General features: G+C 44.0%; 6 protein-coding genes across 9 annotated transcripts; 5 read left to right on the forward strand and 1 right to left on the reverse strand.

The window, feature by feature from the left end:
* Positions 1-1,468: 1,468 nt before the first annotated feature.
* Positions 1,469-11,974, forward strand: ABRAXAS1 (abraxas 1, BRCA1 A complex subunit). 3 transcript variants are annotated; one of them, XM_081207207.1, is made up of 9 exons: positions 1,469-1,701; positions 2,947-3,037; positions 4,188-4,224; positions 5,126-5,192; positions 6,561-6,754; positions 7,495-7,614; positions 9,431-9,515; positions 10,199-10,310; positions 11,503-11,974. In XM_081207207.1, the coding sequence occupies exons 1-9, from the start codon at positions 1,600-1,602 to the stop codon at positions 11,931-11,933; spliced, it is 1,239 nt and encodes a 412-aa protein (XP_081063333.1). In that variant the 5' UTR covers positions 1,469-1,599; the 3' UTR covers positions 11,934-11,974. The 3 variants fall into 3 exon arrangements, with proteins under 3 accessions (XP_081063333.1, XP_081063334.1, XP_081063335.1); XM_081207208.1 differs by having other exon boundaries at positions 1,470-1,689; XM_081207209.1 differs by having other exon boundaries at positions 1,495-1,689; positions 2,951-3,037.
* Positions 11,975-13,757: 1,783 nt separating this feature from the next.
* MRPS18C (mitochondrial ribosomal protein S18C) lies at positions 13,758-19,594 on the reverse strand. The gene is made up of 6 exons (XM_081207483.1): positions 19,437-19,594; positions 16,929-16,990; positions 15,248-15,331; positions 14,283-14,340; positions 13,961-14,020; positions 13,758-13,875 (listed from the first exon to the last, which is right to left on the reverse strand). Exons 1-6 carry the CDS (start codon positions 19,525-19,527, stop codon positions 13,799-13,801), a joined length of 432 nt encoding a protein of 143 aa, XP_081063609.1. The 5' UTR covers positions 19,528-19,594; the 3' UTR covers positions 13,758-13,798.
* Positions 19,595-19,842: 248 nt separating this feature from the next.
* On the forward strand, positions 19,843-42,557 carry HELQ (helicase, POLQ like). Of its 2 annotated transcripts, XM_081206959.1 has the most exons (18): positions 19,848-20,453; positions 22,309-23,059; positions 23,334-23,512; positions 24,354-24,554; positions 24,971-25,043; positions 26,988-27,085; positions 27,623-27,721; positions 28,158-28,303; positions 29,044-29,283; positions 30,888-31,029; positions 32,159-32,263; positions 32,421-32,631; positions 33,676-33,833; positions 34,514-34,612; positions 35,055-35,228; positions 36,104-36,217; positions 38,464-38,598; positions 39,323-42,557. In XM_081206959.1, exons 1-18 carry the CDS (start codon positions 20,280-20,282, stop codon positions 39,398-39,400), a joined length of 3,177 nt encoding a protein of 1,058 aa, XP_081063085.1. In that variant the 5' UTR covers positions 19,848-20,279; the 3' UTR covers positions 39,401-42,557. The 2 variants fall into 2 exon arrangements, with proteins under 2 accessions (XP_081063086.1, XP_081063085.1); XM_081206960.1 differs by lacking the exons at positions 36,104-36,217; positions 38,464-38,598; positions 39,323-42,557 and having other exon boundaries at positions 19,843-20,453; positions 34,519-34,612; positions 35,055-35,222.
* A 5,146-nt stretch (positions 42,558-47,703) lies between these two features.
* HPSE (heparanase) lies at positions 47,704-80,393 on the forward strand. Its single transcript, XM_081207136.1, has 12 exons — positions 47,704-47,980; positions 57,463-57,608; positions 61,568-61,702; positions 65,133-65,303; positions 66,459-66,630; positions 67,052-67,099; positions 68,192-68,285; positions 68,412-68,518; positions 71,622-71,736; positions 74,100-74,218; positions 75,664-75,810; positions 80,115-80,393. The coding sequence occupies exons 1-12, from the start codon at positions 47,775-47,777 to the stop codon at positions 80,272-80,274; spliced, it is 1,620 nt and encodes a 539-aa protein (XP_081063262.1). The 5' UTR covers positions 47,704-47,774; the 3' UTR covers positions 80,275-80,393.
* A 4,623-nt stretch (positions 80,394-85,016) lies between these two features.
* COQ2 (coenzyme Q2, polyprenyltransferase) lies at positions 85,017-100,095 on the forward strand. The gene is made up of 7 exons (XM_081207237.1): positions 85,017-85,273; positions 89,350-89,516; positions 90,140-90,261; positions 91,267-91,352; positions 96,779-96,912; positions 98,245-98,433; positions 99,526-100,095. The coding sequence occupies exons 1-7, from the start codon at positions 85,048-85,050 to the stop codon at positions 99,721-99,723; spliced, it is 1,122 nt and encodes a 373-aa protein (XP_081063363.1). The 5' UTR covers positions 85,017-85,047; the 3' UTR covers positions 99,724-100,095.
* Positions 100,096-104,234: 4,139 nt separating this feature from the next.
* On the forward strand, positions 104,235-121,632 carry LOC308594364 (placenta-specific gene 8 protein-like). Its single transcript, XM_081207491.1, has 5 exons — positions 104,235-104,392; positions 110,240-110,380; positions 113,149-113,273; positions 113,826-113,934; positions 120,739-121,632. The coding sequence occupies exons 2-4, from the start codon at positions 110,269-110,271 to the stop codon at positions 113,928-113,930; spliced, it is 342 nt and encodes a 113-aa protein (XP_081063617.1). The 5' UTR covers positions 104,235-104,392; positions 110,240-110,268; the 3' UTR covers positions 113,931-113,934; positions 120,739-121,632.
* The last annotated feature ends 264 nt before the right edge of the window (positions 121,633-121,896 follow it).

Genomic DNA, 121,896 nt, shown 5'->3' on the forward strand with positions numbered 1-121,896 from the left:
TTTTAATGACACAACTATTGGCAAACTCTGCCATAAAAGATGCTAAAGGTCATTGTCCACGCACTGTCTGCATTCTCATCGTATAATAACTGGTTGTTAAATTAGGTGAGAGGGAAATGCTGACTCCAAAGAACTGCTATTTCTGAACCTTGGACTGTTTTTTTTTTAAAAAAAGTTCCTACAGGTTTTCTTACAGTGCCTCAGAGTCCACCACCTGTTCAATGAACCCATTGCAGAGTAAAACTGAAATAAATCATACCAGCAGCCTTGTACCCAGCAATGTTTTGGAATTCTAAGAAGTAAAAAAATAAATAAATGCAGTTTTAAGATCAGTGGGTAAAATCAGTGCCGTTTTGAAAGGTTCATTCCGCCATCTTGATTCAAAATGGCACCCCAAATGTAGACGAAAGCCTGCTCCTCATCTTCAGAACACCATGCAAAATTTGGTTACGGTGTCTTAAGAGGTTCCCAGATGCACAGAGAATGAACAGGTTTCCAAAAGATATAGCAGATTAGCACCGACATGAAGTTGACAGCACCTTTCCCATGCACATGGTTATAATAAACATATTAGCAGTGTTCACTTTCAAATTTTATGCTTCTAAAATCCCATCCACACTAGTAGGCAGTGCTTGAGGGTATATACTGTATTTGTGCCATGAGTTGTCCCCTCCCCAACCATTATAAGTGCAAGAAACCTGAGGTGTGTGTTGTTATAGTATGTATGTATTATTATTATTATTGAAATGCAGGTTGTCAACCTGCTATAGTTGCACAACATAGTAGTCAAAAATAATTTGTAACTCTTGAATGCTCCTCCTTAACCTCAAACCCAAAGTGCAATGGTTAATTCAATAACTGGTTAAAGTTCCTATTAGGTTTTTGGCTTTTAACTATTTGGGAGTGCGCATACCTCCCCCACATCTGTATACACTGAATTATCTACTACTTTTGAGGCAGGCAAGAAGGATGCTTAAAAACTGGAAAGGAAAACCTTATTCACACTGCTATATAAATTAAATTATATAAATTAAAATTGTGCCTAGATACCTTTATTTGTTTTCAGACTACAGCTCCTATCATCACTCACTGTGCTGACCACGATGGGGGGAAGGGAACCAAAATAAACAGATAACCAAATAAAGGTGTGCAATATACATATATTCCTTAGGTTGGTTTGTTAATAAAAACCGAACAAAAACGCACGTGTGTGTGTGTTTCCTTATGTTTATTGTTTGTGTGTTAATAAAAGCCAAAGAAAGACACCTGCAATGATTCCTTGTTTCTCGCGTGTATCTTAATAAAAACCAGATAAACGCTTTGCGTGTGTGTACTGATTCCTTATGTACACACACACGTGTCTTTATTTGGTTTCGATCGACGGAGACAAATATAGATCCCTTTAGATCCCTTTCTCTGTGTGCCAGTGGGCGGCCTCTTTTCCTCTGGGCGCCCGATGTCTCCGCCTCCTCCCTCGTCGGGTCTCCAGGGCCGGGCGCGGCCATTGCTCCTCTCGCAGCCGGCCTCGCTTCCTTCCCCACCGGCCTCGCCCGCCTTCCGCCGCGCGGCTGAACAGGCCCGTTGGGCGCGGATCCGGCCATGGCAGCCGCCGAGAGCACGACGGCCCTCCTCTCGGGCGCCTTCGTGGGCGCGCTCGCTTTCCACCATGTCAACAGCGGCTCCGACACTGTGCGTAAAAAGGTGCCCTTCGCCCCGTGTTGGCGAACATCCCCATCGCCATTACGCATGGAGTGGACGGGGGTGCTTTCGGGTTACCCCGAGGAAGTGCTTTCGCCCCGGCACCTCTTGTCCTTGTTTAATGGGAGCTCGGGTGCTTTATGCGTAAAAGGGAGCCAGGGCGTGTTGTTGTTGTTGTGTAGTATGTGTTTGTGCAGAGGCCAAGTGAGGGCGCATCTCCTGCCGTGGCTGCCCCTTCCCGCACCAAGTTTCACTCCTGCTTATATGTTTGTATGCATGCGTGTATATATGCACGTGTGCATTTCCCACTTTAAGACAGCGACGGAGCTGCAACGCGCGCAGACCCCCCTCTCCACCACTTACTTTGAGAAGAGTTGCCTCGCGTCTCGTGTGACTCCCAAACCCGAGTGCTTTGTGCGCGCAGCCAGCCCGGTGCCCTGCGTGGGTCTGTAACAACAGAGGGACCGTAACCCTCTCTGCGACCCCTCTTAAAAGCACGGTTTAAATTGAGCTTCCCCTCCTCCCTAGGAAGATTTCACGTCTCCATAAAATGCTGCCGTGTGTCTCCGCTGTGTCTTGGGCGTGCTTGAGATATATGTATTTCAAATTTCCCTCCTCGCAGAACTCCCGGGTCCTAGTCGTAGTCTGACACTCCATAGCCACTACTCGCTTGACACAACGTCGCCTAACCTCCTTGCAAAACAGCTATGATGGATGCTTCATGGCCAGGTCACCTGGAAGCATCCAATGTTAGAATATGCTTCCAATTTTGCTAAAGTTTGGGACTAGTCAGTGGCAAAGGGTGCGATTTGATCTGCTTTTTGAAGGGGGACGACTCAAATACTTCCGTCCAGGCCCAGCCCTTAAATTATGCTGTTTTAAATGAGCGTTTTATATTTGACTTCTTTTAGTAATGTTTTCTTTTGAAAAAATTGTTTTGTTTTGCTAACTTTGCTGCTTTAAATATGCATTCTGTAGTTGACCTCCTTTGTAACATTTTGTTTTGAAATCTAATATTTTAGATTCCTGTTCATTTTGTTACTTTGGATGTATACATTATATTTTACTTTCTTCAGTAATGTTTTATTCGGGATTGTTTTATTTGATGTTTTAATGTAGGTTGCAAACCGCTTTGAGATTTCTTTATTCAAAATATAAAGTGGTTTAAAAACAACAACAACAATAATAATACTGATTATACAGCTCCTGTTAGTGATGCGTAACTTTGGTGTTTCTTCAATTGCAAAGGAAGGATTCCTTCTTGGGGAGGTGAAATCTGAAGCCAAGGACATCATTACTGACTCTCAGATGGATGGTGCTGAAGTTGTGTATACAATTGGTAAGTCAGCTACCAACCGATGCATTGCCTGTGGGGCGGAATGAACATTATGTGGCGCTTGTAAAATATTATTAGTGCATGAGTGTACCAGTATACAGTGGTGCCCCGCAAGACGAATGCCTCGCAAGACGGAAAACTCGCTAGACGAAAGAGTTTTCCGTTTTGGAGGTGCTTCGCAAAACGAATTTCCTATGGGCTTGCTTCGCAAGACGACAATGTCTTGCGAGTTCCTGCTGGTTCCCCCCCTTTTTTTTTCTAAGCCGCTGATCAGCTGATCCGATCAGCAGATAAGCCGCTAAAAGCCACTAATAGCGCTAATCCGCTAATCCTTCAATGGGCTTGCTTTGCAAGACGAAAAAACTGCTAGACGAAGAGAATCATAGAACGGATTCTTTTCGTCTTGCGAGGCACCACTGTATTTGAATGCGGTGATGGTACTGCATTGCTTCTGAGCTGCTGTGAAGTCATTCTGTGGGATCCCATGATGTCTAGCAGCAGGATCTATTTTATACCGCAACTGGTCCTTTCCCTCCCCTACCAGGAATAGTGTTATCTCCATGTTTGTCCTGTGGCTGTGTAGTTCTTTTATTTCTATACAGCTTTTCATAATGGTCCCTTGACACTCCTATCTCTTCAGAGCAGCAGAAAGAGAACAAATGTGATCAAAGGCCTGCCCAATTTGTTTTGCATTTGTTTTTGAGGAAGAAAAATTATATAGATCTTCAAATTTACTGTAGTAGTTTGTGTGTCAGTATACACATGAGAGAAAATACCTATGATGTGTGATTTTTGTGGATATACCCAGCTGTATACTTCTTTTTCAAGGCTCTTTAGTCACATGGACTTCTGCTTATCCACTGTTTGAAGTATATAAACGGAATGTGGGCGAGCATTTTAGGAATTTTATATTGTACATTGTTCTTAATTTTTCTGACTTTTAGTTGATTTTAGCAGTACTTCATCTTAAGTCGCTTTAAGACTTTTTTTGTACAAAGCGACTAGCAGATGTAATAAATACTAAAATTATTTGAGTATCTTATAAGGTTGTGACTGAACACAGAATTCAGTTATTACTGTCAGCAGACCACATTGTGCAGTGATATGCCTACACAATCATTCAGGGGAAAGTAAGATGTCGTTTCATTTTCAGATATACAAAGTCACATTCCATGCTACCAACCCTTCAGGTAAGTGCTGTACCCTATTTCAGAAAGAAACTTGAATTCTGTTTCATACAAGGGGATAGTAAAACCCTCCCCCTTGCACGGAGCACTTCATGCGTTGGATTCAGTCAGAGCCTTGGATCATGGTAACAGAATATGCATGCCTGAGGAAACTTATTTCAGTGGGGCTTGCTCACAGATAAATGTTTTCTGTTTAAGTAAGCAAGGGAAGCATGTTTAGAGAGTTCAGGTTACAGACGCTTCAGGTTACAGACTCCGCTAACCCAGAAATATTACCTCGGGTTAAGAACTTTGCTTCAAGATGAGAACAGAAATCGTGCTCCGGCTGCACAGTGGCAGCAGGAGGCCCCATTAGCTAAAGTGGTGCTTCAGGTTAAGAACAGTTTCAGGTTAAGAACGGACCTCCGGAACGAATTAAGTACTTAACCCGAGGTACCACTGTATTTTTATTTATTTATTCAGGGCATTTATTAGTTGCATGTCCTCCATAGGAGTTCAGGGCAATGTACAACCAACAAAAATTTAAAAACAAGGATAAAAAAAAATGCAAACATCAATTTTAGCAACCAATCATTGATGTTAGGGTTGTCATGCAGCAAAAGCCAGGGTAAATAAATATGCCTTCAATTGATGTTGAACAATACATATGGAAAGTCAGTAAAGCAAACAAAGTGATTATTATTTCAGGGTAGAAGATGTTACATGATTTTCTCCATGACTTCCTTCTCTTCCAAAGGTCTAAAGGATTTGATTTCTGTATTTTTATGGAAATTATCATTATACCCTGTGTTCATTTGCTGTATGAGCAAATGTGTGAAGCTTAGTAATAAAAACCAATGCCACTCTAGAAATGTCTTTGATTCAACATCTCTGTTGCCCTTGGGATTCCTCTTATCTTTTCCAGCTTTTACAACTCGGCAGGAGAATTGAACGAGCCACTGCTGAATAATATATTGTCGAGTTGCAAAAAGGTATTTTGCATTTAGAACTAACCTCTTCACAAAACAGAAATGTATGAATACCATAGATTACTACTATATTCTTGTTTAAATGCATGCATAATATCCTACAGACTGGTTCTTATTAGACATGTACAGGCAGGTTTTACTTTTAGGTAAGTCCCAGTGAGTTCAGTGGGCTTACTCCAAGTAAGTATAAGTGTGTCTAGGATTGCAGCTTTTGACTGCTATCTCCACACACTTATTGGCAAAAAAGCTCAAATGAATACAGTGGACCATACTTTAGAGCGAACATGCAAACAGTTGATCTGCCAGTGACATGGTTTTCAATTTTTCACATTATGGGCACATGGTTGTTGTTACAACCTGCAATCACCTTTTAGCACCAGCAATAGGGTGACTCTCAGTCATTATGCAAGAGGTATGAGAACCAGTGAAGGCGGTGAAGGTCCTATGTGAGTGTCTGGAGGCGGTTGGAGGATGGATGGCGGCTAACAGATTGAGGTTGAAGACAGAAGTAATTTTGGGGGGACAGGAGATGGGCGGGTATGGAGGACTCCCAGGTCCTGATTGGGGTAACTGTGCCCCTGAAGGACCAGGGGCGCAGCCTGGGAGTCATTCTGGACTCACAGCTGTCCATGGAGGCGCAGGTCAATTGTGTGTCCAGGGCAGCTGTTTATCAACTCCGTCTGGTACGCAGGCTAAGACCCTACCTGCCCGCAGACTGTCTTGCCAGAGTGGTGCATGCTCTAGTTATCTCTCGCTTGGACTACTGCAATGTGCTCTATGTGGGACTACCTTTGAAGGTGACCCGGAAACTACAACTAATCCAGAATGCGGCAGCTAGACTGGTGACTAGGAGCGGCCGCCGAGACCATATAACACCAGTCTTGAAAGGCCTACACTGGCTCCCAGCACGTTTCCGAGCACAATTCAAAGTGTTGGTGCTGACCTTTAAAGCCCTAAACGGCCTTGGTCCAGTATACCTGAAGGAGCGTCTCCACCCCCATCGTTCTGCCTGGACACTGAGGTCCAGTGCCAAGGGCCTTCTGGCGGTTCCCTGTCTGCGAGAAGTGAGGTTACAGGGAACCAGACAGAGGGCCTTCTCGGTAGTGGCACCCGCCCTGTGGAACACCCTCCCACCAGATGTCAAAGAGAAAAATAACTACCAAACTTTTAGAAGACATCTGAAGGCAGCCCTGTTTAGGGAAGCTTTTAATGTTTAATAGGTTATTGTATTTTAGTGTTTTGTTGGAAGCTGCCCAGAGTGGCTGGGGGAACCCCAGCTAGATGGGCAGGGTATAAATAATAAGTTGTTGTTGTTGTTGTTGTTGTTTAAAGAAGCTATATCTAATTTTCAGATTGCCATTTCTCTTCCAGACTGTGGTGGGCTGGTACAAACTCAGGCGTAATACTGACCAGACAATGACGTTCAGAGAGCAACTCCTTCATAAGCATTTACAGTCACACTTGTCAAATCAGGGCCTTGTTTTTCTGTTACTGACTTTCAGCCCAACGTCTTCAAATTTATCCACTTACAAACTTGAATATGCCTTACATAAACCGCAAGAAGGGTAAGTATATTCATTACCCTTTAGTGCACTTCTGTAACTCAGTGAAATATAGCTAATCACTTTCTTGGGTTAATCTCTTTTCCTTTGAAATTTGGAGGAAATCTTGCAATGGAAATGATTTCTTTCTGTTGAAATTTCACTTTCTTACTCTTAATATCATTGGCTGCAATCTTACACGTAATCAGACTTGTGATAGCTCTACAGAAATGTGCAGGAGAGACCCAACATCACATTAGCGCAAAAAGCTTGAGAGCTGATGTGGTGCAAGTGATAGCAAACTGTAACGAAGCATAGTACCGTATTTACTTGAATCTAATGCACACCTTGCGAAAATTAAGGTGTGAATTAGATTCAATGGCACATAGCGTCTAGTTAATACGGTAATAGCAATTGCACTAGGCAATCTTTGTAAGTTCCAAGACAACCACGGGATTAGTTTGTGTCTGAGCAGTGTTCAGTCTTAAAATATTAAAAGCATATTTCTGAGCAAGTTTACTCAGAAGTAAGTTCCTCTGAGCTCAGTAGTCTTAACTCGCAGGTAAGAATGTATAAGATTTTTTTGTAAAGCTGCAAACCTGGGAGTAAACCCCATTGAACTTAGTGGCATGCACAAAGCAATCCTATACAACTCTTCCCAAAAGTAAGTTGTATTAAGAATTAATAATGGAATGGCACTATTTCATGCACTCAGTAAACCTTCCCATTGTAGTTATATTAAATTCTTCTATTTATCCTTTAAGTCCTTTTCAGAAAGTTCCTCTTGTTATTGCCAATTTGAGAATGGCAGAAGAGCACGGATACCATACCGCGTCTGGTTCTTGTATTTCTTCCGGCTATTGTAAAGCAGTTGCAAAACACAGGTATGAAAAGGATGTTTTAATTTTTTGCATTGTGTTTTTGGCGACTCCAAATGATTGCCAGCTAGCAGCATAGGGGTGTGTGTGTGTGTGTGTGTGTGTGTGTGCGCGCGCGCATATATATATATATATGGATCCACACGTCCTTCCACAGTGGGGACATTGGTTTCCGGGCGGGAGTTGATCACAGTGTGGATTTGCCAAGCGTGCCTTCCTCTTGGCACATTTCTCCCTTGCGTTCTGAGTTTGAGTTTCTTCAAAGCCCATGACACCTTTGGTAAAAGCTGTTGTCCAACTGGAGCGCTCGCAGGCCAGTGTTTCCCTGTTGTCAGTGTTTATACTACATTTTTTTAGATTTGCCTTGAGACAGTCTTTAAACCTCTTTTGTTGACCACCAGCATTATGCTTTCCATTTTTAAGCATTTTAAAATAATCCAGTGTGTCTTCATCTCCCCTAATAGGAGTGCTCCCGTTCCAGCTATGGCCTCTTCCTGGATATTGCAAATTGGCCCAGTATGCATGTAAAATCAAGCTAAACCATAGCTAAGCCTGAGTGCACAGGTAATCAAAGCAGAAATAGTGGCCACTTTGCTCCTTCAGTCCTCATGGTGCTGTGCTACCTGCAGCAAAGCCATTGTTTGGCATAGTGTTGTATTTAAACCTCAGCCTTGTGGTCTGTCTCCCTCCGACAAACACTGGACAGTAAGCCAAGAACAAACCTTGGCTATCGCTTGCAGCTTGTCAAGTGAGACAAACCACAAACCCAGATTCAGGCAGGAGCAAAGTGCTTGCAATTTCTGCTGCAAGTACTTGTGAGCTTGTGCATTTATGCTTAGTGCCATATGTGGACCAGATCACAATGAGGGCCAAGCAATTAACCTTCCTCCTTCAGCTTTCCATTTTTCTCTTTCACCTGACACTCAGCATTCTGGGCCTGCTTATATCTTACGAGCATGCTCAGTCCTCACTGGACTTTTGTTTTAAGTGCTGCTCCTCTTTCAGCGGTGTTAAAAAGTTTTGTTTTGTTTTAATTCTGCAAACCTCAGGATTCTCCCCTCTTGTTTCTCAGTGGCTCAATTTCACTGTTGGGATAAGTAATTTTTAAAAAGAGGGGTGGATGGTAGGCTTCAGCCTAGAAAGCTGGACTGTCTGATGTTTACTAAGGAAAAACATGTACTTGCATTATTTTAAGAACTCCACTCACTACACTGGAGTTTGACTTTTAACTTGCTATAAACAAACTTGTCTTATTTTAACCAGCAATTCCATCAGCGAGCATTGTCTCCTAAATGCCCTAGTGCTTGAGATTTCCTTATTCCTATAGGTTTTCATGTCAGCTAAGGGACGCGGGTAGTGCTGTAGTCTAAACCACTGAGCCTCTTGGGCTTGCCGATCTGAAGGTCGGTGGTTCGAATCCCTGCAACAGGGTGAGCTCCCGTTGCTCTGTCCCAGCTCCTGCCAACCTAGCAGTTCAAAAGCACACCAGTGCAAGTAGATAAATAGGTTCCGCTGTGGCAGGAAGGTAAACGGCGTTTCCGTGCGCTGCTCTGATTTTACCAGATGCGGCTTAGTCATGCTGGTCACATGACCCAGAAAAACTGTCTGCGGACAAACGCCGGCTCCCTTGGCCTGTAAAGTGAGATGAGCGCCGCAACCTCAGAGTCGTCTGCAACTGGACTTAACTGTCAGGGGTCCTTTACCTTTTTTTTGAAGGTTGTGTTCAGTTGTCGATGCCAAAATTTAGAGATTTCAAAATCCACTTTCCATAAAATGGCAGATGGAAATAGTACATTCTAGATTTTCTTTTTTGTATCAAAAGGTCAGAATTTTTTAATGAAGATGGGTCTCTAAAAGAGGTTCTGAAGACTGCTGAAATGTCTGCCACCTTGCAGGAGGAAATGGAGGTAAGTTACATGCTTTTGGAAAACTTCTCACGCACCTTTTAACCAGTAACACAAAGTTTGAAATAAGTGTTTGGCAACACAATCTATATGAAGAAATGTTGATGCAAAATGTCCTGAAGCTGGAAATTAGGGGAAAGTAAACCCCATTAACTTGTGCACCAGGCAGATATAATATTATTGTGTATCCTAGAAATAACCATAGGTAGGGAAATGAGTGCCATGTGCAGAATTACACTTATTTAGGCTGTATTCCAGAAAAACCTGTTGTTCTGGGGTCACCTGAAAGCTTAATCACACAACTTTTATTCAGGAAGTTAAGTGTTCGGTGACAGCATTATCTAGTCTCCAACAGCACACATAGAGTGTGCCTCAGTTTTATAAGAATAGCTCTGCTGCATCAGGCCAGTGGCCCATTTAGTCCAGTATCCTGTTCTCACAGTAGCCAACCAGACGCCTGTGGGAGACCAGTAAGCAGAACATGAGTGCAAGACCAACTCTCTCCCTTTCTGTGATTTCCAGCAGCTGGTATTCAGAAGCCTTGCTACTTCCAACTGTGGAGGTAGAGGATAGCCATCATCAGTTAGCTGTTAAACGTTTTGATTAAGCTATTTTATGAATTATTTGTATACGGATAAGATGACAATTTATTCCACAAGGTGTCCCATATTTTCCCTCTCTCCTAGAATATAGGCAGTAAAGTAGCAGATAGTGAAAGATCAGTAGAGAATCTGCTAGCAGAGGTAGATCAACTGAGACAAGAAGTACGAAGGAAAAAAGAACAGATGCAAACTGCAGGTAACGTAAAACACCTAACTTTCTGTTCCATCTCATTAAACTGACAGGGTACGTAATCTTCCAGAGCTGAAATAGGAACCCTCATTCCCCTTTAGTGAAAGCTCCATAGAAATGTAGGAGACAGAAGAGTAAGAGCTACAGGTTCCTACTTCAATACCCGTCCTAGGATCTTAAATTCAATCTCTTGGTTCCAATTCGAAAGCAGGGGTGCGTTTATGAATTGTCACTGGATTCCCTTTACATTTGGCATCTTCAGTTTACTTGTCAGCCTTTGCTCCTGTAAAAAGAGCTTACACACTTAATCAAGTGGTAAACCAGGCACTGCTCAGAATTCTACAATAGGAATCAAGAGCATAGATCAGGAATAGGCTACGCAGTGCCCTACTGCTGTTATTGGACTTCAGCTTTCACCACCCTGACCCCTGGCCAAGCTGACAGGGGTCGGTAATGGTTAGGAATACAACAGCCAATTGGATGACACCAGGCTGGCTACCTCTGATATAGATATATAGATAATATAAACGGCCTCGGCCCAGTATACCTGAAGGAGCATCTCCACCCCAATCATTCTGCCCAGACGCTGAGGTCCAGCGCCGAGGGCCTTCTGGCGGTTCCCTCATTGCAAGAAGCAAAGCTACAGGGAACCAGGCAGAGGCCCTTCTCGGTAGTGGTGCCCTCCCATCAGATGTCAAAGAGAACAACAACTACCTGACATTTAGAATACATCTGAAGGCAGCCCTGTTCAGGGAAGTTTTTAATGTATTTTTAATTGTTGTTGGAAGCTGTCCAGAGTGGCTGGGGAAAGTGTGTGGTACAAATAATAAATTATTATTATTATTGATACTTACTTGTCTAGAAATGACCCTGATGTTGCAAAAGGCATGTTAAGCAAATAGTTCAGATATTTAGAATGTATGAGCTGCTATTTCACATATGCTATGGTTGGATGTTTTATTAAGCTGTAGTTTCGCACAATATGAAAAGGCTTCAGCAAGTCTCAGGCCCCATGCTTTTGCCTTTCCTTAACCATAGTTTGTCACATCATCCAAATCAAGGGACTTGAGGCTTGCCAAAGTCTTAGGACTGCTCATTAAATAGTTACCAGTCAAGCAGCTGCTGTTCTATGCACTTGGAAGTCTTGTAGGCTGCTGTAGCTGTTATATCAAAAGAAAATACCCTCTGTCTGTTTCAGAAGTTACCCAAACGAAGAAAAGTCACCCAGATGAACCGAAAGAAAATATCTTCCTCTGTCAGGCTTTGCAAAACTTTTTCCCAAATTCTGGACTGCAGTCAAGCAGTGTTACTTTAAAAGGAAGACAGATTTCTAAGCATTGCTGCAACATTGACCACAACACAAAAATAATGGACTGGCTGACCTTAATGTTCAAAGAAAATAGTTTCCCTGAAGCTGAGACAAGGCAGGTAATTAAGCGAAAGGCTACTGTAACTACAAGTGGACCAAAGCCATTCAAAAGGCTACGATCTTTCAAACTTCGTCGAAATCTATTTCGGGAGGACCAAAAGAATAGTGACCAAGAAACAAACATTCCAACCAGTGACACTGAACCTGATGAGGATGTTACAAAAGAGCCTGAAGAACACAGAGTATCTCCAAGTTTTTAATCCCTTTCAGTACAGATAAAGGATTTATTTCCCCCCAGAAATTGTTGCCTATGTAACTGTCCATTTGTTCATGGTCTCTGGGAGGGGAAGTCTTGTTTATGAAAACTCACCCATCAAAAATTAAACCAGCATTAATCCCCACAATTTGGGGGGGAAACAAAATAGTCTAGTTTCTTCCTCAGTAGATTTTGTATCCCTTATTTTCCACAGGGATTATCCCTGGTGGAAGACTTGAGCATAAAATGTACTGTACTGATAGTACCATGTTTGGACTAAGAATGCAACAATATTTCTTGGCTTTTATCCAGTTGTTCCTCTTTGATCCAGTGGAGGCTTATCTTGAGGGAAAGGAGAGGTGATTTTCCTCCCCTCTTCAGGTTCTCATGCTGCCTCCCATGTACCATATTTTTCGCTCTATAAGGAGGAAAACAAGAAAAAAAATATTCTGAATCCCAGAAGCCAGAACAGCAAGAGGGATCGCTGCGCAGTGAAAGCAGCAATCCCTCTTGCTGTTCTGGCTTCTGGGATAGCTGCGCAGCCTGCATTCGCTCCATAAAACACACACACATTTCCCCTTACTTTTTAGGAGGGAAAAAGTGAGTCTTACAGAGCAAAAAATATGGTAATTCCAAAGGGTCCACCAACCCTCTGGAGCAGAAGGGGGTGGTGCACAGGTCTGCAGAGGAAAGCAGGGGGAAATCACCACCACCACTGGATCAGAGTCTTCTGTCAGCAGGAGGATACAAAATGGTTATAACCGATTAAGTAACATGCTGTGCTTGAAAGCGAAGCGGCTGAATTGAAGGCTAAACATGGTTTCGTGTCAGCCTAGAGAGAAATGGGCAAGACCTTAATACAAATATTTCATTCATGATACTGCCTTTGATTGTGTTCCACTAATCCATTTTCCACACGGAGCAATATAGTACATAGTAATATAGCACACTATGTACTATGTTACTATGTACTATATTGCTCCGTGTGGAAAATGGATTAGTGGAACACAATCAAAGGCAGTATCATGAATGAAATATTTGTATTAAGGTCTTGCCCATTTCTCTCTAGGCTGACACGAAACCATGTTTAGCCTTCAATTCAATATAGTACATAGTAATATAGCACACAAGGACGCGGGTGGCGCTGTGGGTTAAAGCCTCAGCGCCTAGGGCTTGCCGATCGTCAGGTCGGCGGTTCTAATCCCCGCGGCGGGGTGCGCTCCCGCTGCTCGGTCCCAGCGCCTGCCAACCTAGCAGTTCGAAAGCACCCCTGGGTGCAAGTAGATAAATAGGTACCGCTTACCAGCGGGAAGGTAAACGGCGTTCCGTGTGCTGCGCTGGCTCGCCAGATGCAGCTTTGTCACGCTGGCCACGTGACCCGGAAGTGTCTCCGGACAGCGCTGGCCCCCGGCCAATAGATGTGAGATGGGCGCACAAACCCCAGAGTCTGTCAAGACTGGCCCGTTCGGGCAGGGGTACCTTTACCTTTACCTTAATATAGCACACAGATGCGCCAAGCCTACACCTACCTAGGGGTAAGCCCCATTAGACATAGACACTTGCTTCCAAGTAGGTATCTTTATTGTTAGGCATGACAGCATGTGTTTCCTTCTTTATAAAGTTTTTACTTCATTTTATGACAGCATGTTTTCCATCTTGCATACAAAATGACAGCCATTTGAAGAATGACATGATTATTAGCACAGAGGAGAAGCATTCTGCCATTCACATGGCAATCCTGTGTACTCTGTATACAGCAGAATTAACAGGATCGTATCTGACGTGCTAGTGGTTTGCTTATTAAGGATGTACCAGGAATGACTACAAATCAGTTACAAAATCAGTTTTATTAAGTACAGTTAACATAATTCATTCTGGATATTTGATACTACATACTTTAGGGTCGCTGAGGAATGTTGGGTCCTTATATGTAACCGACATAAATCCTGCAACATAATAAATTCAGAAGCTTTAGAAACAAAGCAATTTGCAAAACATCTAAGTACCTCCATATTTTAAAAAGATGCTCACCCAGTTGTCGGGCTCTTTTAATATTTTTTGCAACCTCTTGCTGCTTCTTCATACATAAGCCTGTAAAATCAAAAAAACCCTAAAAAGCCACTTCATTTGAAAACATCAAACGATCAATTCCTTTATCAGTGCAGATTAAACCTATTAAGGGGCCTTTAAAAATATAAGCACTCAAGACTGGTCTCGATTTAAGTTTTAGAAACCAAATTCAATATAATTCAGAATGATGCACAGGTCAAAGGTGGCTGGCTATTTAAATAGCCTTAAAATTAATTAGTGAAGCATTTACCTTAAATATAATACTGCTAAATCTTTCACATACCTGTTATATGCCTTCCAAAAATGTGACCAGAGTATGGCGAAATAAACTGTGATAAAAGCTGTTGAAGGAGGAAAGAAATTAACAAATATTAAGCAACATTTTGATTTCTCTTTTTTTTTTTACATTTGGTAGCAAATCTCCACAGTTCATTTAAACATACTAATCATGCAATATTTAAAGAAAATTAAGTACTGAAATTTCACAAGCAGAAAACAATTTAAAATGTAGTTTCTGTTTTGTATGGCCAGTCAGTCTGCAAAGTGGAAATCCAAAGGAAGACCAGAGGATTGGTAGGATAAACCAAAGTAGAGGCCCCGTGCACTTAAGACTGGGTGAGGCTTAACACTGTACCACAGGTATAGAAACTATTTTGTATGCAAGAGAAGAAGCACATGAGCCCACAAGATAATCCTGAAATAGCCGTGGTTAAGAGATCCAGCAATGTTATATACTTTATTCCAAATGCAATCCTGTTTCTATGCTTGCTTTACTTGGCTTTACACCTCCTACTCTTGATTATTAGGTGTAGAATTATTGTACTTGCAAGGTGACACCCTATCAACCACATGTGCTGGGCAAGCACAGTATTCTGCATTCCTGCAATTATCCTGCCTCCGCACCTTTAAGTCATAATAACCATGGGGATTTGGCATATGTCCAAGGCATACTTTGGATTTCCAACATGCAAATGATCTTGTTATATTTTCCTTGCACGTATTCCTGAGTGTATTCTAAAAGAGTGAATTTTAATTTTACATATTTAGTGCCAGTGGCATTCACTCCTAGGTGAAGGGAGCCGCATGAAAGGAACAGAAATGTTGCAAAAGTACCGCCCTGAAGCAGTATTCTTGTAACACGTAGGAGTGTACAAGTGAACTAGCATGATCTCCGATAAGCATAGGCCGGATTTTGCTTAGCTTTCTTTAGTACACCTTGACAACAAACACAAATACAGAGGAATTTACCTGTACATTTTTGTAGTCAACAGCTACCCCACACAAGACACACTTTTTAGGGGGTTCCTTATAGGGGTTGTCCATTGGCACAGGCTGAAACAGAAATAGTTTTAGCAGAAGTGTCTTTCTACTTTCTTTTAGTACTGACTGCTTAAGTCAGCCTTTCTCAGCCTGTGGGTCCCCAGATGTTGAACTACAACTCCCATCACCCCTAGCTAGAAAGGACAGAGCTCAGGGATGATGGGAGTTGTAGTCCAACAACATCTGGGGACCCACAGGTTGAGAACTGCTGGCTTATGTGCTGAAGCAGACATGATACTATCATACAGGACAAGTGTCTTGCAACATGTTACACAAAAATCAGCCCTAGGTCAGACTCTAGCATAGATATATGGTACATGTCTATTTGGTTGACCCACCAAATGGGGCTTCTAGTTAGAACTGTTTTATAGAATAGACTAAAAAAAGCAAAAGGCTGCTTCTGGGCGGTTTTTTAACTTATCTTAAAATTGCCACATAGTTCTTATATTAAACTTTAAATGTAAGAACAGAATCCATCATTGATCAATCTTCTTGATTGTCTCCCCTCGTATATATGTACTCAGCCCATCTCAATCCCTTGTGTACCATCCTAGTACAGGAAAGGCGGGGTAGAAATTTTAACCATATTACTGGCGCTTTGGTTTACAAGCATTGGCTAGTGTAATTTATACCAGGCTGTGGTCAAACATTTAATATCAGGCAGGCACCTTCACAGTATTCTTTTTTTGTGCCTACTGAAGACATTCATATTTGGACAAGCCTACCCAGATGTTTAGAAAGTTTGCGTGAGTTTTGATTTGTTTTAATCTATTATATTGTGGTTTTAACCTTCTGTATGTTTTCAATTATGGTTGTAGTTTTTTGTTTTTTCCTTTTTGTAAAACACTTTGAGGGGTTTTTCTACAATTAAGCAGTATATAATTTTTTCTGAAATAAATGAATAAATAAAATAGGCTGAGAGGCAGTGATTGGCCTAAGATCACTTGGAAAGATTCATAAGAAGGACCTTGTGGATCAGACCAAGAGACCACCTAGGCCAGCAGCCTGTTGTTAACCTAATGCCTAAGCCACTTGGCAGAACCTGAGCGAGACAGCAGTCTCCCCACCTGTGAATCCCAGAGACAAGCATTCAGAGGCATACTGCCACCAACAGGGGAGGCAGAACATAGCTGTTGTGGCTAGCTACCACTGACAGCCTTAGCCATTCTTCCTTGGTAATTTTGGCACCATTTTCCAACTTGACACAAAGTTTCTTTTAATTATTTGCCAAACAAGTTCTGTATTTTATGCGTCACAGTTTTCAGAGTAAATAAATTAAGATTGTTGTAAACACTGTAATTTTGAAACACTCATTTTTACTTCAGCTACCTTCTAACAAGGTGTCTTCTATGTTTATAGTCTACAGTTGATAATGAGCCTTAAATAAAGTAGAAATACCTGATTACACTCTTATATATTTTATACTGACTCCTGTGCAGTTTCACAGCAAAAAGTGCAGTTGCAACATAATTATTTTCTTTAATAATAATAATACCTTTATTGTCATTGTACAACCTGTGTAAACCACTATCATCCTATGTTTTGAGTTTGAAAACTTTCAAAAATATGTAGGCTGATTAGAATGTTAATTGTAACACACGTTTCTTACCATATCTGCATTACTGGACAACTGTTCACTATATGAACTACACTCCCGTCTCCATGATGCAACTGGAAAAGACATATGTAACAAAGCACACTCACAACATGTTTTTAAAGCTAGCAAAGAATTAATGTTAAAGCACCCAAAGCCCATCTCCCCTTTGTAATACTTTTGAGGAGATTTATCATAACCCAACAGATATGCATTGATATACCAGCAATAGTTCCCCACCCCCCAGCAAAAATGCTGATGTTAGCACAGGTTTTGTGTTTATATTTAACATACCTAGCGACCATACATGAGAAAGAGTCCCATGCAGGCAGCTGTATGGAAATCCATGCAGAGGAATGAGCTGGCTGGCAGAGGAGGGACAGATCATTCTCTCTCCTCTTTCAGCCCCCTTAGTTTCATGCTAGTCTCAAGAGGAAGCAAATTCCCTTCCTCCACAGCAAGCACAGAAGCCAAGTGGGCTGAAGGAGGTGCAAAGTAGTGTTCCTACTGAATTCAGTGAGCCCAGGTAGATGGCATTAGAGTTGCAGCCTAAGAAGCTGCATTTCCATGTTTGCTGCAGAGAAGAGGCTTCCTGTCCTCTGCGGCCAGCAAACGTGAAAACAACAATAATGCAAACTAGTAGTTTTTGTTGGCTTATTTACAAGTCTGCATTAGAAGGAACCACACAAAGAATCCATGGCCTGTAAAACCAATTATATACCTGGTACATGATCTCCAATATCATTCAGTACTATACTATTGATTTTAATTACTTCAGAAAGAGAGTGCACACAAGCTAAGGAAAGCTCCCAATTACCAGCTTTGCCATTCCACGACACACAGTTGGATACAAAGGTGATCAAACGGGAAATCCCTCAGAGTAGATTTTCTACGTAACTGCATTCACTGCTAAAATGGGTGTGTAACAATGCACACCAAGTAAATAAAAAGATGGAAAGAGCCCAGCATGCAGTGCATAGGCCACAGCCTGTGCGGATGGTATCTACTAGTGATCAGCACAAGTCAATGTCATCAACACATTATTGTGACACAGGCTCTCTCTAAAGGCTTTTGTAAGGTCCAACACACACAAGGGAAATATTCCAGAACAAGCCAAATCCAAAGTGCAGATTCTAGTGAAATCAGCCTCAGTTCCACTAGGTTCAGAACTCTGAAATACAACACTGATGAGCATTATGAAAAAGCTGAGCCACTTCAGCCCTTGAGCCAATGCATGCATATATGTGTCTGGACATCTGGCTTCACAATGGGGTTATGTAGACCCTTGGACATCTACAAATAGTGCCGTAATGAACAGAATTACAGAGTTAATATATAATGTGGTTCAGGGTTTGCTTGAGGAGCTGCTCTTCCTAAATATATCTGTAAATCATAAGGGATTTAAGCCTTGCTCGAGCTACTTACACCCATGCTATTCTGAAGACAGATGAAGCAGTTATGGTAACACTTCAAAACCGTGCCCACTTATTGACGACAAGCAGGACTTACTCCCTAGCAATAAACATACATAGGTTTTGTGCTGCACGTTACTATGTTGCAATGCATAGAAAAACGGCGCCCATATGTTTTGTTTATTCAAGCTTAAAGCTCTAAGGTGTTCCTATTATCCGCCCCCCAGCCTGCACAAGGCAGGCCAGTGCCGAATGGCTAAACAAGGTACAGCTTAGGGCCCCACTCTCTTGGGGGCCCGCAATAATTTTAAAGGAAAAAGAACCAGATGTACATTTCCAAAATATAAGTTAAAAAATAAAAAATAAAACCTACATACAGCAACAGTGTTTTATGTTATGTAGGCTCCAATGATGTAATTAATGGGCCCTGCCTGCTAGCCTGCTCCCTAAAATATCACTGGTTTGCTCACTTATATATAGGGTGCTTACATTCTGCATAGGGACACGGGTGGCGCTGTGGGTTAAACCACAGAGCCTAGGACTTGCCGATCAGAAGGTCGGTGGTTTGAATCCCTGCGACGGGGTAAGCTCCCATTGCTCGGTCCCTGCTCCTGCCAACCTAGCAGTTCGAAAGCATGTCAAAGTGCAAGTAGATAAATAGGTGCCACTCCGTCGGGAAGGTAAACAGCGTTTCTGTGCGCTGCTCTGGTTCGCCAGAAGCGGCTTAGTCATGCTGGCCACATGGCTGTACACCGGCTCCCTCGGCCAATAAAGCAAGATGAGCGCTACAACCCCAGAGTCGGTCACAACCGGACCTAATGGTCAGGGGTCCCTTTACCTTTACCTTGCATTCTGCATGGACTGGTTGCAAAGCAACATGTGCAAATGGTTTTAGATACCTATTAGGTCCATAAATTACCATCTAGCATATATTCAACACAAAAAACAGTGACAAATTGTTGTTGACAAAGGACAGCTGGACATATAAAGGGCCCATTACCTTCAGTAGCTTAGGGCCTCATCAAACCTAAATCCGGCCCTGAGGCAGGCCACGCCTTAGCGAAAGAAGCAAGCTCCCTCCCTGGTTGGGGCAGGACCTTCCATCTCTTACCTGCACCAGAGGAAACAGCGCCCTTCCTTACGCCAGCGAAGAGGCAGAAAGCTCGCCCTGAGTCCTTGGCTGCCATCGCCAAGGCAGCCATGTTTTCCGCCTCCCAAGCTTCCGCTGTGGAAAACACACAGAGCAGCACCTAAATCCTTCCCTCTCGGTACATTTCCTGTCCCCTGACACGTTTTAGGGCTAGCGCATGCGCCGCGCCGGGAAGAAGCCGCAAGGGCGCCCAGTTCGAACTGTCAACAAAACACGGAGTCCAATCGCCGCACGGCGTTCGCCCCTTGCCCCTCCCCTCTCTCAACAGTCATTGGTCGAGTTTTCTTATACCCACATTTCCGTTTCCTAAGCTTCTCCTCAAAGGGCTCATGAACGGGAAGTGACGTAACACCCCGCATGCACCTTCAATCACACACAAATAGCCCTCGCAGCCTTTGCCTGTAGGGAATTTCAAACTGCAACTGCCCTGATTTAAATTGCAACTGCCCTTCGCTGGGGCTGATGGGAGTTGTAGTCCAAGAGGACACCGGCGCTGCGGAAGGCCTCCTTAATGCCATGTCCTATAGCAATAGCCGTTGAGGGGGGGGAGCGGACCTCTTCGAGTCAACTATGTCTCTTCCTTTCCCCCTCTTTCTATAGCAGTTGGTATCGCCCTCCTAGGGGCAAGAACGCGGTTGTGCTGAGAGCTGGGCGGTTCCATTTGTGTCGAGGGGTGTGAAGGCAAACGGGAAGCGATGGAGCTGCGGCTTCCCCTCGCGAGAAACGGCTGTGTCCTCCTCCTCCGCCCGCCCGCCCGGTGCCGGCTTGGCGGGGGAGCCCTCTGCTAGGCTATGCCGCTGCCCGATGGAGGGCGACGGGGTCGCTGTGAGGAGGGCGCGGGAGCGGCGGCAGAAAAGGCAGCGGCCGGGAGCCGAGCCAGGCGAAGGCAAGGGGAGCTGCGGCCGGACTTCCTCCCGCTCCCCGCCGGCTCCCAAGAAGCTGAGCACCGGGGAAGCGGAGGGAGAACCGGAGGATGAGGTACCCACATTGACTCTGGGCCCCAGCCTCCTCTCAGAATACAGATCCATCGAGCTCAGTATTGCCTACACGGGCTGGCAGCTTACTTCCAGGGTTGCAAGCCTTTAATTATTATTATTATTATTATTATTATTATTATTATTATTATTATTATTATTATTATTATTTTATTTATACCCCGCCCATCTGGCCGAGTTTCCCCAGCCACTCTGGGCGGCTCCCAATCAAGTGATAAAAACAGTACAGTATTAAATATTAAAAATTTCCCAGATGTCTTTTAAAGATAGGATAGCTGCTTATTTACTTTACATCTGAAGGGAGGGTGTTCCACAGGGCGGGCGCCACTACCAAGAAGGCCCTCTGCCTGGTTCCCTGTAACCTCACTTCTCGCAATGTGGGAACTGCCAGAAGACCCTCGGCGCTGGATCTCAGTGTCCGGGCTGAATGATAGGGGTGGAGACGCGCCTTCAGGTATACAGGACCGAGGCCGTTTAGGGCTGTAAAGGTCAGCACCAACACTTTGAATTGTGCTCGGAAACGTACTGGGAGCCAATGCAGATCTCTCAGGACGGTGTTATGTGGTCCCGGCGGCCACTCCCAGTCACCAGTCTAGCTGCCGCATAGGAGCAGCCACAGGGGATTTGAACCTGGGACCTTGTTCTGCGCACCACTAAGCTTCAGCCCTTCCCCTGTGGGCTTAGGAGCAGAGGGATTTATCCGCCTGCCTGTCATGCTCAATATTACCTTCACCCACCAGTACTGGCTTTCCAAGGTTTCCAAGCCCTACCTGGGATTTGAACCTGAGACCACCTGCATGCAAAAGGAGATGCTCCCTGCTACCTTCCGCGGAGTGTACTCAAGACATTGGGGATAATTCCCACCCAGCGCAGTGCAACAGCACTGTGATTGGAAGTATGAATTCTTGTTCTGTCAGTGCATGTGGCCCTTCGCAGAAGTGCAGCAGGAAGGGATGGCCCTCACCTTGGCTCTGGGAGACACAGGTGGGATTTGGCAAGGGGGAGCCCAGCCAAGGAGGTGGATCTGCTGTGTTGTGTTCCTGTTTGCTTTTCTGCAACGTTTCCCCAAAGGGCAAGGGCCATTGCTCAGTGGTACAGCATCTGCTTTGCATGCAGACTTCAATCTTTTGACATCTCCAGGTGGGGCTGGGAAGGGCTTCTTTCTGAAATCTTGGATAGCCACTGCCTGTTGGTTGTAATACTGAGCTAGGTGAAGCCAAGGGACTGCGATTCAGTATGAGCCAGCTTCCAATGTAGAAAGGTATCCAGAGTAATGTTTTCCAAGCCCTTCCAGCTTTGTGAGACTTGTAAAGAAATTTTGACAACAGTGATTGTGGAGGCTAATTGGGTTTTTGGCAGATGAAACAAACCTGTGCTATGCATTTTACCGTTGGAATCCATCTAATTTAAACATTAATTTGAAGAAACTAGTGTATATTAGGTGAATTTTGTCAGTGTTTGAACCAGATTCACGTTTCATTGTCCTGTAAATCTTAGTAGAACTGCCATCATTTTTTATGCTCTTCTAAAAATAACCTGAAGCAAGCTAAACAGAGGAAGCTTTTAAAGTTTTGCTGTTTAATTTCCCACTTTTGAATGCTGTTAATGACACAGAACCAATAACAATAACTTGTCTCATGCAAAATCTCATTAGATGGTCCTTGATAAATTATGTCTTAGTTCACCTTCTAAACAGTGAGAATAATATTACTCTTCTATCCTAATAGATTGCCATTAGGGTTATTGAGATAATGTGTCTGAAGTACATTAAACTCTCTAAGGTGCTTATGTAAATGCTAAATATTATAAAAACTCATTCAGATTTTTATTTCTTGCAGTATCTTGACAGTGAAGTTGAATTGTTTGGGGACTATGACAGTTTTTCTGGCAACAACTCTTTGTTAGCTGAAGTACATGATCTAGAGCAAAGATGCATGAAGTCCACTGATGGTGTCCTGGATATTAAAAACCTAGATTGCAGTACTTATGTGGAGCCTGTATGTGGAGATGTTCAGCTACAAAATGCTAAGAATATAGAACAGATATTGCCAATTCCAGAATCAACCACCGACTCCAGAAGCAGAAGAAAATATGATTTTTTAAGCACTATGAAAGAGCAGAAGGATAGCAGCCTAGATCCTCATGGTGATAGTCTAGAAAACCTGCCATCATCACAGCTTTTATTTCTTAAACAATCAGAGGAATGCTTGATTCATCCTCACAAAGTGGCAAATGTAAAAGAAAGAGCCTATCACCGGAATCAAAGTCCTGATAAGATCTCAGACGTACCTCATTGTCATGATACAGAAAATGTTAAAAAAGGTAGTGAACCATCTACAAGTTCTTTGTCTGAACCAAGGAGGAGGAGTCTCAAAGATCACCTCAAAAGTGCAATGACTGAAAATGCTAGAGCTCCTGCGTCACTGGTGTCTAAAAGCAAACAACTCAAAGAGGCTGTTGTATCTGAAGAGATTGGGGTTGCTGAGAGAACTCACAGTGCTTCCTTTGTTGACATTGGTCCATTTTATGGATTGCCCACCAAGGTCAAGGAGCTGCTAACAGAGTTCAGAGGAATTGACAAACTTTATGGTAATACCACTGTACTGCTTGTTGGAGTATTAAATTCTGTGCTAATCATAGAGTTGGAAGGTACCCTGAGGATAATAACCCCCTGCAATGCAGAAATACGCAGTTGTCCCATATGGGGACTGAACCTGTAACCTTGGAATTATCAGCACCATGCTCTAACAAATTGACCAATAATGATCCTGTTTAGTGAACAATTTGCAGAATTCCAAAAGACTCTTATTTTGATCTTTAATCACTGAATAAAAGGGTAACACCTGTCTTCTTATTTTTACAGACTGGCAGCATGCTTGTTTAATGTTAGATTCCCTGCAGCAGAGAAAGAATTTAATATACTCCTTGCCAACCAGCGGTGGGAAAACACTTGTAGCTGAAATTTTAATTCTTCAAGAATTACTCTGCAAACAAATGGATGTTTTAATGATCCTACCATACGTGGCTATAGTCCAGGAGAAGGTGTGGAAATAATAGGCTTTTTATCCTTATGCATCCTTGTAGTATACTTCAACTTTTTTTGCATAGATTGCTGGAAGTGATGGGCTGCAACCCTGTGCACACTTAATTGGGAGTTCCAAAATCCATATTAGGATGATCAGGCCAATGAAAATGCCCCCAAATAGTGTGCAAGCTTTCTCCAGTACTCTTAATCAGGCTAGTGATAAACAAAACGAGTGGGAGAGGGGTAAATACTGTATTTTTCGCTCTATAAGACGCACCCGACCATAAGACACACCTAGTTTTTAGAGGAGGAAAACAAGAATAAAACATATTCTGAATCAAATGTTGTTGAGGCTTTGCGCGGCTATCCCTGAAGCCAGAACAGCAAGAGGGATTGCTGTGCAGCTCTCCCTCTTGCTGTTCGGGCTTCAGCTATAGCTGCGCAGCCTGCATTCACTCCATAAGACGCACACACATTTCCCCTTTTAGGAGGGGGAAAGTGTGTCTTACAGAGCGAAAAATATGGTAACTGGCTGGTGGTTAAATGGCGGGGGTCTGCATGTGATCAGTCTAAAGATGAAGTGCTCTTTTATGCAGGTAGGTGTTCCTTAACTGGAATTACTGGATTCTGTGGGATTCACATCTGAGGAAATGAGCACAGCACTGGATAGGCATTCTTCATTTGACAGTTGATATTTTACTTATTAATTTTGAGCTGTAGTGTGAAATAAAACTTGCATGCAGCAGCTGGTCTCTATTATAAGCTACTTGCAAACATGTTACTGGTATAAAATTTTAATAATTGTAAAAAAAAGAATTCTCAGTTGTGTTTTTATTGTTTATTTATTGCATATGGTAGGTTGCTGGTTTGTCGGGTTTTGGAATGGAACTAGGTTTTCTGGTTGAAGAATATGCAGGAAGTAGAGGAAGGATCCCTCCAATCAAAAGAAGGCTTAAGAAATCTCTGTACATTGCTACTATTGAAAGAGGGCACACCCTAGTGAATTCCTTGATTGAAACTGGGCGAATTGGTGACCTGGGTCTAGTTGTGATTGACGAGGTTTGTTATAAAACTCCTGAAACTATTTTAAAATGCTTTTAATTTATTTATAAATTCAAACTTGTTTGTAGAAGTTGCACTGTGCTACTTATTTATATTAATGGGCACTTGTCTTTTTAAATAATCCCTAATTGGCTGAAATATATTCAAGATTCTGTATTGGTAACTAGTAATATTACACATACTTGCATTCAATTGTAACCAACACAAAATATAAAAATGTGTTTTAAGACTGACATTAATTGGTCTCCCTACACTATGCCAGAGAACCAAGCCTATAGTTTTAAAGAGGGAGGTGGGTCAAAATGCAACACATACGCCAAAGAAATCTGATCTCCATTTTAACGTTCATAAAGTTCTTGGGTTCTGATTCTTTCCTGCTCTCATAATCTCCTTACACCTTTCTTTAATTCAAGTTGCACATGCTTGGAGAAGGAAGTCGTGGGGCTGTTCTAGAAATGACTCTTGCAAAGATTCTTTATACAAGCAGTAAGTAATTTCTGCACATCTTGGACTCAAATATTAGCTACATCAATTGTGCCGTTTCTAAAAACGTATGTAATTTGTCTGTGTAATAGTATATTTCAACATGTAAAGTGTTTTAAATGTTTATTTTTCATCTCAAGCCCCCAGACCCCAGGAAGCATAAAATATATTCCACTTGTATTGTTTTGTATTTTTTATTTGTATTTAATTCTTAATTTTTGTGAGCCACTCAGAGAGCATGTTAGTTGGCAGCTGTTAGCTATACAAAATAAAACATCAAATAACACTGGCAACATGAAGTTTAAAATTATTTCAAGATGGTAAAGAGAAATACAAATTAAACAAATCAAGTAGCCTATTTGTATATACTGAGGTTTGTTTTGTTCACCTTTTCTTTTTCTTTTTTCCAAAAAAATTATTGATTTCCAAATGTTTTTAAACAAACAAACAAATAAACAAACAAACATAAATCTCTACCGTATTTAAACCAAACTTAGTAGCTTTGTTAAGTGACTTCCTCGTATCCCCCTGGTTGAATTTCAGTGTATATCATTTTAACGGTTTTCCATAACCACTATTCTTATAAAATTAACTTAATCACTTAATATCTTTTTGTTTTCCTTTCCAATTCAGTATTAAACATACTAATTCATCCCATTACCTGATTAAATCTTAAGCCTATCTGTATTTGCAAGGTTCTCCAATTAATTTAACTTAACATATTTAACTAAATAGTCTTTAAATTTCGTCCATTCTTCTTGGTAATCCTCCTCCTTCTGGTCACAATCTCTTCCACTCAGGTTGGCTAGCTCCAAAAAGTCCATCATCTTCATCTGCCAATCTTCCACTGTTGGTACTTCTTGTGTTTTCCACTTGTTAGCTAATAAAATTCGAGCAGCAGTTGTGGCATACAAAAATAATTTAACATCTTTCTTGGGCAATTCCAAACCTGTTATTCCAAGAAGAAAGGCCTCTGGTTTCTTAGTAAATGCATATTTCAACATTTTTTTCAATTCATTATAAATCTTCTCCCAGAAGTCTTTCACCTTGGGGCAGGTCCACCACATGTGATAAAAAGTACCCTCTTTATCTTTTGTTTTGTTCACCTTTTCAAGCTACACCCTAGGATGGAGGGAGCATGGGAGGCAACAGGCTATGTAGCAAGGAGAGTTCTTTCCTTCAACAGAAAGGTACAGCCATGGGTCTTAGGAAGAACAGCCACTGCTGCCTGAGGCAGCTGCCTCACTTTGCCTCATGATAGGGATAGCTCTGTTTTGTCTGCTTATTTTGGCAGCAAGTCCCACTGATTTCCACTGAAATTATTCCCCAGTTAATCTGAATACCGTATTTTTCGCTCTATAACACGCACCAGTCTATAACACACACGTAGTTTTTAGAGGAGGAAAACAAGAAAAAAAATATTCTAAACGAAATAGTGGATATATGATTTTTGTGGTTCATGCTGTGGCCACAGACATGTGATCTGACAGTGAGTTTGGAGTAGCCCAATGCAAAAATCCTGAGGATCCATGTGGATCCATGCTTTGTAACCATGGAGGAGGGAAGGAAGGGGAACCATAAATCCTCTGCTCACGACTGCAGCAGATCCCCCCCCCCCCGCCGTGAGTGTTACGGTGCAAAAAAATACGGTACCATTGCAGCCTCAGATATACAAATACTTTATTATGTAACTGTAGACTTAGGAAGTTTTGCCACCTCAGCTTAGAGTTATCCAGGGCTGCATTTTGTGGGCCAGTCTTAACAATATCCGGTGCAATTAGTCAAAAAGGGTGATTATGAGGTTGATGCTGCTCTTGCTATTTATCTAATGAAGAAAGTGATTGTCTTGTTCTATTTGAAATATGAGATACTATGACTTTCCTTTACTATTCTTCTATTATACATTAAGGGTAATATTTTCAAAGTATGTTGCTATATTTTGTATAGAAACCACTCAGATCATTGGAATGAGTGCAACTTTAAATAACGTTGGAGATCTGCAGCAATTCCTGAAAGCGGAATATTACACCAGTAATTTCAGACCAGTATGTATTTGACTAGAGAACTTGTTGACTTTCTTAGAGGTAAATGTTGCATATTGACAATTTTGAACTAACTGAAGGGATGAGAAGGCATTTTTCCTTTCTGAGCTTTTTAGGCATTTAATTTGGTGAAAAGTGGTATTTGTTGTTTTTCCCAGGCATTTAATTTGACAGTGAACATAGCATTCATTATTAGCCTTTCAAATGTTTAGCTTTATATGGTCAAATTTCTTTAAAATATGTTACCTTCTAATCACTATTGTGGCAAAGATGAGTTTACAGATTCCTCTTTGTAAAACAAGTCATAAGGAAAATACCTTACAAAACGTAAAAGCCACAGACACCATAATTCAAGAAAGTGTTTCAATTTACAGTATTTGTGATTTTTAGGAAAGGCAAAAAGAATAATGCATTTTTTTTTAGAAAAAAAAATAAGCTACTCTTCTCTTTTCAAATGCCTTCCACATTACATCCGCAGTATAGCTTTTTCTCAATAGAAGTCATAATCTAATTATTCTATGTACATTTGAAAAAATATAGGTCGAACTGAAAGAATATGTAAAAATACGAGACACGATCTATGAAGTTGATAACAAAGCGGAAAATGGCTTTAGATTTTCACGTCTTCTTAATTTCAAGGTAATGTCAATAAGCATTAAAAGTTTTTCTTTAACATTTATCCATAGCCAGTTAAAGTAATATGCTTCAACATGTTCTTCCTTGTGTCTAACAAAAACAATTGGCTCTAAAAATGCAAATCAGTCTAGATAGTAGTAGTAGTAATAATAGAATTGCTTACTTTGTTTACAGATAATGTTTGATATGTGTGTATTTTACCAGCAGAGAATGTATGGTCCTGATTCTAGTATCCTTAGGTGGGGGATACTAAAATGACAAAAGAAATGGGTGCTATTTTTGTTTTTTGTTTTTCATTTAAAGCAACAATTTAAAATGGAGGCTTCAGTCATGGATAAGTTTGTAACGTCAAATACACTGAAGTTTTGTTTGAATATTTTGATTAACTGAGGCACAACAAAGTTATCCAGAACAGAAACAAAACTGTGTTATCTTTTAGTATTCTACTGGTCTGCAGAAGACTGACCCTGATCACCTTATTGCACTGGTGACAGAAGTTATTCCAAAGTACTCCTGCCTTGTCTTCTGTCCCACTAAAAAGAACTGTGAAAACGTAGCAGAAATGATTTGCAAGCACTTGAACAGGTATGCTTCCTGGATGCTGTATACCTACTTCATTGGCATGTTTACAATTAACCTCGGAATTTACTCATGTTGACGCAGAGGCCTGTTCCTTCACTTTGCAAGCAGAGTGATCAGAATGGTATGCAGTGATCAAACAGGATCACGTATAACACTGTAGGATTATATCTGCAGCTTGAGCAAACTGTTGAGTACTGCAGGGTGTGATGGTACTATTGTGTCCAGAATAACAACCTTTGAAGTACCATATAATTCTGTGTTGTGGCAGAGATGTTGATGGAGAAAGGGAGAGACTAGGAATAATTTAGCACTGTGTGACACATAATAAATAAATAAATAGATTTTTATTTATACTCCGCCCTTCCTGGTTCAGAAAACCAGGCTCAGGGCAGCTAACAACAAATTTAAAACACTTCATTGATGCAACAGAAAACAGCATAAAATACAGTATAAAATGTGAATAACAATAAATTCATAATTCAAAAATCAATTTGGGGGGAAATCCATCCAATAAACATTAGATCATCACCAGGGCTAGCTGGCTAAATTAGTCCTATTTGGGCCAGCGAGGAGACCAGGGGAGAATTAGCTGTGGGATCCCAGAGCGGGTAATCTTCATAAAAGGGGGAGGGGGAGGGAAGGAAGGGGAATAAAAGATCAGGCTAAGTTCAAATTGAAAGTCAGGTGGAATAGCCAAGATGGTTGGTATGCAAACATAATCTAAGTGTACTTTTCTTTCCTAGAGACTATAAAAAGTTGAAGGAGAAAGAAAAACGCGATCTTCTTACAGATTTGAGAAACATCTGCAATGGAAGACTTTGCCCAGTACTGAAGCAAACAATTCCATATGGAATCTCCTATCACCATAGTGGCCTTACCAGTGAGGAAAGGAAACGAATAGAAGAAGCTTACTCTTCAGGAATCCTCTGTCTCCTTACCTGCACCTCTACCCTTGCTGCTGGGGTTAACTTGCCAGCTCGAAGGTTAATCTTTAAGAAATGTTGTGTCTTTCTGTTTTTATCATGTGGAGCACAGAACAGATTTTAACATTTCTTTCACTCAGGAGCATGAAGCCAGAGGCAGGGGTCCAGCAGGGCATCGGAAGCTGACTAGAAAACAAGAGCTCAGGCACCTTGTCCTGACATGCTAGCATTCTGTATGCAGGGAAATGTTTTTACATAGAAGAACATTTTGTCCTCTGAGCCCCCTTCCCTCCTCCCATGCACAAAAGAAATGCAGGAGTCTGAAGTGATAATTTGCAGAAACAGATTTACTGCCTTATTTGTTGTTGGTACGTGGGTGGCGCTGTGGGTTAAACCACAAAGCCTAGGACTTGCCGATCAGAAGGTTGGCGGTTCGAATCCCCACGGCGGAGTGAGCTCCTGTTGCTCGGTCCAAGCTCCTGCCAACCTGGCAGTTCGAAAGCATGTCAAAGTGCAAGTGGATAAATGGGTACCGCTCCAGTGGGAAGGTAAACGGCGTTTCCGTGCGCTGCTCTGGTTCGCCAGAAGCAGCTTAGTCATGCTGGCCACATGACCCGGAAGCTGTACGCCGGCTCCCTCGGCCAATAAAGCAAGATGAGCGCCGCAACCCCAGAGTCGGTCACAACTGGACCTAATGGTCAGGGGTCCTTACTAGGCCTGAGTTTAGGGTCTGGTGTGAAGATGCTCTCGGGTTCCTATTGCATGGGCTCACATATGACCAGTACAGTACTAGAGATAGCTAGTAACTTCCCTTTCCAGTCTCATTTCACTCTTCAGTGATTCCTCCTTGAAGCACTTCTGGCAATGATGAAGAAGAAACGGAATTTGCAGGATTAGTCTTGAGGATTTTAGTATCCCTTAAGGAACTGTTCAGGAGTTTCCTTAGCTCAGTCGGTAGAGCATGAGACTTAATCTCAGAATTGTGGATTTGAGCCCTTTGGTCAAATCCTGCACTGCAAGGGGTTGAACGAGATGACCCTCTTGGTCCCTTTCAACTACAAAATTCTATGATTAAATCTAAATCAAGTTACAGTGGTACCTCGGGTTACAGACGCTTCAGGTTACAGACTCCGCTAACCCACAAATAGTACCTCGGGTTAAGAACTTTGCTTCAGGATGAGAACAGAAATTGCGCGGCAGCGGAAGGCCGCATTAGCTCAGGTTAAGAACAGTTTCAGGTTAAGAACAGACCTCCAGAACGAATTAAGTTCTTAAACCAAGGTACCACTGTACTTGGATGTAGCATACTTGTCTTTTGGTCTAACTATTCTTTATTCTCTCAGTAGCGCCAGGCATAGAACATAGCGGAATTCTAGAGTTTGGCTATTAAGGATACTGTTGCTGTGTCCCCTGTTGCATGCAATGCTCTACAGATTCCTACGTGCCTTTAGAGCATATTTCAGAAATAAAAGGTGTTCCAAAGTCAAAAGTTGCTATGGTATAAAAATTTGTATAACTGTATGCACTGTAACAATTCTGAGGAATGTTGGGGTTCCAACAGTTTGATGCATTTTGTTTCTTCATTTCAGTAATTACTTTTTAAAAAATCAAATGCTTTGAACTTTATATGCGGTAATTAAAACACATTCTCAATGTTTCCACAGGGTCATTTTAAGAGCTCCATACGTTGCAACAGAATTCATGAAGAAAAACCAGTATAAACAGATGATAGGCAGAGCTGGCCGTGCCGGTATTGACAAAGCTGGTGAAAGCATTCTTATCGTGCAAGAGAAAGACCGAAATCTGGTAACTTAAGCAAAAAAAAAATTGCTTTTCACACTTATCAGTATAAGTCAATTGCGTAATATGGGGTGATGGTCAAATTTTTAAATGTAAGCATGCTCTGAAATAATTTGATCATCCTTTTAGGAAGTATATTTAAAGGCCCTTTTTCTTTTATTATAAGTTAAGCAAGGCCAGTACCTCATCCTGAAAACCAATGATATCTCATCATAAAATAGCATCACCACCCAGTAACATAACATACTGACTTTAGAAAATGTTTTATAAAATAAACTGCCTGCCTGCATGGGCTTTGGGTAGATAGCATTCTGTAACAAAAATGTGATATATGAAAAAATAAAATACTGATTATAAATCCACATATTTAAAATATGAAACATATGCATTGTTAAGGTATATACAGCTGAAATAATTGCTTTCTTATCTGTTAAACAAATGCCAAATTGTCACCACTGAGAAAGGCTCAGTGTCATATTCAGCTAAGTCCTACATTGAGTAAACTCACTGAAATTACTGAACACAAGTTACTCATGTCCATTAACTTCAATGGATCTACTCTGAGTAGGACTTGCATTGAAAACTCTCCCCAGTAAATTTGAAGAGGAATAGATCTGTAGATCTGGGAAGCATCCTCTGAGAATAGCTCTGTTCTGTATCCTTTTTGTTTGTTTTTATTTAAAACTTCTATAAATTTCCAAAATAGCTCGAGACAATCAGCATTTAAAGCTGTAGTCAAGCAGAGCAAACCCACAATTTTTAAAATGCAACAGCAGAAGACAGGGCAAATTATCATACATCATAAAAACTCAAAAGGAGTTGTAAAGAGCCAAGAGCTGTTACTGCCCAAAGGTTTCATTAATAGATGGACATTATATAGCCACTGGTACACAGCCACTCCCCGAGAAAGAGGTCATTCCATAAACCTGAACTTTTGGCGAAGTTGCTACTCCTAGCTGCAAATGACTTGATTTGTAAGGCATTACAGAACAGGGCAGTTGATTCACAAATGCAGTGGTTAAAGCAGTGCAGATCTTGTTAGGACATAATGGAGAAGATAATCTTTTAGGAACATTAGGTACAAATATGCCATATTTTATAACTTGCATTCACATAGCTGTTGCTCTTTTTTAAGGTTCAAAAGTTAGTATACAGCCCTCTAGAAAGCTGTTACAGCAATCTCCTGCTTGAGTTCAACAAGGGCATCCGGAGTTTAATCTTATCATTGGTTGGATTAAAGGTAATTCTGAAACCTTAAAACTGGTTGATTGTATTAAGAAGACTGATTGGGGGAGGGAAAGTTTCAGGTGGAATAACGAAACACCAAACTTTTTTTAAAAAGTGGTATTTAGCTTGTCTTAGTATACTCTCGTTTGTCCTGTTGTGTTCCACTACAGATAGCAACCAGTCCTGAAGAGGTTTTCCAGTTCATGCATCTAACCTTGTTTAGTGTCCAGCCACAGCTTCTGCCTGAAGGAAAGAGCCTACGGGATGTAACTACGGAAGTATTGCAAGGGCTAAAACAAAATGGACTCCTAAAAGATAGTACAAGCTGTGATGGTGGACAAATTCTAGTTATCACTAGGTTGGGTCAAGCCACTTACAAAGGTATAAAACCTCCCTCTGGGATCTATTAAAATACAGCCACGCAAGGCCAGTCTTACCAGCAGGCAGAATGAAGTGGCTACCCTCATGAATCAGATTCTGACTGCAATTAGGGGGCAGGAAATCTCCGTAATTTTAATTTATAGCCACAGTTAGCGACCATTTTGTGTGCATCTGCTGATGCACGGGACCCGGATGAGGGCAGAATGGGACAGGGTGGGCACATGCAGGGACAAAAAATGGACCCTCCATGCAAAATGGTTGCTGCCTGTATCTTTTTCTGAAATGAAAAGGGATTTGATTTGATTCGATTTTTCACCTCGCTCATCAAAATGTCTTAGCCTGGCCAAGATGGATCTCAGTTCCCAGCTCAACTGATTTTGTATGGATGTATAAAAATAAATCCAGTATCTCTTTAGCTTCTCATTTCTGCCCCCCCCCCCAAATATTGTCCTCCTTTTGTAGTTTAATCACATTCAGACCTTGTCCGACTGTCAGATTGGGGTGGAAGGAAACATTAATAGGTAAAACATGTTCCTGGTGTGTTTTGCAAGGGAACTGCAATTTCCCAGAACACCACAAATTCAATCTGCAGGTAAGCTACATAAAAACCTGCTGGATCAGACTGGAAAGCCTATCTCATCCAGCATTCTGTTCAGCAATCTTTTCAAGCAGAGCAGCCAACTAGATACGTATGGGAAAGACACAGCAACACTCTATGTATTCTACAATGCTTGCAAGCATGTCCATGATAGTGATGAGTTAGTGTGGAATGTCATAGACATAAGGAAAAGCTTCCCCACAGAACTGATGCCCCCTTGAATCAAGGAGAGCTCTGCTGGGCCTGGTTTGTGGGGATCAAATATGGAGTTTGAGGTGACAGCGCTTCCTGCTAAGAAGAGCAAGTGGTTTGCCACCCTGAAAGGGTTGTGAGCATTTAAGAGTCTTCCAACATATTGACATGCTGAAATATCTCATCAAATTCTGAAGATCAGATCTGTACAATGTGGGCCATTGTATGATGTCTACCTTTTTATTACACCTTAGGTTCTATCGATTTGGCGTACTGTGACACGCTCTATGCAGACTTGAAGAAAGGCCTTGAGGGGCTAATCCTTGAAAGTTGCTTACATTTAATCTACCTGACAACACCGTACAGTATGGTTTTGCAGTGCAGCCCAAACTGGATGATCTATTTTAGACAGGTAACCTTTTTTAAAAAGAGAAAGAAAAAAGAAGATTTTTATATATTTACATAGTGTCCCTGGGAGCCTTCCTCTCTTTTTCTGAGCTTAGCAAGCACAAGGGGCTCTCTTGTCAGCTTCAGTGGAACAGCTAAAGTTGTTCCTTGTGCACATGGGGTCTTAAATATCCTAGGGAATAAATTATGCTCAGATACATGCAGGATCCAGACCTTTTAAAATTAAACTCCTGGGTTTTTCTTTTTCTTTTTGCATTTTGTTACAAGGCAGATATTGAAACTTATGTGCAGCTAGTGAATTTTTTGCAGTATACCTCAAGAGTGTTTTATCTGTTACACGTCTGAAGTTTTTCATTTCGCGTGCAGCAACTGCATTTAGAAATCAACGTCACGGGACTCTTCTTCCCATAGCCCAGCACGTGCATGATTTGAGTAACTTGCACCCAGGGAAGACAAGAGAACTCGGAGGGTTCGTGGAGGGATCTCTCATTCCCAGAGATTGCCTGCGGTGTTGCAGTGTGCACATATCTCTGCTCTCATGCCAAGTTTGGGTGGTGGGAGGAGAACACTGTACTGTTGAGTCCAGTGCCACTCTGCTATGTCTCTCACAAGGGACAGGGCATGCCCTGTGTTTTCTGCAGAAGGTGACTTTCCTTTAGATCTGAGATTAATTCTGCTTTTTAGTACAGTCAGCTAAGTCCAGCAGAACAACAAGTAGCAGAGATTGTTGGTGTGCCGGAGAGCTTTATTACCAAAAAGGCTTCTGGACAAGCTGTCAGAATGGTAAGAGGAAGATTTCTTATTTCAGGTGTCTAAAGATAACTGGGGGAATGGATTATTGTGGTATCCATCAAAATTGTGTATTCAGGGGAGCTTCTGTGATTCCTTTCTTGGAGTTGGTCATAAATGATTAGATTAAAATTTTGAGTACCTTAACATTAAGTAGATCAGAAATTAGTTGCATATGAATGGCAGAAAAGAAGCATATTAGAGTCATACTAAAGCTTATTTGTTGTCATATTTGGGACTACTTGTTTCTGAAATTCCTAGCTGGAAATTGTCTTTTGTGGCTTCTTATGTTGCATTTCATGGTGTAGATAGCCTCAGAAATGGATGAAATTAAAACTGTAAGAGTGTTCCACTATTTCAGATAAATTGAAAGATTCAAACAATTTTTCCATTGGATTGTGTCTTCAATTTCTAATTATACTCCATATTCCTTTAGGATGTGGACATTGGCACAGCCAGTAGACTCTACTTGTCCTTGGTTCTTCATGCTTTGTTAAAAGTGAACAACATATGGGAGGTGGCAGAAAAATTCAGCATATCACGAGGATTCATTCAAACCCTTCTTAATTCAGCTGCTTCGTTCTCCTCCTCAGTTTTACATTTCTGTGAGGTAATGTATAGTAGCTGAATACTTCATTGATGGAACACAGAAATGTCGCTCAGAAACTTCTTTTACTTCAGATTTTCCAAATTGTTCCACACAACTTCCCTTTCAAATTCCAGAACTGATCAAAGCTGCATTTCTTAAAAATAGTCCACATTCAACACATTCTGTTTTACTTAACTTGCATGTGGAGAATCCTCAAGCTGAGAATAAATACCAGTAACCAGTTCATTGTCCTTTTAAGACAGTATTTTCATACGTGTTTCAATTTAAAAATCCATTTAAAAAGAACCACATTGAAATTAGTCAACTAGAAGCAAAGGATTTCTTGCTGTTAGCTTCTTCTATTGCTATTGAATCATTGCATTTTAAGATGGTACCCAATGAATCTGTTCCAGTGACCTTCCACTGTTTTAAATTATCTGCAGCTAAAAGATCACAATAACTTCTGCATATTGGTTCCTCTTCCAGAAATTTGGCAGGATTTCAATTTTTTGACAAAAATGGACGGACAAAAGTATATTATTATTATTAATATATTATTTATATCCTGCCCATCTGGCTGGGTTTCCCCAGCCACTCTGGGCAGCTTCCAACCGAATATTAAAAATACAATACAGCATCAAACATTAAAAACTTCCCTAAACAGACATCCCTTCAAATGTCTTTTAAAAGTTAGATAGTTGCTTATTGCCTTGACATCTGCTGGGAGGGCGTTCCACAGGGTGGGCGCCACTACCAAGAAGGCCCTCTGCCTGGTTCCCTGTAACCTCACTTCTCGCAGCGAAGGAACCGACAGAAGGCCCTCAGAGCTGGACCTCAGTGTCCGGACCAAACGATGAGGGTTTCCTAACATTTTAAACTATGTTTTATTTTTACAGGAGCTGGATGAATTTTGGGTTTATAAAGCTCTCTTGACGGAACTTACCAAGAAACTAACCTACTGTGTTAAGGCAGAGCTTATCCCTCTTATGGAGGTGGCAGGAGTTTTAGAGGTCAGTATATGCGTAACAAACCAGAATAACTACCGTAATACCTCCGCAAACATCCACCTTGTCTTGCGTCCATTCCGGCAAACGTTTGTGGCAAACCTGGAAATACCGTAACCGGTTACTTCTAGGTTTGCCGCTAGCACATGCGCAGAAGCACAAACTGCTCTGCACACATGCACAGATAGGCGCTTTGCCCTGCATCCTTTTTGGCTAGCGGCCGAGGCTCCGGAACGGATCCCAGTCACAAACAAGATACGACTGTATTCTTTCACCAAACAAATCCAAGCAGAATTTAAAGATGGTTTGTAGAAAATCCTTCAAAGTAACTGTTACTACCTGAGATTGGTACAGCTTTCCCTTTTCCAGAGAAGCAGGGTTTTAATACCCAGCAAAAGAGCAGCACATTTGCAAGCTCTGAAAAAAACGTAATTCCTGCAGCAGAAGTTTCCTGCTTTGCATTCATATGCTTCTGACCCCATTGCTCCAGCAAGTCTCATTTTGCCATGTTAGCTTTTGAGATGATGTTCCTTTGGGAGGGGTCAGTACAGGAACAGATCTGTCAGGGAACTGACATCGGAGCGAGAGGCGAAGGGGAGGCTCCCAGATGATGCTGGCGAAGGACCCAGCAGCAGGGGGAGAAACAGCTCAGGAGAGGGGGAAGCCAATCAGCGCAACACCAGGGATAAAGGGAGGCAGACGGGGGAAGTGGAGAGAGGGCTCCAGGACTCTTCACTGGACATCAGTGAGGAGAGCCCAGGTCCTCCGCTACCCACGCCTTCCCTGCGCAGAGGGCTCCCGCGCAGTGAGAGGAGGAGGAGACTGGGTGTCAAACAACTTTTATGTTGGAAGAGGTTCAAGAAATGCCCACTGACGGATTCTGCCAGTGACTGAGGCAGCCGCCATGAGAAGGGGCTGCGCAGTCAGAAAGGTTTAACAAGGCAAATTAACCGAGAAAGGCACCAGTTTACGCACGAGTAACTCATACCCACTACAAGATCTTTGCTGCTGTTTGATATGTCATAGAGAATGATTGCGATTTTTTGCTGTAGGCTGCACTGGGGAAGTTATTCGAACTCTGTGTTCTTTCGGTTATTTTATGCACCATTAACTGTAGCTGCACAGCTGTCAAAACCACCCTGGGATACATATTTAAAAGGGTATATATAAATGCATTAAGGGATGTCTTGGAATTGTAAATTGTGTACCATTGCAGTATGATTGTGGAGTATGTGTTCCAAAGCACCCTGAGCAGCAAACACATCTTCAGTACAAGACGGAGGACAAAATAAACTTGGCCAATGGAGCCAAAGTTCTCTGGTGTCATTTTTTATGAAAGTATTTTTATGGAAATTGACTAGACAGATTGGAGATGGCACTGAACTGAGCTTTCTAAAGTTGAAAACTTTCCTCAGTAAGTTTTGCTGTTAAATAGACCTACTGCATCATCTCTATACAGGAGTGATACTGCAACCCCACATAAAATGCTGGATTGAAAAGCTATAAGCTTAGCAGCTGGTGCAATATTTTAAGTATCTTCTTAGTATATGTGTATGTGGGATGCGGATGGTGCTTGTGAGTTAAACCACAGAGCCTAGGACTTGCCGATCAGAAGGTTGGCAGTTCAAATCCCCATGACGGGGTGAGCTCCCGTTGCTCGGTCCCTGCCTCTGCCAACCTAGCAGTTCAAAAGCACGTCAAGGTACAAGTAGATAAACAGGTACCGCTCCGGCAGGAAGGTAAACGGCGTTTCCGTGCACTGCTCTGGTTCGCCAGAAGCGGCTTAGTCATGCTGGCCACGTGACCCGGAAGCTGTACGCCGGCTCCCTCGGCCAATAAAGCCAGATGAGTGCCACAACCCCAGAGTTGGTCATGACTGGACCTAATGATCAGGGGTCCCTTTACCTTTTTACATGTGTATGTGCTCAAAATACAAACCATAAAGCATTTGTACATGGGAATAACAGAATAAATATTTCCAAAAGCCCTGATTTTTAAACAAACACATTTGTTTCCTTGTTTATCATAGGGCCCAATAAATCTTACTGAGGCTAGTGTGCGTTGAGGTGGTGAAAGATCTTGACCAATATACAGAGCTAGTATACGAAAAGGGCTGTTTTGATGAAAGATCAAGTGGTCAGAAACGGTAGCTAGAAATATGACACGTTGGTAGAGACTAGAGGTGTGGTGCTGATGATGAATAGATTTGTTGCCACCTCTCTTTGTAATTAGCCTTTTGTCCACTTTCTCAGGCTCGAGCCAAGCAACTCTACAACTCAGGGTATAAAACTTTAGCACACTTGGCTAATGCAAATCCAGACGTGCTGGTGAAGACTATTGAGCATTTGTCCAGAAGCCAAGCTAGGCAAATAGTTTCATCTGCAAAGGCAAGTAAAATTTGTGAAAAGCATTGATAGGAATGGGGATGAAAATTGTGAATCTTAATGGGGAACGGTCTAATCTGCACATTTTCAAACCAATATACCAACCAAGACACAATTATCCTTCTAAATTTGCACTTCTCTCAATTTTGCGATGCAGTTCTCTAACCAGAAATTGGGGGAAGGTGCATAAAAATGAGCGTCTGCTTTTTGCATAGGACTGAATGCTCTTGGGCTCGGATCCGACTTGCTGGTTTCTCCACAGGCATCTGTTTGGCCACTGTGAGAACAGGATGCTGGCCTGATCCAGCAGGCTCTTCTTAAGTCATTATGAACAGTAAGAGTTCACTAAAATGGGAGGAACTAAAGATATATAGTTGGAGATGCCATAAGAGTGAGGATCAAGTCTAGCCCTTGCTCCTGGAGACCATAGCCACTGAGAATCAAGCCCTGCCCTTTCATCTGCATAACCCCTTCCTTGGTTCTGTTTTTGTTTTGTTTTGTTTTACCAATAGGTGCCAGCATGTTGGAAACTGGCATGTGTGAGCCTTTGCAGGGATCAGACTAGTCTTGTCTTTGTGAGTCTCTTTCCGCTACAGGAGAATGAAATATACATCATCCTGAGAACTGTCAACTCCCCCCCCCCCCCACACACACACCAATGCATTCAGAAATGTTTCTTATACTGTATCAGGTTAATTTGACTTTACATGGTTGTTTTTGGATGCAGATGCTCCTGACTGAAAAGGCCGAGGCATTACAAGAAGAAGTGGAAGAGTTACTGAGAATACCTGAAGACATTACTTGAGGCTTCCTAATCACTCTAGCTTGTGAATCAAGAATCAAACAATTATTTTTCTACTCTAATTATTTGCTATACATGTACCTGAGCTTATTTCACTATTAATAAAAGCTCCAAAAATTTCTCTATACTTTCTGTTCAGTACATTATGAAACTCTGATGTTCTTTGGCAAAGCTGAAATTGATTTATCATCTTTCAGACCTCTTATTTATCATTCGTGGCATCATCATTTGCTATGGATATCTGCTTATTTCTGTTATAAAGTGCTTCTTTTCTTTTTGAAAATCATTTTTGCTTCGTCTCGGTAAACAATGCCTTTCATAAGGCCACGTTAGGAAATTAGGAAGGGGTTGTGGTTCTGAAGCAAAGATCAATTTCTTGGGCTACTCAGAACATAAAAATTGTATAGACCTAATCATGATTTGCCAGCACTGAAGAAACTATCAAATAAACATGCCTCTTTAATACCTGGATTACAAAATCATTATGAATTATGATTTATTGATTTTGGATTAATAAAAGTTACTATTTTAAAATATACTTTGGTATATTAGACTGCAATCTTATGCACATAGTGAGAGTTCTTCTGCGTAAACATGTATAGAGCTGTACCTATATGTCCCTACGGCATGTTTTAGGGGCTGGGATTTCTGCATTGCAGGGAGTTGGACTAGATGACCCTTGGCATCTTCACTATCTTTCAGTGAGTGCTGAGGATGCCCCTCTTTAACCTGTCCTGTGATATCTTAGGTGTGTGTTTTCAGAATCCACCCTATTCCAGCTCTACAGTTTTGTAATTTTGTGGCTTTGTGTCCCACCATGGCACATTGACAAGATGCCAAAACAGACATCAAAAAATCTCACAGATTGGTGAATGTATATTTCACTCTCTTTTAATGTGTAGTGTAGTAACAAATGGAACTCTTGTGTCTATACTACAGCATTCCCACTGCTGCTTCCACTTACTGGGGAACAAACCCTATGGATCTTTTGTAACTTATCCCACGAGGCAAACTGCTTTGGTCTAAGTGACCAGAGAGGAGGGGACAGGAAAGCTTCTTCAAGTGTTCCATCATTTCTTGGGGTGCAGGGATGTTGCTTATCTGCCACTTTCATTGCCTCTTCCTTTCTCTGGTCCTATTGCCGAGTCCACGAGGGAACTAGGTGGGGTGGGATATTCTCCAACAGGAGGAGGCCATAGTGGAAGCAGCTGGGTGAGTGTAGTTAGTGTTATAGACAACCAAACCCAGTTACCATGTACTGATGGCAATACTGCAAGTTCTAACCAGGTGTGTGCAGACACTTAAGGCACATAGCAGGTTCAGAAACCAAAGCGAGTTGGATGGTCAAGCGTCAACATAAGTAAGAAGCTCCACAGAAGAGAGCTGCAAATTGTAATTGCCATTTTGGGGGCAATGCCACCCTAAAAAAATCTAGGTGATTGTCTTTGTCCTTTACATATAAACCTAAGAGGAGCCAGCTGCATCAGACTGGAAGACCTATCTAGTCCAGCAATCTGTTTTCCCTAGACCTGGAGAACCTGCCACCTTGCAGTGAGATTTTGCTTTCTTGGGCTCCATGATCACTGCAGAGGGTGACAGCAGTCACAAAATTAAAAGACGCCTGCTTCTTGGGAGAAAAGCGATGACAAATCCTAGTCAGCATCTTAAAATGCAGAGACATCACCTTGCCGACAAAGATCTGTATATTTAAAGCTATGGTTTTTGCAGTAGTGATGTATGGAAGTGAGAGCTGGACCATAAAGAAGGCTGATCGCTGAAGAATTGATGCTTTTGAATTATGGTGCTGGAGGAGACTCTTGAGAGTCCCATGGACTGCAAGAAGATCAAACCTCTCCATTCTGAAGGAAATCAGCCCTGAGTGCTCACTGGAAGGACAGATCCTGAAGCTGAGGCTCCAATACTTTGGCCACCTCATGAGAAGAGAAGACTCCCTGGAAAAGACCCTGATGTTGGGAAAGATGGTGGGCACAAGGAGAAGGGGACGACAGAGGACGAGATGGTTGGACAGTGTTCTCGAAGCTACCAGCATGAGTTTGACCAAACTGTAGGAGGCAGTGGAAGACAGGAGTGCCTGGCGTGCTCTGGTCCATGGGGTCACGAGGAGTCGGACACGACTAAACAACAAGAGGCCTAATTTCATGTGTGAAATTCCTAATTTCATTGGAATTTTTGAGCAAGCCTCGGTCCAAAGATTCATGAGAACTCTGTTGAAATGCTTGCCTTTGGGTTATTTTCATGCATCTTAGTAGCAAAGGGAGGAGGAGGTCTTCCTGTGAGCCTGCAAAAGAAGTCTTATTGGTTTGAGATGTGGGAAAAGATAGAAGAGTATTTACCGGAAGGTATGTTTCAATAGCCTGTATCATTTCGATTTACTTGGTCACTTTGGCCCCACTTGGCTCTGTGATTGATTAAAGTAGAAAAACCTGTTGCTGGGTGGAGATTGCCTGGGAACAGCTGACTCATTGGCAGGTTACTCCTTGTTTATGTGCCACCGCCTTTAAACTGTGACTTCCTGTATTTATGATGACAAGTCTTGGGAGGCACTAAAGCTAATTTGAAAATACACCTTTCTTCGGAACAGATGTGCTGGTGTTATCTATGTGCCCGAAGCAGAAATTGCAATTTTTGCATTGAAAACACGTGCGAACACAGGTGGCTTTTTCAAATTCCTATTGCTGCACTTCCAGAACTCCAGAGTATATACTGAGGAACCAAATTGGACCGGGCAGCAAAAATAGTAATAGATGCCTTCGATCAGGGATAGCCAAACTTCAGATGTTGTTGAACTCCACTTCTGTTGGCCCCAGCTTAATAGTCAAGGATGATGAACGTTTAATTTATTATCAGCCCTTCACCAGCAGGACCCAGAGCAGGTTACAACAATTTTTAAATCCAATATTACTGTAGAACAGTTAAAACAGATTGTTGTCATAGGAATAGGGTGGATTCTGAAAACACACATCTGAGATATCACAGGCCAGGTTAAAGAGGTGCACTTGCTGAAAGGTAGTGAAGATGCCAAACACTTCTTTTTTAAAGTTTTTATTTATACTTTTCAAATTTACGCATTTCATTAGTTTTACAATCATTTTAACATTTCAGAGTTTGACTTCCCCCTCTTTTTGCGGTGCTTTAATTTTTTTAAAAAATATATCGGCATATCCAAATTCATTTAATTTGCTCATTTAATTATCTACTTTAAATATATACTCTTATGAAACTGCAGGTTATTACAATAATCCTGCCAGTGTTTTTATCGGTTTGTAATTTATCTGTAAATATTCAATAAACCATTTCCATTCTTTTATAAAAAGTTTGTTATCTTGATTTCTTATTCTTTCAGTAAGTGTTGCCATTTCTTACTGTTTTTGTATCCATTCTTCCTTTGCTGGGACTTCTGCTTCTTTCCATTTTGGGGTGAGTAGCATTCTTGCTGCTGTGGCCACATACATAAATAAATTTCTACACAATTTAGGTAGTTCTGTCCCTATAATTCCCAAAAGAAAAGCTTCTAGTTTGTTTTACAAAGGTTATTTTAAACATCCTTTTCAATTCATTGTATATCATTTCCCAGTAAGCTTTAACCTTACTACAAGACCATCACATATGATAAAAATAACCTTCTTTCTCTTTACATTTCCAACACTTGTTCAATTTAGATTTAAACATGTCCAAAACTGGTTTGAAGTCTATATCGTGATATCAGTTTCGTAATTTTTGACTTTACAGTAGATCGCGAATCACGATGTGTTTGCGTGCAAAACTCGCCTTATGGGAGAAACCATGAAGCCAGCCAATGCCTATACATAGCTCCATCCTTATTTCGGACACTGTGACATATTGGCGTATCGCAGTGTTTAGCTGGTGATACATCACCATGTTCAAAAACAGATATCGCCCAGCCCTAGCCCTAGGGCAGGTCACAGCAACCAAAACCATTAAAAACAACTTAGGGTCACAAAAATAAGTTGTGCCAAAAACATACATCACAAGCATCAAAAGCCAGTGTAAATAGGTATCATGTATAATGAAGGTGTTCGATGCACCTCTGCGGAGAGGAACAACTTACAAAACACCCTCTGCTTAAATATGTCTCTCAAGGTGATTTGCAGACATGAACAGCTAAAAGATTACAAAAAGCAACTGAGAATAAGCTTTAAAACAATGCCAAATGAAAACCAAAGGCAGAGACCTTTCATCCAGTAGGGAAAACTTGTCAAAACAAAAAGTGTTGTTTTTGAAAAGCATAGGGTGTAGGCACCAACAACAGGAATGCTATTCCACAAAACAAGGCGGCCCCACTGACAGCCCTGCTCTGATTTACTGTGCAGCCAGCTTCTGATATTTTGGGGACTGAAAGGACAAAATCCTGCAGAACACACAGAACACAATGACCTTCTGGTCACGTAAGGGGTGTGGTGGTCTCAAGTCACCTGGTCCAAACTGTATAGGCATTAAGTACCAAAAGCTGAAACGTGGCCTTGTAGCAGGGTGGCAGCCGGGTGTTAGATGCTGGTGATAGTTTGCTCTTCCCACCCACAATAAACCTAGCTGCCATGTGCCAAACTACCTGCGTCCTCCAGGCATACCTCAAGGGTAGCCTCACGTAGAGCACATTGCAGTAATCCAGCCTTAGCTTAACAGTACATGGACAACTGTGGTCAAGCTCTCCTGATCCAGGAACAGCTGTAGCCAGTAAAAGGCGCTGCTAGCCATCAAAGACACTCCTGCCTCCCGTGGCAGGGCAGGATTCAGGGGCACTTCCAAATTATGCACTTTAGAGAGAGTGGGGACATGGGTGGTGCTGTGGTCTAAACCACTGAGCCTACGACTTGCCGATCAGAAGGTTGGCAGCTCGAATCCCGGCAATAGGGTGAGCTCCTGTTGTTCGGTCCCAGCTCCTGCCCACCTAGCAGTTTGAAAGCACATCAAAGTGCAAGTAGATAAACAGGTACCACTCCGGCGGGAAGGTAAACGGCGTTTCTGTGCGCTGCTCTGGTTCGTCAGAAGTGGATTAGTCATGCTGGCCGCATGACCCGGAAGCTGTCTGCGGACAAACGCTGGCTCCCTCGGCCTATAGAGCGAGATGAGCGCGCAACCCCAGAGTCGTACACGACTGGACCTAACGGTCAGGGGTACCTTTACCTCAGAGAGAGTGCAAGCAACTTCACAGAACTAGGAACCACTCATTCAGAATTCAGACTCTGTTTACAGCCCACCAGAGCATCCAGACCCCTGTCCTTAATTTGGAAGATTTTCAGCATGTGTGATCTGCCTCTTTCTGTGGCTGGGTTGTGATAGGACTTTGCCTTTTATATGTATGAATGGGTTTATCGTTCTGTTTCCGTTTTATACTGGTTTTAATCTTTCTACTATTTTGCAAGTCGCTTACGATTACTTTCTGTAAAAGAAAAAATATATGTGCAATAATTTATTTATTTTTAAACACTTCCTCATAATATAATGCATTTTTTCTACATTTTTGTGCACATTTTATCCTAGTATATGCTTTTCTTTTCTACACACTGCTCAGCTGGAGCACTGCACCACAAAATTTGTGGAAGCATGAATTTCAAAGGATGTCTGCATTTTAGTTTGCTTACCGTTTTGGAAAGCGGAAATTAGTTAGGCTTGCCTTTACATATGAGCTGAATCAAATTCTTTCCCCATCCCTAGCTTTGTCACATATGGTAGGTAAAATGTAAAAGCAGGGATGCGGGTGGCGCTGTGGCTTAAACCACAGAGCCTAGGGCTTGCCGATCAGAAGGTTGGCGGTTCAAATCCCCGCAATGGGGTGAGCTCCCATTGCTCGGTCCCTGCTCCTGCCAACCTAGCAGTTTGAAAGCACGTCAAAGTGCAAGTAGATAAATAGGTACCACTCCGGTGGGAAGGTAAACAGCGTTTCCGTGCGCTGCTCTGGTTTGCCAGAAGCGGCTTAGTCATGCTGGCCACATGACCCGGAAGCTGTACGCTGGCTCCCTCGGCCAATAAAGCGAGATGAGCGCTGCAACCCCAGAGTTTGCCACGACTGGACCTAATGGTCAGGGGTCCCTTTACCTTTACCTATCCTATCTCTTCCCGGGCTCCTCTTTTCCAGGCTAAACATACCCAGCCCCCTCAACCATTCCTCATAAGGCTTGATCCAGACATTATTCAGGAAGTACTTCTTAACATGGTGCATGGTTAAAACTATGGACTTTGCTACCCAGATAGATGTTGTTATAGCTGACATCCTGGGTAGCTTTAAAAGACGATAGGGCAAATTTATGCGTAGAGGAGGTTATCGATGGCTACTAACTGCAATGGCTATGCTCTGTCTCAATTATCACAGGTAAGATATGCCTCTGAGTGCCAGCTGCTGGGGACAGCAATAGGGAAGGGTGCTGTTGTGCTTAGAGGCACAAGGACATAAGATGCCACAGGACCACTTAGTACAGCACTCTGTTCTCTCAGTGGCCAAAGAGATGCTCACTGGAAGCCCACAAAGAGCGCCTGAGCAGAACAGCACTCTCCCCAACCTGTGATTGTCAGTAATTGGCATTTTCAGAGGCATTCTGCCTCTGGCACAGGGTCAAACACTGAGATTAGGATGCTAAACTAGAAGGAGGAGTCTGTTTCATGCTCTGAAATATGTAAATTGCTCTGATTTGCAAGGTGTATCCCAGTCAACAGGATGTGGATTTCCTGGAGATACATACAAAAGTTTTACTTGAATGCATGCGAGCAAAAGTACGGGTTCCTGTTTTCTTGAAAAGGTCACTAGGATTTGCAGCAAAAAAAAGGGGAACCGTTTTCCCTCGCTCACTGTTGTTGTTAGTAGAATGGACTAAGATGGGGTGACCCCAGTCCCTCTTCAGCCAGAGTTCAGACAGTGTCCATGGGCAAGTGACTCTTTCAGCCAGACCTACCTTACACGGTTGTCGTGATGATGAAGTGGGAAGGAAGGAAAGCCTTGTATATATACCATCTCCTTGGAGGAAGTGCGTAGGGAAAATATGATGCACACATACTTTGTGGTTGTCACTCTCCCAGGCTTTTTCTCTGTAGTCTTATCATTCAGATCTGATGCTTGCTCTGCTAATAACTACCGTAGGTGGCTTGTGGGAAGCAGCAAATGACAAAACGTAGGGGAGGAGAGAACGGACATGGGGAAAAGTCAACTGCAAATATAAATAGGATTGTTTCAAAGGCTACTAATTCTATCTCCAACATCATTTTGAACCCTATCCATGAAGAATGGAGCTGCACAACTTGTGAGCCAGCAAGTCCGGCGTTCATATCACGGCCCACCAAGACAGTTTTTGTTATGCTGTATGTTTATCTTCCTATAGTCATAAAAATGTAAGGCTGTCATCACACAGCCCCCATTGGAAGGTTTGTGGTGCCTTGTCACAATCTTGGGGTGAGGCATTGATGGAGGGCATAGGGAGGACTGGCAAGCAACATGAGCAGAAGCAGCAAATCTCTCTCTCTCTCTCTCTCTCTCTCTCTCTCTCTCTCTCTCTGTGTGTGTGTGTGTGTGTGTGTGTCTAATTTCGCCTGCCTCCCAAATTGCTCAGAGTATTATTCATGGTGGTGGTCTTTTATCCTCACAACCCTGAGACTGCCCTCAGGCCCCAAATCTGATCCTTCCCAAAGGCAGCAATCCTAAACCTGTTTTCCTGAGAGTATGCCTTACCAAACATTGAATGCCCAACAACTTGGGGGGGGGGGCTTAAACGCTCCCCTCAAGTCTTTTATGGGGGAGGCTGAAGGGACCTCGGCCCCCAGAAGTTGGCTCCTATGGGGCAGGTGCTGCAGGTGTGTGTGGGCGGGTGTATGTGGGTGCCCACCACCACCACCACGTGAAGCTAGACCTCGGCCAGTCTGCTACTGAAGGCTGCACTTTGTACAGGCCCAGAGGCACTCTGTTCTGGGTGGCCATGGCACCTATATCCTCAAGCTCAGTCCCCTGGGGTGGCAAGCCATTTAAGGCCTCGCTGGAGAGTGTGTGTGTGCGCGCGGGGGGGGGGGGCTGATGCCGAATCCCCCTGAACGTGGGAACTCTTCCCCAGCCACCTCCAAGACTGCCTCTCCCGCCTGATCTGGGTCGTCCCCTCTGCGCGTCTTTGCGCGTCTTTGCGCGTCGGGTGACTGAATCGGAGGGCGGATCGTTTCTTGCCTTTCCCAAAACGCCGCAACAGGAGGCAGGACAGCGCTTGGGACGCAGAAATGCGCGCTCCCTCCTCCTCCTCCTCTTCCTCCACCTCCCAGAGGCAGTCAGGCACTGGCAGTAGTAGAAATAGCAGGAGGAGGAGCAAACGCCGGCGAGGATCTCCTTTCTTCCGATCTCTCCAAGCGCGCGCTGGGACGCAGGATGCTGCCGCTGCTGGGACTGATCCTGGCGCTTCTCTGCCGGGCTCCGCTGACCGGGGGCTCCTGGGCGGATCCCGGCCAAAGCGAGGCGGCCGTGCTGAGCTTTCAGCTGCCCGAGCAGCCGGCCAGGGAGGTCAGCCCGTTTTTCCTGTCTCTCACCATCGATGCCAACCTAGCCACGGATCCCAGATTCATCACTTTCCTGGGGTAGGTCACGCCGTTTCTGGTTTCGCACCCCTTTTTGGGTGTGTGCGGGATCTTGCCCGCTGCGCTTTACGAGAAGGTTGTTTAACATCGGGGGGGGAAGAGGGGGGGAGCTGCACCTGACGAGCTGCTGCCTGCTTTGCAGTGGATGAAGATGCCGGAGCTCGGTGCAGGGTCCGTGAGTGAAAATGGAAGTCCCAAGCTGGGTTTCCCCTGAAGTTTTGCGTGAGAGAGAGAGAGTGTGTGAAAACTTGTCTCAAAGCTGAAAAATCTCTTGCTTGGCTTTTGCCTGCAGCAGCTGAAACTTCCCTTTTTGAAATGCTTTGTCCAAATTTCTTCTAACTAAAGGGCTATAGAAGTCTGAACATGCTAGCAGGAGCTAATACTTTCTGCGCTAGGTTTTGCCCGTAATTCCTAGTTAGGAAGAGGGGGCTGTTTTTCTCAGAGTTAAAAGGCACTCTGCATATAATCAGAGGCACAGAAGGTCTCCAACCCCACTGTCAAATTTAGAACATAAGCTCCTCGCAGGCAGAGACCTAAACTTGCCTTTTTACTTAGGAAACTCTGTAAAATTCCATATAAACTGATGGTAGTGTAGAAGCAATACATCATCTTAAATACGACGTCTCTGGTCCTTCTATTGAAGCATAGAGATGTAGACATTGCTAAGATCTCAAGTGCTGGTGAAGTGGGAGTTTTTCCAGGTTCTCCTCCTGCCTACAAACTGTGCCTCCAATGGGCTATATCAGGGGTCAGCAACCTTTTTCAGCCATGGGCTGCTCCATTGTCCCTCAGACCTTGTGGGGGGGGGCGGACTATATTTGGGGGGGGGATGAACGAATTCCTATGCCCCACAAATAACCCAGAGATGCATTTTAAATAAAAGGACACATTCTACTCATATAAAAACACACTGATTCCCGGACCGTCCGCGGGCCAGATTGAGAAGGCGATTGGGCTGGATCCGACCCATGGGCCTTAGGTTGCCTACCGCTGGGCTATATGCTTGCCTCTTTCTCAATTTCTCGCTGTGGCAGCAAAGGATTTCTTAGAAAGGTCCCAGTAACGACTGTATAAACCTGGAGGTCTATCTCCAGGCCTTGTGCCAGCAGTCAGCCAGGTCGGGTCCTTGATGTGACCCCAGGGATTCAGAAGGCCCCCTCCTTGGCCTGACCCAACCTTGAGTTGGCAGGGATGTATATTTATTCTGTAGCCTGGGGACCTTGATCCTAAAGGTTCAGAGTTTAGGATTGTAAATTGTAACCTTCGAACGCATTAGATCTCACTAGATAAATAGGGTTAATTAATGTGGAATCCTACACTTGCCATCACAGCAGTTGCTAAAACCCATTTAAAAATAATTGCATCAAAATACATCATACCTACATCACAGAAAAGGCGGTCTACAGCAGAAATCTGAGCACGTTGTTTATCTCGTCTGACAGGTTGCCTGTTTAATGATCACTTGATTGGATTGTCTGGGGAGCCTGGCCAGTCTTTTGTAATGATAAAGACTTAGTTCCTGAGCCAGGTCACAGGCTCACACCCTATTCATATCTTAAATGTGCCCTTAAGACAGGATTTGTGAAGGAAAAGACAATGGGGAGGCTTTTCCATTTCCCTTTGACCTTGCAGAGAAAACATTTGGTCAGTTTGGGAATCAAAAATGGTTTCAGGTCAGTCTTCCTGTGCTGATCTATGTATGTGCTTGGTTGGTACACTTATGAACATTTAACATATATCTAAGACCTCAAAATTCCTATCACACTGCATTGCAGGGGGTTGGACTAGATGACCCTCAGGATCTCTTCCAACTCTAGGATTCTGCCATGCCCATGTGATCCCTGCCTTCCATGGCCTTTTTATAGGCACATTGTTTTTCTTTATAAGACTCACCCTGTGACACTTTCCCCCTTTCCTGGTTGCCACTTTACCTTCTGGCTGTAGGGTGGCAAGGATGAATGAGTTGGCATCCTTGGGATTAAGGAGTGCAAATGCACTCTTAATTATCTGACCATTTTCGCTTTGACATTTCCTGTGGTTCGCTCCGGGTGCTTTGGCTGGTGAGATATGCCGGGAGAATCCGGTTTCCCCTTGCTGTTGAGATAGCTGACATCTCTTTCTGCTACACGTAGCTGCATTCCAGCAGTTTTAAAATGCATCGAGACATGTGTTGTTCTTTTGTTAAGTGCAGCATATATAAGGTAAAGGTAAAGGGACCCCTGGCAATTAGGTCCAGTCGTGGTCGACTCTGGGGTTGTGGCACTCATCTCGCTTTATTGGCCAAGGGAGCCGGAGTACAGCTTCCGGGTCATGTGGCCAGCATGACTAAGCCGCTTCTGGCGAACCAGAGCAGCGCACGGAAACACCGTTTACCTTCCCGCTGGAGAGGTACCTATTTATCTACTTGCACTTTGACGTGCTTTTGAACTGCTAGGTTGGCAGGAGCAGGGACCGAGCAACGGCAGCTCACCCTGTTGTGGGGATTCAAACAGCCAACCTTCTGATTGGCAAGTCCTAGGCTCTGTAAATTTAATCCACAGCGCCACCTGCGTACCTTCCTCTAATTAGCCTTGGAGCAGCTAAAAGCACTGTGTAGATTTTGGAGCTGCCTGGCCACTTGCTCAACCACCTCTGATTTGTGTTGGCAATGTCACCATTGGCTTGCAGAGTGCCAAATTGTCGGAAGCTCAAAAGGAAGATCACATGCTCTTTTTTTCTCTCGAAAGGAAGAGTCCTCAGTTGACTTGCAATACTTTTTGCACGTTAATTCATATAGTGCAATTTGGGTCTTGTAAAGGGGTGGTTGGAGCAGAAGCACTGTATTCTAGGGTTGCCATATTCCAAAAAGTGAAAATATTTTTTCACTTAAAAAAAAAAAAAAATCACCGACTTCCGGGTTGACGCGATCTGGAAATGGCGGATTCCCTCCGAGCTGCGGAGGGAATCGGCTCTACTGAGGACGGGTCTTTGCCGCGCCGGCGACGCGGGGACCCTTAAAAACCGCAGGCGCGGAAGCCTGCGGACTGAAGACTCGGCGGGTGCCTTAAGCGCCCCCCCTGATCCACGAAGAGCCTTTTTAAAGGCTGCGGAGAGGATACGGGGGTGGCGTGGCACTGAGAGTCGACCGCTACCTCGGTGGAGCGAAGCCGCGAGCCATGACCAGAGAGCGCTGACTTTCTTCCTTGAAAATCTGGACTGAAAGAATTACCCGTGAGTAAGACGGATTGGGACTTTAAAAATTTTACCCTGAATTGGAGACGACCGGGGGGTGTGCTAAAAGGAAGTCCGCACCCCCCCCCCTGCAGACGATCTAAGCAACGACATAAGAGCTAAGCTGGAGAGCCTACCCTTGGTGGGGTGAGTTAAAAAGGACACTAACTTTCAAGATTTAGCTAAAGGAAATTTTGTGCTGGAGAGTGGAGTTTTGGAGACCCTCTTTATGTTTTAAACAACCCCCCCTCCCGGGCTCGGGAACGTCCTGCCTTTGTGCCTGTGTAAGAGCTGCGGAGTTTGACAGCTGTCAAAGCTGCCAAACGGGCAGTTTAAAGTGGAAAAATCACTATCTAAGATCCCTCTGGATTAAGCGAGTTATAATTGAGCTAAAATTGTTGGAAACAAAGTAATAATAATAAGCTAAAGGACTGTTGGAGAAAAGACTAATAAGTAACCAGATTCCCCCTAGGGGGAATTCTGTGAAACTACAATGGATACAATGGCTGTGGATGGAAAGTTACTAGTGGAAATCGAAAGGATGTTTCAATTGGTGGGAATCTTACAAGAGCAGAGCTTAGCCATGAATAAACAACTTATCACTATGACCTTGGGTACAGGCAACTCTGCTGTTTGTATTGAGGACCTGAATGAGAAAGAATCCACAGCTGAATGGGAAACAATGTCTACAGAGGTGGAAGAGACTAAACAAGAAAAAGAGAAAGTAACCTTGGGAAGCAACAACCAAAAGCTGACATCTGTGGAACACAAGCAAGGAGACTCTGGGAACATATCTACCACAAGTCTGCGAAAGACGCAGAAGAAGAAGGAGGAGGTTCTGGGACAATATGGAATACAGGAACTTAAAATAAAGAAATATGATTGGGGCCTCCGTTTGGACTTTGATTTTGAAGATACAGGCTTTGTGGAAATACTCCAGCAGTTGCTTTCAAATCTCCTTGTGGGAAGAGAATATGCTTTGATGGTGAAAGATCTTTTTCCAGACTCGACGACTGACATAAAGGACTACCAACAAGACCGGCGGAGAGGGACTGAAAGAGACTTGAAAGCCTCGGACGTGAGGAACCCAGGCTGAGAATCTTGGTTTTGGATTTTTATTGGGAAGGGACAAAAACCGGGGATGGGAGGGAGGGAAGAGGAGATTCTTAAAAACTCTTAAGACTTTTAGGTTTGGTTAATATGACTTTTAATCAAGATAAAATGAAAAATCGATGGAAGAGAACTTAAGTCCAACTTAGGAAAATCAATTTTTTTTATTAGAAAAGAGGTAATAAAATGAATAAGATGGTTAAGAGGAGAAATACCAACTTGCTGATATAATCTTGGGAATTGGGATGCACGAGGGGGGGTGGGGGGAAGTCAGGGAACAAGGTTATGAAACGAGGATCTGCTGAATTTATACATGTCTGTGTCTTGTGTTATTTTTGTGTCTGTATTGTCTTTATAAAAGCGGAAAACCCAATAAAAATTTTATAAAATAAAAAAGAGGGAAAAAAAATCACCAAATTTTACACTTAAGACATGGGTTGCCATACATCCAGATTTCCCCGTACATTAAAGCGATTTCTGCCTGGACACTGTTTCCGATGGCCAAATCCTGGCTATGTCCGGGAAATTTAGGTATCGCAACCCTACTGTATTTCCCAGAGCAGAGTTTCAAGCCATGAGCAGTTCAGGATAGGAGGTTTTCATACATGCAAAGCCAAATAAGCCATGGTTTTTATTTTTAAAGAAACATTCCTGGTAACCACCACAGAAATTTCCTGGCCGCAGGATTCACAAGAGGCAGAGGTAGCACAGATATTTATTTACTGTTTTATTTTTTTTATCCTGGCTTTTCTTCATGGAACTCAGGGTGCAGTGTACATGGTTTTCCTCTCAACAACCCCGTGGTGTAGGCTAGACTGAGAGATACCGGCTGGCCCAAGGTCACCCACTAAATTTCGTTGCTGAATAGGGATTTCATCCTATGTCTCAAATGTCAGACATTGTAACCACTGTGCCACACTGGACAGATCACTGCTGTGCTAGCTGAACACAGGTAAGACATGGCGTTTCCAAGCCAATTGATTCTCCAACAGGAACCCAGGTATTGTTCTCCAAAAACATTCCAATTTTAACATTTCAAGCACATTTAGAAGAAGGTTGTGGCATCTGTCTGGGTGCCTCCAGACAGTTACTCTTTTGCAGGAGGGATTCAAGAACACATGCTGCGAATTTAGGTTTGCACAACTGAAGTAGATTCAAGCACTCTGTCACTCTAGCACAAAAAAATGCACTTAGAAACATTATAACTGGATTTTTGCAGTTGATGATGTGATGGGGAAATGTTCCACCCGCCCTGTGGAACACCCTCCCATCAGATGTCAAGGAAATAAACAACTATCTGTGTTTTAGATGACATTTGAAGGCAGCCCTGTTTAGGGAAGTTTTTAATGTTTGATCTTTTATTGTGTTTTTAATGTTCTGTTGGGAGCCGCCCAGAGTGGCTGAGGAAACCCAGCCAGATGGGCGGGGTATAAATAATAATAATAATAATTAGTTTTTGCTGCAAGAGATTTAACACAGCTCCCCTTCTGGAAAGTAAACAAAGGGAGTTTTTTTCCCCATTCAAAAGGAAGGAGTTAAAACGATTAGCTTCTGAGCATGTGCTAACAGTGGCTACTAGCTTTGGAAGCATAGCCTGATGAAAGCCAACCACACAGGAACAAAACTGGCATATATGCTAACATGTCTCCAGTTTAATTACAGAGTACAAATTTCAGGATCTCAGCTCAGAATACAGCTCAATACTGTGAGAATTCATATGCCAAGTCTGTTATTTCCACTTTGGCAGAATCACTAATATCCGTGTATTGTGTTCTACCCAACTGAGTCAATACCCAGAGTATACCCATTGCAATCAATGGACTTGGCTAACTTGAACTCCTTGATTTTAATGGGTCTACTCTGAGTATTGACTCTGGGGATCACCCCTTTCTGTAACATCGGCTACAGATTATTATGCTCCCATTTACCATCCTGAGGTCTAGAAACATGCCAAAGATGTCAAGCTGTATTTCATATTATGTAATGAATCTGCACACTCCTTATATCTTTGTTCCTCAATTTTACACAGCCTCCTAGCATTTCTTCGTGTACAATGGATATAGTTTTCATTTCCATGTTCTTTCGCTGGGTGCCCTTTGAACCTTGGCTCTCAAAAGCAGAAGAAAAGTGGAGTAAGAAACAAACTTGTTATCGCTTGTATCAAGCGAGTCCTTTATTTAACTCTGGTATTTTATCAGCTCCAACCAGGAAGTTGTTGGTGGCTGCTGAGCTGCTGCGTATTTGCCATTTAGCTGATGAGAGGCGCATATCTGATGCCTTGTGCTTGATCCCACAAAAGAAAGAAAATACATATTTTTTCATTTATAATGTTACAAGCAACGTTTGAAACTCCCACTGTTCTGGGCGCATTTTGTGATAGGGAATTTCATTAACGAGAGCAGTTTCTGAGCTCTGGGCGCAGTACTACGCTAAAAATTTCAGATCAAAACTGCAGAGTGGAAGAAAAGGAGGCCCTTTTTCTGCCTCCCTACTTCCAGCTGCTCTCTGAAGACTGGAAAAGAGACCCTCTTAAGAATATTAGTGGGGTGGGCAGGGGAAGGACTAGACCAGGGGTCTGCAACCCGCGGCTCCGGAGCCGCATGTGGCTCTTTTACACCGTTGCCATGGCTCCGGGGCGGATACTAGCGAGGGGAGGAGGTGCATTGTGCGCCCCGACACTCCCCACTGTGGCGGGCGCTGTACTGGCTGTGACATGCATTAGTCACGCACCGTCCCGACGTCACCTTCCCGGTTTTGCGGCTCCCAGTTGTTTTTTCTTTGGAAATGGGTCCAAGTGGCTCTTTTTGTCTTAAAGGTTGCAGACCCCTGGACTAGACCATGTGAAAAACGAACATAATATTTTAGCTGCATTTCATTCATTTTCAGCATAATATTCAAACATCCAAATAACAGGGAAAACTAGAAAAAGGGTTCTTACAAAACTTTGTCCTTGATATGCTATTTTTTCTGTGTGTAGGTGTCGTAAACAAAATCTGCCCTTTTTCCTTTATGGGGTATCCAAGAGCCCATATAGAGTCCTTTATGTAGGTTCCCTATTCGTAGGAGAAATTAACAGAGGCCAACCAGAGAATATTGAGAAGCAAAGCAGCTAGTAAGCCTGATCTTTATTGATCTGTTGCAACAGGGTCCTCACTCACCACACGCAGGAGGGAGGAGGAATCCAGAACAATGGCGCGCAAGGCCTTATATAGACATTTTAAATTCCCTGCCCTGGAGCTCAAGACCACCCCTCCAAACATCATACATACATCACAGAAGGGGTTGTAGCTCAAGACCACCACCACCCCAGATATATCATACCTACATCACAGAAAGGCGGTCTACAGCAGAAATCTGAGTGGTTTGTTTACCTCCTGTCTGCCAGGTTACCTGTTTAATGATCACTTGATTGGATTGCCTGGGGAGCCTGGCCAGTCTTTTGTAATGATAAATACTTAGTTCCTGAGTCCAGGTCACAGCCTCACACCCTATTCATATCTTAAATGTGATAGAAACAGATTCTGGAGCTGAATTCTGCTGTATCCTGATCCAGATTAAGCCCTGGGGAGAGGAAATATCTTTAGCAGGGATGCTTAAAAGACATCAAACCCATAGTGGTATATTGTCAGTAAATATAGCAGGCAGGAGAGCTTGAAACTTTGTCTGCATTTTGCTGTTCTTCCTTTCTTAAACAGACACAAGAAGTTTGCTTTGAAGAGAGCCTTTCATGTGATGCTCAAATTGCTGGCTCAAGCTTTGAAACTCTTAAGATTTCTGTATGCCGTCTTTATATTTAGAGTTACAAATATTGCATGTAGGCAAAAGAGAAAGAAAGTTGAACACATGATGAGTCACAGGCCTCTGCTGTGTCAGGCTTGGCAAAGGAAATCCTCCTAGTGGTTCTCTTCGCTTTCTGTTCCAACAGCCGTGTTCAATTAAACACTTCAGACCGGAGGAGATTGCTCGGCACCAAACCACACACAATGTGGGAGATCTAAGACTGGATCTCCAGGCGTATCTTCCCTCCCAGCTCTCTAACACACAGAGGAAACTGGTCCCATAGGCCAGTGTTTCCCCACCTTTTTTGGGCAACGGCACACCTGTTTAATCAAAAAAATCTCGCGGCACACCACCATTACTGCCCCGTGACGTCAGCGCGCAGCGTCACGCCGGGAGGGACGCACGAAAGTGAAAGTTTTCACTTTTTTCCCTCCCCCTTGCCGGGGAACCTCCAAGCTTTGGGGGTGGGGGTGGGGAGGCAGCAGAGCGAGGGACTGAGGGACGGCGGCAGCTGGGGCGGCGGCGGCTGTTGTGGTGGTGGCGGCGATAGCGGGCGGAGGAGGGGGCGGCGGCGGGAGTTGCTGCTGCTGTTGTTGCTGCTGCTGCCCGGACATGCCGGCCTCCTCCTCCTCCGCTGCCTCGCGCTCCTCCATTTGCACGCGCTGCCCCGCCGCTCGGCACCACCACCGCGGAGCCGCCCCCGGCTCGACGCGGATCCTCGCCGCCGCCGCCGCCTCTCACCGCCCGACTCGCCCGCCTCCCTCCCACGGCACACCAGCCGATGTCTCACGGCACACTAGTGTGCCGCGGAACACCGGTTGGGAAACACTGCCATAGGCGACTGATAGGGCAGAAGGTGGGGAGGCCACCAGCAGATGGCGCCAGAGCTAATGGCAAACAGCTCGTTCCAGCTTTGTCCCCATCTTACTCCCAGCTGAATTCTACACATGCAGCACCAAGACTGTGGAGCGGTAGGCTGATACTTGGGTACCACACATAGTTTCTGGAACTACTGAGCAGAGAATAAGGGCACCTCTGGCTGGCCTGTTTATTGAGCATTTATTCTGATTTGTTTCTGGGGAGGTTAGATGATGTTGTGTCAAACTTGGTGTTATCCTACACTTTCCAGCTTGCTTTTGCATTGCTTTCCTTATCACAAAAACTCTAATTGTTTGGGGAAGCAGGTTCATTTCACGAAAGCTCCAAATCAGCTTGAATTGCACTGCCTTAATTTACCAAGTTGTGATCGAACTCCACCCAAAATTGCCACAGTCTAGAAGCGCCTGATATGAACTGAATGAGCTGAATGGATGATGACAAATCAAAGCCAACAGGATGAAAAGGTGTTTCCTTTCAATTTCTCCGCATTCTCACTTTCCCAGCTCTACGAAACTGCGCACATTGGCGCGAGGTTTATCTCCTGGCTTTGTGAGATTTGGCGGCACCAAGACAGACTTCTTGATCTTTGATCCTGAAGAGAAACCAACGGCAGAGGAAGAGGTTTGTCAGAATTTGCTGGCTAAACAAGGTAGGTTGGAGCCAAAAGGTTGCAAGCTGCAGCACACTTACACATGAGCAAGTCTCACCAAGCACAGAGTCAGCGTAGATGGGCATTGGGTGGCAAAAGCAATTATGAATGCCTTTGATTTTCAGAGATGAAAGAGTGCTAGATTATGAAGAATATTCAGCATAAAAACTAGTTGACACCATCCTCTATGCCACGGGTGTCAAACACAAGGCCCGCGGGCCGAATCCGGCCCGCCAGACCTCGTCATGTGGCCCGTGGCATCAAGGGCGAGGAAGCGAGCTTCTCATCCTTTTTACTGGTCCCGACCCAGATTTTAGGGTCCGCACTCCGGCGGAGGCTCTCTGCCTTTCTAAAAAGTGACTCACGCGAACAGCTTTCCCTGCCTGCTTGCAGACAGGGCTCCAACCGACGCGCCCCGTCGGCGCTGCCCACCGGCCGGTCCCGCAACTTTCGCCTGCCTTGCGGGCCGGGCAAAGAGGCTTTCTGCTCGCTCGGTCCAGTCCGGGGCTCGCTGCGGAGGAGGCGGTCCCGCGAAGCCAAGCTCAGAGCTGGCTGCCTCAGCCCCTCAGAGCCTCCCAGGCGCGGCTGCTCGAGGGGGCGGGTCGCGCGCGCGACAACTTTTGGAGCCCGAGGGAGCCGCGGAAGCTGGCAGCGAGGGCAGGGAGCGAGAGCCACGCTTGGGACGCCGCTCGCTCGGGCCGCAAGAAGAGGCCACTGCGGTGCTGCAGCTGGCGAGGAGATGGCCGGGGGCGCGGGCGGCGGGGCCAGGGGCTGGTTGGGGTCGCCCTGGTGGGTAAGTAGCGGGGCCGGTAGGGGACGGGAACGGCGGAGGCGAGTGGAGAGCGGGGACCCGGCGCAGGTCTTGCCGCAGGCGGCGCGCCCCGGCTGGGCTGGGAGAGGCGAAGCTGCTGCCGGTTCAGCTGCGCAGAGTGGGGTGGAGGGAGCCGGGCGGGTGGGCAGTGTACCACACCGCAAAGCAGGGGCGCCTCCCACCCCGAAGAGGACCGCGCCGGCATCTGGGCGGCTAGAGCAAAGTGGGAGCCTGCCAGCAACTTGGCTGCGGGAGCCTGGCTACGAAACACCGCCCCCTCCCCACGCCAACACATCGGCTTTCTCCGGGCCGGAGGACTTGGCGGATAGCCCCCTCCCCGGGAGCAACTGCAGCAGCTCGGGGCCCCAGCAGGACATCCTGGCCACCCGCGCTCGCAGTGCCGCTGGGGCTCCCTTGCAAGGAAGAAACTGCTGCTGCCCAAACTGCAGCTCCGTATCCTCTGACTCCTGAGTACGGCGGCAGAGCGGGGGGAGGCAACATTTGCTTCTGCTCTGCTCTGTTGGGACAGGCTCCTGTCTCCTCCCCGTTTGAGCTCCAGTCTGCCTGGAAGCCCATCTCGTCATCTTTTTAAAAAATCATTATTATTTCTTCTTATTATTTAAAATCGTACTGGAATAGGTATATTAAATAGTGTATAGGTTCAAGACAACACACACCAGTGCCTAAGGAAAAATAACTTTGATAAAGTCCTACAGATACAACCGGCCCTTTGAGGGTGACCAAACTGCTGATGTGGCCCCCGATGAATTTGAGTTTGACACCCCTGCTCTATGCAAAAAGCAGATTCATTTTCCAAGTGTGGATCATTATGCAGTCTCAATGGTATTGCCTCTACACAAGAGGAAGGTATCAAAATGTAGATACATGTAGGTATCAAAATGTATGTATAGGTTGCGGGGGTTGGGACATGGGTGGCGCTGTGGGTTAAACCACAGAGCCTAGGACTTGCTGATCAGAAGGTCAGCGGTTCGAATCCCTGCGACGGGGTGAGCGCCCGTTGCTCGGTCCCTGCTCCTGCCAACCTAGCAGTTTGAAAGCACGTCAAAGTGCAAGTAGATAAATAGGTACTGCTCCGGTGGGAAAGTAAATGGCGTTTCCGTGCACTGCTCTGGTTTGCCAGAAGCGGCTTAGTCATGCTGGCCACATGACCCGGAAGCTGTTTGCCAGCTCCCTTGGCCAATAAAGCGAGATGAGCGCCGCAACCCCAGAGTCGACCACGACTGGACCACGACTGGACCTGGATTTATCTACTTGCACTTCGACGTGCTTTCGAACTGCTAGGTTGGCAGGAGCTGGGACCCAGCAACGGGAGCTCACCCCATTGTGGGGATTTGAACCGTCCACCTTCTGGGTTCTCTTTTGTTCGGGGCTTCCATCTTGTTTTACCTGGAGGCAGGTGGGAGTCTTGTCGCGACAGTCTTCAATAAAGACCAAGCCTACTGGCTGCTGTTTTGCTCTGGTATTCCTGGCTGGTGTCCTTGTTTTTTGTCCAAGGGAGCCCTCATATTTCTCCGTTAACAGTACCTAAAACCCTGGAGAGCTGTTGCCAGTCAGAGTCGACAACACTGAACTAGAGAGACCATTTGTCTGACTCAGATATAGGCTCCTCAGGCCTGTCTTGGCTTTCAGGTTACCCTGACACCCGGCACCTTTCGCTTTAGGAAATTAGGGAGGCAGCTTTTCCGCAAGGAAAACTGAGCACAGGAAAACCTGCTCTCTCCTGAGTTGGCTGAAACAACAAAAATCAGGCTCCCTCTGTTAGTGGCATTAATGGTTGCTATCAATCTGTGAGGCCAAGTTGGGGGGGGGGAATATTATCTGTTCTAGAACTTCTGCACAGGCTTTTCATAGACGGGTGTCAGCAGTCCTATTATACTAACTGTAAATGTCAATTTCACCCAGTTTCAGGCACTGGGAGCTGCTGACAAGGCTGTATTCTTACACAGGGCTTCTTGGCGTCTTTTGCAAGGGCCTCCCCCAGGCACTCTGCACACGAGATAAAGCAAAATTAACACGATCCTTGACTGCGCTGCTGGTTCTTTCCAAGACTATCAGGCAACTGATACTCTTTGCTAGGGGATGGTCTTGCCCCGAAGAATTCGGGAAAATCCATATTGGATAGGACTGCGAACTGAAAGAAGTTTTGATGAGTTTAGAGTCAGATTTTAGTCGATGGATCTATCGATCTTTTAAAATTGCAATTTTTTTGACATTATTGCAGCGTTCCAATACTCGATTGCATTTCATAGAACTGTAAATAAATAATAAACAACCACAAGATATTAAAGAGAAAAACAACTACCAGACTTTTAGAAGACATCTGAAGGCAGCCCTGTTTAGGGAAGCTTTCAATGTTTATTTTTTTAAAAAAAATATATATTAGAATTTGCATTTTATTTATTTGCTAACATTCTTTTATTTCATTAGTAAATGTCATATTACATTACAGGACTTACTATAATATAATTTCCAACATGTATACAAAAATTATATACAAATTTTATATACTTAGAAAGGAAATGAAACAAAAAAAAAGAAAGAACAAAGAGAAAAAACAAAAACAATCCCCCCAAATCATATACATACCAACACACTAGACTTCCTGTCTATCCTGTTGTATATTCCTTTTTTACAAATGAACGTACTCTTATTATTATATATTTCTTTAGGGAAGCTTTTAATGTTTAATAGACTATTGTATTTTAATATTCTGTTGGAAGCCGCCCAGAATGGCTGGGGAAACCCAGCCAGATGGGAGGGGTATAAATAATAATAAATAATAATAATAATAATTAGTATTATTTTGTTGTTGTTGTTGTTGTTGTTGTTGTTGTTGTTGTTGTTGTTGTTGTTGTTGTTGTTGTTAAAGTTGGGAGGGACCCTGAGGGTCATTATTCCAGCCTCCTGCAATACAGGAATATGCAAGTGGGCCATACAGGGATCGAACCTGTGACCTTGGTGTTTCTAACACCAAGCTCTGGGGTGTCTGGGAGGTTCCTCATAAGGGAATACGCCCCTTGGACTTCAAAAGGTTCCCTGTTCCTGCTGGTGAGATTATCGCCCTGAAACACTGATCACTGTTGTGTGTTTTCTTTCTTTCTCTCTCGTTCTCTCTCTGCTGCCACAGATGCTGCAGATGTCTGTGGATTCAGATCCACGCCTATGGACGTCATAGAGCAACTGCAGTCTCAGTGGCCTTTCCAGGAAATGGTCATCCTCTGGGAAGAATCCAGGAAGAGGCCCCGAAACACAACCATTACGCGTAAGACGCCTGCAATCACCACACGCTAATTGGAAGGTCTCTTGAGAGCCAGTGTGGTGTAGTGGTTAAGAGCAGTAGTCACGTAATCTGGGGAACCGGGTTCGCGTCTCCGCTCCTCCACATGCAGCTGCTGGGTGACCTTGGGCCAGTCACACTTCTTTGAAGTCTCTCAGCCCCACTCACCTCACAGAGTGTTTGTTGTGGGGGAGGAAGGGAAAGGAGATTGTTAGCCGCTTTGAGACTCCTGAAGGGGAGTGAAAGGCGGGATATCAAATCCAAACTCTTCTTCTTCTTCTTCTTCTCTCTTCGCTGTTTGCTGAAAATGACAGGGTCTGGAAACTTAATGAGCTCTGCTAATTACCTTTACATTTAAAGGTAAAGGGACCCCTGACCGTTAGGTCCAGTCATGGCCGACTCTGGGGTTGCGGCACTGATCTCGCTTTATTGGCTGAGGGAGCCGGAGTACAACTTCCAGGTCATGTGGCCAGCATGACTAAGCCGCTTCTGGCGAACCAGAGCAGCGCACGGAAATGCCATTTACTTTCCCGCCAGAGCGGTACCTATTTATCTACTTGCACTTTGACGTGCTTTTGAACTCCTAGGTTGGCAGGAGTAGGGACCGAGCAATGGGAGCTCACCCCATCGTGGGGATTTGAACCGCCGACCTTCTGATCGGCAAGCCCTAGGCTCAGTGGTTTAGACCACAGCACCACCCACCCCACCTTTACCTTTAGGGATAAGCAAACCAATAGACAAGAGGAGTACATGTGACTCCTGGCATAACTGCTGCTCCAAAGGGCCTCCTTGTCTTTTTTTAAAATAATTTTTATTAACTGGCCAATCACATCAAATTAAATCATATCACATAAATTCCGAATTACAAAGCCGAATTTTAAATTTTGTTGGGGGGACCCATATTTCAAGATCCGAAGGGGGATTCTGATCATCTTCTTGCTGCTGCGTTAATGTCCCAATCAGTCCAAACAAAGTTCATAGTTCTATCCCATCTTATCTTGCTGTTTCCACATCACATCTTGTTCATATATTTTCTCTTTTTTCTTTATGATCTCTTCTGATAGTCTCCTTAAGCCGATAAACACCAATAGTAATAATAGTCCTGTGTGAATTTTCCGTTCTTCCAATCCTCAAATCGAGATGGTTTCCATATATCATCTCCTTCATAGATAACATCACTCTTTCCATCATAGTCTCGTAAAACTGTCGCTCTTAAGTCCCACTGAGGAGTTTAACCCACAATATATAAACAGCTCTGTTTCTCTCTTTCTCCTCCCAGACTCAAGACCTCCGACAGAACTTCCCAATATGGCGACGGCATTTTTAACTGCGTCATTCCAAAGCTCTTACACATTCCACGCTCTTCTTAAAACGTGCTTTGGTTCGAAAGTTTATCTCCACACAGCCTTAAATCCACAGCTTAAGTCCTTAAAATGGCATTTCCTACTCATGAGAGGAGGGGATTCTTGTTTAATCACATAGGGAAAGAAGGAAGAGTTTTTCCCCCTCCCCCATCAGTCATTTGCCGTACCTTGTCTTGGCGTATCTTCTCATGTTTTATTCTTATCTCGTTTTGTCAGAGATCTCTTCTGTTAGCAGTCTTTACTCCCCCTTCTTTCTTGAAATATGTGCATTCCTTTCATCCAAATTGTTTCCTTTGAAGTTCTGCATCTAGTGGCGCGAATCAGGGACGGCATTCAGGAGTGCCGAAATCCCACAGGAGGGCTTTGTGCCTAGTGCCCCCACCCCAACAAATTCGGGGGTGGTATAGGGCACAGCAGGCAAGGGCCATCCCCCCCACAATCCTGGGGGGGGTTAAGGAGGTTAATTACCCCCATCATAGCCTCCAAATTACCTCGTGTGGGTCGGAGAGATGTTATTGTCAGCCATCTTCCAATGTGCCCCCAAGTGGCCCCCCCAAAGGGCCTCCTTGTCATGTCCTCCCTTGCTGAATACCCTCCTGCAGCAATGGCGGGTTCTCTGGTTCTTGCCCCTCTCCTAATGGAGAGGAAAAGAGGCACCATCTATGTATGCAAGTCGAAGATGGTACTAAAACTGCAAGAACAGGGCTAAGACAATGAGTAGCTGTTGAGTGTAAGGAAAAAACTGGATCTGGAGGCTTCCAGAGAACCTGTTTATTGAGCACAAAATAGCTGCTCTTTGAAACCTTCTTGTGGCACTCTTCTTGTGGAGCTTTGTGTATAGCACCAGCTCATTTGGGGTAGGTGTCTCCTGAATCTTTCTTTTTAATTATTGTTTAACATCTTCATTGACAATTCAAAAAGTACATAAATATATGTGTACTAAACACGGTGAGACGTAAATAAAAGAGAGAGAAATAAAACGAGAAACAGAACCTGTGTAGAAGGGAAAATAAAGGGAGGGGTGTGGGAACCCAAAACTGTATATTTTACAAAGTTGTTATTGTGCTTCGCCAGATCTTAGCCTATTACAGTATTTGTAAGAACGGATTCCAAATATCATTGAATTTGTCCATGGCAAGTCTGCCTTTTGTTCGCAAGTTGTTCATATGTTGTGAGTTTGTATAAGTCTTCAATCCAATCGTAGAAGGGAGCCGCATTTTTATTTTTCCAATTCATCAGTATCAGTCTTTTTGCTGTGATAAGGGCACGGAAAGTCCACTCACATTGTCCTTTTGTAAGGTTCCATGTGCTGGATATATACGTAATTCAAGAGGATATTTTGCTCTGTAAATGTAAGGGGTAGTTTTTAATTCTGAAAGTAGATCTCAGTCTCTTGAGAGTTGGCCACCCTGCTCTTACAGGAATCAACACCTTTTGTCATGTTAACGCCTCAATCCCAGGAGAAGACCTGGGTTGAAAAGGAACCTTAGCCTATGCTTTCCCATTGGCCTGCAATCTTCCCTTCAATACTCCACATAATCAGAAATCCTACCATTTATTAATTTAATTAATAATTGGGTCTCCCCCAATCTGCAACAAAAGATATTCTTTTTTAAGAGAAAAAAGAATAACAAGCAGAAAATTACAAATGCTTTTTTCTGGTCTCTGGACTGCAATTAAACTTTACAACATGTAACCCTATGCATTAATCTTCTTTTCACAACTGTATATAACGAACTTCGCAGTTGCTGCTTCCACCCCAATATCCACACATTTGTTATATGCTGTTTCAGACTGTGCAAACTTGGGCCAAACTAGAGGATAAGAAAAATGTATAACTGTGGTTCGTGCAATTTTTTTTATTATTTTAAGCAGCCACTGTAGGTCCCTTCCAACTCTACATTTTTATGATTTTGTGATTCATCTTCGCTGGTGGACCTTCTCCAGAGAGATGATTTTTCTGACCTAGGATTCCGGTGGGGAGGAGTTTTTTCCTGGGATTTCCTCCTCGTAACATGACCCTTTGTCCTTATTTTCCCACCTGCTCACAGGAAGTACAGTGGATATTCTGTACGACTTTGCACGCTGCGCCAATCTGCACCTGATCTTTGGACTCAACGCTTTGCTGAGGAGAGGCAACCAGTGGGACAGCTCAAACACCCAGCTGATTTTGAATTATACTGAATCCCAGAATTACAACATGGATTGGGAACTTGGGAATGGTAGGTTTCAGATTTGAGTGTGCTCTTGTGTTGGCAGTATGCAAATACATATGGGGGGGGCAAAGGGGGAGAGGGAAGAAAACCCACAAGCTCCTCTTCCCTAAATTCAGCTCTGCAAAATCACATGCCATGTCAAGGATTTATTTTTTTATTTTTATTTTTTTAACACAATGATTTTATGCACCCCTCACAGCTTTGTGAAGCGATGCCTTCAGGACAGAAGACAGCAGCAACAACAAAATAAATTGTTACATCGCTTTGAAATGTTTAATGCAGAGCTTTCCAAACATTTCATGTTGGTGATACACTTTTTAGACATGCATAATCATCATCATCATCTATTTATTTATACCCCACCCATCTGGCTGGGTTTCCCCAGCCACTCTGGGCAGCTCCCAGCAGAATATTAATTAAAAAAGCGATAAAACATCAAACATTAAAAACTTCCCTAAGCAGCGCTGCCTTCAGATGTCTTCTAAAAGTCAGATAGTTGTTTATTTCCTTGACATCTGATGGGAGGGTGTTCCACAGTGTGGGTGCCACTACCGAGAAAGCCCTCTGCCCGGTTCCCTATAGCTTCACTTCTCGTAGTGAGGGAACTGCCAGAAGGCCCTCGGAGCTGGACCTCAGTGTCCGGGCAGAACGATGGGGTGAAGACACTCCTTCAGGTATACTGGACCAAGGCCTTTTAGGGGTTTAAAGATCAGCACCAACACTTTGAATTGTGCTCAGAAATGTACTGGGAGCCAATATAGGTCTTTCAGAACCACTATTATTTGGTCTCAGCATCATTTTGCGACACTGTAATTCAATTTTATTAGCAAGCCGGAGGTTAAACTAACCCATTTCTAGCCCTGGGAGGACACATTAATGTCTCTCAACACACAGTTTGGAAAGCTCTGGTTTAATGGAAAGCAATTCAGTGAAAGAAAGGGAAAAAATCCATCACAGTTTAGATGCTCAGGTAATCTGAGATACCGCCTTACCCCTTAGATAAAACTGAGTCTCACGTATCTTTAGTTCCAAGTGTTCCTTTGGAATAGTAAAGTTTGATATTTAACATTCTGTACTTCTGGTTGATTACTGCCGCTGTGAAAATTCTGAATGAGTCACACAGCTTTGAGAGCCATCTAAGGATGTTTACGCTTTCTACAGAGCCCAACAGCTTCAGGAAGAAGTCTGGCATTTATATCGATGGCTCCCAGCTAGGACAGGACTTCATACAACTACGTCAGCTGTTGGACAGCTACAGCAGCTACAGAAATGCCAAGCTCTATGGGCCTGATGTAGGTCAACCTCGGAAGCACACTCAGAAGTTGCTAAGGAGGTAAAAATAAAATCACCAGCATCATTTGACTTGATAGACCAACAATGCAATATTCTGCCCCACTTCAGAACATAACAAATAACCATTGTTGGCTTTAGCCGTGATTTGTTGCCTTAATGCTGATTGAGATCGCTAGGCCTGGGCAGGGTACAATTTTCTTTGCAATTTAGATAAAATGTTGTTTCTGAGACAAAATGGACAAGGTTACAGTAGAGCAGAGCAGCAAAACCACAGACCCAGTACTGAGCTGGATGTCTAAAAAGTATAATACGGAGTATAGCTAATCATTCTAAGGCAGCTTCCTAAATTTGTATGTTCCAACGTCTGTTTTGCTGGATTACAGTTCCCACAGTTTTGTAGCTCCCTTAGAATTTGAGGAAAAGCAGAGGAGGTAGTAAATTTAACCCTTGTTGTTTTGCAGCTTCCTGAAATCAGGAGGAAAAGTAATTGATTCTGTCACATGGCATCAGTAAGTACTGAGTTCATATTCAGCAACTCGTTACCCAGGCACTACGGCAGCATGTGTCAAAACATTTACCAGAAACTGCGGGAGGGAACAGTGCTGTTGTGCTCAGGTCTTTTGGGGGGAACTGTCCTGCCATTTTGAAAGCAAGATGCTGAACAAAATGGATGCTTTGCCTGATCCAGCAGGGCTTTTCTTAGCATACGCCTAGTTCAGAGAAATATTAAGTCGATGATAACTGCGGAGAAAATATGAAGAAAACCAGGAGGAAAACCATTTTGTTTTTGTTTGTTTCTTAAAGTATGTACTGTATTTTTTGCTCCATAGGGCGCACTGGACCATAGGGCGCACCTAGTTTTTAGGGGGGGGGGAATAAAGAAAAAAAATATATTCCCCCAACCCCAGCCCCCAGAACAGGCAGCTATCTGCAAGCCTTCCGAGTGCAGCGGGAACTCCCGCCGGGCTCCAAAGGCTTGCGGATAGCTGCCTGAAGCCTGGAGAGTGAGAGGGGTCAGTGCGCACCGACCCCTCTTGCTCTCTAGGCTTCAGCGAAAGCCTGCATTCGCTCCATAAGATGCACACACATTTCCCCTTCATTTTTGGAGGGGAAAAATGCGTCCTATAGAGCAAAAAATACTGTATATGCTGCCCTCACAAAATATCAGGCTAGTGTATTAAAACATAAAAAACCATTAAAAGCACTACAGAACAATCATTGAAATGACTGGCTACTCAAGAATGTATCATAGAATAGACTCATAGAATTGTAAGGGATCCCGCGGGTCATCTATCCCAACCCCCTGCAATGCTGGAATCTCAGCTAAAGCATCCATGACAGATGCTTGAAAGTCAGAAAGCAAGGGTGCCTGTCACTTCTCTGCTAGGAGAATGTTCCACCGTGACATTAAATGCCCGACTTCTTGTTGAGGTCATTTGGGCTTCTGTAACAAAATGGACACCTAACAGCTCTCTTCCGGGTGATCTCGAATAGGACTTATGCACCCAAATTGTGCAGGACTTCTTGTGTCAACACAAGAGCCTTTTCCAGCAGCGGTGTAAATTATGGGTGGACTTACGTCAAATATCTCGATTTTGCAGCTATTATCTGAATGGCCGAACTGCTACCAGAGAGGATTTCCTGAGCCCTGATGTGCTGGACACTTTCATTACAGCCGTACAAGAAGAACTCCAGGTAATCGGGAGTCTGTGTGGGTGGCTGGGCACCTCATCTATTCCTCCTAATTTAAAGTTGCCAATCTCCCAGGCTCAAGTCCCTAAATTGACTCACCTTTATATGCTTTGATTTCACATTCTCTAGCTTGTTGATGACACTGTCCCTGGCAAGAAAGTTTGGCTGGGAGAAACTAGTTCAGCCTATGGAGGGGGGGCTCCTCAGCTGTCCAATACGTATCTCGCTGGCTTTATGTAAGTAAAATAATATACGTTCCTACGAGCTCTGCTTCCTTCTGTAGAATACCGGGATCTTGTTGCGTGTCAAGACCCCATAGCCACCCCCTTGTAACACGCACAAGGACACGGATATTAGGTTTATGTTACTGGGCAAATTTGGCCACAACTTCATTGATTACAGAATGTGAGCTGTATTGGCTTAGGCATTGAATGGACCCGACTATATCTGATTCCTGTCTGATGCGCAGGAAGTCCGGTAAGGGTAAACCACCGGAAGGGAGAGCCCTGTCGATGCAGACCAACTCAAGCTCCCCCTGGTGTTCCCGTTGGGATCGTGTCATGGCCCTAGCCCCCGACCCGGGCTTTGGACAAGATCAACACCCCCAGATTCCTTTAACGGAATACCCTTAAGCTTGGAGGGGCAGGTGATGGCCACACCTCCTGTTATGTACTGAAGTTCTCACCCTGGGCCAGCAGGGGGATACTGTAGATAGTTTTCACTCAGGTCCACGTCAGTTATTTTAGGCGGGAAACCCTGGGTTGTTGTTGCTACAATGTTGACACCCGGCTGCCTATAAAAGCAGGCCGGCTGAGCTGTTTGCTGTTCAGTTCTGTTCGAGCTTACAAATAAAGAGCTGCTTTGAAGAATCACTGTGTCATCTGCTATGTCTACCCACTATTCAACACCTCCCCTCCCCCATCACAAGGTCAAACAATGCCTAACCGCAACCCTAACAAAGTTGTGACGATTGCCACGAGGTAGGCGAAAACCACATGGCCAGTGCCAATTTGCCACGTGGAAAAATTCCTACAAGGCCCCTCAATGGTGACCAACCAAGGTCCATAGCAAGGCCAGTGCCTAAACCTGCAAAATAGGGAGGGAAGGTGGGTGATTGAGGAAGTGAGCCAAAGAGGAAGCCCTCTAGCTTGCACCTCTGATTTAAACAGTCCCAGCCACACACCCCCGGCCAGCGGATTGGCTGGCCGGGCTCTGACATGACCGGGATCCCCCGGTGGGGAGTGGGTGGCCACGTGGTCCACCGCAACTCCTCCCCACTGGGAAGTGGAGCGGATTTCTCTACCAATGCCCTTAGAAGCCCTTCCTTTGATCAAACAGGAGACGCTGTTGTGATCATTGATGCCCATAAAGCTATCCATGTATAGTAGCTATGGTGGCTATGTTCTGCAGTAATGTTTCTGAGTACCAGTTGCTGGAAACCACAGGAGGAAAGAGGGATCTTGGGCTCAGGTTCTTCTTTTAGGCTTTCCAGAGGCATCCGGTTGGCCACTGCGAGAACACAATGCTAGAGCAGATGAGCCAGTGGTCTAAGCCAGCATGCTCCTCTTATGTCCTGATCTGCTTGCACAACCCCCCAACACATCAGTGGGAAGCACATAAAACATTCTGCCCCTTCCCCGCTCCACCCTTTAGTGGCGTTTTAGGGTCTTTTCCAGGTCCGGTGCCATGCGCATGTGCACAATTATGCGCCAGTCGGTTGTTGACTGTACAACCACGAGCGTTCATCCTGAATCCATCCAGATTTGTTTACATGGTTCTTCCCCCTGCCCACTCCGTTTCCGTGCATTTCCCAATCACTTCACCCAAGTTTCCTAGCATTTGCTTGAATCTCTCCCATGAAACACTGACATTCTGGAGGTTTCCTAATGTTGGCATTGACCGGCAACATCTGATGGTGTCTAGGTACTCACCATGCCATATGGCAAATCAGAAAGGAGATGAATTAGATACCAGGACTTGTTTTATTTAAGACCAAACCCAAATCCTCCCCCCTATTGTGGGGCCCATTTATCCTCCTGTATGAGGAATCAAGCTTTGATGCTTTTGAATTATGATGCTGGAGGAGACTCTTGACAGTCCCATGGACTGCAAGATCAAATGCATCCATTCTGAAGGAAATCAGCCCTGAGTGCTCACTGGAAGGACAGATCGTGAAGCTGAGGCTCCAATACTTTGGCCACCTCATGAAAAGAGAAGACTCCCTGGAAAAGACCCTGATGTTGGGAAAGATTGAGGGCACAAGGAAAAGGGGACGACAGAGGACGAGATGGTTGGACAGTGTCCTCGAAGCTACAAACATGAGTCTTACCAAACTGTGGGAGGCAGCGGAAGACAGGAGTGCCTGGCGTGCTCTGGTTCATGGGGTCACGAAGAGTCGGACACAACTAAACAACAACAACAACCCAGTTCCTGACAGGGATGCGGGTGGCGCTGTGGGTTAAACCACAGAGCCTAGGATTTGCTGATCAGAAGGTTGGTGGTTCGAATCCCCGCAACAGGGTGAGCTCCCGTTGCTCGGTCCCTGCTCCTGCCAACCTAGCAGTTCGAAAGCACCTCAAAGTGCAAGTAGATAAATAGGTACCAGTCTGGCGGGAAGGTAAACGGCGTTTCCGTGCGCTGCTCTGGTTCGCCAGAAGCGGCTTAGTCATGCTGACTACATGACCCGGAAGCTGTATGTCTGCTCCCTCGGCCAATAAAGCGAGATGAGCGCCACAACCCCAGAGTCGGTCACAACTAATGGTCTAATTAGTCTGGACTAATGGCCAGGGGTCCCTTTACCTTTACCTTTACCCAGGACCTATGATGGCAGCATGTTGAACTGCTGTGCAACTGAGAAAGTTTCATAAGGTGATGGTAACAGAAGCTGGTCTGCTTAGATATCTCATCATCTGTTTTGTTTCTCTTATGGAAAAAAGCCACACTAAGGGAGTTTGGGAGCTGTGGGTCTGCATACTGCTGTGAAATTCTGTATTGAAGGACAGGCACTTCAGTTTAAGGACCTCTCATGTCCCTGCCAAGAACTGAGAATGCTTTTCTACAGCGTTCTCTCTGCTCCTCTCAACTACTTATTAAAGGTCATGGTCACAATGCTGCTAGAAAGAACACCTGCCTTTTCTGACCTTATAACTATTGAATGTATTATTTTTTTTAAAGCACCACTTCTTATGTTTGCATCAGCTCTTGTTTCTGCCTTGCACGTAGAACAAAACATCACACCTCTTTAGTTAGAACAGATGCCACTCCCAATTCTTTTCAGGTTGCTTGAATTGAAGTTTTCTTTATTTCTTGCTCCTCCCCCCCTCTACTTTTGTTAAACAGGTGGCTGGACAAACTTGGTCTGTCTGCCAAACTGGGCATTGACGTGGTGATGAGACAGGTTTTGTTTGGAGCAGGAAGCTATCATCTGGTGAACGCCAGCTTTGAACCTTTGCCAGTACGTATACCTCTAATAATAAATATAATAATAATAATAATTTATTATTTATACCCCGCCCATCTGGCTGGGTTTCCCCAGCCACTCTGGGCGGCTTCCAACAGAATATTAAAATACAATAACCTATTAAACATTAAAAGCTTTCCTAAACAGGGCTGCCTTCAGATGTCTTCTAAAAGTCTGGTAGTTGTTGTTCTCTTTGACATCTGGTGGGAGGGCATTCCACAGGGCGGGTGCCACTACCGAGAAGGCCCTCTGCCTGGTTCCCTGTAGCTTTGCTTCTTGCAGTGAGGGAACCGCCAGAAGGCCCTCGTGCTGGACCTCAGTGTCCTGGCAGAACAATGGGGGTGGAGATGCTCCTTCAGGTATACTGGACCGAGGCCATTTAGGCCTTTAAAGGTCAGCACCAACAATGAACAGTGAATAAAACAATGAACAGGGTGGTGATACAATGAGTCCTGCAATCGACACAAGATAATATCACCATGGCAAGTATCTGTAAACAAACGATAAGCGTCCATAAAAATGGCAAAAGTAGCTTCTTTCCCAAATAGGCTTTATCTTAAACAATAGCAAACACGGTAAATACGTTTGTAACAGTATGTAGACAGTATGTAAATGACTTAAAGCAGGGGCATATCTGTCCCCATCTGCATTTTTCCATCAGGACAAGCATCCGTCAAGGAGGTTTAGCAAACTGGAGGACATCGTCCTCTTTCTACGCTCGTCCCTCTTTCTGTGCTTTAAGTTGTTTACATACAGTCTTCACTTGTATATTCTTTACTACAAAGCTCGATGACTAAGCTCTTCAGCGACGAAACGTCGGATTACCAGAACAACGTCCAAGCACTGAATCACTGGTACAGTAGTACCTCGGGTTACATACGCTTCAGGTTACAGACTCTGCTAACCCAGAAATAGTACCTCGGATTAAGAACTTTGCTTCAGGGTGAGAACAGAAATCGTGCTCTAGTGGCACGGCGGCAGCAGGAGGCCCCATTAGCTAAAGTGGTGCTTCAGGTTAAGAAGAGTTTCAGGTTAAGAACAGACCTCCAGAACGAATTAAGTACGTAACCAGAGGTACCACTGTTTATCACAAGTAGACTCTTCATTACTGCATTTGCAGTTGTTCCAACATAAAATCTATTTTGGAAAGAGAAAAAATGAGCACTGAGCCACTGATATATTTATTACAAGTGAACTCTTTATCTACTGTTGTTTAAGATAAAACCTATTTGGGAAAGAAATTACTGTATAGTTCTGTGTATAAAACGCCCTCATGTATAAGACGCCCCCCTATTTTGGAGGACTCCAAAAGTAAGAAAAAAGGGGGGAGATTGCCCAGAGTTGCTGAGCTTTTTTGGGGAGGATTGCCCAGAGTTGGTGAGGGGTTTTGGGGGGGGGGCGCCAGCAGAAGCCACCAATCGCTCGCCAAATTGCCACAGCAACAGCTAATCAGCACCAGCCCTTGCTGCAGCCACCAATAACACGCCCAATAGCCGCTGACAATCTCCGACTCGCGGCAGCAACCAATCCCACGTCCCCACATGCACTATCCATGTATAGTCACACCTCGGGTTAAATATGCTTCAGGTTGAACGTTTTCAGGTTACGCTCCGCGGCGACCCAGAAGTAACGGAATGCATTACTTCCGGGTTTCGCCGCTCGCGCATGCACTCAAAATGACATCACGTGCATGCGCAGAAGCGGGAAAACGTGACATGCAGTCGTGTGTTACGTTCTACTCAGGATGCAAACGGGGCTCCGTTCGCATCCAGAGGTACCACTGTATAAGACAACCCCAAATTTTTAACATATTTTTTTTTAAAAAAATAAACCCTCATCTGATGCACAGAAAAGTATGGGACTTTTGCCATTTTTCTGGACGTTTATTGTTTGTTTACAGATAGTTGCCTTGGTGATACTATCTTATGTCGATAGCAACTCGTATACCTCGGCAGAGGAAGCGGCAAAGGTGCAAGGAGGGAGTGGGTGGGTGGGTGGGTGGCAAGCAGCGACGGCAGGGTTGGGTGGGCATGGTGCATGCTAACACATATTTTGCTTCAAAAAAATAAAATAAAATAATCCCACTGATTATTACCATTATTATTTTTTCAATTTCTTAACTGCCTTTCACCATAAGCTCTCGAGGCAGTCAGGTCATGGCAATTTAAATTCAAAATTCTAAGCAGTTTAAAATAAATGATAGGAAAAGGAAAAGGCTGGGTACCTAATAGGGGCGAATTGCCTTCTGTGCTTTTGATTCCATCTTGCTCCTGCTTATCCACCAACTGTTTGCTGGTTACGTTTCTTTAACATTTTTTGCTATGCATAAAAGCTGTCTTCTTTTCCCATGTAAACAGGATTACTGGCTTTCTCTGGTATACAAGAAACTAGTGGGCGCCAAAGTCCTGCACGTCAGCCTGTCGGGTGAAGACCCAAGGAGGCTTCGAGTGTATCTTCACTGTACAAATGAGCACCAGTAAGCATTCAGGCAAATGCCTAGTAGACTCCGAAGACCTTTTGGGAAAGTAACCCAGTATTGTACTTTCACTTAAGGGGAGAGACGGCTTGGAAAAGGTGCAAGGGCCCTGGTACACTAGCTCTGGTGCAGCAAAACACACTAGTGCAATTGCACCAAAGAATTTGAAGCTTTGTACATGTCGAGTGTAGATAAAGAAAAGTGGGGCAGAATGAAAGGATGCATAGCTGTCAACCGTCCCTTGATTTGGCGGGAAAGTCCCTTATCCCAGCGCCATGTCCCGCTGCTGTCCCGGATTGATGATATCCCGTAAATTTCCCGGGTTTCAAAGGAAGCAGCTCTTCTCCCTCCCTCCCTGCCAGCCAGGGAGGAGGGAGGCTCCAACTGTGTTGCTTGGCTGCGTTGCTCACCCAATAAGGAGTCTAAGAACGACTGGGGGGTGGAGCTTGCATGCCTTGTGCCGATCAAATCGGCCGCGTTGCCTGGGGACTCGCCTTTGCTCAGCACTTCCCAGCGTAGAGGTGACGGTGGTTTTCCTTGCTGCATCCCCTTTGCCGGGTTGCTGCACTGTGAGAACCACCGCTTGAGGCTTCGTTTGGCTGCTGGCTGGGCTTTCTGCCTTTGGCTCGGAGGACCTCAGAAGTTGAACATACCTGTGCTGGGAAAAACCCTTATTTTGGCTGCTGGTCCCTTATTTTCAAATCTGTAAATTGACAGCTATGAAGGATGGCAGTGAAGACACATAAACTCTCCCCCCCCCCAAATTCCAAAAGGAGTTAGGAATCCTTGCTTTGCAAATGCTTTTCTAGGCTAGGATCCTGGTAACTCGCGGGGCAATTTTTAGCAGATGCTAGCAAAATGCCTGTCACTAAAGCAGGAAACATGTGTGTGCAGCACGGCCCCACATATTGCTCACCCAGAGTGTCCCCATGGATGGAGAATGGAGTTTGACCTGCCCTATGCATTTTGCTCCGAGTGTGGCACCTCCTAACCCAGGCCTTTGGCAGGGGCGGACTTTGTAATCTTTTGCAATACGGTGCCCTGTGCAAGGCCAAAATTGGGCGCCGTTGCCATTATAAGAGAACGAGGGAGGTGTTCACAGTGAGTTCCTACACCTCTTTTTCTAGAAAAATGCCACAGGCTAGTTGTATTTATTGATTTGGGGTTTTCTTTCCCCTTCAGACTTCTCTAAATGCAAAACATAAATGCAAAGATTTCTGTGCTTAAAATACTGCAGTTGTGCATTTCCTCTGATAACGTCTGAGACCTGCAGGCTATAGGGCGGTACACAAATTAAACAAACAAACAACAACTTTTGTACCTCATCAGGAGGAAATGCTCATGTCAAACAGAATGCCCTTATTTTCATCTGATGAATGTTGGAGTGTCTACTATATATTATCTGGTATATCCTTTTAACAGGTTGCTTCATGTTTTCCTTCCAGCCCGAAGTACAGAGAAGGGGATGTCACCTTATTTGGCTTGAACCTCTATAACAGCACAAAACACTTGCAGTTACCTTCTTCCTTCTCCAGCAGGCAAATAGATGAATATCTTTTACTGCCTCATGGAGAAGACAGCATACTTTCCAAGTAAGAAATTCCAACTTTCCTTGCCTTTCTAAATATTATTTGTTCAATATGAGCTTTAAAAATTTGGGATTTTCAGAGGAGACCCTTTTCATTCTCTTTCAAATGTTGTTCGGGATCTAAAAGGTGTTAGCAATTTCTTTTAACCCCCTGTACCTGACTCTTGATTTGTAGACACTGGACAAATGAGGTACCACGATTGGGAAACTTTTGTTAGGCTGTGTCCACATAATACAGAGGTCAGCAACCTTTTTCAGCCGTGGGCCGGTCCACTGTCCCTCAGACCATGTGGTGGGCCGGAGTATATTTTGAAGGGGGGGGGGAATGAATGAATTCCTATTTGGAATGAATGAATTCCAAATAACCCAGAGATGCATTTTAAATAAAAGCACACATTCTACTCATGTAAAAACACCAGGCAGGCCCCACAAACAACCCAGAGATGCATTTTAAATAAAAGGACACATTCTACTCATGCAAAAACGCACTGATTCCCGGACTGTCCGCGGGCCGGATTGAGAAGGCAATTGGGCCACATCCAGCCCCCGGGCCTTAGGTTGCCTACCCCTGGCATAATACCTTTGAAGCACACACACGCTTCAAAGAATTCTGGGAACTGTAGTTTGCCCCTCACAAAGTTATAGTTCTCAGCAGCCCTTAACACACCGCAGGACCCAGAATTCTTTGAGGGAGAGGAAATGTGCTTCAAATGTGCTTTAAAGCTATAGTGTGTACACATCCAGTGTTTCCTGAAACAATCATTCCAAGAAGCTCAAGACGAAGCTCATGGCTCTTCCCACCACTAAGTGTTATGTAACATCATTCTGCATAGCAATTACTTCGCACTGCATTCTGTAACCACACATTAACAAAGCGCTTCACCCAGTCATGTGTTCACACTCCACATTTCTGACTTTTAGTCTCAGGGCTATGGGTTCGAGTCCCACATTCAGGAAAAGATTCCTGCATCGCAGAGGGTTGGACTAGATGACCCTCAGGGTCCCTTCCAACTCTACGATTCTGTGATTCTAGGACATACACAGCCCTTAATCTTCAGCTTGAAAATGACTTCTGTTTCTTGAAACAGTGTTCAAGATTTGACAAAAGATTGTCATTCCTGTTCATTGTTAATGCAATAAACTTATTATTATTTTGTTCTTAGAAACTACAGGATCAGGATTACATTTTTAGGTTTCGGGTCCCAAGTACTAAGGAAATCCTTTCCACCTTAAAAGCATTGCAGCTAGGAAGGAAGTCAAGTGACTTCTCAGAAATTGTGTCTCTTCTCAAAAACTGGGAAGCCAGTTCCCAAGAATTCTGCCCACATTTCTTCCTGATCCATATGGAGATTTCCTCAATTTATGATAATGATGTGTCCCTCTATGAACTCATAAGTGAAGCTGCATCCTGTAACCTTGGGCGTTCCAGTTCCCTGATCAGATCCAACTTTCAGCTGGCCAGGAATGACAGTCAGACAGTGTCTGCCAAACCTTATTTTTAGCATTCAGATCCACCTTTCTGGAAACACATGGATTTTTCCTTTTCTTGAAAAGAGCATTCAGCTTGAGCAGTGAGGATGTTTCCATGCAGAAGGCTTGCTTTACATGGTGTTACATGTGCACTATGAACTTACGTTGGCCGGAAAGCTTATTCACGTTATAAATACTTGTGCATTAAAAACAAGCACACAGACAAAGAGCATGTTGTTGTTGTTGTTTAGTCGTTTAGTCGTGTCCGACTCTTCGTGACCCCATGGACCAGAGCATGCCAGGCACTCCTGAGTTCCACTGCCTCCCGCAGTTTGGACAGACTCATGCTAGTAGCTTCGAGAATACCATCCAACCATCTCATCCTCTGTCGCCCCCTTCTCCTTGTGCCCTCCATCTTTCCCAACATCAGGGTCTTTTCCAGGGAGTCTTCTCTTCTCATGAGGTGACCAAAGTATTGGAGCCTCAACTTCATGATCTGTCCTTCCAGTGAGCACTCAGGGATGATTTCCTTAAGAATGGATAGGTTTGATCTTCTTGCAGTCCATGGGACTCTCAAGAGTCTCCTCCAGGACCATAATTCAAAAGCATCAATTCTTTGGCGATCAGCCTTCTTTATGGTCCAGCTCTCACTTCCATACATCACTACTGGGAAAATCATAGCTTTTACTATACGGACCTTTGTTGGCAAGGTGATGTCTCTACTTTTTAGGATGCTGTCTAGGTTTGTCATTGCTTTTCTCCCAAGAAGCAGGCGTCTTTTAATTTTGTGACTGCTGTCACAATCTGCAGTGATCATGGAGCCCAGGAAAGTAAAATCTCTCACTACCTCCATTTCTTCCCCTTCTGTTTGCCAGGAGGTGATGGGACTAGTGGCCATGATATTCGGTTTTTTGATGTTGAGATTCAGACCATATTTTGCGCTCTCCTCTTTCACCCTCAATAAAAGGTTCTTTAATTCCTCCTCACTTTCTGCCATCAAGGTTGTATCATCTGCATATCTGAGGTTGTGCATATCTGATATTTCTTCCGGCTATCTTAATTCCGGCTTCGGATTCATCCAGCCCAGCCTTTCGCATGATGAATTCTGCATATAAGTTAAACAAGCAGGGACACAATATACAGCCTTGTCGTACTCATTTCCCAATTTTGAACCAATCAGTTGTTCCATATCCAGTTCTAACTGTAGCTTCTTGTCCCACATAGAGATTTCTCAGGAGACAGATGAGGTGATCAGGCACTCCCATTTCTTTAAGAACTTGCCATAGTTTGCTGTGGTCGACACAGTCAAAGGCTTTTGCATAGTCAATAAAGCAGAAGTAGATATCTTTCTGGAACTAGCTTTCTCCATAATCCACCGCATGTTTGCAATTTGGTCTCTGGTTCCTCTGCCTCTTCTAAATCCAGCTTGCACTTCTGGGAGTTCTCGGTCCACATACTGCTTGAGCCTTCCTTGTAGAATTTTAAGGATAACCTTGCTAGCGTGTGAAATGAGTGCAATTGTGCGGTAGTTGGAACATTCTTTAGCACTGCCCTTCTTTGGGATTGGGATGTAGACTGATCTCCTCCAATCCTCTGGCCACTGCTGAGTTTTCCAAACTTGCTTGCATATTGAGTGTAGTACCTTAACAGCATCATCTTTTAAAATTTTAAATAGTTCAGCTGGAATACCATCACTTCCACTGGCCTTCTTATTTGCAGTGCTTTCTAAGGCCCATTTGACTTCACTCTCCAGGATGTCTGGCTCAAGGTCAGCAACCACATTACCTGGGGTGTACGAGACATCCATGTCTTTCTGGTATAGTTCCTCTGTGTATTCTTGCCACCTCTTCTTGATGTCTTCTGCTTCTGTTAGGTCCTTACCACTTTTGTCCTTTATTACGGTAATCTTTGTACGAAATGTTCCTTTCATATCTCCGATTTTCTTGAACAGATCTCTGGTTCTTCCCATTCTGTTGTTTTCCTCTATTTCTTTGCATTGCTCGTTTAAGAAGGCTTTCTTGTCTCTCCTTGCTATTTTTTGGAAATTTGCATTCAATTTCCTGTATCTTTCACTATCTCCCTCACATTTTGCTTGCCTTCTTCCCCCCGCTATTTGTAAGGCCTCATTGGACAGCCACTTTGCTTTCTTGCATTTCTTTTTCATTGGGATGGTTTTCGTTGCTGCCTCCTGTATAATGCTGCGAGCCTCCACCCATAGTTCTTCAGGCACTCTGTCCACCAAATCTAAATCCTTAAACCTGTTCCTCACTTCCACTGTGTATTCATAAGGGATTTGACTTAGATTGTATCTTACCGGCCCAGTGGTTTTTCCTACTTTCTTCAGTTTAAGCTTGAATTTTGCTATAAGAAGCTGATGATCTGAGCCACAGTCAGCTCCAGGTCTTGTTTTTGCTGACTGTATAGAGCTTCTCCATCTTTGGCTGCAGAGAATATAATCAATCTGATTTCGATGTTGCCCATCTGGTGATGTCCATGTGTAGAGTCGTCTCTTGTGTTGTTGGAAAAGCGTGTTTGTGACAAAGAGCATATGAGGGTTCAAAAGGGATTGAAGCTCTTTGTGTAACACACACACAAAGGCAACCTAATGCTCTGAAATATACATAGATGGTAGAGTTCCCTGTTATTTAAAGCCGTTCTCATGAAATAATTAAAAAATACATTTTAAAACTTCATCAATTAGAGATACCATGTTGTAGTACAGAATTGTCTTTGTTTTAAAATGGTCTCTTGAAAACAAATGCAACAAAACCTTAACCAGGTTTATTGTTTGAGGAGGACAAATTTTGTGTCTAAAATATACATTCTTTCCTCTCGCAGATCCGTGCAGCTGAATGGTCATGTCTTAAAAATGTTGGATGATGAAATATTGCCCACTCTCAGGGAAAAGCCTCTCAGTCCAGGAAGCCGCCTTGCACTTCCAGCTTTTTCATATGGATTCTATGTAATAAGGAATGCCAAGGTGCGGGCTTGCATTTAGCAACTTAGCTCACGTTCCCAAAATCGAGTTGGTGGCCAACATGGTGTCAAGATATTCGGCTGCTCCAGATAGTTTGGTGGCAGAAACAAAGCAAGTCAAGAGTGAAGGGGAACATCCCTCCATCCCAACAAAGCAAGTCAAGAGTGAAGGGGAACATCCCTCCATCCCATTTTTATTTTAACTTTCCACTTGTAACATTTACCTAAGAACTTTGTTTCAGCCACTGTTTCCCAAGAATGAAAGCTCTGCTTAAGGAGGGATTCCAGTTAGAGATGCAAAGAGAATGGATGTCAAACAGCAAGTCGCAAAATTAGTGGCGTAGGTTCTCAGCGACGTCTACACTGGCTTGGTCATGTACACAGAATGGAAGATGGCAAGATTGTGCTGCACAGGGAGCTGGCTTCAGACACTAGGTCTGTTGGCAGCCCAACTCTGTGTCACAAAGATGTCTGCAAACATGGCACAAAGGCTGGCAACATCAACCCCACCGTGTGGGAATACTTTGCAGGCAATCGCAGTGCCTGGAGACAGACAGTCAGGTTGTGCATCCATAGCAGTGGTCAGAGAAGGAATGACCTCTGGGAGGCGTGTAGAAGAAGAAGAAGAAGAGTTGGATTTGATATCCCGCTTTATCACTACCTGAAGGAGTCTCAAAGCGGCTAACAATCTCCTTTCCCTTCCTCCCCCACAACAAACACTCTGTGATGTGAGTGGGGCTGAGAGACTTCAAAGAAGTGTGACTAGCCCAAGGTCACCCAGCAGCTGCATGTGGAGGAGCGGGGAAGCGAACCCGGTTCACCAGATTATGAGTCCACCGCTCTTAACCACTACGCCACACTGGCTCCCAGTAGAGAGACGCTATGGTGCACCTGCAGCAAGACAACCGGATGCCTTCATCTGCTCCACCTGCAATAAAAGACCATATCAGTCTTCACAGCCCTACCAAGTGCTGTAATTCTCCAACAGTTTGACTTTCTTCCCAAAGGTGAGACTCTTCCATTATCTCCAGAGGCAGACGGATGCCAACAACAACCCTTTGAGCATCTGAGGACAAACAGGGAAACGGACCATTTGAGTGACATCAGGGAAAAGCAATCTTGAGGATAACAGAAGAATAAGCAAAATAAAAAAATTCATTCCAGTAGCACCTTAAAGACCAACTAAGTTTGTTATTGGTATGAGCTTTTGTGTGCATGCACACTTCTTCAGATACACTGAAACAGAAGTCACCAGAAGAATAAGCAAGCAGGTTACAGGCACAGCCAAGGAGAAGCAGAATATAAGAGCTGTTGGCCAGCCAGCCTGGAAATTTTTACGGGGCTTCTGTTAGGCTAGCACCAAAAAGAGCAGACAAGCTCAAGCATTCTCAGGGAGTCTTGTATTCTATGACAGGGTAGCGATCAGGAAGGATTCCTCTTCGTGATTTCTTATAAATCAGTTGTAGCACTTTTGCAAATGTGTCTGGCACACTTGCATGCTGCCCACCAGCAAACTATACCTCATCCAGGCCAGTCTCTTAGCTGACATCTGCTGGGTCAAATATACTAGCAAGATCAGCATGGGAGAAACAGCAACCATCATAGCCACAAATCCCATTGACAGCAGGTTCCCTTTACACAGTATTTCATGGGTATTTCTGGCTTCGAAGCTACTGTTGCTATCCTTCCTGTTTTATGGAAGGTACCCGGTTTCCTTTCCCCCCAATATGCACAGAGTAAAACCACTTCCCCCCTTCATTATAGACATGCGACCTACAACAAAATGTTTACAGTGTGGCACATTCCTGCTTGGGTTGCAGACATTCTGTTCCCAGTTCCTAACTTTTCATTTCTTCCTTGCCCCTCCAGCCCTCCAACACACACACACACACACAACATTTCATGCCCTTTGAGCATGCTCAGTTGTCACTGGGCATTTTGGAGGGACTGAAAAATTATTTTTGTACTTCTGCAAATGTTGGCATTCCTCCAGATCTGCAGGTAACTCCCTTTTGTGTGAGGGTAGGGTCATTCTGACTGCATATAAGCCAGAGATAGTCAACAGGGTGCCCTCCAGATACAGCAGACTGCAGCTCCCATTGGCCCTAGATGGCATGGCCAAAGGCAAGAATCATGGGAGCTGTGGTTCCATCCCTGACAAGCGATTGCAGTCAAGAGAATTGAGACTGCTATTAGGCAACAAAGGCAAAAGGGTTATAGCTCATGATTATGAACCCATGCTTTGCATACAAACAGCGCCCAGTTCATTCTCTCTCACCCCCACATGGAGCTGCTGGAAACTCCTGTCTGAAGCTCTGGAGAGATGTGGGGAAACCTGTGGCCCTCCAGGTGTTGCTGGTCTCCAGGTTCCATCATCCCTAATCCTTGGTCACACTGGCTGGGATTGATGGGAGCTGGAGTCCACCGACATTTAGAGGCCACACGTTGGCTTCAGTGAACCTGATGGCACAATGGTCAAACTCAGGATAATGTTCCTAGATTTTGGCATGCAGCTTGCCAAAATGCAGTTCTAGGCAACTTTATTGTACTTCGCTTTGATGTGTGTTCATGTGTTTTGGTACCTACACGTTTTTGAAATAAACTAATTTATATTAAGTGTTTGCTGTTGTGAATGTTTGGCTTTTTAGTTGTCACATAGCCTCCTTGGTGCTAAAGGGGCTGTTGAATACGCTCAGGAGTTTCCTACAGGAATGTAGGTGCCACATTTAAAAACCATATAGCTTGATCCTGAACACGTTCATAAAGGAACTCCCACCCCATGAGCACACTAATACCCCCCCCCCCAATAGCACAAAAGCACAAAGACAGGATCCTATCACTTTCCCTTTTACAGCAGATGGCATACCTCCCAAAAAGAAGTTACTGTGGGGATTGCAGCTAAGATAAGAGCCAGCAGGTGGTGTCATTATCCCAACTTTAAAAAAAATAAAAACAACAAATGTTTTGACCCCCATGTGCACTACAGCAGTGTCAAAAGCTAGTAACCTAGCTTCCTCATGGTTACTGCATAGTAGGTAAAGGTAAAGCACCCCTGGATGGTTAGCTCCAGTCAAAGGCGACTATGGGGTGTGACGCTCATTCGCTTTCAGGCCGAAGGAGCTGGCATTTGTCCACAGACACCTTTCCAGGTCATGTGGCCAGCATGACTAAAATGCTTCTGGCGCAATGGGACACCATGACGGAAGCCAGAACGCACGGAAACACTGTTTAGCTTCCCGCTGCAGCGGAACCTATTTATCTACTTGCACTGGTGTGCTTTCGAACTGCTAGGTTGGCAGGAGCTGGGACACAGCAATGGGAGATCCCAGGGATTTGAACTGCCAACCTTCTGATCAGCAAGCCCAAGAGGCTCAGTGGTTTAGACCATAGCGCCACTGCATTTCTGCTGCCTGGAGGGGCACTCTTCACAATGAAAGGTGGAATAATGTTTTCCACAAGTATTTAAAGGTTGAACCAGAAGGCAGCTCCTGAATGTCTATTTGAAGAGCATATCATTCCACAGCACTGGGCCAATGACCCTAAGGCTGTTTTGCATTGATGTCAAATGAGCCTTGCCAACCCAAGGGCCAACCAACAACACTCCTGCTGGTGATCAAGCTGGGATATAAGGGTTTAGGCACTCCCTAAGGTACCCTGGAGGGGACGCGGGTGGTGCTGTGGTTTAAACCACTGAGCCTAGGGCTTGCCGATCAGAAGGTTGGCTGTTTGAATCCCCACAACGCTGTGAGCTCCCATTGCTCGGTCCCAGCTCCTGCAAACCTAGCAGTTCGAAAGCACATCAAAGTGCAAGTAGATAAATAGGTACTGCTCCGGTGGGAAGGTAAACGGCATTTCCGTGTGCTGCTCTGGTTCTCCAGAAGCGGCTTAGTCATGCTGGCCACATGACCTGGAAGCTGTAAGCCGGCTCCCTCGGCCAATAAAGCGAGATGAGCACCGCAACTCCAGAGTCGGTCACGACTGGACCTAATGGTCAGTGGTCCCTTTACCTTTAAGGTACCCTGGACCTAAGTTGTCCCCGACCATCCGAATCTTGGTGGTCACATTCTGCACCAGCAGGAGTTTCTGATCGAGCATCAAATGTACATCTTAAAAGCAATATTAATAATAGAGTCTTGTTCAGATAATCACATTCAATAAAATACAATTAGAAAACAATCATATTTGCCCCTGGAAGGTAGACAGTCCACTAATATTTTCAGGTCAGAGGTGGGGGCTGAGGCTGGTTTGGAGCTTCAGCCAAAAAAAACCCCATACGAAACACGGTTGGTACCAAAGGGCATTCAGCTGGAATAGTCCCCTACCCAACCGCTCCCAGCACGAATCCTGCCTTCAGTTAAACGTTTAAACTTTCTGCTCCACTAAAGTTTCACTTTAATAATTTCCAAACTATATTTTTTTCTTCACACGAAGCAGGAAAAAACACACACACACACATCAGGAACTTCTGTCTTTGGTGTTGACTCGTGTGTGCAGATGAGGAGACACGTGGCTGCCTAGTCACACGTGCACTAGATCGATTGCAATAGGTGTAATAGTACTCCGATTCTGAACCTGGAATTTCCCATCCCAGACACCGGGATGGGCTATTCTACAGTTTCTTATCTCTGCGACGGCCAACCGCAACAGGAAGTGACGCACAACGTGAGCTGAAACGGAAAGCATCCGAGCGTGTTGGCGCTCTATCCCCCGGCACCTCCGTGGTATGCTTCGGGTCCTTATTTTATCTCTATGGAAACGGTACGTCACAGCGACGTCAGGCGGAGGCGGAGTCGCTATGTCCGCCGCGCGGTTACTCTCTCGCCTAGCCGGGCCGCTTTGCCTCAGGCGGCCCTTCTCCCCATTCCGCGTCTTAGCTAGCTGTACTTGGAGCCATGAGCCTCCCAGGCCGCTCGGGCAGAAGACGCGGCCCCTCGGGACTTTATCGGCGGCGGGTTTGGTGCGAGCGGCGCCCGAGCCGGCTCAGCCCTACCTGCGCCTCATGAGGCTGGACAAGCCTATTGGTGAGTCTGCTTGTCAATCATCGGGCAGCCTCTTAGTCTCCTCCTCTCTTTTGTTTTTTGTTTTTGTTTTGAAGAGGGCGGGAAGTCGCGGGGCGCTTTTGATTGGCCGAAACTGACCCTGTTGAACTTGGCTGGGTTCACTTTCTGTCAAGTGCAAACGTGTCTAGGAGGGGGGCCTGTTGCTATCCGGATGAAGGCACGACGTTTAGTCGTGTCCGACTCTTCGTGACCCCATGGACCAGAGCACGCCAGGCACTCCTGTCTTCCACTGCCTCCCGCAGTTTGGTCAGACTCATGCTGGTAGCTTCGAGAACACTGTCCAACCATCTTGTCCTCTGTCGTCCCCTTCTCCTTGTGCCCTCCATCTTTCCCAACATCAGTTTCTTTTCCAGGGAGTCTTCTCTTCTCATGAGGTGGCCAAAGTATTGGAGCCTCAGCTTCATGATCTGTCCTTCCAGTGAGCACTCAGGGCTGATTTCCTTCAGAATGGATAGGTTTGACCTTCTTGCAGTCCATGGGACTCTCCAGAGTCTCCTCCAGCACCATAATTCAAAAGCATCAATTCTTCAGCGATCAGCCTTCTTTATGGTCCAGCTCTCACTTCCATACATCACTACTGGGGAAACCATAGCTTTAACTATACGGACCTTTGTTGGCAAGGTGATGTCTCTGCTTTTTAAGATGCTGTCTAGGTTTGTTATTGCTTTTCTCCCAAGAAGCAGGCGTCTTTTAATTTCGTGACTGCTGTCACCATCTGCAGTGATCATGGAGCCCAAGAAAGTGAAATCTCTCACTGCCTCCATTTCTTCCCCTTCTATTTGCCAAGAGGTGATGGGCCCAGTGGCCATGATCTTCGTTTTTTTGATGTTGAGCTTCAGACCATATTTTGCGCTCTCCTCTTTCACCCTCATGAAAAGGTTCTTTAATTCCTCCTCACTCTCTGCCATCAAGGTTGTGTCATCTGCATATCTGAGGTTGTTGATGTTTCTTCCAGCAATCTTAATTCCAGTTTGGGATTCATCCAGCCCAGCCTTTCACATGATTCTGCATATAAGCAGAATTCTGCATATAAGCAGAACGTGAAGGCATATTTATATGAGAGTAAATTTGGTTGAACTTAGAGGGGCCTCCTTCTGAGCAAACAGGCACAGGATTGTGCTGGGCTGTGCATCTTTGCAAGGGGCGTGGATCCTGTCGCTTTGCAAAGGAGGCTCTTCTTGCTGCAGTCCCCTTTCTAACCTCCTCTCTGGGTAAACGGCTTTGGGAGAATTATCACAACTATTATCTTGCAAGTTATACTGCAAGGTTGAGCTCTACTCCTCTTTGTGAATGAATCTTGATCGCTTGCCTCTCTTGTAAGTGGAGTGGCCACGTGATTCGCGTTAGGGAAGGTTAGGAATCAGCAATGGGCAAGGACTGTACAGTAGTAGCTCAGGGATAGAGCACCATGTTTTGCATGCCTAAGTTCCCAGGTTCAGTCCTTGGTGTCTCCAAATAAAGCCGTGAAAGGCTTGAGAGCCAGTGTGGTGTAGTGGTTAAGAGCAGTAGTCTCATAATCTGGGGAACCGAGTTCGCGTCTCCGCTCCTCCACATGCAGCCGCTGGGTGACCTTGGGCCAGTCACACTTCTTTGAAGTCTCTCAGCCCCACTCACCTCACAGAGTGTTTGTTGTGGGGGAGGAAGGGAAAGGAGAATGTTAGCCGCTTTGAGACTCCTTAAAGGGAGTGAAAGGCGGGATATCAAATCCAAACTCTTCTTCTTCTTGTGTCTGAAACACTAGGGAGCTACTGCTCAATACACCAATGGTCTTACTTAGTAAAAGGCAGCTTTCTACCTCTCTGCTGATAGTGCCATTTATATGTTAATCTGAACATGCAAGAGGGAGTCGGATTGTGCCTGCTGACTGCCCTGTATGTTCGTATGCCTACAAACTGCACATGTTCTTTTACACTACCAAATGAAGTAGTAAATGGGACAGGGAGAGAGCAGATACAAACTCACTCCTCTCTTAACATTGTGTTTAAGTGAACTGTGACTAGCGCAGCAGTTTTTGGATTGAACCTTTCGGTTCTCCCCCTTGTTGCTTTAATTACAGCCCTGAGAGAAGTGTAAGAACTTAAATGCGTGTGTCTTTTTTTGGCAAATATAATTTCTACTCTGCTTGATTGCCCATCCATATTTAAAATGTCCCTGTTTGTGATTCTCTTTAGTTACATGTTTACATGCCCCATACATAAAGCTGATTTGAAGGTATATCTAGGATTGTCTGCTTGAAAAAGCTGCACCTCTGCCTTTGACAGTAGCTTGATGTATAGATGTTAGCAGCAGCTAATGTCTATCTGCATGTTGAGAGATTTTAAAGTTTTATTTGTGCACATCAAGACACTGTTAAATCTTGCACAAGAGCAGTTTGGTCCCGTCCCCCCCATTTAGCTGACAGCCTTAGAAATAACTCTTTTTTTGTAGGAAAATTAAACTGTTGTCGATTTGTAACACAGGAAACCAAGAAGAAAGGTGCATGAGATCTGCTCTCAGCCCTTGCAGATAATAAGGCTCTTTATACCTTACTTCCCAGTTCTGTGCCCCTTACTTCCTCTTGCATTTCCACAGTGATCATGTGTGGTCAGGAATGAGGCTTCCATAATTACATAGGAATTTATGGTAATTATAAGTAAACAACAATTCTAAAGGGCCATTGATGGCAAATAGATTTGTTCATCCCTAGCTAGATGACAATGCTCAGGGGGGTCTGGATTTGGTGTGAAACCTCTAAATTATGTTATAAAAATGTGGGAATGTAACCTTCAGAACAAAGAAACAGAATGCAGAATTAATCTCTTCAATCCTGCAATTCCATAAGTTGTTGAAATTTCCTTCAATGCAAATGCAGAGCTATCCTGCCTTCAAAAGCTTCCAGGTTTACTTCAACGAAAGTGGCAGTTCTGCCAATGCCCACAAAAGCAATGCATGGAAGAAGCTGCTCCTCCACTAAGACGAATGAGGATGGTTTGTCATGATAAGAGATGTGTATTTAAGGTGTTCCTTATGCTCTGAACAGGGACGCAGGTGGTGCTGTGGGTTAAACCACAGAGCCTAGGACTTGCCGATCAGAAGGTCGGCGATTTGAATCCCCACAACGGGGTGAGCTCCCGTTGCTCGGTCCCTGCTCCTGCCAACCTAGCAGTTTGAAAGCACGTCAGAGTGCAAGTAGATAAATAGGTACCGCTCTAGCGGGAAGGTAAACGGCGTTTCCGTGTGCTGCTCTGGTTCGCCAGAAGCAGATTAGTCATGCTGGCCACATGACCCGGAAGCTGTCCGCCGGCTCCCTTGGCCAATAAAGTGAGATGAGCGCCGCACCCCAGAGTCGGTCACAACTGGACCTAATGGTCAGGGGTCCCTTTACCTTTACCTTTATGCTCTGAACTGAGTCAATTGCATGGAACACTTCTAAGTAATATAATCTACAGGGGTTGCCAGGCATTGATTACAACTTGATTACAATTTCCAGCAGTGGAGCTGTGCTAGCTTTTTGCAGTAAAACCAACCCAAAAGCCTTGTGACACCTTAAAGACTAAGACATTTACAGTATTTTGTCATAAGCTTTCACGTACCATAGCCCACTTCATCAGATGCATAAAGTGTTCTAAGTAGCAGGTACATACATAGTAAACAATGAGGTCAGGAAAATGAAATGTAGAAAAGTACCAGTGTGGTAGTTAGATTTTTAGCTGTGGTTGTACACAACAAACATGCTGCTAACACAGTCATCCTGGCACAGTAAGTCAGTTAACACATGTAGTGTTAATTCTATAAGTGTCAGCACTGAACCTGTTGATGTATTGCAATTCATCGGTTTTGTGGTGCAATCTCCCCTTTAAATTCCCATTTGGCCACCTCACGGGTTTTTCAGTATTGCAATTTATGTTTATATTCTTTTGCGTATTTTATTTGTCCTAGTTATTGTTTTCAGAAGCTTTGTATTCACCCAGATGAGTCAGTACCAATCAAAAGGAACGTGCAGTATATGTACAGTATATTTATCCATCACTAACTCCTTCCCTAATTTATATTTTTAGGGACGTGGCTGCTGTACCTACCCTGCACTTGGAGTATAGCCCTTGCAGCAGAACCAGGCTGTCTGCCGGCCTGGGACATGCTGTTACTCTTTGGCGCTGGCGCAGTCCTGATGCGTGGAGCAGGCTGCACAATCAATGACATGTGGGATCAAGACTATGACAAAAAGGTAGAGAGGACTTGAAAAGAGCAGGCAGGCTCATAATGTTTGCTAAGTAAGTAAATTGCCTTTTTGTAAAGCAAGTCCCACCCGCAAGATATTCTCATTGAAGACTGTATGCGGGCTTCCTAAGCTTTAAATACCTAAGATGCACCTGATTTTGTACTGAAATATGTTAGCAAAGTGCATCTCAAATTAAGGGGCCGGTCTGAGTTGCTGAGACTGGAAAGCACTGTCCCTTAATGTCACCCTTGTGAAGAGAAACCTAAAAATTGCCTTCACCTCCAGAATCTCTCTCAGTCTCTGCTCTGTTGTCAGTGCATATCACCAGCAATGTGTCAGCCAGCTTGATGGGCTGCGCCAAGTAGGTTGAGGTTCAGTGTGAGTAAACATGCACAGCACACCATGGTGGCTCTATGATGCTTCTTCACCTAGAACCGCATTGTGTTCACTGGTACTTAGTCCCCCTGGCCTTCGTGGCATATACACGCCCTCTGGTGAATAGGAGGGTACGATGCACCAAAGGCGATGACTAAATATGGTGCGTGACTAAAACCTAAATTTTCTAGCTTGGGAACAGTATGTATACCTGATTATATAATTCAATCATTGAAATAATCTTCTGTGCTTAGGTTACAAGAACAGCAAGCCGACCACTGGCCGCTGGAGAGATTTCAAATTTTCAGTCCCTTGTTTTTCTGGGAGGACAGCTGAGCTTGGCTTTATGCATCCTATTATGTTTAAATTATTACAGGTAAGTTAGACAGGAGCTGTTGATTGCTTCGGCCATTTCTTACAAAGCTTGCTTTCATGGATGTGCTTTCTTTTCTTTTTTATAATAATTTTTATTAATTTTAACATATAAATTAGAATACATACCACAAAACTTCACCACTTATACAATCGTTTTTTGGACTTCCATCAGCACCTCTGATGATCCACCATTTTAACCACTTCTTATGCATTTCTTAAATTCATATTGCCTTTAATTACCTTAACTAACCATCCTCCCCTTTATCCATTTTTGCAATAGTTCCAATAATTCACCTTACAAAACTTCTTGCAAACCTACAAACGTAGTCTGATCATCACAATTACTTTTCAAATAATCTGTAAATTTACACCAGTCTTCTGTGAATTTCTGGTCCCGCAGATTTCGAATCCTTCCTGTTAGTTTATCTAGTTCTGCATAGTCCATTAATTTCATCCTCCATTCTTCTTTCGTCAGTAATTCTTCTTGCTTCCATTTTTGTGCCAATAATATTCTTGCTGCCTTCCTGGATGTGCTTTCTGGAGCCATTCTTATGGAGACATAAACATGGAAAGTGTTACATAATAATTGATAAAGTAGTTTTTTTAATGGAGAGGCGTGGTTCACGACGTCTGTTGTTACGAGGCTAGGAGTAAGTAATGAAAATGTTCTGTTCAGAACCATTAATTGAGAAGGAATTGCTTTGGCCTTAATTAATCCTGACTTCAGTGTATTTCAAATGTGAACTGTTGCAATGATAGAAGTAGGTTGGGGTAGAATACAAATGCAACTTCTTAATGCTCTTTCCACTTCCAATGGTTGCCATCAATTTGATTTGAATTACTTTTATAATGAAATGATTTTAGAATGTTGTACTAATTTATTGTTGTTAGCCGCCCTGAGCCTGGCTTCGGCTGGGGAGGGCGGGATATAAATAAATTTATTATTATTATTATTATTATTATTATTATTATTATTATTATTATTATTATTATTATTCCTTTGCAGTATTGCTCTGGGAGCTGCTTCTTTATCTCTTGTGGTGACTTATCCACTTATGAAGAGAATAACTTACTGGCCACAGCTGTTCTTGGGTGAGCTCACAAGTTGCTTTTTCTTTCAGATGGGGTTTGTACTGGCTTTACTCTACACTGGATTGTGGTCAGACTGTTCAGTGTATCGTATTCTTTGCCAGAATTGACTAGATTTGTTCTGAGCAAGCATTCTTCATTTTCCTTCATCGCAACATGAGAGTTAATGAGCACCAGCCTCTTGTATAACTTTTCCCTGCTCTCTGTACAGTTTTGAAGTGTTCAAAGTCTGAATTACCTGATTTAAACAAACTTTGCCGTGGGCAATACTTAAACGTTAGCCAAATAACAAGCTTTGTTTTTGTTTGTTTATTAGCTCTTACTGATTTATAACAATTGTGAACACACAGTTTCATTCATAATAATAGTTACAGGTAGGTAGCCGTGTTGGTCTGCCGTAGTCGAAACAAACAAACAAACAAAATTCCCTCCAGTAGCCCCTTAGAGACCAATTAAGTTTGTTATTGGTATGAGCTTTCGTGTGCATGCAGGGTATCTGAAGAAGTGTGCATGCACACGAAAGCTCATACCAATAACAAACTTAGTTGGTCTCTAAGGTGCTATTGGAAGGAATTTTTTTTTATTCATAATAATGTAAGTATTGATATTTGGCCCTTTAACAACAATCTCAGTGTGGCTTACAAAATCAGAATGTCAAAATGATTAAAATACATATATCAAATAAAACAGCTATTACAATAAAAGTGGTATAACATAACCTGGTGGGGATAAAAATATAATGCTGAAGTCTCTGCACTAAAAGTCTCTGCACTAAAATGATATCAAAGTAGGTGCCAAGTGAGCTGGTCTGGGGGCAGTATTCCACAGCTGAGGAGCCACTACAAAAACAGCTCCCTCCCACCACAGTTTACCTGATAGGAGCATTCCAGAAAGGACCTAAAAGTAAGATCTTAAAAGTCTGGGTAGCCACACATGGAGAGAGTCTTTTGTAAGGAGGGAAGCTAATATTTGCATGTACGTGACACCACAGATTTTCTGAGGAAAATACAATCTTTAAATAATCTTCCCAACAATACTATACTAGCTACTATGGATGTGGAATCTCTGTATACCAACATCCCACACAACGATGGTTTACAAGCTATAAGGAACACCATTTCAGATAAAACCACAACGGACCTTGCCACCAAACTCTGCCAATTTGTCCTTACCCACAACAACTTCAAATTCAGTGATGACCTGTTCCTTCAGATCAGCGGCACAGCAATGGGCACCCGCATGGCCCCACAGTATGCCAACATCTTCATGGCAGATTTAGAACGTTTCCTAAACTCCTACCCACTCAAACCTCTCTTGTACCTGTGATACATTGACAATATTTTTATCATCTGGACACATGGTCAACAGACCCTGGACACCTTTCACCAGAAATTTAATGATTTTCACCCCACAATCAACCTTACAATGAATCAATCTATGCAAGAAATACATTTTTTGGACACTACTATAAAAATACAGGATGGGCGCATAGACACCACCTTATACCGTAAACCAACTGACCGACAAACATATCTACATGCCTCTAGCTACCATCCCAAACATACCAAACAGTCCATTGTATATAGCCAGGCACTACGTTACAGCCGCATCTGTTCCAATTCTACAGACAGAGACTCTCACCTAAGAGATCTACAGCAAACCTTTTCAGAACTAAAATACCCAGCAGATGAAGTTAGACAACAGATCAACAGAGCCAGACTGATACCCAGAGAGAACTTGCTGCAAGACAGACCCAAAAAAGAAAATAACAGAACACCTCTAGTCATCACATGCAGCTCCCAAGTTAAAACAGTACAACGCATCATCAGAGATCTACAACCTCTCCTGGACAATGACAGTTCTCTTTCTCAAGCTCTGGGAGGAAGACCTTTCATTGCCTACAGACAGCCACCCAATCTTAAACAACTCCTAACCCACAATAATACTACAACCAGACTTAACACGGACACTGGCACCAGAGCCTGCAACAAACCCAGATGCCAACTTTGCTGCCACATACACCCGGACAACACCATTACTGGCCCCAACAACATCACACATACCATCTCGGGACTATTTAATTGCTCATCGTCTAACATTGTGTATGCCATCAAATGCCAACAGTGTCCTTCAGCTCTCTATATTGAACAAACAGGCCAAACCTTACACCAAAGAATAAACGGACATAAATCTGACATCAAGAATCACAAAACAGAGAAACCAGTAGGAGAACACTTCAATCTCCCAGGACATTCCATACAAGATCTCAAAGTAGCTGTTATACTACAAAGGAATTTCAGAAATAGCTTGGAAAGAGAAGCTGCTGAATTGCAACTCATTACCAAACTTAAAACCATGGAGAGACCTGGTCTGAACAGAGACATTGGATTCTTATCTCATTATACATGACTAAGCCATTTCTCACCTTCTCACCCCTTGCCTTTTCCTGTAAGACCTATTAGAGTCGTTAAGAGTCGTCAACAGGCTCATCTCAGCTATCTGCCAATCTCCCATTCCCACCACCCTTCTGAGTAATACCCCTCCCCACCTTCTCACTATATAGAAGGATCTGGCAACTTCTGTTTCAGTGTATCTGAAGAAGTGTGCATGCACACGAAAGCTCATACCAAGAACTAACTTAGTTGGTCTTTAAGGTGCTACTGGAAGGAATTTTTTTATTTTGACTATGGCAGACCAACACGGCTTCCTATCTGTATTTGCATGTTTAGTTTGGCTAGCAAAGTTCAAATGAATGGGTGGAAACCAGTTGTGCTTTGAGTAGATAGACCTACTGAAAGTAATTGGAGTTGAGTTAGTCTGACTTCTCCCATTGCTTCCAGTGGATCTACTCTAAGCACAACTAAGGCTGAAGTATTAGCCCCACTTATCTATGAGTAAGCCCTATTTAATTAAAAAGGGCTCTCTTCTGAGTATTGTGTTATTAGTCTCCACCTGACCTAGCATGTGAAAACAGTATGGTAATTTGATAGTAATACCTAATGAGTTCAGATGTTTCAAATGAACACTGGAAAGATGGGAAGCTGCAATGTGAATCAATATAATTTTAATTATTTCCCTGCTTAATTTCTTTACTGGCATTTGATTTAAAGGGCTGGAAACAGAGGAACTAGTGAGGCATGCCAAACTTGTAAGGTGCATCCAGTTGGATTTCTGAATTTTTTTTAATTTGAACAGCAGGTCACTATGCTACACTGGAAACCTGTTTTGAAATTCTGGTCATTCAAAGGCAGTTTGCCACACAGTATTGCGGGTTGGCGAAATACTGTTTAAGAAGCAGACGTTTGAAGGATGCCTTGGCTCCCAGAACTACAAGAGAAGTTATTTGAATCTTGGCATTTGAGATCCTCCTCAGAATCCCTTCTCTGGAGTTTTCCTTCTGTCTGATTTATCAGGGGGCTACCAGGGAGGAGCTTTTGCAGTATTGATGCCCTGGCCTTAGAATGCTCTACCCCAAAAGCTTTCCTGGTGCCCAGTCCAGTGTTTTTCTGGAGCCAGGCAAATACCTTTTTTTCTTTTCTGAAGCTTTTTATTTTATTTTAATCTGTTTTATACTGGCATTTTAGTTGCCTCTAACCAAGTCATACTTGCAGTGAACCCCCTGAAGTCTTAAGTTGACTGACTTAAGTTCATTGATATCAGTAGGTCTACTCTGTGTATGACTACCAGCACAATCCTAACACTGTCTGCTTAGAAGTAAGACCAAATTAATTCAATGGGACTTTCTCCCAGGTAAGTAGCCCTAGAGCTGATGTGTTTTACCTTATGTTTATGTAGTTTAAAATATTTTATTCTAAACCTGATAATATGCTTGAGTGGCAGTCTATAAATCTTAGTGATATATAAATAACAGCTGAAATAAATACTGTGGCGCCTACCTTTTGTTACGAGGTATTCTCAGGTTATGCAGCGTTCAATAAATTCAATATATACTTTGAGCCCGAGTCTTCTTGCCCAGCTAATGTCTTTTAATTTTTCAAAAAACCCAGCTAATGTCTTTGGGTAAGATGCTGAACTTAAGGCTGCAGTACTTAAGTTCTGGGAGTAAAGCCCATTGAAGCCTGTCATACTTACTTCTGAGTAGACATGTATAGGATTTCATTTTTCTAATCGATTCACTCTTCTATCACAGTTCCCTCCCCCCCATTTCATTTATATTCCCTTCATATGTCTTTTAATAAACATTATGCCAGCAGGTTGATCAGATGCAAGCGAAGGCAGGACTCCTGTCTCTCTGGAAGAGGGAGTGTTTGGCAAGTGCAATTTTTCCATCGTTATGGCTTGTATAATGAGCCAGGTGTCATTGCCAAAATTTCCAGTGCTGCCTAACCACCCTGCCCTCCTTTTTGTGTGGCCACTAACAGTGAATAAAACAGATGGAATGAGATTAGCTTTCTGCCATGAATAAAAACAGTGTTGACCAATGGGACGGGCAGACTTTAAGCGATACTTTTTTTCCTTGGGAACTGCCTGACTCACTTCCGTAGAATACAATAAAAGAAATAGTACTATTCTTTCACAGAGTCTCAATTGTTTAATCTGTTTATGAACTGGAGTCTCTTTCTTCCTGCCAAGTCAGTGTATTTTGTACGAAAATATAATCTTGTGCTGGATACATGGGAAGCCCTGCGTTCTTATTCCTCCACAACAAAGCAAAGATAAACAAAACCAATCTGTTTTGCTTGAAATCTGTCTTTGTCTACTCTTTGTAAGGAGGGGATCAGAGCCTATGGTACTAGCCTGGGTGGGCTGAAGAACCCACAAGAATGTGCCACCTTTCTGGCAGGTTCGTGTTCCCACCCATTCTCTCACTGTTGATGGCGATGCATATCTTACACGGTCAGGGGGACGGTGCCTGGTTTTCTCCCTTGCATTAGTATTAGTGCACACACTTTGTGGTCAATTGACTCTCTTTGGGTTGAAAACTCTGATGACAGTAAAGGCTGGGGCTAGCTGGCTTATTTTGCCAAAAGCCATAATCATTTCCAACAAAGCTCATGCTCCATCTGCAGTCAGCCAGTTTCTCTTAAGTCGCCTACAGAACTTGTTACTTTTTTCTTGCTCCAGACTAACACGGCTACTATTCTGGGATTGTGATTTCTTTTTGATCAGCCAGTCATTTTCATGGTGGTTTTTGTACTGCTTTTATTGCATTTTATATTTTATTGTATACATTGCTGTACATCACCATGTTACATTGTATGAATTGGCAGTGTAGAAATACTTTTGTAAGTAAAATAAAACTGTTTGGCCGAGTGTTGAATCATTCTGAAAACGAAGTCCTATCAGGGTGCCTCACAAGAAGGTTGAATCTCATTGCAAATGAACGAGCAAGATATTTCTGAAAAATAGATAGAGACTATTGCTGCATTTGAGACTCTTTGTTTTAGTTTTTGTCATATCTCTTTCAGGCCTGACCTTCAACTGGGGAGCCTTACTTGGGTGGTCAGCTGTCCAAGGCTCTTGTGACTGGTCAGTTTGCTTGCCCCTGTATTTCTCAGGAGTTTGCTGGACATTAATGTACGACACTATTTATGCTCATCAGGTATATACCCTTCCTGTTCCTTAATAAGGAGGCTTTGGAAATTAGGGACTGGTGCTGAGTGGTTTTGATGGATTATGGGGTGATGGATACCAAAGCAGGTTTTAAACTGTGCATGCTTGTTTGAACAACTCCTTATTTGTTAATAGTTTCTTTGTTCTCATTGTTGATGTTTTTGTGGCGGTTATTGTGACCTGCCCTTATCAACCCTGTTGGGGTACAAAAGCAGGTTGTAAATAAACAAAATGAATGATTTCAGTGTCCATGGATGTTTGGAATATTTGCTTATAAATTTACATGCTTGTTTTTGGTTTTCATAATAGCTAGGCAGCTGCTGATTCCACAGTTTAGGAATGATTAATCAGAATATCCAAAAATGATCAGAATATCCAAAAATAATAACACCAAGGCTTCAGGTGCATTTATCTTCAGCATCCTTGATAACAGAAGTTAGTCTTGTTTTACTATTATTTCCATATTACATATGAGAGGCTAAGGTTGAGAGAGGGCTATTTGCATAAGGCTGCTCAGCAAGTAGTTCTGAGCTTTGAATGGGGAACACCTTAATTTGTAGCTCATGCTCTTAACTACTTGGTAGTGGCTCATGTTCTAGCATTCTCGTATATCCTTTTCCTCTACACTCTGTTGTCTTTCAGGAAATATTTTACTCTCATTTGGTTCAAAATGTGTGGGTTAACATCTCTCTCTACATCAAATCGAGGGAAATCAATAGAAATTCTTATACAGCAAGAATTAAATAAAACTCTTTAAAAGCTAAATGAAAACAGAGTAAAACTTTGTGCCATAGATAAAACTGAGCAGTGCACACAAAGAGAAAAGTTTCAGGATTTAGGAATAAGACTCCAGGAAATTTTGTGTAGTCATATATACCTGAAGAGGCATTCAGAGCTGACTACTTTCTCTACCACATGAACCATCCAGGGGAAGATATTCCAAAGGATGGATAAAGTACCACTGATAAAGTCCATTTCCGTGCAATCACCAAGAGGCAGCCATGAAACTCGGTCTGTACGAGGGGAGGCGGTCTGTTAAGTACCTTTGACCAAAGTTCTTATTATCAACCTCAAAACCTTGAACCTGATTCAGCAACTGATAAGCACCTTCCCATTTGTGCCAAGGGGTTGTGGTTTGGTTGGTGTTTTCTCTCCAGCTCTCTGGCCTTCTTATTGCTGGGTTAGGTCTCTAACCAGGATCAACATGCTCACAGGCTCTTCTTACAAAGACCACTTCCACGTAAAATCACCATCCTTCCCTGTCTAAGTCTATGAAATGCCACATGACTGGTCTTTTCATTAACAACTCCTTCCCTTGTAGGATAAAAGAGATGATCTCGCCATAGGTGTGAAATCTACAGCACTCCGGTTCAATGAAAACACAAAGCCATGGCTCAGTGCTTTCAGCACCATCATGCTTTCAGGACTTACTGCAGCAGGAATGCATTGTGATCAGACTTTTCCATACTATGTCGCTGTGACTGTGGCAGGCATCCACTTGGCTCAGCAGGTTAGATCCCATATTGTGTTGCTCTTTATGTGGAAGCTTGAAATAGATGGATGCTTTAGCAGCTTGGCTTCAGTTCTTAACCTGCTGAAGCACCTGCTCTGTCTTGTATCCACTAAAGATATTTCTTGCCTTTCTAGGTATACAATGACGTTTTTAACAGGGAGGGGATGGTGATGATGATGATGATGATGATGGCAATAATACCGTATTGGCCCAAATATAAGCCACACTTTTTTCCAAATTCCGACTCTGAAAAGTTAAAGTACGACTTATATTCGTGACCTTAAGATCTTGCTGCTGAAACAGCTGCCCACAAGGGCCGTCGGGGGTGCGGGACAACGGCGCCTGTCCTGACCTCGGCTCCCGAACTGCCAGAAAGAAGGGGGAAGTGAGGAAAAGTGGGACAGCTCCCACCCCCAGGAAGCAGCACAGGGCATTGGCGCACCACCCGCCCGCCTCCCCCAAGCCGTCGGAGGGAAAGGGGGGAGGCCGCTGGCAAAGCAGTTACTGTATTCGGCATCGGATGACCACATGGGCTTCAGTGGTGAGACAGTTCTTGTTTGGGACGGGTGCTTGTTGACCCCCTTTTGATTCCCGTCCCCAACCCTCCCTGGGCAAGCCTTGTTTGTGTGTTTCTCATTGTGTGATTGTGCTTCATTGGGTGGGTGCCTTTCAAAATCCCCCCCTCCAGTTTTAAGGGAGCAGCTTATGGGTATTGTCTTTTTTCCACCTCCACCTCCAATTTTAAAAGAGTGGTTTATATTCGAGTGCGGCTTAAATTTGGACCAATACGGTATTATTTATATGCTGCCCATCTGACTGGGTTGCCCCAGCCGCCCTCGGCAGCTTCCAGCAAAATATAAAACATAGGATATCTAGAAGAGAGAAGTTGGTAAAGCACAGCAAAACTTGGGGAGGAGAAAGTCATGAATAGCATTTTTATAAAGCAGGTGAATTTATGGCAGTCCAGGAAAAAACTTGGAAGCAAAAAAGTTATCGTAAGAAGAGGGAACTGAGTAAAGGGTATTGATTTGGCGAATTATAAGTGTGAATTACAGTACACTAATATTGATATCCCCCTTCCTTCTCCAGATATACACTTTAGATATTCACAAGCCTGAAGATTGCTGGAAAAAGTTCTCTTCTAACCGCACAGTAGGACTCATACTTTTCATAGGGATTGTTCTTGGAAACTTACAGAAAAGGAAAAATACAGAAGCAACAATGAAAACGTTAGATAGTACAGAAGAAAATAAAGTTGTTTTACAGAAAGGAAATGAACACAACTAAAAAAAAAAAAATCTACATGATTTCAGCTAGTGCTGTATTTAAAATACTTTATTGATGAGACATTTTTTTAAAAAATGTGTATCTTTATTATGTGTAAACTTCTCACTGCCAGTATACAGCTGTGGCAATAAATCAGCTATATTTGATTGCTTCCTGTCGAAACTTTAGGAGGAAGCACTCGCAGAAGTTTACAACTGAACTTCAACATTGTAAAATTGTAATGGGTGTGAGAACTCTTATGGATATAGGCCTACTGTAAATAAGAACTGTGACTCATGAAATAGTGTGATTCATGAAATTCTTCATTTGTGTAAAATAGGTCTATTTTTAGATATCCAAAACCAAACTATAAAGGGACTTTTGTCAAGGTGATGTTCAGTTCTGTGGTGTTCTCATTTAAAATGTTTTGAGCATACTACACTTTTATATACCTGGCTGGTTGCTGCTCTTTCTCTTGAAAAGGCTGGTTCTCTGGTTGCAGATATACTGCACACTGATCTATCATCTTCTTTCTGACAGAGGCCAGCCATTCCAGAGAGGCAGGGGGAAACTGCAGCCTTCAGTGTTTGATAAGAATGGCTGTTCAAAACTTGTCTCATTAAATAGGATGTCCTTGACAACATCAAGCTGTGCTTTCAGGGTGGCAAGCAGAGGTGCCTGTCATCCAGCTATGCAAACTGATGTGAGCCTCTAAAGCAGGATGGTTCTGACAGCCACTACATAGCCAAGGGAAGCCCTAAAAGTGTCGTTGTTCTAGGTGCTTCACAATATCACTCACGCTAAACAAGCTTTCAGAGGTGAAAGCTCCAATTTAAGTGGCTAGATTGAAAACCCACAATTCAAAATGGTGACAAATTTAATTTGCCAATTAGCTCATTACTTTGTCTACCTCTAGCGATACCACTTCTTTTCTAGTAGTTTCCTGCAGGGCATCCAGAAAACAACTTGAGCTGCTTTGAACCAGGCCCTCTTAATTTGGCATCACATCAAAGAGATCCTTGTTTAGGCCCAATTAACAGATGAGGATGAATTAGCCCTGAGCTACTTATGCAGTCAACAAGTGACTTAGTACCTTTGTTCTTAAGCCCACAAGATAATTGTTTCCAGTAAGGTTCTAGCGCCAACGTGTCAAGACAGTGAAAGATCTCCGGAGAGTGGGTTCACAGGGTTTTTCATTCATAAGTGCCCTTTCCTCGGTGAACGGAGGCTTTAAAAATAATAATAAATTAGACTACTAGCCAGAGTTATCCATCCCTCCACCGAGGAAGCTATGCTGTGGAACAGGAAAGCATTGCACAACTGTTCTTAGAAATCATTTGTTGGTAAGGTGTGGCAGGTACACCTTTCAAAGAGCAACAGCGAGCTCACTTCTGCGGCATTCGTTTCGCCAAGCTTTGAACGGCTTCCTGTTGTGATGCGGCTAGGAGAGCTCTCTCAAAAACCATGCAATACTCTTGTGATATTTCATCTCTTGTGTCAACCAAATCATTACAGCTCTGAAATACTCAAAAGGTCTCCCTTGTCAGTTTGATTTATGTCTGGGGGTTCTGCCCATTTGCATTTCTTTCATGTGACCCAAGTTTGCTGGCCCAGCCCAACATGGCACCTCCTCAGGCACGTGTTGTAAGTGGGCGATACTGTCAAGTAATCCAGTTTCACTGCCTTTCTCAATACTTTACCCATTGGGCTCACGCCATTCACCCCACACCCAAGCAATAGTGAATATAGCGTCATGACGTCAGCTTTTAAACAAAGCACTCTTCATAGGAAGAATAAGCTGGAACCAAAGGTTCCTTTTTCCTGTTGCCAGAGGGGAACCTTAACCCTAATTCTCCCCCCCCACACACACACACACATATAACGTTTCCGAGCACAGTTCAAAGTGCTGGTGTTGACCTTTAAAGCCCTAAACGGCTTCGGCCCAGTATACCTGAAAGAGCATCTTCACCCCATCGTTCTGCCCGGACGCTGAGGTCCAGCACCAAGGGCCTTCTGGCGGTTTCCTCATTGCGAGAAGCAAAGCTACAGGGAACCAGGCAGAGGGCCTTTTCGGTAGTGGCGCCCGCCCTGTGGAACGCCCTCCCATCAGATGTCAAAATGATAAACAACTACCTGACATTCAGAAGACATCTTAAGGCAGCCCTGTTCAGGGAAGTTTTTAATGTATGATATTTTAGTGTTTTTTGGTTTCTATGGAAGCTGCCCAGAGTGGCTGGGGAAACCCAGCCAGATGGGCAGGGTACAAATAATAAATTATTATTATTATTATTATTATTATTATTATTATTATTATTAGATGTTTTCATAAATATTTTGAAATGGGTCTTGTTTTCTCTGCAGCAGAAAGGAGTCTTTAAACAATACAGGAATGTTTTTAAGCTATCGGCCACTTGCAACCAAGCAAAGATTCTTGGGTGCCAGGATGGCAGCTGACATACCCACCCTCTGGAGGTGCATGCCTGAGGATGCTTGGCTCTTGACTGTTTTCGCACACTAATGCCACATCCTGTAGAATTCTATCTGTTATATTTTATCTGCACGATCAGAATAGATGTCAGGAACCAAAATGCTTTTTCTGCGCAGCCTGAGCAGGAGCAATGAACAATGTTATAGTTACAGTGGTACCTTGGTTTACGAACTTAATCTGTTTCGGAAGTCTGTTCTTAAACCAAAGCGTTCTTAAACCAAGGTGTGCTTTTCCATAGCAGCAGGGGACTCAATTTACAAATGGAACACACTCAGCAGGAAGCGAAACATGGTCTGCTTCCAAGGCAAAGTTCACAAACCAAAACACCTACTTCCAGGTTTGCAGCATTCTTAATCCAAGTTGTTCATAAACTAAGCTGTTCTTAAACCAAGGTACCACTGTAATTGTGGTAGCTTGTCTTCACTTACCCCACCCCACTGCCCTGCTCACCATTCTTGCATTATGAATGGTCTGTGTCACTGTTGGGGGGGGGGGGAAAGATCAGAATGGGCCAATACAGTGGTACCTCTGGTTGCAAATGGGATCCGTTCCAGAGGGCCGTTCGCAACATGAAAAGTACAACCTGCAGCGGCGCATCTGCACATGAGCAGGTTGCGATTCGCCGCTTCTGCGCATGTGCATGACGTCATTTTGCGCTTCTGCATATCCGCGAGCAACGAAACCCGGAAGTAACCCTTTCCGGTACTTCCGGGTCGCCGCAGGACGTAACCTGAAATAACGTAACATGAAGCGGACATAACATGAGGTATGACTGTATATATATGGACCTACCATCCAACCAACCAACCGTCTTAGGGACTCCACTCCAGATTTGTGTAGAGTTTACCCCCTCGCCTTTTCTTCTTCCAAAGATGTCCTGCAAGGCAGCGGATACAGATTTTTTCCTTGGGGTTTACTCCCAAAGCCTTTCTCATGGACGAGTATAGCCACAAGGCAGAGAATGAACTACCCGTCCTCTAATACCCCATATACCCCAACACAGCCTGAATGCTAAATATCACTGCTATCGCCACATTCAATCCACTGACACAATTTAGTTGGAACCAAAGAGTTGGAAAGGACCCCAGGAGTCAAGTCGTCCAACCCTCTGCAACGCAGGAATCTCAACATGCAATCCCCTATCCAATTTGATACCATACCAGACCTTGCCTAGCTTTCCAAATTATTATTATTATTATTCCCCGCCCACCTGGCTGGGTTTCCCCAGCCACTTCGGGGCGGCTCACAGCATATATCACAACATACTAAAACATCAGTTCTTAAAAATGTCCCTAAACAGGGCTGCCTTCAGATGTCTTCTAAAAGTCAGAATGTTGTTTATTTCCTTGACATCAGAAGAGAGGGAGTTCCACAGGGAGGGCCCCACTACCAAGAAGGCCCTATGCCTGGTTCCCTGTAACCACGCTTCTCGCAGGAACACACCCCTGCATTTGGTGTCTCTCTCTCTCTCTCTCTCTCTCTCTCTCTCTCTCTCTCTCTCACACACACACACACACACACACACACACACACATACTTTTCATATTTTGGGGGGCAGGTATGGAAAACACTTGACCCTCCAGATGTTGATGTACTACAATTCCCACCATCTCTACCACTGGCCATCTTGGCTGGTGCTGATGGGAGTTGTAGTTCAGCAACTTGGGGAGAGCCACAAATTCCCCAAGTTCTCTGTTTTACCAAAATTGGCATGAGATTCTTTTCCGATGTGCCTCCTTACCCCAGCTGGGGAAAATACATTAAAACAAATTAGTCATTCTAACTCGTTTTAATTTTCAATTAATCATATTAGCTCATTTAAAAGTGGACTTCTCGCAATAGCAGGCATGCCGGTTTTACATCTCTATATATAGAAGCACATTAAGTCCAGCGGTGTGTAATCCAGTAGTGACTATGGAAAGACCAAGCCTTTGCAATGCTCAACTTGTGCAAGAGCAGCAACCCCAGCGTCTAATTTACTAATTTGTCATGCAGAACGAGTGACTGTCTTTACACCCTATCAGGTTCAGATCAAATATTGTAACTCACAATTAATTTTCCTGAATATAAATAGCGAGCGACAATCTCATAGAGTATCAGTGTTCCCTTGCTGTGGTGTGAACACCCCACGCGGAATAAACGTGTTGGTTAAATTTCATCTAAGGAAAGAAAACGCTCCATCCAGGATAATTCAGCAAAGGGGTATGTGTACAGTTTCTTTTTCCCCTGATTAATTTGGGATTTCTGAAAGCTCCCAACTGATTTGCCTAAAGTCTGGAATTTAATCCAATGCTTAATTTTCATATCAGCAAAGAAATCGTGTGAGAGGGAAATAATGGGCACAAGCTGTTTTTCATGACTAGGAAGTGAGTCATTTTCCTGCCTATCTACTCTATCTATCTATCTATCTATCTATCTATCTATCATCTATCTATCTACAGTGATACCTTGGTTTACAACCATAATCCATTCCGGAGGTCCGGTTGTAAATCAAAACAGGTGCGCTTTCACCAATGGGGCCTCCCCCCCAAAAAAAAGGGTTGTAATCCAAAAAAAATGGGTTGTAATCCAAAAAAGGGGACACACACTTCAGGGTTTGATGTAGTTGTAATCCAAAATGGTTTCAAACCAAGGTACTACTGTATCTATCTTTCTTACTGGTGGCTATTGGGGCTGGTACAGTTGAAGTTAGGGAGGTTGGGAGAGCCCAAGAATAGACCTGAGTGCGTAAATGGACCAGCTTTCACTGTGTACCACCTTGTATCAAAATATTCCAGGGCGGTTTACAAATAATAAAAAGTTTATTCAGAAATAGGGCCCATGGTGTTTCAATTAAGTGTGCGTAAAATTCCAGCCAAGTGGAACATTAATGATGCGTCTTAAATGCACACACACACACACACACACAGAGAGAGAGAGAGAGAGTATATACACAAACGTACCATTGCTACAGAAGTCTCCAGAACACCTCAGAGCTTTTTATATTTATTTTCTCTCACCTTTGTGGTCTGAGTCCTTAATGCTGAATAATGCCACAATTTGACATAATGTGTTGCGTGGCTTCTCATTTCATCTGTGGAAGACTACCTTCTTCTTGTGGTACAGTTCCACCCAATTTAAATGTACTGCTTAAACAACTCTCCATGCTTTGAAGTTGTGTCTTGGCATGGACAACAGGTGCTTGGATTGAACCCAGGCACAGAAAAAGCCCTGTCTTCAAAGCATGCGCCTCATGTTCCAAAGAGAGCCACGTCAGGAGCTTTCAAAGGAAATTGGAACAATAAATCAAAGCTCTAATGAACTCTGCATTGCATTATCTGTGAATCATCATGAGTTTCCTGGCATCTAAAATGTAGGCTGTGCTAGGCCTTGCATGCTGATTGTTTTGACATGGATTTGACTAGTCCTTTGAAACAAGAAAAAAAACACGGGCTACAATCTTCAATTCCCAACAATTTTAGCAGGAGTCAAGTGTCTGCTTAACTCTCTTCTGTTCAAATTAGTGGGACTTAAAAATTTTATTCATTGACGGATTGTACCCTATATGCTATTGATGATAACTGTATCCCATGAAATTCATTTCCATTGGCTACCTGGGTGGTGGCTTAAAATATTATTTGTTTCAGATCTGATGGTGCCAGGAGGCAGCTGTCCACAAGGCACTGGACAGTTGGTATTTTGAAAAGTTTTTTTGTCTGCTCTGCATTTGGACACCTCTGAAGATATCATAACCAAATCTTGGATGATGGTTCTCAGATCAGGGAGCAGGTTTTCATCTGTGTTCGATTGCAGTGGGATTCCTTTTTAAAGCAAGATGGCGGAATGGCACTTTCAAAACTGCACTGTTTCTTAGAATAACTGAACAATGCTAGATACAAGGCTTCTAGTTTTTATTATCAGCCAGTTGGAAAATAAGAATGACCATTTTAATTCTTATCGTTTTTATCATTAAACGGATTTCTTACCCACCCTTCGCCATAAGGTCCCAAGGCAGATTGCAACAATATAAAAAATCAATATTTAAGTTAGAGAGATCGCCAGAACTGGTCCTACCATTAGGCAACAAGAGGTAGCTTGAGGAAGGCAGAAGACTTTGGGGTTGTGCTAAACGGCAGCATTTGTCTGTTGTTTAGGGCAACTACAAATGTAACATTATTTGAATGGCCCTTTGAGGCACCCTTAACAAATTCCCAGGATTCCTTGGGGGAAGCCCTGGCTCCTAGATTGGTATAAAATGGCTTTAAACAGATGATGTGGATGTGAGAAGACAGAGAACCTGGCTTGATTTCTTGCGGTCAGCTTCATCAAAAGCAACCTGCTGAGACTACAAATCAAAATGCAATTTATGTTCAACTTCACTTTCAGTTTGGCAGCACTGCTACAAACCCAAACGTTTGGAAATGGTTAGCTGCCCCGCTTTGCATGGCCAGGGACACTTGATTCTCACACAAAATCTGCAGATCGGAAAGGTTTCGGGCCACTGAACGATTTGGTTATCAAATCTGATTTGTGGTTTCTGTGACATTTCAGCAGCAGGGGTTTCCATTTCCCATGGCCCTGGCGAGTGCCAACCATGCTGGGTAGAAGGAACTGTAAACTGGCTGTTTCAGAAGAAATAGCTCAGGGGAAAAGGAAGTAACCATTCCCACTTGAAACATGACTAGGACTAAGCCTATCATGAGCCAAAATGAAGCTATCTGTCTCAGGAGGCAGACTAGGAAGGGCAGCAGATTATGTATCCCCTCGCCCTGCTGCGATCCCAAGGACAACCAGGCTGCCAAAATGAATGTGTTTCAAGGTGCCATTGCTAGCAGCTGCCAGGCTAAGCAAAGCCTTTCAAAATGTGCCTGGTGTCTCCGCAGTCCCTGCAGTCAGTAAATGCTGGACCCAGCCTTGCTTTAAGGAGTGAAATGGCTTTGGCTGGCCCTGAACATGACCCATGATCTACCCATTAGCTTTTAGGGTTGCACCCAATGTTTGTCCTACCCATAGAAATCAATGGACATGACTAATAGATATCTTAAAGCCATTTGCACATACCAAAATACATATTTTATCAAAATAATTGTTGAACTGAAATACAATTAAGAAGAACCCTTTACCTTTACCTTACATTAATAGTGAAATAATTATTAAGCTCTAACTTAAGATGATTTTTTATTTACAGCAAACTTAATAATGCAAGCACATTGACATTTGGCAATAACAAAAGTTCCTTTAGAAACACAATTTACAAAGACCCATAATCTGGTATCTAGAAACTTGCTATAACATGAAATAATAATAGGTGTAAATATACGATGCAAACAACTAATAATTATAAATAGCAGAATGTAGGCACCCTATATATATAGAAATGAGCAAACCAGTGATATTTTAGGGAGCAGGCTAGCAGGCGGGGCCCATTACTTACACCATAGGAGCCTACAAAACACTCTTGCTGTATGTAGGTTTTATTTTATTTGTTTTTTATCTTATATTTTGGAAATGTACATCCAGGTTTTTTTCCTTTTAAGTTTTTTGGGTGCCCCCAAGAGAGTGGGGCCCTAAGCTATAGCTTGTTTAGCTTATACGTAAATCCTGCACTGGGTCTCGCTTATGAGTAACAGATAGCAGGGGACAACCCTATGGGCCTAGGCTTAAGGGATGCTTACCTGAGTGGACATGCCCACTGCCTCTCAGGCTGAGTACACACTAAATCTTCATGGCGCATCCTGGGCACATTACCCCCCTCAAAGAATACTAAGCACTGTGGTTTGTTAAGGGTTGCTGGGAATTGCAGTTCTGCAAGAGGTAAAACGGAGGAGGGACGCAGTTGGCACTGTGGGTTAAACCACAGAGTCTAGGACTTGCCGATCAGAAGATCGGTGGTTCGAATCCCCGTGAAGGGGTGAGCTCCAGTTGTTCGGTCCCTGCTCCTGCCAACCTGGCAGTTCAAAAGCACGTCAAAGTGTAAGTAGATAAATAGGTACCGCTCCAGCGGGAAGGTAAACGCCGTTTCCGTGCGCTGCTCTGGTTCGCCAGAAGCGGCTTAGTCATTCTGGCCACATGACCTGGAAGCTGTACGCTGGCTCCCTCGGTCAATAAAGCAAGATGAGCGCCACAACCCCAAAGTCAGCCACGACTGGACCTAATGGTCAGGGGTCCCTTTACCTTTAGGAGGTAAACTGTGGTGCTCAGAATTCTTTGACGGTTTGAATGTGCCTTAAAGGTTCAGTGTGTATGCAATCTCAGCCTTGATTCCTCGGTGATTTCCAGACATTCTGCCTTTGGGGAATACTTCCCGTTCTGCTCTGTCTGGTGTTGTGCAAACCTTGCATGTTGCAGAGGACGATGCAGAAGCACATTCCACCCCGGGCACACGATCTGCTCATGTCAGGAAATAGGCCAGGCTTACTTGGCTTTGCCATCACGCTCTGTGCGAGGCAAGAGTCCATGAACTACACTTGTACCCTAAGCACACCTGGTGCTCTTTCTACATCTTCAACTGCAGATAAAAATAATCAGTAGCGGTCTGTGGAGCTCCTCTTCCCATGCCCTTCTCCCTATTAAAGTGGGGTGCTTCCCACTTTATGGGATTTCACATGCAGTCAGGGGCCCAGAACGTCACCCGTGCGTAAGTGGGGAGACGCCTATATCGCATCATCTAGGTCAACCTTCCCCATCTTGGTGTCCTCCTCCAATCAAAATTCATTGCAAGGTGAAGTGTGTGAGGAATTGAATGGGTACGGGGAGGTCGGAGGTTGAGTTGGAGGAGAGGCAGAAAGAAGAGCTAATTTGTCTGTGGCTAGGGGGCGCAATCTGGGCGGTTCTGCCAGGGGCACGAGATCACCTAGCTATGGCTCTGACCAATATATCACAATGTCTGAGAATAAGGATGCAACTACAGTACAGTGGTACCTCGGGTTAAGTACTTAATTCATTCCGGAGGTCCGTTCTTAACCTGAAACTGTTCTTAGCCTAAAGCACCACTTCAGCTAATGGGGCTTCCTGCTGCCGCTGCTGAGCGATTTCTGTTCTCATCCTGAAGCAAATTTCTTAACCCAAGGCACTATTTCTGGGTTAGCGGAGTCTGTAACTTGAAGCGTCTGTAACCTGAAGCGTCTGTAACCCGAGGCACCACTGTACAGAGCAACGGGGCAGGAGGAATCGTGAGAAAAGTGACGAGTTGGCTTCACAGTTTTCCCCACATCACAATTTTATCTTTTTACATACGACACACACACACTGTGATATTTTGCGATATGTCACCATGTTGAATATTACAAAACTGTTACCATGATGTGGACTTCAAACCGATTTTGGACGATGTATCAATACATCGCCCAGCCCTAATGACAATATTGGCAATTTGCTTTTTTGTTTTTTTACTAAATATTATTTTAGTACTAAAAATATTTTAAAAAAATACTAAATATTATTAATAATATTAATAATTCTTGCCATGAAATTTTTTTCATGATTATGCACTGAGGCTGCTTTCAATCCAGACAACCTGTTTATTGAGCATTCTTCCCAATTTAGGAACATAGGAAACTGCCTTATACCAAATTAAGATCATCTCATCATCATCAGAGTGGAGCAGGATTTCATTTGGTCCTAATTTTTAAGCAAACTGGAGTTCTAGTTAATCATAATTTTAATAATAATAGTTTATTATTTATACTCCACCTATCTGGCTGGGTTTCCCCAGACACTCTGGACGGTTTCCAACAAAAGATTAAAAATACATTAAAACATCAATCATTAAAAACTTCCCTAAAGAGGGCTGCCTTCAGATGTCTTCTAAACGTCCGGTAGTTGTTTATTTCTTTGACATCTGATGGGAGTTCAACAGCAACTGGAAAGCCACAAGCTTCCCTCCCTCACTGTACTGTGAAATCACCCTTAATGTCTGCTTTCTGCTCCTAAACTACTTACTAATCTAGAAAACGTTCCTTTCTCTTAATTTCATGATTTACTCAGCAGGTTTTGCTGAAGGGCATGATGCGGAGACTAGCTGCACTTTTAAAAGTCTCAAAACCAATGTATTTTTTTCCCTCCCACTAGACAGCAACATCTAACCAGACTTTGTGAAAATGGAAATGACTTATCGTCCTGTTGTCACCACCCAGCCACAATGCCACACATCCACGCGGAGTTTTGAGTGGCAGACGGACCTCTGTGACTGCGGCAGTGACTGTCGTGTTTGTGAGTGAAGTTCAAAGATTTGGGGTTTTATGGCCTTGGGGGACTTTGAACATCAGCCACGATTTAGCTGTACTATAAAACAACAGCCAACCTCTCTCTATAAAAGCCAGTCTCTCAGTGTTCCATCACACACTAGTGTGACCATTCTCAAATAGCAAGGTGGGCTTTCCATGCAGGGCAAGAAGTGTAGAATCTGCCACTGGTTTTCCCCAGCCACTCTGGCCGGCTCCCAACAGAATATACAAAAATACAATGAAACATCAAACATTAAAAGCTTCCCTATACAGGGCTGCCTTCAGATGTCTTCTAAAAGTCAGATAGTTGTTTATTTCCTTGACATCTGATGGGAGGGTGTTCCACAGAGTGGGTGCCACTACCGAGAAGGCCCTTTGCCTGGTTCCCTGTAATCTCACTTCTCGCAGTAAGGGAACCGCCAGAAGGCCCTTGGAGCTGGACCTCAGTGTCCAGGCTGGACGATGGGGGTGGAGACACTCCTTCAGGTATACTGGGCAGAGACCGTATCTGCTCCGTTTGCAGTCCAGGTGCTCTCAACTTGGGGTGCTGTCAATTATTGGGCACCTTCCAGGCCCTGGATATCTCTTCTCAGGGTTCTTTGCCCTTTAATTGGATTTGGATTGGCAGTCCTTCAAATAGAGGACTGTATTCTGTAAAGTAGGGACGCGGGTGGCGCTGTGGGTTAAACCACAGAGCCTAGGATTTGCCGATCAGAAGGTTGGTGGTTCGAATCCCCACGACGGGGTGAGCTCCCGTTCCTCGGTCCCAGCTCCTGCTAGCCTAGCAGTTCGAAAGCACATCAAAGTGCAAGTAGATAAATAAGTACTGCTCTGGCGGGAAGGTAAACGGCGTTTCCATGCTCTGCTCTGGTTCATCAGAAGCGGCTTAGCCATGCTGGCCACATGACCCAGAAGCTGTACGCCGGCTCCCTCGGCCAATAAAGCGAGATGAGCGCTGCAACCTCAGAGTCGGCCACGACTGGACCTAATGGTCAGGGGTCCCTTTACCTTTATTCTGTAAAGTGGGACACATGGCAGCTTAAAGGGAGGTGTCAGGAAGGGGAGGAGAGGCACAGCAGTCTCTAGAATAGCTACTTCCTCTGGCAAGTTGTGTGGACTGAGAAACCAACCCTGGAGCAAGACTTGTACAAGGCCAGCCAGCTCCCCCATTGGCTTCTCAGAGAACTTGGTCCACCTGAGGTGAGGAGCTGCAGTCCCCTTCTCTGCAGGGGCGGAGCAAGGTGGGTGCGGTGGGTGTGGTCTGACTGAGGTGTCACCTCCGAGGGGGGTGACAAAATGCTGTGTGGCTCTCAACATCTGTGAGAGACGCCTTGGCGTGCTTTGGCTTACCACTGCCAAAATGGCTCCCCTGTAGGGCGGCAGGCAGACTCCTCGTCGCGATCCCCGCTAGAATAGCTCGACAACTCTGGCTCCCAAAATGTGAAATAAAGTCAAATCACTTTTGCAGGCAAAATTTTCAGTGTGTGTGTGGGGGGGGGGACGACAAGAATTTTTCTGGACCGGGTACCACCTGACCTTGCTACGCCACTGCTTCTCTGGCCATTAATATGGTGTTGCAGAAAAACCAATAGTGACTGAAGGCTGCTCTGGCAGTGCAGGTCTTAAGATGTCCAGGTCCAGCTGACAGATTCCCTCCCTAGCATATTATAAGATCAGATGTCACCACGCCCCATTAATGGCCCCAAGTGGACCCCTTTTCTGTCCCTGTAGGTGAGAAGGGCAGCCACTCACTTATATGGCGAGAGACGAAGCGCTGTACAGGGTGACCCTGGTGTGGCCTATATGGTCTGACCTTCCCTCCCGGGGAGATTAATTATTATTCTGCACAATAAAAATATAGGTGTTGCTTGTGTTCCATGGAAATCATTCACAGGGGCAAGCGTTCACATAACAAGCCAATAATTTCCAGTGATTCCTAATGGAAAATTTCTAATGTGTCCTGACCATAGAATTTTTACTCCCAAAGACCCACCCCCCAAAAATCCAGGAAAACACAGGGGAAAATGCTCTGATTTATCCGATTGCTCCCCCTCCCTCCATTCCTCAGCCAACCAGCAAAATGCAAATGAGGAAGTAAAAATGCTCTTCTGTTTGGATATCTGAATCTGTGGAGTGTATAGCAAGGCTTGGGTACGAATTCCTCATGTTTGGATAAATGAATTTTTGCTTAGTGAACTTTTACAAAACAGAATGTGTGTGTCTTTACCTTTTATCTAAGCCTCCGCTGCCCTTGGCCCTTGGCTCTGTGTGTGCTTATGACTTGAATTGCACACACCTTTGGCGAGTCTTTGCAAACTCACAAACAAGTTTGGCCAACCCATCATGATGACTGATAATTTCCAGTTGCATGTAGTAACTGCAGAAAGAAATCCAAGACGCAAGGAATTGTTGACCCAAGAGCAATTGGTGCCAGAGAGTAATTTGGGAGTTAGGGAACTGCCTACCCTGAGTCATTTTTGTCTTTAATGATTGGCAGTGACTTTCCAGGGTTTCAGACACTGGGCACTCCCAGTCTCGCCCTGGAGATACTGAGGATTGGATCCTTAGGCCTTTTGTCTGCAAGATAGATGCTCTAACCCTGAGAAGTGGTCCTCTCTTTGAAAGTGTTTCTTCATCTCAAGACACCGTGCCTCTAAATGCTTCTGAGACCAAGCAGTGAAATTCCATTGGCTGCGTGAATACTAGAGGGTGAGAAAATGCTAACCTTTGTGTTTGATTCCCCCCTCTCTCTAGGTCTGTGTGGAACATTCTGCTTTTTCTGCCTAGGATGCAAAGTTGCCAAGGACATGGAAGAATGCTGTTGCTGTGGACCGAGCGTCGCCATGAGGACTCGCTACCGGACTCAGTTTAGGATACCGGTAAATTACTGGATAGGGATGCAGGTGGCGCTGTGGTCTAAACCACAGAGTCTAGGGCTTGCCGATCAGAAGGTCGGCGGTTCGAATCCCCGCGATGGGGTGAGCTCCTGTTGCTCAGTCCTTGCTCCTGCCAACCTAGCATTTCAAAAGCACGTCAAAGTGCAAGTAGATAAATAGGTACCGCTCTGGCAGGAAAGTAAACGGCGTTTCCGTGTGCTGCTCTGGTTTCGCCAGAAGCGGCTTAGTCATGCTGGCCACATGACTCGGAAGCTGTACACCGGCTTCCTTGGCCAATAAAGCGTGATGAGCGCCGCAACCCTAGAGTCGTTCGCAACTGGACCTAACCTTTTAAATTACTGGATAACATTTGTGCTTCGCGTTTCTAGGTTGCTCAACAAACACTCCCCAATTAAGTATTGTGCAGATAACATCTTAAATAAATAAAATAAAGAAAACCAGCAGAGACTGGAAACAGAATGATCCATGCATCCCTAATCAAAATACAATTCAGTCTTCTGCTATGAAATTTTGCTTTTTTTTTACTCTCTGCAGGGATCCATCTGTTGCGACTGCCTCACCACCACTTTCTGTGCTCCCTGCAATCTTTGCCAGCTCAAGAGAGATATCAACAGGAGGAAGCAGCTGGGGATATTCTAGAAAGGTTTGTGATTCCCGGTTTACAGCCTAGGAGCAGGGGTGCGGGATGGAAGGCGTGGTAAAAATACATTGTTCTTCAGTGCATTCTCTGTTGTCCTTAGATATGACTGGGGGAGCGGGGAAGAGGTAAAGAGGGACCAATCCCAGTATCCCAAAATATCTGCCTTGTGTCAGGCTTTGGGGAATTGGCTTTCTCCTCCGTGGCCATAAATGAGCAGATCAAACAAAAGAGAATTCTTATGAGTTCATTTCTTTAATATACGCAGCGAAGGACAAAAGAAAGCATCTAACCAAAATGGCAGGGCTCTCAATTAAGCTCACTCCCTACTTCCGTCCCTATTAATCCATGTCACTCCTACATTTTGTAATCTGTGTTTGCAGTCTCTGTGCTTTCTGTTCTGACACTTTCTGAGCTCCCCATGTCTTTGGGGATGGGGGGGGGGGGTTAATGCTGTCCAGAGACTGAGAATCTGTTAACCCTCTCTCTTCCAGTGTTTCTTCTGCTAGCTGTTCCCCATCCAGTATTTCCCAGCTTCTGCCTTCTGAACTATGCCCCTCTGCAAACCACTGTTCCAAATCTATACTGTCCTCCTGCTCCTGGGAAGATTCAGGATCCGGATCAGGGGGAGGGGGAGGCTCCCACCATTCCTTCTCAGTGCAGCCCTCCTCAGCACAGACTCTGACACCTTGAAATTCTGCAAAGCAAAAGTCCCCTGCTATGTAACTCAGGACATCGCCTTGTGATCCATTGCCAGATACTGGCCTGGTCGTAGAATCATGGAATTGTAGAGTTGGAAAGGACCACGATGGTCATCTAGTCCAACCCCCTGCAATGCAGGAATCTTTGGCCCAAAGTGGACCTTGGAAGAGTCTCATGCTCTACTGACTAAACTATCTATCCCAATTAGCTTTATTCAGCACAATAAAAACAGGACAACCCGCCCCTCCCAAATATTTGTTGTACAGGATTTCAGCAGAAATTACCAGCAGCCCGAAACCTTTGCTGGAGCAAACAGTACGGAACGCGAGATTATGTAAAATGACTCTGACACCATCGTTAGCCCACGCTTCTCAAACCCCATGTGCAATTTATGCTTATTTCCGTTATCATTATGTAACCTTAATGCACATTTGATCTTTGCCCAGCAGGCTAGTTTCTACCCAGAACTCACACACCCTTCTCTTATCCTCCATGCTTGCAAACAAGATCAGTATCAGGGTTCAAGGACACATCGCAGGTGGGCCAAAACATTAAAGAGAGCCTGGAGCAAGGCCAGCGAGTGGAGGGGACATGGGGAGCAGGTCCTGAGAGTCCTGAAGGCCTGGGAGACAGGACTCCATTCAGCCACCTTTTCCCTTTCAGCAGGTTCATGAGACTGACGTAGGTTCCACTCCCCTCAGTTTTATAGCTTTCTGGCGGCGGATTTTCGCCCTGCTTGTGAGGCCGCACCTCTCTCCTCAGCGAACTTTTCAAACGCTTCTGCTTTTTTCAATAAACATTTACTAGATATTATCAAGCACGCAATACATTAAGGTCAAGGGCGCTGAGGTGTCAAACAGTTAAGGCATATTACTGCCTTGGGCTGTAACCCTGTACCTGTTCACCTTGGAATAAGTCTCCCCACTGAACTCAGTGGGACACTTATGAGCAGACAGTGGTGAGGAACATCAAGCCCAAGGGCCCTCCACATGGGAGTTGTGGTCCCCAAACGCCAGAAGCTACCTTAGACAAAGTCAGACCTTTGGTCTATCTACCTGAAAACTGACAGTGGCTCTCTGAGGTTCCAGTTGGACAGCATCCCTAGCCCTACCTGGAGACACCAGGGAACCAGCGGCCTTCTGCATGCAGGGCAGATGCGCTCCAACTAGGCTACAGGCAACAGGGTGGTCAGGTGTGGCCCTGAAGATGAGAGGTGGCTTTCAGTCAAGGACTGGCCTGATAGCTACCTGGCAGAACCTTGCATGCCACAGCTTCCTGCCTCTGTATGTGCAATTGTGCAATGCCCAGCTCCTCCACAGAGGAGGAGCACGTAGGTCCTGGGGCAGCCATAGGGAAGCATGGTCCAAAGCGTCAGAGTCACAACCCTTCGTTCATCACTACAAGTCCCAATTTACAGCTGGGAACCCCTGATGCTAAGGGCCACTTCCCATGTTACCCAAGAGCTCAGGGCTACAGCAGATGCTTTGCATGCAAAAGGTCCCAGTTTCAGCATCCAACACCTCAAGGTAGGGCTAGGAATGTCTCCTGCCTGAAATCCTGAAGAGCCTTTGCCCATCAGTGTAGACAATACCAAGCTGGATGTACTGGTGGTCTGACTTCTTATGGTCCCTTAATGAAGGACCACAGTGCTGAGCCAACAGTTTCAACAGCTACTACAGGTTGTCATGAAAGCAGAGCTTCCATCCAGCATTTGAATCATAGAACTGTAGAGCTGGAAGGGACCCCATGGGTCGTTTAGTCCAACGCCAAATCTCAACTAAAGCATCCGTGGCAGATGGCCTCGGTCCAGTATACCTGAAGGAGCGCCTCCACCTCCATTGTTCTGCCCGGACACTGAGGTCCAGCGCCGAGGGCCTTCTGGCGGTTCCCTCGCTGCGAGAAGCCAAGTTACAGGGAACCAGGCAGAGGGCCTTCTCGGTAGTGGCACCCGCCCTGTGGAATGCCCTCCCACCAGATGTCAAAGAGAAAAATAACTACCAAACAACATGAAATAAGCACGCTTCTGCAGACAGCAGGACTCCTGTATGTTTCATAGCTGTGCCCCAAAGGGAAATTTTTGCAGGTGGAGCTGGTCATACACAGGTGGAAACGGTTTCCCCTTGCCCAAAAATTCCCACTAGGAAACTGGACAGCCTTGGTCCAGTATATGTGAAGGAGCGTCTCCACCCACATCGTTCTACCCGGACACTGAGGTCCAGCTCCAAGGGCCTTCTGGCGGTTCCCTCGCTGCAAGAAGCCAAGTTACAGGGAACCAGGCAGAGGGCGTTCTCGGTAGTGGCGTCCGCCCTGTGGAACGCCCTCCCACCAGATGTCAAAGAAAAAAATAACTACCAAACTTTTAGAAGACATCTGAAGGCAGCCCTGTTTAGGGAAGCTTTTAATGTTTAATAGGTTATTGTATTTTAGTGTTTTGTTGGAAGCTGCCCAGAGTGGCTGGGGGGACCCAGCCAGATGGGCGGGGTATTAATAATAATAATAATAATAATAATAATAATAATAATAATAATAATAATAAATTATTATGGCCATCAAACCTCTGCTTAAAGACCACCAACAAAGGAGAGTCCATCATCTCTCACTGTCAAACAGCTCTTACTGTCATAAAGTTCTTCCTGATGTTTAGTTGGAATCTCCTTTCTTGTAGCTTGAATCTGTTGGTTTGGGTCCTAGCCTCCAGAGCAGGAGAAACCAAGCTTGCTCCCTCTTCCATGTGATAGCCCTTGAGATATTTGAAGGTGGCTATCATATCTCCTCTCAGTCTCCTCTTTTCCAGGCTAAACATACCCAGCTCCTTAAATCGTTTATCATAAGGCTTTGTTTCCAGACCCTTGATCATCTTGGTTGCCCTCCTCTGCACATGTTCATATATATATATATATATATATATATATATATATATATATATGCTTTCGTAGATTTTCACGGGTACAGGAATGCAGGTTTTGGTGTCTTCGGGTGTCTTCCCGTGTAAGAGTTGGGGTGTCTAGGCGACGTTTCGACGAGGTCTCACTCGTCATCTTCAGGCTGGTGCTTTCGGCTTCTTGTTACTAGAACAGAGCAGGATCTCAGTGTTTGAGTTCCTATAAATACTGTTGAGGGGGTGTGGTGTATAGCCTCCAACGTTCTGGGCAGAGAGGGAGTTCCCAGATTAGTGTGCCTTTTCTTCTTTTGTTCCTTAATTACTTGAGGGATATCTTGAGTGATTTCTTGAGTGATATTCTGAGTACCACTTAGGAGGGTCATTAGGTGTGGATTAGTTGCTAAAGCTTTCGTGTCTTGACCTCTTGAGCTTGTGAAAAGTTTTTCTGAGAAGATGGCTGTACTGCACTTAGTTGTGCTCTGGCTTGGCTTCGTGTATAGGGGCGAGCTGTGGTTTTGTGCCCTGTGCCAGCCAGATCTGTGTAGGGATTGCAGGGGGGTGCAGCATCCGGAGGTGCCAATATGGTTTGGCTACTGGATGGTGTCTGTACTTTATCTGTGGAGAGGGTCTGGGTTTGGGTCTGGTGTGGTTGATTGGAGATGGCGTTCTGTGTGTCTCTGGTTCTGGTGTCGGTTTTTGTGGGGAGGGCTAATTTCCAGATGTCTGGCAGGCGGGACGTGTCGTCACGCTTGTTCATGTTGTGAGGGTGTTTCTCTATCTCGATGGCTTCCATGATTATTCTCTTGTGGTGATGTTCCATGTTAAAGAGCAATTTGGAATCTGCAAAATTAATTTCGTGTCCTGTTTCTTTCATGTGTTGGTAAAGAGAGGAAGTTTTTTCTTCTTTTTTGACGGCATTCTTGTGTTCTGCGATACGTGCATTTATTCGTCTGTTTGTTTGTCCAATGTACGTGGCTGGGCAGACTTTGCAGGGTATTTCATAGACCCCTTGGTTTTCTAACTGGATTTTATCTTTTGGGTTTCTGAGGATATTGGCTATTTTTTGGTTGGTGCAAAAGGCTGTTTTGATATTGTGTTTATGGAGGATTTTGCTAATTTTATCTGTAGTGCCCTTGATATAAGGAAGGAGGGCCATGCCATTGTTTTCTTCTGTGTCTTGGTTTTTGGGGGGTGTTTCTTTTTGGATTAGCTTCGTAACCCTGTTTTGTTGGTATCCGTTGGCGATTAACACATTTGAGAGATTCTGTAACTCAGTATCAAAACAGCCTTTTGCACCAACCAAAAAATAGCCAATATCCTCAGAAACCCAAAAGATAAAATCCAGTTAGAAAACCAAGGGGTCTATGAAATACCCTGCAAAGTCTGCCCAGCCACGTACATTGGACAAACAAACAGACGAATAAATGCACGTATCGCAGAACACAAGAATGCCGTCAAAAAAGAAGAAAAAACTTCCTCTCTTTACCAACACATGAAAGAAACAGGACACGAAATTAATTTTGCAGATTCCAAATTGCTCTTTAACATGGAACATCACCACAAGAGAATAATCATGGAAGCCATCGAGATAGAGAAACACCCTCACAACATGAACAAGCGTGACGACACGTCCCGCCTGCCAGACATCTGGAAATTAGCCCTCCCCACAAAAACCGACACCAGAACCAGAGACACACAGAACGCCATCTCCAATCAACCACACCAGACCCAAACCCAGACCCTCTCCACAGATAAAGTACAGACACCATCCAGTAGCCAAACCATATTGGCACCTCCGGATGCTGCACCCCCCTGCAATCCCTACACAGATCTGGCTGGCACAGGGCACAAAACCACAGCTCGCCCCTATACACGAAGCCAAGCCAGAGCACAACTAAGTGCAGTACAGCCATCTTCTCAGAAAAACTTTTCACAAGCTCAAGAGGTCAAGACACGAAAGCTTTAGCAACTAATCCACACCTAATGACCCTCCTAAGTGGTACTCAGAATATCACTCAAGAAATCACTCAAGATATCCCTCAAGTAATTAAGGAACAAAAGAAGAAAAGGCACACTAATCTGGGAACTCCCTCTCTGCCCAGAACGTTGGAGGCTATACACCACACCCCCTCAACAGTATTTATAGGAACTCAAACACTGAGATCCTGCTCTGTTCTAGTAACAAGAAGCCGAAAGCACCAGCCTGAAGATGACGAGTGAGACCTCGTCGAAACGTCGCCTAGACACCCCAACTCTTACACGGGAAGACACCCGAAGACACCAAAACCTGCATATATATATATATATATATACACACACACACACACACACACACACACACACACACACACACACACACATATGTTCCAACAATCATTTAACATAACTTCTTATACAATTTTAGACTTCCATCAACAACCTCTGAAGATTTTCCGTTCTTTATCACTTGTTCTGCTTTACTTGATTTCTCTATTACTTAACTAATAATTCTTTTCAAAGTCTTCCTTGCAATATTTCACAAAATCCTGCTTACAGAACTTCTTGCAGTTCTTCTTTCGTCGGTAATTCTTCTTGCTTCCATTTTTGTACCAATAATATTCTTGCTGCTCCTCTGCACATGTTCCAGCTTGTCAACATCCTTCTTAAATTGTGGTGCCCAGAACTGGACACAGTGTTCCAGGTGTAGTCTGACCAAGGCAGAATAGAAGAGGGCTGTTACAGTGGTGCCTCGCAAGACGAAATTAATCCGTTCCACGAACCTCTTCGTCTAGCGTTTTTTCGTCTTGCGAAGCAACCCTATTAGTGGCTTAGCGGATTAGCGCTATTAGCGGTTTAGCGGCTATTAAAGGCTTAGCGGATTAGCGGCTAAGCGGCTTAGAAAAAGGGGGGGGAGCGGGGAAAAATCAGAACACTCGCAAGACGTTTTCGTCTTGCAAAGCAAGCCCATAGGGAAAATCGTCTTGCGAAGCAGCTCAAAAACGGAAAACCCTTTCGTCTAGTGGGTTTTCCGTCTTGCGAGGCATTCGTCTTGCGGGGCACCACTGTACTTCCCTTGATCTGGGATAGCATCATAGAATCATAGAATTGTAGTGTCGGCCTATGTTGCTGCTTCCAGTCCCTTGGCCTTGCTTCAGTCCAATTGCTTAAGTGCTTGATATTGCACCATTTGACTAGTTACCTACCCGGAAGCATTATAAATAACTATTATCTCTTTTGTCCTATTTTAGGTGTTCCTGCATTCACTAACCTGCATATTCGTGTGTCCCTGAACTTGATGTATTTCAAAACCTGGTGTTGAGATTTCCGCTCTGCTGCAGTACAGTGTTCAAAACGTGGTAGTCATCTAACCAGAAAAAATACAGCTGAGACAGTTATTATTCGTTTTTAGGGGGGTGGGGAGGTTTGAAGGCTTCTGGGCCAATTGCCAGAATTTGGGGCTGATTGCTGGATTATTTTAAGTAAATGCATAATTTGTTTAAGAGAAGTCACAAAATGCCAACTCCCAGATCCATCAGAGGCAACCAGATACTGACTGCATTCCATTTGCTACGCACCCGAGTAAGCACACTTGTAAGCTTTGTAAGCCACTCAATTTTCCATAAAAGAAGCCAGGCCAGCATGCATGAAGTACATATTTTATCCCTCCCCCTTCCTATAAATTATCATTGTTATTGATTAAAAAATACCTTTTACTTATGGTCACCAATCTAGGTGATGCACGTTACTAGACATAATTTCATATCTGTTATAATTGTAATAATTTTAGTATATATGTATACTTTTCTCTAGGTTTTTTGGTTTATTATTTGTGGACAAATGCCTCTATAAATTAACATTAACGGCTTTTGATGGCTTGTGGTTGAATAAATGCCATTCAGCTGGGTAGCAGCTACAGAGAGTGAGAGAAAGCATGAATGTATCTACTAGCCAGTGAAAGAGTCGAGAGGTTTGCATCTTTTCAGCTGGCTGTGAAAGGAGCCTTGGCAGGATCCGAGGACATGAGTTTATTTCTGGGGTTGAACTGATGCTGTTTAATAGACTACCACTATCCGTCTCAGAGTTTTCCTGCTCCCCCGTGTTCAGTGTTTATGCTTTTAAATAAACAAATATTTCAAATACAACATTAACTCTCCTTGTGATGTCGCTGGTGAAACTTCACTCTTCTATACCTGACCCTGGCAAAACACACACACACACACACCATTCAAGACAGTGGCACCTTGGTTCTTAAACTTAATCCATTCCAGAAGTCTGTTTCAAAACCAAAGAGTTCCAAAACCAGGGCACGCTTTCCCATAGAAAGTAATGCAAAATGGATTCATCTGTTTCAGATTTAAAGACAACCACTAAAACAGCAATTTATCATGAATTTGACTATCTAACGA

This window comes from Podarcis bocagei, assembly GCF_964188305.1.
Source record: "Podarcis bocagei genome assembly, chromosome: 9".
Classification (NCBI taxonomy): Eukaryota; Metazoa; Chordata; class Lepidosauria; order Squamata; family Lacertidae; genus Podarcis; species Podarcis bocagei.

Excerpts from the sequence above, each read along its gene's own strand:
- LOC308594364 (XM_081207491.1), top strand. The coding sequence starts at position 110,269 with ATGGAAATGACTTATCGTCCTGTTGTCACCACCCAGCCACAATGCCAC. Across the intron at positions 110,381-113,148 it reads CGGCAGTGACTGTCGTGTTT|GTCTGTGTGGAACATTCTGC; the intron begins GTGAGTGAAGTT and ends CCCTCTCTCTAG. Across the intron at positions 113,274-113,825 it reads GGACTCAGTTTAGGATACCG|GGATCCATCTGTTGCGACTG; the intron begins GTAAATTACTGG and ends TACTCTCTGCAG.
- MRPS18C (XM_081207483.1), bottom strand. The coding sequence starts at position 19,527 with ATGGCTGCCTTGGCGATGGCAGCCAAGGACTCAGGGCGAGCTTTCTGC. Across the intron at positions 15,332-16,928 it reads TGTCCAGTAATGCAGATATG|CCTGTGCCAATGGACAACCC; the intron begins GTAAGAAACGTG and ends TTTCTGTTTCAG. Across the intron at positions 13,876-13,960 it reads TAAAAGAGCCCGACAACTGG|GATTTATGTCGGTTACATAT; the intron begins GTGAGCATCTTT and ends ATTATGTTGCAG.
- HPSE (XM_081207136.1), top strand. The coding sequence starts at position 47,775 with ATGCTGCCGCTGCTGGGACTGATCCTGGCGCTTCTCTGCCGGGCTCCG. Across the intron at positions 67,100-68,191 it reads GATTCTGTCACATGGCATCA|CTATTATCTGAATGGCCGAA; the intron begins GTAAGTACTGAG and ends TCGATTTTGCAG. Across the intron at positions 68,519-71,621 it reads ACGTATCTCGCTGGCTTTAT|GTGGCTGGACAAACTTGGTC; the intron begins GTAAGTAAAATA and ends TTTGTTAAACAG.
- ABRAXAS1 (XM_081207207.1), top strand. The coding sequence starts at position 1,600 with ATGGCAGCCGCCGAGAGCACGACGGCCCTCCTCTCGGGCGCCTTCGTG. Across the intron at positions 6,755-7,494 it reads TTACATAAACCGCAAGAAGG|TCCTTTTCAGAAAGTTCCTC; the intron begins GTAAGTATATTC and ends TTATCCTTTAAG. Across the intron at positions 9,516-10,198 it reads CCTTGCAGGAGGAAATGGAG|AATATAGGCAGTAAAGTAGC; the intron begins GTAAGTTACATG and ends CCTCTCTCCTAG.
- COQ2 (XM_081207237.1), top strand. The coding sequence starts at position 85,048 with ATGTCCGCCGCGCGGTTACTCTCTCGCCTAGCCGGGCCGCTTTGCCTC. Across the intron at positions 89,517-90,139 it reads ATCAAGACTATGACAAAAAG|GTTACAAGAACAGCAAGCCG; the intron begins GTAGAGAGGACT and ends TTCTGTGCTTAG. Across the intron at positions 96,913-98,244 it reads ACACTATTTATGCTCATCAG|GATAAAAGAGATGATCTCGC; the intron begins GTATATACCCTT and ends CTTCCCTTGTAG.
- HELQ (XM_081206959.1), top strand. The coding sequence starts at position 20,280 with ATGGAGGGCGACGGGGTCGCTGTGAGGAGGGCGCGGGAGCGGCGGCAG. Across the intron at positions 23,513-24,353 it reads TGGCTATAGTCCAGGAGAAG|GTTGCTGGTTTGTCGGGTTT; the intron begins GTGTGGAAATAA and ends TGCATATGGTAG. Across the intron at positions 28,304-29,043 it reads ATTTGCAAGCACTTGAACAG|AGACTATAAAAAGTTGAAGG; the intron begins GTATGCTTCCTG and ends TTTCTTTCCTAG.